The sequence below is a fragment of the Takifugu rubripes genome, chromosome 1 (assembly GCF_901000725.2).
Source record: "Takifugu rubripes chromosome 1, fTakRub1.2, whole genome shotgun sequence".
In the NCBI taxonomy this organism is placed as follows: domain Eukaryota; kingdom Metazoa; phylum Chordata; class Actinopteri; order Tetraodontiformes; family Tetraodontidae; genus Takifugu; species Takifugu rubripes.
In genome coordinates this window covers 17,802,009-17,940,939 of record NC_042285.1, presented here as the reverse complement: position 1 = coordinate 17,940,939, position 138,931 = coordinate 17,802,009, and the positions used below count along the sequence as shown (strand labels likewise).

The 138,931-nt window shown below is 43.4% G+C and overlaps 10 protein-coding genes across 25 annotated transcripts in view; 6 read left to right on the top strand and 4 right to left on the bottom strand.

The window, feature by feature from the left end:
• Positions 1-10,980, bottom strand: part of slc5a3b (solute carrier family 5 member 3b) — an 11,789-nt gene extending 809 nt beyond the window's left edge. The window contains exons 1-4 of one of the 3 annotated variants that reach the window (XR_003887981.1): positions 10,800-10,980; positions 1,848-3,482; positions 1,141-1,198; positions 123-219 (exon numbers count right to left, since the gene is read on the bottom strand). Coding sequence is in view for 1 of the 3 variants with exons in the window: in XM_003961854.3 (XP_003961903.1) it covers positions 5,242-7,377 (2,136 nt within the window). In the remaining 2 variants the exon portion in view is untranslated. Of the gene's footprint in view, positions 1-122; positions 220-524; positions 1,199-1,847; positions 3,483-4,001; positions 7,642-10,799 lie in introns of those variants that run through there. The other 2 variants (XR_964931.2, XM_003961854.3) reach the window with 2 other exon arrangements.
• An 8,721-nt stretch (positions 10,981-19,701) lies between these two features.
• dop1b (DOP1 leucine zipper like protein B) lies at positions 19,702-36,449 on the top strand. 2 transcript variants are annotated; one of them, XM_011608937.2, is made up of 38 exons: positions 19,702-19,891; positions 21,579-21,756; positions 21,866-22,047; positions 22,134-22,304; positions 22,907-23,096; positions 23,211-23,309; positions 23,601-23,724; positions 23,808-23,917; positions 24,141-24,252; positions 24,345-24,465; positions 24,550-24,669; positions 24,771-24,879; positions 25,381-25,611; positions 25,703-25,977; positions 26,049-26,452; positions 26,537-26,808; positions 26,994-27,146; positions 27,270-27,370; positions 28,172-28,362; positions 28,459-30,040; positions 30,239-30,338; positions 30,431-30,622; positions 30,709-30,831; positions 30,904-31,038; positions 31,123-31,178; positions 31,262-31,366; positions 31,632-31,698; positions 31,770-31,929; positions 32,925-33,007; positions 33,081-33,190; positions 33,264-33,413; positions 33,966-34,027; positions 34,127-34,255; positions 34,342-34,478; positions 34,555-34,610; positions 34,694-34,837; positions 34,928-35,060; positions 35,411-36,449. In XM_011608937.2, exons 2-38 carry the CDS (start codon positions 21,619-21,621, stop codon positions 35,672-35,674), a joined length of 6,891 nt encoding a protein of 2,296 aa, XP_011607239.2. In that variant the 5' UTR covers positions 19,702-19,891; positions 21,579-21,618; the 3' UTR covers positions 35,675-36,449. The 2 variants fall into 2 exon arrangements, with proteins under 2 accessions (XP_011607239.2, XP_011607245.2); XM_011608943.2 differs by lacking the exon at positions 19,702-19,891 and adding an exon at positions 21,301-21,457.
• Positions 36,450-39,703: 3,254 nt separating this feature from the next.
• On the top strand, positions 39,704-53,459 carry morc3a (MORC family CW-type zinc finger 3a). Of its 6 annotated transcripts, none has more exons than XM_011608925.2 (19): positions 39,704-39,848; positions 43,834-43,906; positions 44,158-44,290; positions 45,012-45,238; positions 45,381-45,534; positions 45,627-45,762; positions 45,841-45,969; positions 46,059-46,178; positions 46,267-46,364; positions 46,513-46,617; positions 46,759-46,887; positions 47,539-47,613; positions 47,702-47,744; positions 47,835-47,924; positions 48,030-48,090; positions 48,177-48,249; positions 48,339-49,290; positions 49,639-49,805; positions 49,883-51,787. In XM_011608925.2, the coding sequence occupies exons 1-19, from the start codon at positions 39,819-39,821 to the stop codon at positions 50,013-50,015; spliced, it is 2,928 nt and encodes a 975-aa protein (XP_011607227.2). In that variant the 5' UTR covers positions 39,704-39,818; the 3' UTR covers positions 50,016-51,787. The 6 variants fall into 6 exon arrangements, with proteins under 6 accessions (XP_011607227.2, XP_011607233.2, XP_029691075.1 ...); XM_011608931.2 differs by lacking the exon at positions 39,704-39,848 and adding an exon at positions 41,010-41,752; XM_029835215.1 differs by lacking the exon at positions 39,704-39,848 and adding an exon at positions 41,763-41,964.
• Positions 53,460-54,749: 1,290 nt separating this feature from the next.
• Positions 54,750-61,631, top strand: chaf1b (chromatin assembly factor 1, subunit B). Its single transcript, XM_003961851.3, has 14 exons — positions 54,750-54,855; positions 55,139-55,287; positions 55,532-55,664; positions 55,773-55,893; positions 56,410-56,513; positions 56,641-56,737; positions 56,863-56,947; positions 57,989-58,082; positions 58,201-58,270; positions 58,351-58,442; positions 58,563-58,722; positions 59,056-59,604; positions 60,554-60,642; positions 61,212-61,631. The coding sequence occupies exons 2-14, from the start codon at positions 55,162-55,164 to the stop codon at positions 61,283-61,285; spliced, it is 1,794 nt and encodes a 597-aa protein (XP_003961900.1). The 5' UTR covers positions 54,750-54,855; positions 55,139-55,161; the 3' UTR covers positions 61,286-61,631.
• An 812-nt stretch (positions 61,632-62,443) lies between these two features.
• LOC105417130 (uncharacterized) lies at positions 62,444-68,861 on the top strand. The gene is made up of 7 exons (XM_011608910.2): positions 62,444-63,783; positions 63,908-63,978; positions 64,066-64,291; positions 64,596-66,523; positions 66,630-66,824; positions 67,086-67,214; positions 67,937-68,861. Exons 1-6 carry the CDS (start codon positions 63,441-63,443, stop codon positions 67,188-67,190), a joined length of 2,868 nt encoding a protein of 955 aa, XP_011607212.2. The 5' UTR covers positions 62,444-63,440; the 3' UTR covers positions 67,191-67,214; positions 67,937-68,861.
• An 11,127-nt stretch (positions 68,862-79,988) lies between these two features.
• Positions 79,989-104,187, top strand: bcl9 (BCL9 transcription coactivator). Of its 4 annotated transcripts, XM_029834692.1 has the most exons (11): positions 79,989-80,169; positions 81,344-81,379; positions 81,934-82,099; positions 93,522-93,993; positions 96,853-97,166; positions 97,491-97,598; positions 97,746-97,932; positions 98,507-98,603; positions 98,690-100,871; positions 101,371-101,643; positions 101,772-104,187. In XM_029834692.1, the coding sequence occupies exons 4-11, from the start codon at positions 93,668-93,670 to the stop codon at positions 102,806-102,808; spliced, it is 4,524 nt and encodes a 1,507-aa protein (XP_029690552.1). In that variant the 5' UTR covers positions 79,989-80,169; positions 81,344-81,379; positions 81,934-82,099; positions 93,522-93,667; the 3' UTR covers positions 102,809-104,187. The 4 variants fall into 4 exon arrangements, with proteins under 4 accessions (XP_029690552.1, XP_011607206.2, XP_029690532.1 ...); XM_011608904.2 differs by lacking the exon at positions 81,344-81,379; XM_029834672.1 differs by lacking the exons at positions 79,989-80,169; positions 81,344-81,379 and adding an exon at positions 80,200-80,571.
• A 2,277-nt stretch (positions 104,188-106,464) lies between these two features.
• On the bottom strand, positions 106,465-110,974 carry acp6 (acid phosphatase 6, lysophosphatidic). 3 transcript variants are annotated; one of them, XM_003961812.3, is made up of 11 exons: positions 110,842-110,974; positions 109,720-109,906; positions 109,505-109,633; positions 108,995-109,125; positions 108,827-108,906; positions 108,655-108,742; positions 108,376-108,508; positions 107,583-107,683; positions 107,414-107,506; positions 107,178-107,343; positions 106,465-107,096 (listed from the first exon to the last, which is right to left on the bottom strand). In XM_003961812.3, the coding sequence occupies exons 2-11, from the start codon at positions 109,897-109,899 to the stop codon at positions 106,962-106,964; spliced, it is 1,236 nt and encodes a 411-aa protein (XP_003961861.1). In that variant the 5' UTR covers positions 109,900-109,906; positions 110,842-110,974; the 3' UTR covers positions 106,465-106,961. The 3 variants fall into 3 exon arrangements, with proteins under 3 accessions (XP_003961861.1, XP_029690570.1, XP_011607198.1); XM_029834710.1 differs by having other exon boundaries at positions 110,857-110,922; XM_011608896.2 differs by lacking the exon at positions 110,842-110,974 and adding an exon at positions 110,501-110,828.
• Positions 110,975-111,945: 971 nt separating this feature from the next.
• Positions 111,946-119,296, bottom strand: gja5a (gap junction protein, alpha 5a). The gene is made up of 2 exons (XM_003961811.3): positions 119,103-119,296; positions 111,946-114,192 (listed from the first exon to the last, which is right to left on the bottom strand). The coding sequence occupies exon 2, from the start codon at positions 114,151-114,153 to the stop codon at positions 113,005-113,007; it is 1,149 nt and encodes a 382-aa protein (XP_003961860.2). The 5' UTR covers positions 114,154-114,192; positions 119,103-119,296; the 3' UTR covers positions 111,946-113,004.
• Positions 119,297-131,768: 12,472 nt separating this feature from the next.
• LOC101080031 (gap junction alpha-8 protein-like) lies at positions 131,769-133,076 on the top strand. Its single transcript, XM_029841996.1, has one exon. It carries the CDS (start codon positions 131,769-131,771, stop codon positions 133,017-133,019), a length of 1,251 nt encoding a protein of 416 aa, XP_029697856.1. The 3' UTR covers positions 133,020-133,076.
• A 3,635-nt stretch (positions 133,077-136,711) lies between these two features.
• LOC105417127 (nectin-1-like) overlaps positions 136,712-138,931 on the bottom strand; it is a 7,004-nt gene continuing 4,784 nt past the window's right edge. For all 3 annotated transcript variants that reach the window (XM_029839847.1, XM_029839811.1, XM_029839891.1), the window contains exons 5-8: positions 137,905-138,059; positions 137,095-137,194; positions 136,928-137,009; positions 136,712-136,839 (exon numbers count right to left, since the gene is read on the bottom strand). In XM_029839847.1, coding sequence (XP_029695707.1) covers positions 136,822-136,839; positions 136,928-137,009; positions 137,095-137,194; positions 137,905-138,059 — 355 coding nt within the window. In that variant the 3' untranslated portion in view covers positions 136,712-136,821. The remainder of the gene's footprint in view (positions 136,840-136,927; positions 137,010-137,094; positions 137,195-137,904; positions 138,060-138,931) is intronic.

Below are 138,931 nucleotides of genomic sequence, written 5' to 3'. Positions count from 1 at the left end.
CAGTGTCTATCTTCAAATTGTGTTGGTTTAAAAACCATCACATTTTTATCTTAATCTGGATTAAGATAAAAGACAGAAAGGTTCTCAGGAAGTTTGTCCTTGCCCTGAGTTTTTCTACCTACTTCAGGTTCTGGGCTGTCCAAAAGGGTTGATTGTGTCAGTGATGGGGTGCGAGTCCTGAGGTAGACTGGTGTAGTCCTGCTACTCACCCAATGGCTGCTGGGATAAAAAAAAAAACATAAGCATCTGTTTATCGGCTGGATGGAAGACAGATGGAACTGCTAAAGGTGTGTCTGAAGGTTTACTGCTCATAAATTAAGAAATAGCTCAATTTACAGGCATTTTCTGGCAGAATAAGAACTTATTCTTATACTCTGCTTATGGAAAGTGTGTGTGTGTGTGTGTGTGTGTGTGTGTGTGTGTGTGTGTGTGTGTGTGTGTGTGTGTGTGTGTGTGGGTGTGTGTGTGTGTGTGTGTGTGTGTGTGTGTGTGTGTGCTTGGTTTCAAGGAACTGAGCCTCCCAACAAAACTTTCCACACACTTTTATTAACCTTTGACAGTCACGTGACATACATGCAAACATATGTTTCCTCTGCCTGCTCCTTATCAATGCATGCTGATACTCATGTAAGAAGCACTGATAAGAAGCATTACAAATAGGCGGAACCCTTGTGTATTCTATCATAACAGCACCATTGCTCAGGCCCTTTATCAGCACTGCTCACGTGTCACTTACAAGCAAAGCTGTTGTTGTCAATGATCAGTTTGACCCAGAGAGCCTGGAAAAGGCTTCACGCGTGTCTGCTTCAGTGATCCCTATTCTTTATGTTCCAGACACCATTCTTCCCACTGTTGTTACTAAAACTAGCAAATATTTCCTTTCCCTATTGAGGTCCTATTTCATGGATTAATGTCAGAATCCCAGTCCTGTCGCAGAGGTTTAGTGGGGCTGTGCATGAGGAATGACAGGAATGTATTGACATGGGGTGTTTGCCATATATTTAAAGGTCACTCCACATTCCTCACATGGGTGCTCCTCTTCTCACAGAAAAACATAATCTGTTGTAATAGCAATTCAGCATGTGTCTCTGTGATGTCACCAGCATGGAGAGAGAGACACATTTCATCTGTAGTTTATACCTGATAACGTGCTTCGCACCGCTCCGGTGCCGCTGCCGAGTCGATGATTTGCAATGCTCTAAATATGCAGTCAAAAAAGAACAAAAAATGAATCTCAAAACATGCATGAAGTTAAAAAAAAAATATATATCTATTTTATGTAACAAACACCTCAGACAAGCATAAAGTTATGGGAGCAAGATGAAGTGAAACCATAAAACAACAATAATCGCATCACAATAAAGGATGTTTTCTTCACATTCTTCATCACTGTGCACAAAAAAGCAAATAGTATAAAGTATCTCACAAAAATGTGTGTAAAGAAGCAGTAATTTAGTTTGGAACTGCTCTGATTGTTTGTTTAAACATTTTTTCAGGATGTTCTGCAGAAGTCCTCTTTGATAGCCAGAACAAAAGCAAAACATTCAGAGGACAGGAAAAACACAATTACACGGCAAAAGTAAAGCAGATACTCTATGAGCACCATCTGCCACATGGTGAACAGATTTTCAACCAAAACGCCGACTTTCAAATTCCACATTACAATAAAAAAGGAGACGCCAGTTCATTTTTGCATTTATACAACAAATCTTCCATCCAGCCAAATTTATTCTTAGAATACTTTGGCCATGTGATATTCAAAATTGTAGTGCCTGAATACAATTTAACAGTAGTTTTAACACCCCAACCTAACCTGTTATGAAAGTTCTACCTCACGTTTTCCTCACCTGTTGGCTGAAGTTACTGTTATATAAGAGGAATATTTGGATGTGGCTCTGGAATGAGCTGATACATGCTCGGGCTGGATCCTGCCTCCTGTCCCAAGGCAGTTGGGATAGGCTCCATGTTGGCTGCAGGTTTCTCTGGTTTCTCTAATAGCTCTAAATATTGACGTCAATCTAGACGACCAGCAGGCGGCGCTGTTAAAATTCACGAACATCTGCATTGGCTGCAAAATTGAAATTGAGGATACATAAAAATGACAAGTTTGATGTTACTACAATTAAGATTATTAAATCTAAACATTCAGTAAAAGTCATATTACTTCCATTAAGTGTGCACAAAGTTTCCATTAAATTTTAGGAGGACAAATGATGCAGTTGTGCATGGTAGTGATGTATCTTTTCAGTGTCTTCCTAAATCACACGTACACACACTCTCTCTCTCTCTCTCTCTCTCTCTCTCTCTCTCTCTCTCAGAATGAGAGCGAAAGAAAACTCAGCACGCTTTTAGACCAGCAAATTAGCTTGTTGTCCTCCACAGCTTTTCCATTTAAATCTGTATTTGAGACTAATCTAACATGCTGGACTCAATTAATGATGAAAGTTAAGGAGAATTAATTGATTTTTTTTTTTTTTAACTTCCGACCACTGCTGTTGTTGAATACCACGCCCAACCATATTAATCCATGCCACTTGGTTCCAGTAGTTGTTGGTGTTTTTGCTGCCTGAAATAGACAATGAACAAGGCCTGGCCTGGGTGCCAGTACTTTTCCACAAGGACAATATTAGTTTCCTCTTGGGAAAGAGGGAGGGTGTGAGTTGGATGGTGTTCAGTGGAGGATCGAGAGAAGGGTGGAAGGTTGGGACATGATAAGGAAGAGGCTCCGAATGATACAGTCATATCTGTGTCACTGCAGACAACAACATAGTGTCCCTGCAGCTACTGCAATCCAGGTTTCTATAGATCTCAACTGTTTCCTGGACATTGGCTCCTGAAATCTCTTGATTTGATTAAAAGGGAGATTTGAGGTTTGCCTGGCATTAAGCAGAAAGGAGACACTTCTAAGATGACTCTCGAAGAGCAGCATTCTGCGAATTTGTTTAGTAGAGTGGGAGTGAATGCAGCACAAGGAGTAAAACTGGAAAATTGTGACTCAATTATTTACTCCCCTTGTCTGGTTATGGGGTCATTTTCTGAGTTGAGGGCACTCTGCTGCCCACCTACTCCCATTTAGAGAGGCCATGCTACATTCTGACCTGTAGCTATGGTGAGTGTACATGGTTGGTATGAATCACTGTCAAAATATGAACACACGTGATGGCTGGGATAAGAAAAATGAAAACTCGTATTGCCTGTGTCAACAGTGCCTTGTTTAATACAGTGCTACTACACCAATTAACTTTCAGATTCCACAGTGCATGTTGTCAATAAAGCGGGACATTTCGCATGTGCGTTTGATTGGCAGAGGTTAGAAATGATCAAATGAAGCACTCAGCAGAATTGATAAGAAGTAGAGATTTGTAAGCCTTTGATCCTGGCTTTTTGATTGGTGTGGATTCATCCAATCCTCTTCTGGTTGTGAGCAGATTAATAAGGCTGAGCCATGGGTTGTGTAATCCTGGTTAATGACCGAAAGACGCCTGGAAAAATGTAGAAGAAACACTGGATTATTTGGACTCATCTCAACTCATACATTTTAACAAGAATGTAATGTTTGACCTGGTACTTGCCATGAGTATGTTTAGACTTTATATACATACATACTAATATACAGTATATTATAGTTCAGCTGCTCAGGCCTGAATGCTGCAAATGAAAACCTGATCCAGAGGCCTCAGAACCTCAGCCCGGCCTCACCTTCCACCAGGACAATGAGCCTAAACACACACTTAAGAAAACATGGCAGCAGATTAGGGACAAATCTGTAAATGTCCTTTGAGATTCAGAGTGTCCAACAGTCCAACCTGAAGGAGCTGCTGCACACCGAGAGGACTGAAGGCTGTAACGTTGCTCATTGTAACGGTTCGGGGGGGGTTTTAGATAAAGTTGAGGGGAAAATCTAATTTCCAGTTAATTACTAGTGAAGATTAATAAATACTACTATTAAAAAAGACTATTTTTTATTTGACAATGCCATAAACACAGGACTCAAGACAGAGTTTCATCTCAACAGAAACTTTATTTTATGTCTCTAAAAATAAAATCCAAAAAAATAACCTTTATTCTCTCAGAGAGGGTACTTAAAGTACAGGTTAAATTGAACTCATTAACCTCCGTGTTATAGCATCACTCGTGCCCCAACAGTAGCGCACATCGGCCTGTCGCAGCAACATTTTGACTTCAACAATGTTCCGAACTTTTCAAGAGAATGAGAATGAGTGAACACAGAATATTGTGGAAGTAGGACTGATCATCGTTAAATCAACCATAATGTCACATTAAAGTTGCTCCAGCAAATCACGTGACAAACATCTGCAATGTCATTTCTGTCATGACTGACACGCTAACTGGTTTCCAATCGATGGCTTTCAAATAAAAGGATTCGCTGTGTAAACTTTTTTTTTTTTGCTTTTTTCTTTTATCATCACACACTAAGACACATTTGGTACAAGGTTTATAAAATATGCACTTCAAACAAGAGTAAATGACATTTCAGCTCTGCAGCACGTCAACACATGAGAGATAGTTTTACACAGAATACATGTTTCTGGTGAGCGACCACATGAACCCTGAATTATAGTGTACACTTTAAGAGAAAGATGCAGTAAAATGATGTCCAACAATGTCAAACGGAACATGAGAACTTAATAGAATAAAACACAATAATGAGAATTGATACATGTGGCTTTGAGTGTGATATTATAGTGCATAACAACACATGTAATGGTTTGAAAAAACACAGCCACAAAAAGTAACCCAAAAATGGAAGGAAGAAAAAGGCAAAACAAGTTGTACATTCTAAATTTGTGCTTGATGAAATATTTTTTGATGCAACATCTCCAGTACACTAAAATCAAACTGCCAACACCAGCAGAGAGAAAACGGCTTAAATCACAGAACATATTTAATCTTCACTAAACAAAAGTACAAGTGCATATAAGGCTATTATTACAACAGGTCTTAATGCAAGATTAAGGAACATTAAGTGCTGGACACACCAGTTCCAAAAAAAGCTTTATTCAGAGTAAAATTATTCTCATATGGAGAAGCTTTTCATTTGAAAAATGATTAGAATAAGGTCAGATCCCTGTTAGAGAGCTACAATAAAGACAACTGTAAATATTACAGACCCCCTCAAATCTCTGAAGATTCCACAATTTATTTCCAAGAGCACCCCCCCAATCTTTCAACTTAATAAAAGTCTTCACAGTCCCCATTTATGTGCAGCACAGGATTCAATTACAGTGAGAAATAAACAAACATGAAGATGTCCACAGAGCAGACAAGAACCAGAACCGTATTCAGGAGAATCTTCACTCTCGGTGGCTCGTACAGCCTTTCTGCGATGACTCTTTTGTCTTCCATTGGGACCTTTCGTGGCGTGTTCTGCGTCCCTTCCTCGTACCCACACAGCCTTTCCACTATACGTCTGCACCTGCTGGACTCCTCACAACCGCGGTAGCCCTCCTCCGCTTTGATCGTGTCCAGTTTTCCGTTACCGAGCGGCTGCGCTGGTGTGGTGGCGGGAGACGCCTCTGTGCTGGGGGTCGGCGGGTCATGGTCGGTGGATGGGACCAGAAGTTTGATGTCCGCTCCGTCCAAGCATCTTTCATTTCGGACATCAGGGGGCATTTCTTTGTGCAGGCTCGCGTCGCCGTTATTGGGGCTTTTCTCAGTTAACGTAAACATTTCCTCTCGGTCCTTCACGGGCACCTTCTGAATGCGTCGAAGGCCCCAAATGGTGGTCGTTTGAACTTGTTCATCATCTGGTGGGGATGTACAAAGACTGACCACCACTGCTACTAATCCTGACAGCCAGAACAGCCCAGCAGCAAAGTACATGTAATGGATCTTTACAATGAAGGCGGGCCTGTCATCTGGTTGGTCACAGCGAGGTTGGCGATAAGCAAAGGCCAGGATCAGCCTTAGGGTGCCAAGTACGAAACCTGTCATGCCTCCCCAAAATGCCCCCTTCTCATTGCACCTTTTCCAAAAGACACCGAGTAGGAAGAGGGCAGCGATTGGTGGAGTGAGGTAGCCAGCAACCTCCTGGATGTAGAGGTATGTCTGACCCCCTTGCATTTCAATTATTACAGGCACCCAGGCGATGCTAATGGCCACCATGACCACAACAAATATGCGGCCTATAATCAGCAGCTCTCGCTCTGATGCCTTCTTTCGCACAGTTTGGTAGATGTCCAGTGTGAAAATGGTGCTCGCACTGTTGAAAATTGAGTCAAGGTCACTCATCAGTGCAGCAAGCATGACGGCCATCATCAAACCCCTCAGTCCAACGGGCATCACTGCCATGACCAGGCGAGGGTAGGCAATGTTTGAGCAGCCGGCCTGAGAACCACACACAGCCATGCAGTGCTCCGGTCCAATGCAGGCAATCTCATCCGGAAACAGTATGCGGGAAATCATTCCAGGAATGACTATTAGGAACATGGGCAGGACTTTGAGGAACCCAGCCATCAGGGTAGAACCTTTAACATGAGCAATGTTCTTCGCAGCAAGAACTCTTTGAACAATAACCTGGTCTGCACACCAGTACCATATAGAGGCGGGGGTCTGGCCGAGAATGAACCCTGGCCACGGAATGTCTTCATCCAGGGGACCATGAAGGATGCGCAGAGAGTCTTCTTTGGGGTGTATGCGGCAGGAAGGAGAATATGTAAAATTCCCAGTGGCAATTATAGCAGAAACATCAGGTACTGCCTTCATGTACTTAGTTCTGACACCCTCTAACCCACCAACTTTGATTAAACTCATGACAGTTAAGGTCAGGGCTCCACCAATCATCAACACTGCCTGAAGTGCATCAGTGTACATTACTGCCACCAGCCCCCCAGTGATAGTAAGGAGAGCAGTCATACTAATGAGGAGGAAGATGGAAAGATAAAGGTTCCACCCCAAAGACTCCTGAATGAAAAGGGCACCGGCGTACAAGTCCACAGAGAGCTTGGTGAAGATGTAAAGCGTCACAGAAAGGAAAGCAAAGTAAACCTTCAGTCTGTTTCCCCCATAGCGTTTGGACAGGTACTCGGGCATGGTGTAGACCCCCGAGTGGATGTACACGGGGACAAACACCCAGCCCAGCAGTTGCAGAAGCAGAAGTGCATTAAACTCCCACGCTCCAACGGCGAAGCCACTGGCTGCTCCCGAGCCTGCCAGGCCAATGAAATGTTCGCTGCCAATGTTGCTGACGAAGAGCGATGCTCCGATCACCATCCAGGTCATGGAGCGTCCGGCCAGGAAGTAGCCACTCACAGTGCTGCGATTGGCTTTCCACATGGCAAAAAACCCAATGACAAGGACCAGAACAAAATACAGTGCTACCACAGCTATGTCCGCTGCTTCCATTCCAGGACCCATTTTTGCAATCAGCGTGGGGGAAAAAAAATGTCCTTAAAAAAGCTGATACAATCTCACAAAAGGTGGGGATGGAGTTGTCAAAGTGGCACAAACAAATCGCTCCGCTTTGGTTTACTGTCTTGATGAAGCTGTCGTATCTGCAGTCGGGTCAAAATTCATTAGTCGAGCTTTGGGGGTATTTTCCACCAGCAAAATGTTCTACTTTTAGTGGAAGATGTTGCAGGTCTTAAAAAAACAAAAAACTACAACCTAGACTTAAAACTCCTGCAAGACAACAAAGACAAAGAAAAACACCTCGTTAGTCTTATTGTTAAAGGGGAGAAGAACAGACCAAACAAATTGTTGGTTCAGAAGTTTCAAACAGTCTCTCATCAGGTTTGAGAGATAACTGGAATCAGAGTGAACATCAGATAATCTGGAAAATAAGATGACTAAAAGATGCAGAAGATAATAAAGTTTGCTTCCATAACTGCAGCTTGTTGCTAGCAACACATGAAGGGTTCAGCCCAAATGACTCCTTCATCTTTTTAAGAGTACATCAGAGAACGTTATAAAATAATGTGCAAGAAGTTATTAACAAACCAAAAAAAACCCAATAAATGTATGATTTGAAGGAATGCTGATGCATTAATTCAGACCGTCTTGACAAAATTCATATTTGTCAAGACACAGACTGAAAACGGGGAAAACAATCTCCACAGGCTAAATGTCAAGCTTGAATTCTAGTGAAATGGTTCCAATTGAATCGTTGCGTCACAGAGAAGGAATCAGACGTGCAGGGCTGAGTAATAATGTCTGCCCACTGTCTCCAGGAGCAAACCTTGCAGATAAAGTGGAATGTGCCATGCCTCCAAATGTAAACGTGTATGTACTTGTCTGCGTTGAAAACCGTGGCTCTAGCCAGATATGAAGTAGAAACCTGTCCAGCGAGCTGCTGGCTGGTCTTTAGTCACTTTGAGATAGACTTCCTGTGAGCCAAACTGTCTGATTACCATAATTTATCTCGGCGGTTATTAACCAAATAGCGGCGCTATTACTCCATTGTTTTTATTTAGCTGGATACCTCACACAGTCCTTTTATGTAGCCCGAGTTAAATGTGCTTGTCATTATTTAATGATGTACTGTTATCCAAGTAAGTTACAGCAATCTCATAGTTGCTGGGTTTGTTCATTATACTGGCAAAAGAAAAGAAAGATTATGAATTCAGGGAATGAAGGATGGAACCTGTTTAGAAAGTCCACAAATAAAAACCGGAATTTAAGTAAACAGATATTACATTGGCAGTTAAATGGGATGCCTTTAACGTGCTAATGGAGGAGCCACTGTTGACTATAAGGTTACTTAATTTGTGTTGGGCTGATTTCATCTCCCTAAACAAGTAATAATGATTTTGGAAGTATTTAAATACTAACCCTTGCATTGAAAAAGCTCAATGTCAAGCCCTGAATTGCATGATGAGAGAAAACCTTTCAGTTTGTTTCTCCCACACACACACGCGCGCGCGCGCGCACGCACGCACACACACACACACACACACACACACACACACACACACACACACACACACACACACACACACACACACACACACACACACACACACACACTCTCTCTCCTGAGGTTTTAGCCAGCCACGCAGGGTCAGAAATAACCCACACGATCATCTTCACAGCCAAACTATATACAAAACATCAATAAAAGGACTCTTTGTTTCTCATTTCACCATCAACAAGCTGCATTCCATGTGTTCACCATAAAACGACCAAGACTGAACAAATGAAATATAGCTTAGTAATACAAAAAGATCATTTACTTGCAAAGTTACATAAGACAGAATTGAAACACCATCCACCCCCACTCGATAATAAAAAGGACAAACTCTTTAACCAAAGGAGTGAAATGAATATATAGAAAGTGAAATTGTTTTCAACACAAGGACTGAAGCTCCTAAACATCAATAGGACATCATTTACTGTTGTTCACAAAAACAGGTTATACTGATTACTGTTCTTTTGGGGGTTTTTTTTTTGTTTTAAATCTAACTCTGGTGTCAAAAATACAACTGCAGCACTTCTTTTAAAAGCAGAGTAATATCTGACACCACAGAATGAAGATGCAAAGACTAGAACATGCCACTACACGATGTACAAATTAGATTTAGGGAATCTCAGTTCCTGATGTTTTAAAATTGGGTTCTTTGCCCATTTTAGTCAGCTCTCAGAGTAGCAGCTGTGATCTAAAGTCATAATTCTCACTTTTATAAAGCATAGCTACTGCAACTTTACATGTGCACTCTTTATGTTTGCAGTTGCTCGTATGCGTAGATTGTAAATGCTTTAGATTTGTGCTGAGTTGCTGTGGTCTAAACTAGTTTAATGTTACCCAGCACATGCCACGCTTTTAATTCTCATTTCATTCTCATCCTTAAATTATTCAAACCCTTGACCCTGACAGTTTGCCTTGTTTTCGTCTCTGCACTTATCTCCCGCATGCTCCTTCTGCCTAATACAAATGGGTCGTTTAAGGAAAGAAATTCACTAGTTATCTAATGTGTGAGCCAGTATGCATCACTCCATAAAGACATAAAAAGAATGACACAAAGTACAACATTTCTTACACTTTTATAACTCCAGTTCATGGATAAATCCTGTCAAACAGGGTGAGAGGTGCAGAGTACTGGGTGGGGTACAGTAATTATTCCCACCTTCATGTTGTCACTGATAGTCCTGCTTCTGCAGTGGTTGTTGCCATTACACAGCTCAGTACTGGACACCAACCTGATGCTGGTGCATCCCTGGTAACCAGCCAGCACATGAGCCTGTCAGAGCTCATTAAAGTCTAAGGTATCAATCTTAGCAAAACTGGCAAAACATGGAGCTGATTATGGTCGATTTTAGCTTGCAGGCCTAACAGCCAGATGTGTTGTCTTTCAAAAAGAGAAGCGCCATCAGTCCTTCAGACCCGCAGCAGCCATGCACCTTATTATACGGAAGGAAATTTCTGGAACACTCACTGATTCAGACGCATGCAAATGCTTCTTTATCTTGAAGGAGCTCGAATTGATCACGGTTTTAAGTTGTGGATGTGCCACATGACGCATGTGCGTGCGTATGTGTGTTATTTAAGAGAAAAAACATAATGTGGCACTGTGTGGATTTTATTGACTGGTTGACGTTGGAAGCTGGGACGTGCAAAAATTGGAGAAAATAAGAGATAATGTGTGGCTTGAAAGTCGTAAAGAATCGGGAAAGACTAATTGTGCGCTGGTTGGTAAGAACAGACACAGAGGGAACATTGCTAAAACGCTGAGAAACGCTAAAGTGGTTGTTAGCATTAGCAGAGACGCCAGAGACGCTAAAAGAGCAGCGTAACGTTACGCCCCAAAACGGAAGATGTGGATGAATGAAGAAGCGGCTCCCACCTGGAGAAAGACCCGACGACCCCTTCAGGACGACTGCTTCCATGTACAACGCAGCACACTTTGTCGGAAGGTTGGTATCATGTAGGCAGTTCTCCTCCGGTTGAAAAGGAGCTGTCGCACCCGCTAAATAATGCTGCGGATTCCCTTTATATGCATCCCCCCCTGCTCCACGCCCCTTCGCTAAACACGCACACGCACACGAGCAGCATTTTGGACGTTTCTCCAGCTAATCAATCTGGGGTTTTGTCGCGGAATGGACGAGTCGCAGCACTCTAAATTGATGTGTTTTGCGCATAATTAAAGTCTGTCGCTGCCCATCAGGGGACAGTGGTCATGTTATCAAATGTGATTAAATCTGCTGCAGCATACAGTCCACTAGTGTGTCAATGTGCCACGTTACCTGAAATAGCACAATGTCACTAAGCTGTTTATTCTTGAAAGCCATTTTGTGACTAATCAAGGAAAACCTAATCAGATTATAGTAACCTCGAAAACTCTAGAAACTTGAATTTAGTTCAGATTATGGTAACCTTGAAAATCCTAGAAACTTGAAATGAGTTCCTTTTAAATAGCTAATATGATGTTCCATTTGTAACTACAAAACACTGATGCCCGCCTGATATATAAAGTCAGCACATTCAAAGCATGTTCAGTTTTTGCACGAACATGTGTTTTTTGTTTTGGGGTTAATTTGTGCCAGCTCCAGGGGGGAGCTGGCACAAATGAAGCTATGTGAAAGCTGAATATCAAGAGGAAATGTCTGTCATTTCAGAGAGAGGATAGACCCCCCCTGCCTCCACCATCAGCCATCATGTGGTTTCTTGGTGTATTCGAGTATTGATAGAACACTTATGCATTATTGCAAGATACAAGTAGGCTCATGGACTTTAAGATATATAAAATACTTAACAATTAATCTTTGTTTGCACAATATGCTGCACATAGGTCTATATTTGTAATAAACAAGTAAACACTGCTCTAAATATGATTTACTATACAATAGAATGTAATTATGTAGAGAACACAGGGCCACGTGCAGTTTGATATAGTGTGCTGAAAAGCAAATGTCTGCAGCCTCCACACTCACATAAGTGAAGCTTTAAAATTGTTGACAAGACACCCAGCAGACACAGCTCTGCACGGAGGGAGATGGGAAATTTCCACTCACTCGTCTAGCAATCTTGGAAATTTCCACTAGTTAAAGAACTACAATTCCCAGCCCAGACTTGCGCTACGTATTTACGGAGCGACAGTAGTTCGCAGCACACGAACCAAACGCAGTCCGAAACCTCTTTTCTGTTTCCGTTTAACTGCTGCTCATAAGTCATTTTATGGATGAAAATACCTGGAGAAGAAAAACATTTAATTGCCGTGAGACGCAAAGATAACCCCGCGAAATAATAACCCGACAAAGATGATGACGTCACGACACGACGGCGTATTTTAATTGTAACTTTATTAAACATCTTCAATTTACAATGACAGTAATTCGACGGCTGTGGATTAAGTTTCATTTATCCTGCGTCTGTTAGGTTCAAGACTCTGTCATACTTTTGTACAGAAACCAGGAATCTGACCCCCTGAAAGTAAGTGCCATGCAACTGTAAACAACAACAACAATCTTTCACCAGGGATTGCTGACTGCTGATTATTATCCCATGGATTATGCAAAAAAGAAATAAACACACACACACTCAATAAACTTTAACGTTCAACACAGCAGTTCTGTCACGCCCTGGTATTTGTCCAGTTCCGCATATTTTCTTTCCCGTTGGTGTTGCATGGGATTGTCTCAGCTGGACTACATTAGTTTACTTATTTATTTATATATTCCCTCAGCTTATGTTATATGTTATTATGTTATAACTCTATATATAGTGTTATTTAATGTCTGCAGATCCTTACATTTGCTGGGTAAATGCAGAAATGAACTCAATGAGTGGCTGTATCAGAATCTTTTACAACCAAACCCAGAAAAGGTTAGAGGTTAGAAGTCAGCGTTCACCTTGACTCTCTGTTTCTTAAGACAAGGAATCAAGCCAGACATCTTGGAGTAATAATGGAGTCAGGGTTGATCTTTAACAGCCACATTAGGACAATAACAAAATCAGCTTACTACCATCTGAGAAATTCACAAGAATTAAAGGATTTCTAACTAAATATTTGGAAAAGCTTGTTCATGCATTTGTTTTCAGCAGGCTTCATTATTGTAGTGGCGAGTTTGCAGGTCAGACAGCTGCAGCCAGAGTCCTCACTCAGAGAAAGAGGGTGCAACACCTTGTCACCTTGTCACCTTGTACACCTGTTCTTGAATCAAGGCACTGGCTGCCTGTGTGTCAAAGAATCGACTTCAGAAGCTCATCTCTTGTCTATAAAGCACAGAAGGGTTTTGGGCCAAAATACATTTCAAATTTCCTTGTACAGGGTGAACATCCAGACCGCTCAGGTCCTCAGGAAGAGGTTTACTCCTGGATCCAAGAGTCACAAGCAGCTTTTAGTTACTATACTACTCACTTGTGGAACAAACCTCCTGAATGCCTGAACTGCTGTCACACTCAACTCTTTTAAATCAGACAGAAAAACTTTATTAATTACCCAGATATTCATCCAATAGTGTATTTTCCTTTTGTTATTGTTATTTTAATAAAGGCTTTATATTATATTGTTTTTCTTGGTGTTGCCTTTGTTTTTTCTAGTGTAACTCTGTTTTATGCTATGCATTGTAAAGCACAATGAATTGCCTTGTTTCTTAATAGTGCTGCAGAAATAAGCTTATCTTGTTTTGTGTGGAACGTCTGTACCACTGAGCAGCATCTGGTTCATGGATTGTCATGAAATTACATTTTATATAATTTTATTTCTATACACATATGTAACTAACGTTATAGATGTTCCTGCTGGGCTCTTTAATGCATCAAAAATCCTTTTGATAATCAACACCAAGGTTAAAAACATGGCATTTTACAGTGGCTTATACTGAGAATTCATAATGAATGGCTATTTCAGGGCCCAGCAGGATACTGGTGAGAAAAACAACAACTTCTGGAAACTCAACAGCACATTGCATTTTAATTGGTTGTTAGTCCTTAAAATAAAGGCTTTCACCTTTAGCTAGAATCTATCATACATCAAACATTTTCCCAGCTGCTGCCAGTGCTGTGACTTTGTTGATATTGATTTTGATGTTCAAGACTGTCTTTTGCTTATTAACCTTTCACTGCCAGTATGGGGTCAAAGTCACAGCCACAGCTGCATGAACTGAGAGAGCCAGACTGTTAAAACAGACTTAGAGCTTTAATATTTTGTGTCAGTGCTCATCGAAAAAGGATTTGGAGTCAAGACAACATTAAATTGGTTTAAACAGAGATGCCAAATCAGTGGTCGCATGGATGTTTCAAGATTGGAAGTAAAAACTATGATGAACTTGATTGGTTGATTGATTGATTACAGCTTGGAGCAGCTTGTCAATGAGCAATGCGTTAAAAATGAGATGAAAAGCAGACCCAAGGGCCAGCAAATATTTAAATGTTGGATACAATTTCAGGTGATTTTTTTCCCCCCTACAACACAGTCAAACAAGCGTGGATAGCTCTTTTTAAATACTGCATAGTTTCTCTGTGGTGGTCCTAAAAATAACACATAAATTCTGATGCCAGAGAAGAAAACAGAATAAAAACAGGGGGCTGACAAAGGCATGTGTACTCAAATATTGCAATTTATTTATGATTATTTTTGGAAGCAACTTTGAAAATGGTTCCCACACATTAGAAAGAGGTCAAAGATAGTAAAAGGCAACAACTCAGATCCACTGAAACTTCATGAGACTTCATAAGAATCCTTTTAAGAGACGCTCTGGCTGTGAACAACAATCCACAGAAATATTTACATCAATATTATTGGCATTACGCATTCCTCTTCCATCAATCACATATGAACCAAGTGTTCCCATTGGTTTTCTTAACATCTATGTGCCATAAAATATGAAAAAAGAGAGAACTTGATCTGTTGATTGAAATTATCCAGGAAAGGTTTAAGATGCTAAAAAGATATTAAATTTAAAAAAAGCTGCTACACTTGCAATTAAAAAGATGAGTTTCCATTTCAGAGGTATGCTGTTGTCTTGGAAACAAAAAAGCAACATTAAAAATAGCGTACCAAAGGCTGGTAAACTTACATACAAAAATATCTCACAAATTCTTCATGTAAACGCCCAAAATGTATTTTTCTGGTCAATATCTGGAGGTGATGGGATAACAGATTCTTATAAAACCTTAAGGTCTCCTCTTTACATCATCATGAACCGCAGAAATTAACTAATGATTATCGGGGTATTTGTCTCATATTAATAATCAAGAAAATATTGCACAACTCTGTAAATATGAAAAGCATTATACCACTTCATAAATAAAAAGCACTAACAGAAGTGTAATAACAAAATAATATAATTGTGGCGTGAAAAATGTTACATTATTAGTTCTTTTTATTCTCTTAGATTATTTCAGTTCGAAGTATTCTAACCTGCTCATTTAATAAACATTAATAAAATAAACAGCTAGAAAACTTCTAATAATGTTTCTGCATGACTGGGATTGTTTGTCAAGTTTGTTGGTTGTCACAGATTCGTGTTTTGAGGTTTACCTGAAGAGTTTTAGTGGTTTCTCTTCTTGTGGTCTTTTCTTCTCACTCCCTTCGTGTGACTGTAATCTTTCTCAAGGTTTAGATCCCAGTGTGGTCTCTTGAGGTTGTAAAAAAAACAACTCTTACTCATGTTGCTGGATGTGCATTCGTTTGTCTTGGCTGTGTTTCTGACAGTATGTCTACGTTTTCCTTCATGTCACTCTTGACAAAGTACCTCCTCTGCTTCCAAACATTTCTGCCGATGGTTGCCAATAATGCCAATTCCAATGGCCCGTGCTCTTCATTCCACCACCAAAGACTTCCAACTTTAACGACAGTTTCTGTGAACCTACTGAATCAAAATCAAAACCATATTATAACTACAAGAGTCTTACAGGAAATGTTGGAAATCTTAACAGACTGAGTGTGAAGTGGGGTAAATTGGGGTAAATCAAGACTGACTGAATCGATTCTACTCTATTCAAGCATGGTTTACCTTGCTGAAGACGGACATTAGAGGCTTTGTTATTCACATTCTTCTAAATCCAAGTGCAACATTTAATATCATCTTATGGCATTTTAGCTTGATTCAGTATGGCATGGTATGGCCTGCAACATTAACCTGAGGCTGCTGTTGCCCTTTTATCTACCGGTATGTAGAAGAGATGGTGATGAGTTAGCTCTGTCTTAGCTGTCTTACTCAGGAAGTCTGGACTGTGTAAATGAGAGTGTTTGTTCTGGTGCTTTCTTTGGTTGGTATGAAACAAATAAATAGGATTTTAGTTTTGGGGGAAAAGAATTCTGCATAAAACATTGAGCGCTGTATATAGTCAATGAGGAAATTATCGTTCACGCATTTATAGGCTCCAGATGCGTTCGTGAATGATTAGTTTAATTTCTCTTCATTTGAATGCCTTTGAAAAGCTGTACAGCCAGTCTGAGAGGTCTGATGTGCAGAATGGAGTGATCAGATTGTGTGATGAGTGTTAAATATTCAAGACATTCCCAACAGCTGATTGCTGGCTAGTATGTCCCGTTCTTTAGATGCCATTCTCATACATTAAATGTTTCCTGCTGCTGAGTTGATGAGACTTAATCTCCTTCTCAAAACCCAAAAGGATTACCGAGCATCCCACCAAACCACCTCCAACTATGACAAATCTCATGCCAGAAAGATGAATACACCACCTGACTTTCTTAAAAATGAAGTTCACCAAGTTAACGTCACCTCCACACCACCACCAACGCCCTACCTGGTCTAGAAGACTGCAGCCTATAAAACTCTAGTCTCCTTCTACATCTGAGACTTCCCCTTCTCTCAGTCTGGCCCTAGATCATTTGTGACAACTGACCTGGTGTTTCCAGCCATCCAAAGCTTTAAATTTAATATCAGGGTTATCGTTTACAGTTTCTGCCCCCCAACTAAACCCACTGGCGCTCCAGCGATTCCACCCTCAGTGGAGGCAATTGTGAGGACTTGCCCTCTCCTTTTTCACTTCTTGTCGATTGGGTTTGAGCTGTTTACATGACATTTGGGTTTTTTCAAATAAAAATTTGTTAAAAGAAAAAAGGCAGACATTTAGATAGATCGCACTGCTTATGTGGCTAAACTTCCAGAGCATCTCCGACCAATGACCAGCAAGGTCAGAGGACAAGAAGAACAGTACAGGTTCTGCACAGAAACTAGGTTTCACCAAGAGAACGCAAAAGAAGAGTTTGTATAATAGAGGAAAGAGAACAATCAGGTGTCAAGTACAACATGAACACAGCGTTCATTTAATGGCAGGTGATAAGACAAGTGAGGACATGCCTCCCCACCCCAACATACACACTCTTACACACACGGACAAAATTGCATGCTGTTCCATCCAAGCCACCTTTGTCCAGTATGTCTGATTAATTAAACACCATATTTTAAGAAGCTCACAGGAAACACATTATAAGTGCTCAAAATCATGAATTATATATCCATATTCATAATAATGGTGTCGTTCATGGGATTGATATAACTTTAACAAAACAGACAGGCATACGGGAAAAACAATCCCCTGGAAGAGTTACAATGACCCCATTGTTCCCCCTCTCTCACTCTCGTCCAGGTTGCTGATTAGAAACAGCAGAAACTGTTGTACGCGTACGGCGGCGAACGCATGACCACACCTCCCGCTTTGTGTCAGGCCACCTTTGACTTGACTGGCTTTAACATAAACACTGAACAGGCCTCACAGGACTATTAAATGACTGTACATGCCCGATTTTCCCTTGTTAATGTGTTTGAGAGGTGATATTTGAAACAAATCCAACAGTTACATAATTGTGATTATACCAGCTAGTTTTGCTTGTGTTGCTACTTTCCAGGCATTATTCTTGAGAATAGAAGTTTACGCCGGTGCATCTTTTAAGGATGTTACGATATTTACAAAGGTAAACAGTGGATTATATTACATAACATTGCCAGTGAAGATTTATCTTGCTTGTCTGCAAAAATCGATGAGACAGGAACTTTTTTTTCTGCTTATATATTATCTTTGGTTTAGTTTAAATAGAGACAAATTCTATTTGTGGCACCTTTAAGGGTTGCATTGCCAATGGGGGATTTAGCATAAATTAGCATTCGATTATATTCTTCAAAAAAAAAAAAAGTTCAAAAGAGGAACCGGAAATGAGTCGCAATCTAAGAGGAATCCAAAATAATAAAATGGCCACTTTTTCACAAATGCTGGTGGATTTCCAAAAGGATTTTTGCCAGATAAAGATCAAGAATAAAAATCATTTCGAACTAGCACAAAGTCCTTCCAAACTGTAATAAAACTGCAATGTGTTTTAGACTTAAACCAGCTGGTACTTTTCAAAACTGCTGTGCATCACCCTGCCATTAAGATAAGGCTTTTCTATTATTAGACATATTTTCCAACAGTAAATAATGTATTAAGTCATTGGGTCTATTAATAGATGTTAAGTTCCAGTAGTGGACTTATGTTCTCTGTTGTCTAGTTAACTGCAAAAGACAAACTAGATATAAATGCATAAATAAGCTTGAGGTAATCAGTATCCTAGAGGCTCTTCATCTTTTGCATATCCAAAACATATAACAATGTACACCAAAGGATTTAGAGCCAGTGTATTCGCTGATTATTTGATGTCTCCTCACTTGACCTGACCTGACCTGACCTGACCTGACCCGACCCCTCACTTAACCTGCACTTCCTTTTATTCCAGCATCATTCTTTGTTTCATTAAATGATAGTATTGCTATATTATTCTGAAACATTGACCTCAGGTTGGATGCATTGTTGCATTTCATTCAAATATTTAAGATGTTCTAGCTGAAGTACAGAATGGATTGGTGTTGTATATTACATAATTATATGTTGCTTTATGATGACTATCCAAAAACACAGATCATGTATGCTTATGCACGTAGAAAAATTAAAGTCATATTTTAAACGTGATTTTTTTGCCCTCACAGACCAAATGGTCAAGCGAACCTGTGACAAGATGCTTCTTTAGTTTGTGCAGGAGCGCCACTTAAAGGTGCACAAGTGCGACGCAAGTGCTCGCTCACATTTTTAACAGAACTGTGTTGTAATTACACACACACACACACACACACACACACACACACACACACACACACACACACCTGAACACAGATAATTTACTTTCATTTATCACTTCACATTATGACAATAATAACAGTGTCATACCAGTATTTTTTTATTTTTTTCATGATAAATACAGGTCTTAATGTGGAAGGATGAACGTCCATCCATCCATCCATCCATCCATCCATCCATCCATCATCCATCCATCCATCCATCCATCCACCCGTGCATCTCTAGAGAAGGATAATGTGGACCAGTCCATTATGAACTGTAGAATGAAATCGTATTTTCAAAGCACTGTCATACCAAATATCACGCCAAACTCACTTGTGAATTCCACTAAGTGCAGCCTCAGCTAACCGCTGGATGACTTTAAACCACTCTCATACGCTGGACTTGCAACATTGTGGAGTGAAGCGAGACCTGTAAACTCGGCGCAGCCTGGACTAAACCAAAGCCTGGGAAGTTATCAACATGTCTGCGTCAAGCTCTCAGTTCTTGACTGTGTTAGGAGGAAACGGGTTTTTTAGTTTCACTGGGCAGGAATTAGGATAAATAACTTGTATATTTACACACAGTCGACGGTTTGAAGGCAAACATTATTTCTTGCCTGGAGGGTCCCCGCCCCACCCCTGCACCAGCGGAAAATGAAGCGTCCCTGTGGCTTCGGCTCCGAATCAGCTGAGTTTGACGATCCCGCCCCCTCCTGGTCCTCCAGGGATGGTCACGGTACTCAAGCCATCCTGAATTAAGTCTTTACTGCTGTCGTTTGAGCAGTGTTATAGAATGAGATAATGCCCGGTGTAAAACAGCCGTCTTCGAGGAGAATTCCATTTTATCAAAAGAACCTTTTGGGCTTTTCCGCAGTTGGTGAGTGACTGATGCACCTGGTAGCTAGCTAATGTTTGCGTTACACGCTGTCTTTTATGGAGCGACACATCCCGCTGTGAAAACACCGTCCACGATAAGGCTATCGGCTCTGTTGCTAGCTAGCTTGCTCAATTTTGGGGGGGGGGTTGGGGTTGAAGTGAGGCCAGGCTGTACGTACACCACCATGACTGATTACTGTCCAACATATGGGCTAATGTTTTGGGGACGGCGGTGATGTGACTGGGCTGTTGCGTAATGCCTTCAGCCGTATTCTCCATCATTGCTGCTGCAGCCATCAGGGAAATATTGTGCCACATTTTGCTGTCACCTTACAGCTACACACTGTCCTCGCTGACAGCATTTAATGTCATGCCGACACACTGCTGACACGGTTTGTTTTTGCTGCTGAACCACCTGGGGTGTGATGAGGAAGTAACAACGTGCACTTGGATCATTTGCATTTATAGCTGTCGCCTCTGCTTTCGTGTTAAATTTACTTGTAGGGCGTTTTACATTTTGGATTTTTTTTTTATAAATAGCCTATGTTTATTTAGGCTTTATTTATTGTGCCACTCATTGAATATGTGTTATTCGCATAATTGTTTCTTCCAGTGAAAAAGAAACAGACACATTCTATTCAGTTTCATCAAAGTGCTATTCTTGTTCCAGTGAGCAGGTTCAAATCATCAACAATGCAATATGGGACCAACAGCTGCTGTGTTATTAAGAAACTGTTAAAAGTTGCTTAAATTGCTACTTTAAAGAACATCTACTTATTAGGCTGATTGTTGCAACACAATATTGTCTTGCAAGTTATTGGCACTGATTTTTTTTTTCTATTCTGTATGTGGTTCATGTCTGAAGAGTATAATAAGTAGAACTGAGTTGTGATCCTATTAGAATTGTCATTTCAAGAAAACATTTTGCCAGGTTCACCGACAAAGGTTACAGCAGAGCCATGTCCGATATAGAAAAACTAAAATTAAATACAAATTTTCCATATTCATATTTTCAAAATAAGTTTTTACTACAATTTAAATAGTTTTTCCCAATGGTCTGATCTGTTGTGACTTAAGCTTCCCTCGGCACGTGTTGCTGCATGATGATAAAGCCTGAGCTGAGAGCTCAGGCTGTCCAGATGTCTGTCCTCTCCTAATCCTCCACTCAACTCCCCCACCCATCTCTTAGTTTAGTTTATTCAAATGTACTGCATTCAAACAAGTGAACAAACACCGCTGCTTTTTCTCCATGGTAACTGTAGTTACCAGTTCCAGTACACAGAGGAAGTATCTGCTTCTGCACTTCCCCTCTGATCTTTCAGTAGTCGTTTAACTTTGATTCAGACTACATAAAGCTGTCGCTGCAAAACACAAAAGTCAACGTTAGGCAGTTAAATGTAACCTTTGAGCTCTGAATTAATTCCTCAGAGGAAAAAAAACAAACCAGAGGCAAAAGATTTCTCTGTTGGGCTGCACATAGTGTATAATTTGTTTTTCTTCCGAGACTAAAATTGACCTAAGTTGTCCCACTCAACGAAACAACAACAGGGGCTTGTTGGAATATTAGGTAATTTTATTAGCTGTCTCTGCCGGGGTAAACACACAGAGCCATTCATACAAGTGATGCAGGACGGACACCTCCTGTGAGCTTCTTTTTTCTAAACTTTTCTTGTTTTGTTTTTTTCCAGGAGTATTATTCTGAGCATGTGTGTATCATTTTAACGTGCCATGGATCCTGAAGAGTTAGAACTGCAGAATGACTACCGGTACCGCCACTATGAGGGGGTCATCGAGAAGGCGCTGCGCAACTTTGAGTCTTCCAGCGAGTGGGCAGATCTTATCTCCTCCCTGGGTAAACTCAATAAGGTACATTTATCATATCTTTCCTCTTTTTTCGCTGTTATTTTGTGAGCACATTTAAAGAAACATGTGTCTTGCTTTAAAAGCACCAGTTTGACCCCAATCTTTCTTTTAGGCTCTGCAGAGTAACCTCCGCTACTCTCTCCTGCCTAAGCGGCTGATCATCGGGAAACGCCTCGCCCAGTGTCTGCACCCAGCTCTGCCCAGCGGAGTTCACCTCAAGGCTCTCGAGACCTATGAGGTCATTTTTAAAATCATCGGCACCAAATGGCTGGCAAAAGATCTGTTTATTTACAGGTAAAGCCGACTGCTCCGAGATGAGAGCGTGGTGATGATTTGTACTGTACATTTTTGGTAAAAGTTAGTGTTTTTCTTGTTTTCAGCTCAGGATTGTTCCCACTCTTGGGGCATGCATCCATGGCAGTGAAGCCTGTGCTGCTGAAACTTTACGAGCGTTACTATCTCCCACTGCAGAAGGCTTTACTGCCCAGCCTTCAGGCCTTCATCACTGGACTACTACCAGGCCTGGAGGAAGGACTAGAGGTCTATGACAGGTACACGCTGTGTTAAATAGACCAAATACATCATCAGATGAGCAAAACTAAAGTCAAAAAATTCAGAATCCATCTGACTGTATGGAATTCTAACTGCAATCTACGTTTGGTTCCTTATAAATTATTAATTCCATCGATTATATCTCTCTATATGTAATATATAGATATGTTATTGTCTTCAAATTTAGACCATCCAATATTATAGCGACACCCACAAACTAAATGCTGATGCTAGGGAAGAGTTTTTTCTTAAACAATTGTTAGTTACAAATATTGAACTTGTCATCGGGTTTCCCCTGATGGCTTCTTTCTTATCTACAACTTTATCTCAGTATTTTATCCCCTGATACTTGCACACATGACCAATTCCAGACTTAGAAGAAGAAAAAGGGCAGCCAGGCTAAAAAGTCATTTGGCCAAACCTTTTGTCTTCCATTTTCCTCCCCCTATTTCTGCGTTCTCTGTTGTCCACGTTTGTCCGGTCGTCTACAGCACCATCCTTCAAGTAAACAGCATAGTTTGTGCTCTCCGTTCATTGAATGGAAACATGGCTGTCGATCGTGAAATACATAAGATCTGTCTCTGTTTTGTCTTCTTTTCAGGACGGATGCTTTGTTGCTCAAGTTGTCCCTCGTGATGGGTCAGCAGGTGTTCTATGGCGCCCTGTGGGGGAGTGTCCTGGTCAGTCCATTGGTCCGACTGCCTGCATCCGTCTTTATAGTCACACATTTTGACCGCATGGTGTCTCTACGTCAGCAAACACACATGCTTGGCCACGATCCCAGACTTGTGGTGAGTTTCTGCTTTTGGACCTTTTGGACTCTCTGTAATGGTGTTTTTGGCACCATAATTTACTTATTCGTGTTTCATTTTCTCATGAGCTGTTTGGCTCCTTCTTATCCTCAGGTGAAGTCCCTTTGTCTTTCACTGCAAGATTCAAATGTTCTCGTGCAAAGAAACATGCTCGAGGTCCTGCTCTACTTCTTCCCCTTTGCTGAACTGCTGGTAAACACACACCTAGAAAGTCTCACTTCCCATATTTAACAACTGCATGTTTTCAGCTAAGCTTGTGAGAAGAATATGGTGCTCCACGGGACGGAATAAGTTAAAGTCAAAGCAGGAACTGACTTGGCTATTTTAATATGCATTGCCTGATTTGTCACTATTGTAGTCGGCTAATCTTTGTTTAATCTGAGAAACCATTCTGTTACTGCTGGACATATTGTATTGCATGTATCATTTGAGACATTTCCTGAGCTGTTTTTCTACTAAAGAACTTGATTGTTGTTGGTTTAGGACCCTTTGGACCCCAGTATTGCCATCAGTACCAATGACCTGGTCACAGTTATGTCTGCAGCGTCTCTTACTCTGCTTCGCAGAGACATGTCATTAAATAGACGCTTCTACGCCTGGCTCCTAGGTGCAGATCATTACAGTACAGCTCCACATTTCATTACAGTAATTTGCTTCATGCAAAGAAATCATTTGTTTGTGTGTTTCCAGGTACAGGCATAAAAGGAGAAATGGTGGCACCACATTCTACACTCTCCACCACCTTAGAGGAACATACAGCCTTCTATTTCAACACCTACTCTAGGGATTATCTTGTGAAGGTATGCGGCTTGTTTTATCAGATTCAGAATTTTATCAAACCTAAAATGAGCAAAAATCTGATAAACTGGACTTTTATATCCACTTAATGTGACATAACAAAACTGTTCACAAAACACTTCTTAACTTTTAAACAACAGCTAAGAAACTGTTACACTGCTACGTAACTAAGTATGTAGTGGAAAAAAATAAGAGTGTGTGATTGCTTCATTTCTGTGACTTCAGGCACTGATTAACATACTGAGTCAGAAGGATGTGGAGAGCGACCCTGAGAATGTGTCTGGATACCTCAGACCCTTTCGCCTCATCATGAGTCTGCTGGATAAACCAGATATAGGTACATACTGTAGCAATATGCAGCTTGTCCAGAGGAGGAATCATTTCAGTATTGTTGATTTCTATAAATGTCCCTGTCTGGCTTCTGCTCAGGTGCAGTCGTCATGAGCAGCGTCTTGCTGGAGGTGGTCAGAGCTTTCTACAAATACTGTCGAGAGATGCTGGGGGAACAGGTTATCATCAGCTCAGGCCTGTCTGGCAACCAACTGGCAATGTAAGACTTTTGAGTTGGAGGGGAGAGCAAAGATGTGCACTGTTTAATGCTAAAACTGAAGCATGTTTTTCTTTCCCTAAATAGTAAGATAAAGGACAATAAAAATGCCTCAGAGATTATAAAGACAGTCAACATGCTTGTCAGCTCCATGAACAGCGAGTACCTGTGGGAGTATATGACCCGACGTTTCTGCACGTCTCTCAGGTGGGCAGGACGACAGACCTCATTGTCTGATGTTACCTTTAAGAGAATCTGAGTCCAGCCGTAAACAGTCACTGTTGTGAATTCTTTGTCTCTCTATAAAGTAACAAAGATGACCCACCGACACCTCCTCGCCCAGACCGCTGTCACCAGGCTCCATCTGTGACCGAGATGTCCAATCTCATCATATTCCTTCTTGATGTTCTTCCACTGGTAAACAACAGTTCATGGTTCATAAAAGCTGGGATTCTAAGAATTCTGAAATTTTTTTATGCAATTTGTTATGAGATTTTATGTTATACAACTAAATCCTACAAATGGGGAAATAAACCCATAAAAGGAAACAAACTGCTGTCATGTCACTTTTTTGTTTAGTATATTGAATAAAACAAATATTGACAAGCCTTAAGCACAAGTTGAGCAAAGTCCAACTCTCTTTGTACTTCTATCTTTGTGAGGACTTTCATTGCTTACACCCACTTTCATTTCATTTCACCCGGCGCCTAACCCTAACCATCACCTGCTCAACCTTAAAACCACATCTTAACCCTCACGCAGCCCTTTCAATTTGTGAGGACCAGTCAGTCGTCACTTCCTAAAAATGTTCTTAATTTGGTCGTAGAATGAGTATCTTGTATGTATAGGCAATATGTAGCAAGTACAAGAACACGCCCCAGAGGTTTCTTTGGTCAAACTAATTCTTTTTTGCCACAGGAGCTCTATGCTGATATCCAGTCCTTGTTCCTCCCTGAGATGCTGAGCACCATGTTGAAGGCTCTCTACAGCCACATGGACACTGTCAGTCTAGAAGATGTCACTCAAAGTCTGCGTGCCTGCTTCAAAGTCTTGAGTAAGATCCAAATGCCTGTGGCATATATGGATGTTGATGCAATGACACAATTGGAGGACACGCAATTACCAGAGGAGGAAAGCAAAAAGACACAGGTTTGGCCTTTACCCTCTATGCAAGTATAACGTCTTTTTCAGTTATTGTTTTAATGTTTAACTTTGCAAACTCATTGATTATACTCTATAGAACATGGCCAATGGTCAGATTCATGGTCCTGACGAAGGAGGGATAAACAGAGATGAGAGAGAGCCACTGAATGACCTTAACCCGACTCTAAGATCTGAAGACAGTGGATTGGGAATCAGTGCTTCTCCGTCAGAGCAGCATCTCTCACCAGGGAAGGGCTTAACAGCTGAGGAAAAAGAAATTAATGAGGAAGGCGAGACAATGTGGAGGAGAGGAGGCAGTGTAGAGAGCCTGAGCCAGAGTTTGCAGGACATCTTGGCCTTCATAGCCACAAGGTAACCAACAGAGACATATATTCGTCTGGAACTTAATGTTAATGTGAAAAAAATTGTTTACTGCTTTTCAGATACCTGTTGGTGCAAGTAGAAGATGTGAGCGCACCAGAAGAACTACCACAGTCTGACATAACCACCCCCATTGTTGAGCAGAAGACTCGAACGGCAAGCATTGGTGGACGGGAAATTAAAGACAAACTGACAGAACTTTTCACCCCTAACAAATATAAATCCAGCCCAAAGTCTGAGAGTCTCTCCACAGAAGCCCCCATAGAGTCCATAAAGGACCAAGAAAGCTCAGAGAGCCTGGAATGGGCAGTGGGCTACATGCCCAGAGGAAGATCAGAAATCTCCGAGGCCTGTCGACAAGCCTTTACAGCCACTTGTCACCTGCTGTTGGAGGGCACCACCTTCCCTGTTTACCTAACTGAAGAGGAGACTTGGGAGCTCTACACAGCTATGTTTGATCACACAGGTCAGTCTGTTAACAGAACATTTATGAGTAAACTGCCTTTAGCTCCTTTAACTTAGAAGAAGTTGTGATATTTGTACTCTACAGGCAGCAACACACACAGCCTGCCAATGTGGTTGAGGACTTTGATGATGTTGTGCAGCCTGTCCAGGGACTACAACATCCAGCACACTGCAGTGGCCTCCTTATTGGAACTTATCAATCACTCACAGTCCTTAGCACTTGTCATCCAGGACAAGCATAGACGCTACCACACAACTGACACCAACCCATTGGTCGGGAGGCTCCAGATGATCACCGTGCCACCCATCTATCCCGCCGTGCTTCGTGCTATAGAGGAGCGCACAGATTTCTATCAGGTGTGCCAGTAGAGAGTTTGTTTTTTTTAATTGATGTTAAATTAATTAGGCATATTGCCTTTTTATGGCTGTAATGCGGTTTGAGGCTATTTCAGTCATTTGTCATGCTCTCAATATCTATACAAACATCAGCTTGAGGATCTAGTTGCAGAAGACTAATTTTACATTCTTCTGCAATAAAACAGAGGGTTTCTCTCGTACTGTGGAACCAACTAGACACAGAACGTCGCGAGCAGCACATTTCTTGCGTGGAGCTTTTCTACAGGCTTCACTGTTTGGCCCCGTCGTCATCCATCTGTGAAGACATCATCTGTCAGGCGCTGTTACACAAAGACAAGGTGAAGTACTGTTTGTTCACATCTTTAACACACACATCACCTCTTTAAGTCAAACATATAAACAGGAAATATCACAGCTTTAGGAGAAAAGTCAAAGGTGTGTCTTTTGTTTGTCTGCCCCAGGGAGTGCGGCTGGAGGCACTGCACCGTTTCACAGTTTTATGGCACCTGACCAGGGAGATTCAGAACAACAGAACTGTGTCCCTCGATCGTTCTTTTGACCGGTTAGTAAACAGTGGTCTCCGTTGGAGGGGGCTGTTATCTATCTGTGGGTGTTTCTTTGTCTACATGTGAAAATAGTATATTATTTCCTTCATTGCTCCACCAAAGGCGGATGAACCTGCTCCACAAGGAAATGTTAATTTCAGGGATAGAGTCGAAAAGGTTGACAAAGAAAGATTCAACAAATCTACGCAAACAAAAAAACCTTGCAAGAGTTGGTCGGGGTTGTCACGAGGGGAGAGTATTACAAGAAAAACAGTTCAAGTTTTTCCACTTAAATTATAAACTCATAGAAACCATAGCTTAAATTTGCAGATTGTAATATTAAGCATGCTGAGCTTATACCATTTAAATTATTTATATGCTAATAGGCAGTATAATAAAAAAAGAACTTTGGTGATAGATTATCCTGAAATGACGTATAGGCAACAACCTGTGTTTCTACAACAGAAGCAAAGATTCATCAAGAGTTTGTTCGGATGTGTATCTGCTACTCTACCCTCAGGAGTAGCCACAATAATTTGACTGTCTCCGTATAACCCTTGTTAAAATTAGCCTACACAATGACTAGCGATCATGCCGATGTCTAGGGTGAACAGACGTCCCCCTTCACCCGAACATGTCCTCTTTTCAAGACCTAAAAATCTGTCCGGCTGAAATTTAAACCCCACAAACCCCACAAACCCCCCCCCACGGTTTGTTGACTATTGGAAAAAATCGTCTTTTGGTTAATCCTCAAAAAACATAATCGTTATTTGCTGCCCTGTCCACGAGTAAAGCCATACATTTTCTGGGTATTTCAGGACTCTGTGTGTGGTGGTGAACAGTCTGAGCTGTACAGACGGCTCAATAAGCACAGCAGCTCAGCGATGGCTGATCCGGGCACTTTCCCTTAATGACGTGATTCGCATTCTGGAACCTATTTTGCTGCTGCTACTCCACCCCTCCACTCAGCGCTGCTCCATTCAGAGCATCAAACAAAATGTCACAGCTGGTAATGATATTTCTTCACAAACTGCATTATTGTTGAAATTACAATTTTATTCCGATTAGTTTCTTTTTTAATTTTGCTTTTGTTTGTTTCTTGAAGGTGCTTTGAAAATTCTAAGCAACAGAAGTCGGAGCTCGACCAGAACATCTGGGATACCAGCAGACTCCGTGGCAACAGAGATCACCAGCCTAAATTTTATGAATATTGTGGACCGGGAAACACTGTGGACTGAATTAGATAATGGTCCAGTATTCATCAAAGAAGCTGACTCTTTGGTGGCGTCTAGGAGTGAGAGTGAACAAACAGAGGAGGAAGATGGAGAGGATGAGGAAGAAGAGGCGGAGGAGAGTGAACACACCGAGTCGGCTGACACCAGTGGTGCTCACGTGTCTACTGAAGACTCCAGCTCAGGATCTGCTCTGTACCCCAACCCCGAAGATGGATGCCTGGTCAACGGCCTGCAGAGGGTGGAGTCTGAACACACACAGGCATCTGACTCGCTGTCGAGCGATGAGGAAGACTTGGAGCTGGAGGCCTTGGCCAAGTCTCGCCTGCTGAAAGAGGAGCGTGAGAAAAGAGAGGCCATTGACTCCCTATTCCGACACATGCTGCTGTATCCTGTGCCTGGCGGCTGGTGCCATCTCCTTCAAGGCTTGGCGCTGCTGAACAGTCTGTTGAGGAGTGGCGTTGAGGGCGCTCTGGTGGATGCGCTGTGCACCACCTCTCTTGACACAAGTTCAGCAGCACATTTAAACCTGGTCTTTAACCTCTTACAGCGCCACCAACAGGTGCAGGATGGTCATGGTTTCTATGGGTCTCTGCTCTCTCCATCTTCCTCTTCATCTGTGGCCCCATCCCTGCTCATTGAGCTGCTAATATCCCTGTGTCTGCGATTCATGCGCTCTCATTATCCAGTCTATCTGAGCCTGGGTCCACTCGACCAACAGGGCAACAAAGAGGTTCAAGTGAAGAGTGTGGAGGTTCTCACAAGGATAGTAAAACAGCTTTGCTGTATGGCAGAGAAGCACGGACACAATGAGACAACGCTGGAATTGATCCGTAAGCTCCTCTCAGGATGTAAGGTGCAGGAATACACTCTGCTTACTCTCTCTGCATCCATGTATGTCAGCCAGAGGGGTGCAGAAAAGGGACAGTCCAAGTGTTTGGAGCTGACAGATGGCGAAGGAGGCCTGTCAGAAGAGAGTCTGGTGAATTTTGGAGTGGGAGGGGGACCAGAACAGTACCCCTTACAAATGCAGTTGCTGAAACTCATCCAGGACCTCATAGTCTTGGAGTATCACATTTTGCCTGGTGGGGCTGTTTCTGCATCGGCACCGGCCGGATCATCTGGAGAGCCTCGTGATCATCTAGCTCCCAGCACTCCACTGGCTCGCGAATGGCAAACTGCAGTTCTTTTTCAGCAGTCCATTAATGCAGCCCAGTATGTCCAAAGTCACCCCATCATAGCCCAAGGAATGTTTGTGTCTGCTGCAGCCAGGGCTCTGCAGCCACAGTATGGCTACGCCATGCACCCCCACTGGGTATCGCTGCTGTGTGCCTGTCTGCCGTACTTGGGGCGCTCCTTAAGCATCATTGTAGCTCCTCTCATCAATCAGATATGCAGGAACTTAGACGAGCTGGTCAAGCTTTGTGAGCACGATGGAGGAAAGCTGAGTCACAGGTATTCTTGCATACAGTTGTATCACGTATCAAAACTAATAATATAATTGTATCAAGTTTGAAAACCTAGAACTCTTATAGAATTGCAGTAAGTCTTGGTAGAGTTCAGGGACAGTTTTTTTTAGATTTTAAATCAAGAAATAAAGTGAAGTCAAGTTTGTGTTTTTATATTAAAGATTGTATTTCTTCTTTTAATCAGTCTGAGTGGGAAGAGGGAAAACATTGCCCCCGACTACCCTCTGACTCTGCTTGAAGGCCTGACCACCATTACACACTACTGTTTACTGGACAATAAGAGGGTGAGGAATGAAACAGACTTGCTCTCTTAAGCACTCTGGCATGTCACTTAGTTAGATCATATAATAAATGAGTCTTTCTTCTTTCCTTGTAGCCCCCGCCTGCCTATGATCCTGGGAATATTCGGAATGCACGGAGTGCTGTAATTGATGCTTTACCAAACATGCTGAGTAGCATGGGATTGATTTGGGGAGTTGTCATGAGGGAAGAGCTCCATAAGCGTGCATCTGAGTCTGTCCAGAACAGCAGACACTCCTCCACTTCTGTCTACTTTAAGAGCACCAAGGTGTTTGTTAGATACACACAAATGTATGGCTCCACTCATTAATTCTTTTAAATATATACCTCAGTATTTGTTGTTGTAATATTTAGGTCTTACGGCAGCGGATACTGGCATTCCTCCTTCCTCTAACTAGACAGTACGGGGTTCAGCTCATGGCTTCACTGGGAGACGTGTGGAGCAGAAGAAAAAGCAAAAGGAGACTTAAAAACAAAGTAAAATAGCTGCAAAATAGCCCCATTTCTCTCTGAGCTGTTGTTGATGATCACTTGTGTTGTGATCTGTAGGTTTTACCTGATCCAAGCCAATCACATCTCATCATTGTGGATCTGGTGAAATCTTTGGAAACTTTGCACACAAGCACCATTTTACAACTGGTTAAGGAAGTGGTGAAAAAACCTAATCAGATCAAAGGGGAACAGGTGTGTCATTTCTTGTAATTCATTGTGTCCTGCTTTAATTCTATTTCTCCTAACAAATGTCTTCTTTTCATATTTCATGTGTAGAAGTCATGCCTGGTGGACATCCCCATGCTACACTTTATCTATGCATATATTCAAAGGTACGGTAATGGGGCGCATGTCATTTAGGGCACTGTGTGAAATTGAAAGACCATTGTGAAATCATTTTCTTTTCTGTGTGTAGCATTCCAGCACAGGCTGTCCAGGAAAACATTGCTAGTCTCCTCAGTCTGTTACGGGAATCTGTTCAACTCAACTTGGCCCCACCCGGACACTTCTTACTGCTGGGGTCAGTGTTTACAGTTGAAGTGTAATCTTAAATATGACGATGGCATAGACATCTGGCAGGAGAGATTACGACTAACGGGTTTGAAGATTTCTTGTCTGTATATCCAGGACATTTCTGTATGCTTGGAGAGTCAGATTAAAACGCGTGTTTGTAATGTCACAGTATTTACAGACAGTAACAAAGAATCAACAACTATGTCATTAAAGAAGAAAAACACCTGTATTTATCATTTTTGGTATTGATTAAGATTTTCTGTTGTTGGCAGAATTCTCAATGATGTCGTCAATAGGCTCCCCAACCTCGAGAATAAGAAGGACACAAAAGATCTGCAGGCACGTTGCAGTCCTGCAGCTTATGCTGAGATTGTGAGATACCGTGGTTACACTTGCTGATTTTTGTGCAGGAAGTGACTCAGCGCGTCCTGGAGACGGTTGGAGGGATCGCAGGCTCGTCTCTGGAACAGACCAGCTGGCTGAGCCGCAGCCTGGAGGTCAAAGTCCAGCCGCAGGTGCATCTTGAAGCAGAAGAGCCTGATGACGCAGATGTGGATGGAGACCACGATGGTAACTTTATATTTCAATGACCGCCAGTCGTTACCTCATCTGCATTTTCCTTACATCAGTATATGGAAGGCACAATTTAGTCTGGTTCCCATCCAACTTGGTAGAATATTGACTAGTAAGTAAGTAAGTAAGTGTTTTAAAGCCCTTAATTGTGTGGTTTTTTTCAAGGCTGTTGCTGCAAATATGAATTACCACATTTCCCGATTACATTAAAATTACGGTTGGAGGTAAGTAAAACGTGTGAGGGTGAAGTTTTGATCGCCCGCGCTGTTCGTTCACTAGACAGATCAACCACGCAAACAACAGGAGTTCCTTGCAAGGGAGAGTCAAGCAGCAGTTCAAGCTTCCTCTGTCAACTCTGCTCCTCTGCTGCTCGCTCACCTCTTTTATTGGTGCAAACAGAATGTGTCCAAACAGGACCTCATATCTTATTGCCTTCTGACATCTCCACCCATCTTAACGAGCTTCTCTAATCTTGACCAACAGGATACATCTGGGTGCTGGGCTTGGTTAGAAGCAGCTTCAGCACTTTGCATTATTGCCCCTGTCTAGTTTTGTAGCACTCAAAACATTCTCATGATCTTCTTCTCCTGTCAACATTCCTCAAATACTCCAAATCTACATACCATAGCATTTAAAGATAATACTAATAACAACAATGACAATAATTCTTCTCACAAACGCAGTCTTACATGAATGAAGGTTTTACAGGTTAGAGTATGCTCCCTCCACTGAGTGTGTCGCATATTATGTAAATGTCCTTATTATTTGATGGGGACTATATACTTAGGGAAAAGAACATATAAACTATAGGAACTTCTGTGGACCTTGAGATAGCAGTGATGAGTCTCTCTTGAGAGGAATATTAGAACTTACAGTTCAGTAAACACTGATTCCATGATTTTCCAACGATTTTAACGCTTTATGAGCACCTTTTACTCATGTATGTTCTGTTGCACTGCTTTACTTTTGAACTTGTCTTTTTTTTTAATCAGAGCCGATTGCTCAGGCCAGCACGATGGTTTCCTCTTCAGCACCGTCAATTTACAGCGTACAGGCTCTGATACTTCTGGCTGAGGTAGATTTTTAAATATATTAGAATCACTTAATCTTGGAATTTGCTGTTTGTGACACGTCTCATCTCTGCACAGATCTTGGCTCCTCTTCTGGACATGGTCTACCGTAGTGATGAGAAGGATAAGGCCGTTCCTCTCATTTCTCGTCTCATGTACTATGTTTTCCCTTACCTTAAGAACCACAGGTAACCAGTATGGCCTGTTTTAAAATCAACCGTCTGTTCATACTCCTCTGACCTGCACTTTCCTCTCATCTAGTGCCTACAACATGCCCAGCTTTGAAGCAGGAGCTCAGCTGCTGAGCAGTCTGAGTGGGTATGCGTATACCAAAAGGGCCTGGAGGAAAGAGGTCTTTGAGCTCTTCATGGACCCCCTCTTCTTCACCATGGATGCCTCCTGTGCTCCCAAGTTAGTGTGTTTATTAGATAGATATTGTTTAAGTGCAACCCACTGACAAATACTGTGCACTACAACTAGTCAAAGTTTGAATTGTGAGGTCACTAATCTCTTTTTCTTAAACAGTGTTCTATTCATAGATTGATAAGCAAATGTGTGTCAAAGATCGCTCATTTTTCAGGTCAAAAGCATGATTTGAGGTTTCATAGGCTCTAATAACTGGGTGGGAAATGAAAGTTAGAAAGATGTGTTTTATTCTCTGTAATTAGCAATGTTTTCATACCTCAGCCTCCCGTCTCTTTGCCTTTACTTGGTGGAAGCAGAATTTACGCTTAATTTCCCCATAAATCGTCTGTGAATCTGGAGCTCGTCTCTTATGCACATGGTGTTTTGTGTGGAGCGCATACCTGCAGCCGCTCAGTTCACTAGAGTTGGAGTGTAACTGACCCATTTCAGAGGAAATCTGTGCTGAGAGAATATGACCTACACTGATAACACACGTCTGTACAAAGATCTCTTCTGTGTCTAATGCGCTGGGCTGGCCTGTCATGTTTGCTTTGTCAGATGGAAGGCCATTATTGACCACCTGCTGACTCATGAGAAGACCATGTTTAAAGACCTCATGAGTAAGTGTATTCTCTATTACTGTCATTGAAGCCATAAATAAAAGCAACGTTGACAAAAGGAGTCAAATAGGCTTAAATTTGGCATTTCCTGTGCTTTAGGCATGCAGAGCAGCTCATTGAAACTGTTTGCCAACGTGGACCAAAAACCCATGCTCCTGAAACGTCAGGCATTTGCCATGTTCAGTGGAGAGATGGACCAGTATCATCTTTATCTGCCCCTCATTCAAGGTTGGTGAGCCAGGTTGTGTGTTGTGATCCGGTTCACTCCAGCGGGTCAGACGTCAGTGCTTACGCTTTTCCCTCCCTCCTTTCAGAGCGACTCACTGACACGCTGAGAATGAACCCCAGTGCTGCCGTTTCCGCCCAGATCTTCTTAATGTTTCGTGTTCTCCTGTTGCGGATCTCATCCCACCACCTCACATCTCTTTGGCCAATCATGGTCACAGAGTTGGTATGTTTCCACCCTTAAGTGCCGAACTGACGTTACTCACAGAGCTACAAGGCTGATGGCAAACCTTTCCCCCCAGATTCGAATCTTCACACGTCTAGAGAAAATGTTGCAATCAGAGAAGGACATCTCAAAGTAAGTTGATGATTTTACACAGTTTTTATGAATGCAGCGCTGGCACTCTTTTAAAATGTCTTTTCTTGTGTTTTCACACCAAGACTAGCTAAAGTGGTGCGCGGCGCTCTTGACAGAAGTGGACCGGTGAACTTTACTCAAGCAGACCTGGACATGTACCTGTCAGCCTGCAAGTTTTTGGACACCTCCCTGGCGTTTCCTGCAGAGAAGATTCCTCTGTTTCAAATGTAGGAGGACAAAAGTGCCCTCCTTGAGCAATACATCAGTTACCCTACCTATTTATAATTTTACACCTCAATTTTCTGTTCTCCCTTTAGGTATCGTTGGGCTTTTGTCCCGGAAGTGAATGTGAACCACTACAGCGGGCCAGAGACTGCGCTGATTGAAAGCGAGCAGGATTGTATACCCCATGTAGTAAGAGCACTGGAGGGGATACTGCAGCGATACGGGGTGAGTTGCACACTTAGGAATTTTACTTTTTAAAGCGTGATACAAGTATGTGAATTATGGATCTGTACGGTTCTGTTTGCTTCAGTGCAGCATCTTGTGGAAATACATGTTCTGTCTTGGTGGGCAAAACACTGCACACTGACAGGGGGTCGGCTGTGAAACTTTTTTACAGTAATAGAACAGACAGATTTGGAATGAAGTGTTGTGCATGTGGGTCATTTTCAATGTGGAAGAATCAAAATTTGTGTAGATGGTGCTAATTACTAACTATGGTATTATACAAATGACCACAACATCCACATTACTCACTATTTTGTGTGTCTCATTATGTTGTTGTGTTGTTTTTGCAGACAATGAATGGTCTAAATGAGGAATCTACCACGGAGCATTTGGAGTTCCCCCTCCTCACTCAACGCTCCCTGTCCTCCATTACCCAGCTGTTGCCTTTCCTCCGTACGCTTTGCTGTTCCTTCCAGAGCAACCCCTCTTACAACCACCTCATGTCCCACTCACCAGTTGCAGATTATCCACCAACCAGTTCAGAAAAGGTCCTCAAGAATCTGGAGAAAATCACAGAGGAGGAATTTCTGGACTTGCAGTTCCAGGAGCGCTAGAACTCAAGCGTAGAGTTTCCCAAACTAAATCATCATTTCTGACCTGCAGCTAGATACCTACCAGAGGTGCACCTGTATTGGGGGAAAGTAGAATTATGTTGTGTTATTTTGTGTTATGTTTTACTCATCTGTTCACCAATCTATTTGTGTTCACATGAGATGCTTCAATGCTGAATCTGACTGGGAAAAGCTGAGGCACTTTATTGGATTTATTTTACTGGAGTTTTAGGATTTAAAGGAAAAATAACAGTAATTAATGCCAAACTCCTGTAGATTAAAGGATGACTCTTGTTCTTTTGGCTTTTAGACTAAATCTTCACACAAGAATCGTTAACATAACCTAATATGTATGGGTATATATTGCTAAATATATAACAATTTCTCTTTGACTTGGGGCTAAGCTAAAGCTTCAGTGTGAAGATTTTTTGTGGTGGTTTGTTTTATTGCCTTGTTCTTACTTGTTAACTACAATTACATGTGTAACTAAGAATGTAACATCTCCAGTTCTCAGTTCTAATAGTTTGTTCTCAGTTCCTGGATTTGTCATGTGAACGTGCAAGCTCTTGGAGAAGATTATGTGATTTGTGCACATTCAGAAATGCTGCTGTACCTCACTAAATTATTGCTTGTTATTTATGGTGTTTAAGGGAAGTCTGTTTTTGGTGTTCTCGGGCTTTTACATTTGGCTCTCTAAGTATTTTATTTTGGATTAAACAAATGTTTCCATTTCTGGATTAATTGAAGGTTTATTAAAATAAAACATTCATCTTCCTGTGTTTTTGTTCAGCAGCCTCAGACGTTGGAGGGTTTGCGGTTTTCCTCCCAGATGTTTGATACTCTGCTCTAAACTCTCATCTTTTATGCAAATGTCTTCCATGGTCTCAACATTTCATATTATGTTCAGAGCTGCCAGTTTTCTAATGCTGCTGTGACTTCAGTCTCATGTTCCTGCAGAAGAGGAGTTTAAGCGTTATTCCTCGGAAAGAAATCCCATCGATTGGTCTCAAAGTAGTGTATTTTGCCATAACATACTGTATTTACTATTTTTGCGCAGGTGATTTTAACTTTTGTTTTTTATTTGACAAAAATCACAAATACAAATCGATAGAAAAACCTATATAACTGTGGTTTACACATAAAAACAAACCAAACCTTCCTTTCGAAATCACAGAAGTTAAACACTGTGAAAAGAACAGTGGGGTCATTAAAATAGATATTTTCTCTCTTTAAAAAAAGAAAATAAATAACCAAGCCCTCTATCACCATAATCCGACTTCATGTAAAAGGTATTAAGACCAATCTTCACCCTGGCTCAAAGGTCCCCACCTGTATTCCGAAATGCGTAATTTAAGAGCAATGCGCATGCGCCGTGCGTCACTCCCTGTTTACACGAAGGCGAAACTAGAGAGGGGCAATAATGCAATAATCGAATTGATACCGTTAACTCAAACCTCTACATTCCGGAGGCCTGTTTCAAAGTTTGCACCGTCCTCTTGTAAACCAAAGGCACAAATTCAACGAAATCTCGCCAATTTGGGCTGTTTTCGCGTTCGTGTAAAGGGGTCCTTTTGATTGCTGTTCCTTTTGAACATTTGATTTCTTTGACAGTAGTTTCAGTTTCGGAATTGGGACACGGGTAATTAAGGTATTATAAGGGGTAGTTAAGGTATTTTAATATTTCATCCTAGTTCCTTAGACACTTTAAAGATTAGGAATAGGATCAAACAAGTGTGTGTGCGTGTGTGTTGGGGATGGGGGGGCGGGGTTACACACAAAGTCCCTCTCTAACCACCGACACTGCAACGGTAAGAAAGGAGCTCGTAGCTGCTGCCAACACACTTTTAAAAGGCAAAGAAAGTCCTGAGCTCAAGGCCAAATGGTGCTATTGCAGATACTACTGACAACAAATGGTGCTGTGGCAGATACTACTGACAACAAATGGTGCTGTGGCAGATACTACTGACAACAAATGGTGCTGTGGCAGACACTACTGACAACAAATGGTGCTGTGGCAGATACTACTGACAACAAATGGTGCTGTGGCAGATACTACTGACAACAAATGGTGCTGTGGCAGACACTACTGACAACCACCCACCCCATAAGACCGGCTCTGCCAGTGGCGTTTATTGATATGGGCGGTGTTGGCAAGCGCCCAGGGCGCACCTGAGCATTTTATGCATTGACTCATGGCCCGTTGCCATTATCCCTCAAAATGAGACCTTAGTGTCCTTGGACCACAGTCTTGTCAAGCAAAGTCGTTTATGACTAAATAACCGTGTTTCTATTTGATAGAGAAATCTGGCCGTGTATTGCACAAAGATACAGAAAGTTGCATAACAAGATATAATAGCAGAACAACAGTGACTGCAGGTCGGGAAAGCAGAAAAAATAAATCAACATAAATCTAATAAATAGGGTTAAATTGACGAATCCTTTTGATTAATCCACTCGTAAAATAATCATGGGCACGCAAAAGGGAATAAATATCACTGTTGCTCTCGTATATGTTGCCAATGTATATGACTGACTGACTGACTGACTGAATGACTGAATGAATGAATGACTGACTGAATGAATGAATGAATGAATGAATGAATGAATGAATGAATGAATGAATGAATGAATGAATGAATGAATGAACAGCAAGGACCAGCTGAGTGCAGCTAGTGAGCAACAGGGGGAGAAGTTCTCTGATTGTTTGAGGTTGAGGTGCCTTCTCAGATGCTTTATCATGGGCAGCAGGACACTAGAGATCCTTTTCCCTGTGGCACCTTCTGGAGACGCAGCATCAGTTCTGGAGACTCCAGCAGGCTTAATAAACTGACCGGTAATCAAAAAAGTAATCAGACAAAATCTGGAGACATTTGAATGAGAGATGAGAGGTCACTGAAAAAAAACTGCCCTTCTTCCATCCTGCCCCCTTCATGAGGGATCAGAGAGGCAGCGGAGGTTATTCAGCACCGGTGCCACAAAGAACACTACGACATATTTCTGCCATGTGGTCACTACGTTACAGACCACATCAGTGCAGCAGCCAAATGCTTCGACCTCATTGCACATATTGTGTTGGTCTAGTTCATTTTATGTAAATACAAACATTATTCATTCACCTTTATCATAAAGTTAAAGTGGCAACTTTTGCTGTATTTAGTGTAATTTTGCCTTTTAGTATTTGCTTTATTGTATGTTGTCTTTTTTTTCTCTGCAGTGGGATTTTCTGATGATGATTGCTGTAACAAAATTCAGATTCCTTTATTTGTCCCACATGGAGAAATTTACAGGGCAACAACAGCAAAAACACGCAGAAAAAAAAATGAAATAAGAATAGAAAATATATTTTATAAAGTGTGTGTACGTGTGTGTGTGTTTGTGTGTGTGTGTGTGTGTGTATGTATGTATGTATGTACGTATGTATAATCCAAGATAAATGGATAATCAGCCTTTTGTATAGGGTGAGGCGTATACAATATGCATATCAGAAATTCACTTGCAGGATAATTAGTTCTTGATAAAGATAAATTTATTCGTCATATGCACCGTTATATGCAGTAAAATGCGCAATGACAATTATTTTTTGTACATTCTGCAATTGGGAATAAACGCAGTAACCTAACCACACATCGCAGCACACTAAAAATCTATTAATCTATTTTGTTCGTTTGTTTTTTCTCATGAATTGAGAAAGGGGTTTAACGGGAATCGAGCCAATTCAGGCAAATCTGAATTATTTCCGAAGAAGCTTAAGTTTCATTTTACGCAGAAAAGGACTTGTGAACTGCTGTAGTACATACTTGGACTTCGGTACTTTAAAGCGCACACTTTACTTCACTACGCACTTTACAAACATCACGATAATTCTACAGCTCCCGCAGGTCGACGTGAAATGCCCGGTGGGATACCAAGCTGTCCCAGGTCCACGCTGGATAAACCCAAAAAGATCTACTGAAGGTCAGTTGATGAAGTACACGAAACGAGTACACTTCCGGGCAACTTGGAGGGCTTGGAACCGTACTTGGGCGGCCATCGATGACGTTTCACTAGAACGTGATAACGCACAGGCAGAAAAGTGCGCGCGTTATTGATAAACGTCATCATTTTCGATTTGATACCCTGTTGTCAACAACGTTTCCCGGGCTGCAGGATGACAGACCGCGGAGTGCCTCTGAGTACGGTAAATGCGTCCTTTCCTTCTGCAGCGGCGCAGCGAGCGTTTCGTGGGTGGGGGCGAGCGTAGGTCCAAAGACTCTAATGTTATTGCTTCTGTTTTTTGTATTTTTGCTTATTATTACTTTTTACTGCTGCTGCTAGTATTTGGTTGTTGTTCTTTTGAGGCAGTTTCGGTGAAAATCCTGAGTTAGTAAACCCACGGGTGAGGTTTTGTTCGCCAAACCAGCTGCGCTTGACTCTGAGACTGCAGTCATGCAAACAGTTCGGCAGAAGCAGCAAAGCCAGCGGTCACTGATCCCACTGGCGCGGTGTGTACGAGGCATTACTCCTGAATTCACTTGCTTCACTAATTCTGAAACTGTTCATGGGATGTTAACCCCAACAATAAGTATGCATAACCCTAAGTGAAAAAAAGACTCGTCACAAGAAATTTTGTCAACGATGAAACCTTTTGGGGAACATTAATATTTCATATTTTGGTGAAATTACAAGTGAGCATGATTCCGCTTCAGGCTGATAGTGATTAGTCCCAAGATGCGCTGGGCTAAATTACAGATTCTTAAATACCCCAGGACACCCCTTACCGAATTTAACTAAATTCTGATGTAGCATGACACGGGTGCATCATCCTTACCGTGTCTGTCACATGCTTTAGAGATTATTAATCTGTACATTAATGTTAGGACTTGGCTATGCATTAAGAGTCAACTAAAAGTAATATTCTTTGGGAGTTAAAACACATGATTTGCACAGACGTCACAGTCCGGTCAAGTAAAGGTGTAATAAATGTTTTAATCCTGGGTTTAAATCCTGAAATCATGAACATCATCACGGTGTCAGACTGAGATAGAATCATCAAGTGATTTTTGAATGAGGTTTAATTTGAAATCCTACATCAGAATTTTCTGAAAATCAGTGAAGAGTGTCCAGGGGTTGAGTACTGGAGTCATCCAGTGATAATCCTGCAGGGATTCCCTTAAATTTTCCATCTCCTGAGGTTCTCCTGCTGCTCAGCCTGGATGTGACTGGTGATCACTGATTGCGGATGATTTGTTTTGTCTTGTTATTCCCTGATGAGTTGCTATAGGTTGACAAATGAAAATGAAAACAAAGGATGGGGGGGGGGGGGGGGGGGGGGGGTAAATATACAAAATCAGTAAAAAAAAAAAAAGTTTTCCGAACTTCAATCCACACCAACTCTGAAAAGGCCGTCCTGCTGCTCTCAGGCACCTCAGCCTGAAGAGGGTCAAGAGAAGGTATCATACTCCTGTAGGCCCTGAGTTAGGGAGCCACAGCGGTGCATCACTCCCTAACTCACAGCTGTTCCCTAACTCACAGTTCCCTAACAGCACAGCTGTTGGCCTCGCGTTGAGTTGGTTTTCCTTAGGGTTATTAAAAAAAGAACTCTTAGGTTGCAGCGGTTTCAGCATCTTTGGTGCTACACAGGCTGGGCACAGCAGGAAACTCTGCATGCAGATTATACCGCAAAGGCCTTCCTGCTGCTCCCCGCAGGCACCTCAACCTCAAACACTCAGAGAACTTCTCCCCCTGTTGATCACTAGCTGCACTCAGTCGGGGGGGCTCATTACGTCGATCGCGATCTACCGGTCGACGTGATATTATTATATGTCGGCCTAGCGTTCACGTCACTTGATTGATATACGGGGCAGCCAATTAGACGACAACTGAATTTGACATTCAGGTGACCAATCAGCGCAAACAGCGGCGCTATGTGCAGCAGAACCTCCGATGTCAGCCTATCAGCAGTCCCGTTACTTGATTGACCGTTAGGTCACCGCGCATGCGCAAACAGCGGCGCTAAGCGCTAAGCTATTCAGTGAATTAGCTCTGGTGTTAAGCCATCGCTAAAGCTTCTGGTCATCAAAATGAATGAGGGAGCGGGACCAAGTAAGAAGACAAAAACATATTACTTTCATACGGAATGGGAGGTGGACTTTTTTTTCACGATGTCATTTTCGAAGTGCGTTGAAGATTATTAAGTCCAAATAGCGTTGCACCATGACTGGTGAACATTTGGAAGTGTTCTTGAGGCTGGCTGTCAGCAGACACTGTCCGGACTGTGCATCCCTGGCTGATTCCGTTCAGTGCAAGTCATCAAAGTAAAGTCAGGCAATTACAAAAGAATGTTGATTATTATGTGTGTTCTGCAATATTGGCTCATTCGGCCATGCACCTCAATACTCAATACATTTGAAAATCATTAGATGTTTTGCATTTTTGTGGTGGGTAGATCATTGTGACTTGGTCATTTTGTAAGTAGCTCGCGTGCCTGCTTGCTGTTCCATTCATTCATTCATTCATTCATATACATTGGCAACATATACGAGAGCAACAGTGATATTTATTCCCTTTTGCGTGCCCTTACAAAGATTGTGCCCTGGGTGGGTGGTTGTCAGTAGTATCTGCAATAGCACCATTTGGCCGTGAGCTCAGGACTTTCTTTGCCTTTTAAAAGTGTGTTGGCAGCAGCTACGAGCTCCTTTCTTGCTGCTGCAGTGTCGGTGGTTAGAGAGGGACTTCGTGTGTTTGCGCTTCAATTTTATGGGCAACACTCCTCAAAATGTTTGTGCTTTGTTTCATATTATCGAATCAGTTTGCCAGCTTTTCTCAGCTTTTACCACAGCCGATATGTTAGACTAACATGCGCTTCAGTCAGTGACGTGCACTGATTTCATCACAACAGAGTAGCATATTCACCATTTGATTGGCAGCAGTTAACGCGTTATGTTTAAAGTTTAGCAGTAGTACCGTATTTTCACGACTATAAGGCGCACTTAAAACACTGAGATTTTCTCAAAAGTCGACTGTGCGCAATATAATATGGTGCGCCTTGTGTGACAAAATCTGCGGTGTGCCTTTGGTAGGTGCACTACGGTAAACGCTCCGGCCATTGATTAGCTGCACACCTCAGCCTAAGGACCCCTAAAATGGCCCCGGTCAAACGACACGCGTATGAGGCTTATTTTAAACTGCAGGCCATCGAATATGCGGCTGAAAATGGAAATCGAGCAGCTGCAAGACATTTTAATATAAATGAGTCCATGGTCAGAAAGTGGAGAAAACAAGAAAGTGAACTGCGCCAAGTGAGGAAGACGAAGCTGAGTTTCCGAGGGAACAAAGCAAGATGGCCCGAGCTGGAAGACCGAGTGGAACAGTTGGTTGTGGAACAGCGAACAACTGGAAGGGCCGTCTCTACTATCACCATTCGACAAAACGCCAAAGCGATTGCTGAAGAAATGGACATTGACCACTTCCGAGGAGGTCCGTCTTGGTGTTTTCGCTTTATGAGGAGGCGGAATCTCTTCACCCGCTCAAAGACAACTGTTGCGCCGCGGCTGCCCGCGGACTACCCGGAGAGGGCGGCCATCTCCGCGCCCAGCCACATCCCCAACATGGATGACATCCCTCTGACTTTTGACATCCCTTTGACCCACAAAGTGGAGAAAAAAGGGACCAGCACGGTGGCGATACGCACAACGGAGGACGAGAAGCGGAACCGGTCGGTGAGTCTGATTCAGTTGATGAAGAAGAGGAATTCGGGATGTTGGATATTGAAATAGCGCAGCTGCTTAATTCAGATACAGAAGATGAAAACTTTGATGGTTTTGTGGCGGAAGAATGAATATTTTGTTCAATAAATGTGTCGAAACTCACTGTTTTACTTCCGTTGTCATTTTTTACTGTATGTTTCAGCATGCGCCTAATAATCCGGTGCGCCTTATGCATGTTTTAAATACAGATATAGCACCCATAACTGAGACTGCGCCTTTTATTACAGTGCGCCTTATGGTCGTGAAAATACGGGTGCACTGATTACAGCAATATAGGTTGGATCCAGAAAAAAAAACATTAAATCACTATGAGATGATTGATTATGAGTGGATTAATCAAAAAAGATTTGTCAATTTAACCCTATTTATTAGATTTATGTTTAAAAAAATTATTTTTTCTGCTTTCCCGACTTGCAGCTTTGTCCAAAGTTTCTTCACACAAATTCTACCAGCCACACCTGGCCCTTCAGTGCCATAGCTGAGCTGATCGGTGAGTCACTGTTGTTTTGCTATTATATCTTGTTACGCAACTTTCTGTATCTTTGTGCAATACACGGCCAGATTTCTCTATCAAATAGAAACACGGTTATTTAGTCATAAACGACTTTGCTTTTTCTCAGTCACCATTTGTGTGTGTTCACATCTTTAAATATATTTCTGTTACTAAACTGATCACAGAGAACACGGTGTAAATCATTGTATGCCTGTATGAGAATTATCAATAATTGCCTCTTTTGCCAGACAATGCTTATGATCCTGATGTAAATGCCAGTCATTTCTGGATTGACAAGACTGTGATCCAAGGACACGATTGTCTCATTTTGAGGGATAATGGCAACGGGCTGACCCATGAGTCAATGCATAAAATGCTCAGGTACTGACAGCTCTTATTCTACATGCTGGAGGAGATGTAGGAGTTCTTTTCTTTTTATATGTCAAATCTCTTTCCTGCTGAATGTGACGCACCGTGCTGTAGACAATACAGATTGCAAGCACACATCCAGACAGGAAGTGGTTTTCCTGCCTGGTGTCTCACTGGTTTTAACGCACAGTTGGCTTACAGCTCTCCAAGATATATCAATACCATTTAAACAGTAAGCAAGAGCACACCAGTCTTGGGTCTCACAGATGGGGACACTGAGGCACAGTCCTTTTCACCCCGGAACAGACGTGCTGTAATTTCTTCACAGCATCGTGCCACAGCGGTGGCAGCACCCACGTCGTGCTCGGTGCAAACGATGCTGTAGAAGAGGTGTCATTTCACGCAATAACGCATGTAGTATTACACTTTTAATGTCCCGCTGCTTAAGGTTTCTGCTGTAGAATTGTTCCATTTATGTAAATACACCGTCTCTCCTTCTTTATTGTATAGTTGCTCAACATTTGTCGGTCCCTTAAACATACATGTGAGCACGTAAACCTTGTAGTTATTCCAGATTAATACCAGCTTTACATCAGATTTATAATTTACAATTTTGATTGTATAAGACGCTATATAAATAAAGATTGATTTGATTTTGATCATTTCTGTTTTTTCATTGCTGTATGAAGTTCTGTGATTTTCACTGTGCTATGTTTGCATTTTCCCACCTTAGCTTTGGCTACAGCGACAAGACTACTTTGAAGGGGAAAGAGCCAATTGGAATCTACGGCAATGGGTTCAAATCTGGATCGATGCGCCTTGGCAGCGATGCCATCGTCTTCTCCAAGTCAAGGAATGCACGTTGTGTTGGCTTGCTCTCCCAGACCTACCTGGAGAAGATTAAAGCCGAGCAAATAATTGTCCCCATTGTGTGCTTTGAAGGAGGGAACAACAACAACCATATCCTTTACATGCTGGATCAATGAAGCCAGTATCATCTTTGCTGATTCAAACGAGGGACAAAGCAAAGTGATAAGTAGTGATTGAAAAACACAAATCTGGACAAATGTTCCTGAAGATTCACCCTTAACGTCCACCCTACCTTGTGTAAAAGAGAGAGACAAGGCCAGTCTGCAGGACATCCTGCAATACTCTCCATTCAGAACTCTGAAAGAACTCCTCCTTGAGGTGGATGCCATCAGCTCGCCCCCGTTAGGAAAGACTGGCACACGGATCATCATCTGGAATCTTCGCCGGTCTGAAGCCTGAACATAAAAACATGCACTTATTATATATACTGTATATAGGATATTAAAACATTTGAATATCTCTTTTTTTTCTCCAACAGGACATCTTCTGATACAACAGAATTTGACTTTGAGAAGGACCCATATGACATCCAGATCCCATTGGATGAATCTGACACTCGGCAAGGCAAGGCGAAGGCGGTATCATGCGTCCCAGAAAGTTTTCGCTCGCTGCGGGTAAGGAGCAGCAGGAAGGTGTCTCTGTGAGATTGGAAGACAATCAAAGGGTCCTATTTTTATTCCCTTTACATCAAGGCGTATTGCAGCATTCTTTACCTGAAGCCCCGGATGCAGATCATCATTCGTGGTGAAAAAGTGAAAAATCAGCTCATCGCTAAGAGTCTGGCCTTCATCCGAAAGGACCATTACAAGCCTAACTTCCTGGTATGATCACTGCCCATCTTAAGAGGTCTATTTTTGTGGTTTGATTATGGCTTTGCACTCACTGATCCTTACTCAAACTGTTTATTCAGGACAGACGCATTCCTATCACCTTTGGTTATAACACCAAAAGTAAAGACCAGTATGGCGTGATGATGTATCACAAGAATCGTCTCATTAAGGCTTACACACGTGTAGGCTGCCAGTTAAAGGTGGGCTGTTTTGCTCCGTGAGGTTGTGAACAACGTATATTTCTAAATTTTAATATTCTGCAGGGTGAAAACTCTTTATCTTCTACAGGCCAACACCGAAGGGGTTGGTGTGATTGGAGTCATAGAGTGTAACTTTCTGGATCCTACACACAACAAACAGAGCTTTGATGAGACTGACAAATACCAGTATGGACACCGACGCCTCATTTTTGCCCTCTGTTGACGTTCATGTCCCTGATTTGTGTTGTGGGATACTAAAAACAAAGTCAGACATCTGAATCATATTTCACTATGATGTCTGATTTTTTTTTTTTTTTCCCCCTCATTGTTACAGTAAAACCATTACCAGTTTGGGGATTAAACTGGAAGAGTACTGGAAAGAAATTCGCCACATGAGAAAGCAAGAGGATCCAAAAAGCATTCCAGCGGAGGATGCTGTGTTAGTACACTATGGAGCATCTTTAAATGTTTTACACACATTATTTCGTACATATGGGCCTTTCATACTGCATGTATTGTGCTTTACTAACTTTATAAGTCACTTGAGTGATTCCCTATACCTGTCTCTATGCATCTTCAGGAAAAGACCTGATCAAAACTGGGTACAATGTGATGAATGCTTGAAATGGAGAAAACTCCCAGACGGGATCGACTGCGACAAGCTGCCAAATAAATGGTTCTGCCTCATGAACCCTGATCCCCAGTTCAGGTAATGCAAAGTACAAATTTATTGTACTAAGTACAGATTTTAATACCCAAATGTTCTGGATGTCTTTCATCAGACTTGCAAGTCCTGTACATGCAATGCTTTAGCTTTCTGCTCCAGAGGCAAAAGCTTTCCAGGCACTCCTGTCTTGGCTACTGTTGCTAACATATGATTGGTCAGTGGCAGTTCTAGTGCCAGGCTTTAAGGTCAGTTTAGCCTCCAACCAATAGAGGGTGCTATGGCCGAACAGCACGCCCATAAGGTTTCCTTATTTGAAAACATTAAATCAAAAACTGCTGTACAAGTGATGGACAATGAAGAATGACATGGCAATAAAGCTCAGGCCGGCCCCTAATCGCGTTACCTTCAAGGAGCGTAGGCCATATAGATAGTGTGTGTTGAAATCAAGTCATATTAACTAGACTGGTCGTTAAAAAAAAAAAACCTAAAAAAACCGACTCGAGTAGCAAAGAGGCAGAGGTTTCACAACTTACATGGCACCAATATTTGATTCAGACATTATGGCAGAATTTATAATTTAATACTCAAAACATCAGTATTGGTGTTCCAGACAATCTCACGCCACTGTGAAGGCAACACAAGAGTACAAGCAACAAAAGAAATGTTTGTTTATTGTATCTAATTAAAATTCAGGAGCTGCCACGTGGAAGAGGAGCCCGAAGACACAGACGCTGAGCAGCCCACATACCGTAAAACATTTAAACAACAGTAAGCTGTCTTTCAAATAAAAGCATTTGTTGCTTGTCAAAATGTGGATGTACAAATGACATTACTTTCCTGTATTTAACTTGTACAGGGAGAGGCAAGAAAAGAAGACGAAAGAGATCAACAGACAAAAGGTAAAAAATGCCATCATGTATCATTACATCTTGATAAAGATATATTTCGGCACGTCTCAAAGTTGCAACGTTACTGCTTTCCTTCGCTAGGAAGAGGAGGAACAAAAGCATCGGGAGCAGCAGCGATTGACTGACCTCACCAGGCAAAATCGAGCACTGAAGCGGCAGCTTCGGCAAAATGTAAATTTTCTAGATGACGTGAAAATCTTTTGGCAAGGAATAATAAATTAAACGATGGTAAATCCAGATTTAATGATAGAACTAATGGACCCTGGTTTTCAACAGCCTACTAGGTCCCGCTCTGCCCATGTAGCACCAGAGACTGGAGCCACTGGTTCACAAGCTGGTAAGGAAAAAAGGCTTCTAGATTTGTGTCTGACGAAGACAGTTTGAAAATATAAAAGTAACCTATTCTTCATTTCTTTCTTCTAGCTTGTAGCTCCTCCAATAACGATGGTCTTCCAGTTATTGCTAATGTATTTTCACTGTCATCAGGACTCCCAGGGTATGTTTTGGTTGATTTTAGACTAGAATACATATTGCTATTGCTTATTAACAAAGTCTGTTGTCATAAATTGGTTTTGTGTGTTACAGGGGGGAAAGACCACAGCCTAGAATTCTACAGGAAACACCAAAAAGACAGAAATATGATCATCTCTTTGTGAGTATTTCAGAGGCAGCCACACCAATGGATGAAAGCCCAGCCAGTTCTCCATCACTGCTTGAGAACATCAGTTCTGACCCTGCTGATGACCTCGCCATCTCGGAGAGCCCCGTTAACCCCAAACCACAAAAGCCGAGCGTTGAGTTGATCACACACAAGATGGAGACGGATCAAAGTAGCATGGACATGCTGCCAGAATTTGGGGACAGAGGAACCCGTCTGGATACAACAGAGGAACCCGTCACTATGTGCAAAACTATTCAGACGGAAGAATTCAAAGTGAAGAAGGAGGAGCCTCAAAGTCAAATTGAAGGGGAAAGTAGTCGAATACAGGTGGATAATTGGAGAAACACTTTCTGGGTGAAGCAACCAACTGAGAAAAAGATCCAAGACGGCACCAAAGGTGCAAATCCAGCGACACTGAGGCTCCAGAGAGGGGTGACACATCCCTTAGAGGCTATAAATCATGTGAATGGCAGTCTGAATGATGCAGAGGACAACCAGGAGCAGCTCCAAGCACCCACAGAGACCGCAGCTCAGGAGAGAGACGCACTGAAAGAGCAGGTACGAATGCTAACTGTGCAACTGCAGGAGACGCAGGACAGGTTGGAGGAACTGATGGAGACCACGGTGAAAAAAGAATGTTCTCATCAGTTCAGCCAGACAGAGGATACAACAGATTACAAACATTTATTCAGCACGGTGAAACAGAAGATTGACGAATTAACCAAAGACAGCAGGCTTTTACTGCCAACCACGGAGGCGGAGCCAAGGGCCGTCCCAGGTGAAGAAAAAGACGTTTCTAAAATTATACAGCCGGTGGAGCTTCTGGTCAAAGAACTGGAACAAAGAAACAAGGAGAGGGATGAACTTTGTTCACAGGTCAGTCAGAATTACAGGTTTTTGTGACTTTCAACATGGAAACTCTGCAGTTGTGCTTGAACGCGTGCATGTAAATCATGTTTTTTGTTTTTTTTAATTAATTGAATATGAAATACAAATATAGCACCAACATCCTAAAGATGGGTGGTTGTATTCATATTACTCATTTTAGCATTTGATATTTTCACACTAATTCTAACCTCATATAGAAAACGTGCACAAATTAATCTATGGATGTGTGTGTACATACTGACGTCATCCTGCTCCAGAATACAACTGTGTGTGGTCACTGCTTTATGATCCATTTTTCTTCTGTTGCCCTGCAAATCCTTGGTTCTTTTTCTACAGCTGGATGTTGTGGAGAAGGAAAGGACAAAGTTAGTAAAGCAATGTGAGGAGCAGAATTTGGTCTTGCAGCAGAGGGAAAAGCCACCAGAGGACGCTTTGCTTCACGGAACTACAGGACCTACAATACAGAACTATTCAGGGAACGTGGAGGCAACAGCATATAAAAGGTTGGTGTTAAAATGTATCCGACCATTGGACTTTCAAGGAACCATGTTGGACTTTTTCTCTGTCTCTCTGCTCCCAGTAGCCTGATCAGTCTTCGACAGAACGTCGGTCGCCTTCTCGTCACCACCATGCCTGCACTGGATCTGGACCAAGTAAACTATGAGTGCAATGTCATTGATGAGATACTGGATCAGGTTCTTATGAATCCTTAATCTGGTGGAACACCTGACCCGAGCAGAGAATATGGCTTTTGAGAGGAGGAACAGGGAGAAACGTAGCAAGATGACAGTTAGCTAAAACTATCAAAGACACCGTCTACAGATAACTGTTTGTAATACCATGCTGCAAATGTCTCCATGTTGCTCACCTGTTTGGTTAGGCGCTGTTTCCCTAATTCTCCTCCAGAGAAGAGCAATCATTTTAAAGCGGTCTGACAGCGGTCTTGGCTTTTACCAACCACTCAAATGCTAAACTTAAGTCTTATGGGAAAAGGAACAGGAAATACTGGTAGGATAGGTTCTCCTTCCTCTTCTGATCATCTTGGAATTTTCAAATAAGGTCCTATATATTTTTCTAGGTCTAGACTTTTTTTCATAAAAATATACTGTATTTTGTAAGTAGATATGTTGCTGAGACAGTTAAATGAGAAGTGAAGAAGGGAGAGATTGAAATGTATGAAGTGTATGCTCCATCCTCCTTATTGGACATGTTGCACTTTAATTTTTTCTTTTATATTTTATTCTTTTATTGTTTTTATAATTCTCATTGTGTTTCTTTCTCCCTTTTTACACCAATGCCTGGCTAACAGTTGACTGGTGCTCAGTTTATTTGTTGACTAAAGGAAAATGACATGAGAATTTAATGTTTTGTTGTACATTTTAAAATACTTTTGCTTATTGAAATGCATTTACTATGAACATAACAATATTTTTTTTTACGGTTCAAAATATAATCAGGTACTTAAATTAAATGCTGTACTTAAAAATGAGAAATGTGCTGTTTCTAAATGAGGGAAAAGAAACGTCTCAGAAATATTAAAACACCACTTGATATCACGGGCATTCTACAACAGAACTCGGGAAGAGTGTTGTAGATGCTTCAGTTCCTTCAAATCGCTAAATTGACAAATTTATAATTTCTAAATTATTTTCAACTAATATTCTGAGAGGGGGGGAATAATAGACATGCTGATCTACGCTTCATCCCAGTTGGTGGCGTTAATTCACCAATTCGTTAATTAAACGTCACTGGAGGGAGAACAGGAAGCGCTCCTTCTACTCCGCAGAAACGTGAGTTCACAAAAAACATAGATAAAACCCAGCAGTTCTGAAACCCCGTAAACTGTTGCTAAGACTGTTAGCTAATGCATGTTTAGGACGGTCGGTTTTTAACACAGTGCAGTTCCGCTTTGTCAAACGTTTTGCATATCGGAATGCGAGAGACGCGTTTTCTCCTGAGCCGAATCCGACGACTGTGCGCTTCCGGTCTGGAAAGCCAACGCGGAAGTGACTTTCGTACAATACCACCAAGAGCCGCTGGGGGGCTCTAAAAGGCTCTTCTCCTATCTACTCCCAGTCATTATCAATCATGGAATACTCATTTAAAAAATGTTATTCACACATAAAGGTGTAAACAGTTAAAGTTCAGCATGCTAAAATATAATCTGGTGGTCCATTTGAAATTATTTCCATAATTAGATATTAATCTGTTAAATCAGGGGGCATGTTTATTGACATCCTTTACATTCTATAATTATTGAAACTGCAGTATTTGTAATAATTAACTGTATGTACAATAGGATAATATCATGGCCAATACCAAAATAAAGAAAAGCTAACACCCGAGTAAATGTGACATATATGGGATTAGAACAGAAGAAAATATAATTGGCGGGGGCTGCTTAAAGATGCAGGATGTGCACTTGCTGCATTGCTCTTGTGATGGTGTGAATTGGGGCCGGATGCATTAAAAAGATTAAATACAAGGTTTGCAGGCTAATCTCTTCAGTAAAAAGAGCCACCCAGCTAGCTAGCACCGAGCTGCTAACAAGCAACTTTAAAGTAGCAACCAGTTTTCCTTCAACATTTACCACCAGGAGCACACAGCATGTGAGTGCTGTTTTACAATCAGACACACACGGTACCATGTGGAAGGTACAGGTGGCACCAGGAGAAGGTGATCATGACACTTGCTCACTCCTTGAAGCAGGAGAGAACAAAATGCCAGATTTTTTTGGGAAAAGAAATCAGTTTGTAAGGAAAAGGGTAAAAGCTATGTACAACAACAACCAGTCTGCTACAAAAGGCCCAATCATAGAAAATGAAGGTCAACCTGGGGGAACCACCACAGCTCCGCCATGTTGTCCAGTTTATATCACCACCACAGCACTACGAACAAAGTATTATGGTCAACCTCACAGGCAAATGCAGCGGTGCCGCTTTTGTCCGAAGCCCCTGTATAGGTTTCAGCTCTAAAGGCATCTGATGTTGCTTCTCTGTGAGCTAGCCAGAGCAAAGAAACCCCTGTCTGATGGTGAGCTGGTGTTCAACAGAGGGCTTTATCTCTTGGAGGTGATAACATGGCTAAAACTTTGATACACTCTCTCTGTCTTGTGTCACAATGATGTGAAGAATTTTGGACATGCTGAGAAAAACTCAAGCACATAATGCAAAGCTGCGATGATCTTTGGATGTGGGGGAGCTCCTCATTTTCTCAAGACTTGTAATGAACTCCCTCTTTTTTTAAGGAACACTTTTTCTGTGAGGCAGGTGCCTCATACTGCAAATTCCTTGATGGATTTTTTAGTGACATGGCCTTTTAGTTTGTATATTTCCTCTTATTTAAACCTGTAGTCTGCCATTTCACATATTTTAAATAACATTTGGTAATGGTGTGATTCTGCTACGTTTTGCTCTCTTGTGGATGCAGTACTGTAAAAAGGCCAACAATCTCTAATAATCAGCCCAAATTACACTTCTCTGCCTCTTCCCCACATGAAAAGAAAAACGCTGCAGTTTTTACGAACTGAATGTTTTTTGTTTGTTTTTTTTAACGGTCACATGGTCTGCCAATTTGTCTGAGGACTGAATTAAAACAATTACACCTTCTGGACTCCATTACTCCATTTGTGCTGACCATCTGTTTCTTTCCTTCAGAAAGTCATGATTAGATTCTCAAACCAGGGAAAATAAACTGAACCACATCTTAAGTGATGTTTTACTCATGTTGTACCCTGAGAGTACAAGCAACAAAAGAAATATTGTTAATGTTATCAAATTAAAATTTAGGACAGTTTGAAAATAAAAAGTACCCTATTCTTGCTCCAAGCACCCACACAGACCGCAGCTCAGGAGAGAGACGCACTGAAAGAGCAGGTACGAATGCTAACTGTGCAACTGCAGGAGACGCAGGACAGGTTGAAGGAACTGATGGAGACCACAGTGAAAAAAGAATGTTCTCATCAGTTCAGCCAGACAGAGGATACAACAGATTACAAACATTTATTCAGCACGGTGAAACAGAAGATTGACAAAGCCAAAATTATGCAGCTGATGGAGTTTCTGATTAAGGAGCTGGAACAGAAAACAAGGAGAGCGATGAACTTTGTTGAATTTCGTGTGTCATTAGCCAGCATTTGCTGATATTGTCATGACAAATTTGGTCTGTTGGGTGGTGGGCTTAATTGGCCTGACTGCTGCCGGCTGATTGAGAACTTTTTCATTAAGCTGTGCAACCTGCATCCAAGCCCATTGAAATGTGGAAAGACAAATGATTTGAGATGGTCCTTAATTCTTAGAGACTACCACTGAATCAAACTGATTATCGCTGGCAATACGCTGCTGATGCAGGACACAGACATTCAACGGGTTAAGGTGAACCAAAACACCCTCATCCAGTGGCACAACCGACACCAAAAGAGACTGAAACACTCTCTGAGACTGCAGGGAGCTGTCCTGCCTCAGCCAGCACAGCCCCTTCAGGAGGACAGAGTTCTCCCTGATGAGTCCATACAGGCACAGGAGGAGAACAAATATCACCTGCCCAAGAGTAATGCAGGCCAGGCAGAGCAAAGGCAAATACCTTCATCCATCCAGCTTCCTCGCCCAATCATGCCAAAGGGGCAAACTAAGAGGAAGTCATTAAGGGTATCTTCAGCACCATTGACTTTTCTGGCACCTGATCTTGCGCCAACAGCTGGAGTGCTACTCAGGGTCCACCCGACAAATCATCATATTCGTCCTCACAAGAAGCTGAGGCCACCATGAAGAGGCCACCTATATGTAAGGTAGCGACAAAAACATCAGAAGGGCTGTAAAATACTTAGTAATTGCAAGAAATCATTTCATTGTAAATATGTTTTCTACAGGGATTGCTTTTCTGTAGAGTATATATTTGTAGATTTCTGTTTGTAGGTTCGGGGTTGGTAATCATGCCATGTCTTCTTGTGTTAATATAATTCCTTTATGCATATTTTGTTCATTTGAAAATGTTCTATAATTCTGGGGGGTTTAAATTTGAGGGACGATCGTGAAACGTAATGCAGATGACCCCTATCACATGGAAGGTTGCGTACAGGATGGAGCCGATATCGTAATCTGAAATTATGGTGTTGAGGTGAAATATGAGGGAGTGAAAACTTAATACTTTTGAGGTGAGGCAAGCACACATCATCAACGTTTAATAACTTAAGATGCCAATTTTGTCTAATTGATTTGTGCCAAATGGTACTACGATCAAAAGTAACACCTAGAAGGAAGTTGATCAAATACAATATAATAAGTGATAGAACCAAAATGGCCCAAAATTGACCACTTTTCACAACTTTTTTATCGGAAGTAATGTGTGCACAAGTTTTCCTGAGTTTTTGAACTTGCTAACGAAATTGATCAATACCGAAAGTTGTTAGAATTGGGGGGCGGGACATGAAATATGAATACAATGAACATCCAACTTCCGTTTCCGCATTTCTGACCAATCACTGGAGGCTTCTCGACCGGAAGTTTTCAACGATTCATACGCGGGAAACATCACTGCTGCCTGAACACAGACGAGGTAAGAGTTTGCAACTAAAAACAAATCCTGAAACCTAGAGGAAACTGGAGCAAACAGCATATATACGATAAAAGTATTTCATGTTTTAACATATTTTAACCCCCCCGTGCCCTAAAAAAAACCCCAACAAAACAAAAATTCGTTAAAATGTTGCTAACAGCGCTAGCTCGCTTATGTTTAGAGCGATATATTTCAGCACGGTGCTGTATCGCTTTGTAATCTGAGATTACCCATGTACGTTTAATTCCGCAGATTTTATCTTTGAAACTTTGGTGCTCTCCAGGTCCTTTTCGTGCATGACTCAGTATGAAGGTGGTAACGTGTGAAATTGCTTGGCACAATAAGGAACCAGTTTACAGCCTGGACTTCCAGCACGGCTGTGATGGACGCGTTCATCGTTTGGCAACAGCTGGAGTGGACACAGCAGTCAGGGTGAGTGACTACAGAATCTATTTACATCTGATGTGCGTGAATATGAACCAATAATTCATAATGGAAAGCCTTTGAACGAGGAGAATTTTGCTTTATGACTCCATTGAGTGGTGAATACGGGTTTCTTTCACTAATGTTTTTGATAATAACTGATTTGTGGGGGGGTGGGGAAATTGCCTTTTTTGATCTAGTCACATTTTTCATCGCCAGTGGGTGTATATCATATTTTGGCTTGATTCTGCAGTTGTGGCGTGTGGACCAAGATGGGGACGGAAAAGCAGTCGTTGAGTTTCTGTCCAACCTGGCCAGACATACCAAAGCTGTCAATGTGGTGCGCTTTAGCCCAAATGGAGAGCTGCTTGCCTCAGGAGGAGACGGTATGAGACGCATGGTGCACAGATGTAATGTGCATAAATAACATGCTGGGTAGTATTTCATCAGGGAAATACTCTTTATTGATCAACTGACTTTTACGTCTTGCACAGATGCAGTGATTCTGCTGTGGAAGCTCAATGACTCTAAGGAGCCTGAACAGACTCCTGTGTTTCAGGAAGATGAGGATGCGCAGCTTAACAAAGAGAGCTGGTCTGTTTTCAAGACTCTAAGGTACACAAATGTAGCAGGTTTGATACCCACCAATTGACCTTTTTAAGACCCATATGGTGTGTTTTCTGAGTAAGAAGACTTCCTTGTCAGACACTGTAAATATAAATAATAAAAAAAGGGCTTTTAACTGTCACATTTTATAGCTACGTACTGTCTTCTACACAGCTTGACTTGTTTTGAAGCTTTCATTCTTCTTGTGCCAACGATAAATTTAATATTTAACACCCCAACCTTTGTAATATCAGTTGCATCTGGCAGATTGAGACTAGAACAAGGATTCAGGAGCGACACTTGGGTACTCTGAGTGCAACAAGATGGGTATAAACAGCCTGAAATCTTTTCTGCCCTCTGATGGCTGAGTGCAGCATGGGCCACTATTGTGTCCCCTTTAGTTATTTGATACTATTGCTGACACTGACAACCAGACATTTTTTAAGAGGATTTCTCCACAACGGTTTCGATGTTTTGGAAATTGTGTTACTGTTTGATCCTTTGCATCTTATAATTGACATCTAGGGGACACATAGAAGATGTATATGACATCTGCTGGACACGAGATGGGAACTTCATGGTGTCTGGTTCTGTTGACAACACTGCTGTCATGTGGGACGTTAACAAAGGTTTGCTTGGACTCGCATATTTTCTGTACTAGGTAGATCTGCAAATAAATTTGCCATAATGTTAATGTGCTTTTTGTGTGGGCTTTGTATCTATTACACCTTGTTTTTTTTGTATTTGCACATTTAGGACAGAAACTGTGCATCTTGAATGACCATAAGAGCTATGTGCAGGGCGTGACCTGGGATCCTCTGGGCCAATATATAGCCACTCTCAGCTGTGACAGGTAGAACAAATTACCCTAGAACCCCATGTCAGAGCAGTAATTAACTTCTTAAAAGTGTTTGCTACAGCTGTGGTGGTCTGGATTCAGTAGCATTGACTCATTGATTGTGTTTTCTGCCCATTCAGAGTAATGCGTGTTTACAGTACTCACACCAAGAAGAAAGCCTTCTGCATCAGTAAAATGAGCTCAGGGCCACTTGCAGATGGAGAGGTCAGTGTGTGGTTTTTCTACTAGTTACTAGACATCTTCACTTGATCAGAGACCCAAACCTGACACATTTCACGTGCAAATCAAGCAGTTTCCATCACCCTACCCTCAAAAAGGAAATGATTTTAGTAGTATTGGGCTACAGAAACACTTAGGCGATGGAGAGTAAAACAGAAGAATCTGTCTTACCCATTTAGGTTAAAAGGGGGGAAAAAAAGTGTTTTTGTAGCATTGGGTAAACTGCAGCTTGTGTAATATTGGCCTGTCGAGCTAGAACTGTGGTAAAGTGATGGACAAGGGGAAAATTAAATGACTTATTTAATGCCAATAATTAAATTAACCCTGCTTTTGTGTTGTAAATTTTCTACACTTTTATCCTTCAATTTGTATTTGATAAATCTTGCTTTTATTTATGTTCTTATAGTATAGGACCCATTTAACTAAGTAACCACTGATCTGATCACGTGATTAGAAATTGGAGTAAATTGCATAAAAGGTTCGGAATTGGAAAAATCTGGATCACTGATATATCACAATGGTACTGTTGCTTTGTCCAGTGGTCCATGTGTAAACACTGTATTTGTTGGATGTGGAGAGTGAGCACCTAGAAACATACAGTTGACTGGTGCTAGTCATGTCATTATTTCTGTCTGGTACGTATTCAATTTCATTGAGTAGGCAACAAGGCTTCTAGTACTGTATATTTCTATGAATAGGCCTACTGTTCAGGCACCGTGGGTGAGTGCAAAGGCAGCACGACAGCAAAATGCAACGTCTGCAAGATGGGCATTCTGTGCAGTGGGAAGAAAATAATGCACCTTCAACACGACAAACAGGATTCACCACCTGGGAACTAATTACTCACAATTTTCCGATATCATTGATTCAATAGTGATTAAAGCTGCAAGTGTCCTGTGACTGACTTGTCCATGGTTGAATTAGCACTAATCTTTACCATAATATCTTCTCAAAATGATTCTTTTATTTTTTTAAAGAAAGATAATCTTCCAGTACCTGCTCCAAAGTTGACGATTGTGTTTGCAGGTCAAGCAGTACCGAATGTTTCACGATGACAGTATGAGGTCATTCTTTCGACGTCTTTCCTTCACACCAGATGGATCTTTCCTTCTCGTTCCAGGTGCCCACTAAACCATCATTTTTCTGATTAAATGAAACGTACGGTATATAAGAACAGTTTATCTCTACTGTGTATATTATTCTTGACTTCTTCCCCATTTTGTTTCTTTTAACTTAAGCTGGCTGTGTAGAAATTGGAGAAAACATCATAAATACCACTTACATCTTTTCCAGGAAGAGTATGAAGAGGTAAACATTGAGTATATGCTATTGTATTACATTTATCTGAAGCCCATAAATGTATTAATGCTGGCATGCCCGGTTTTTAGGCCTATCGCCCACTTACCATGTCCAACCAAAGCCACGCTGGCAGTCCGGTGCTGCCCAGTATACTTTGAGCTCAGGACAAAGAAAGGAGCAGGTAAGAATTCATGTCTCCTTATTTAACGGAGTGGAAGAACAATGCAGCTGTTGTTTACATGTTCTCTCTGTTTCACCCATACAGTGTTTGTTCTTAGTTTTTCCTCCCTTTTGCCTACAGATGGTTCTAGTGAGACTCTCCCCAATGCTTTTCACTTACCGTACCGCATGGTGTTTGCTGTGGCATCTGAGGACTCCATCTTATTATATGACACACAGCAGACGCTTCCCTTTGGCCAGGTGGCAAACATCCACTATCACACACTGAGTGACCTTGCATGGTAAAGCAGCAACTTCTTGTGTTGTGTCTTGTTATCTCTGAGGTTTTATATCTTTTTGTAGCAATTAAGCAAGGAATGTGTCCTTGCATGAACTGACTTTTTTTTTGTTAAATAGGCCAAGACAATGGAAATACAACAATCTACAAAATGAAAAGATTAGGAATTAGAAAAGAATAATTAAAAAATGTGCTGATCTTATATGAATAAAGAAAATCTTTGACTAACAATGAACTGAAAAGAAATTCCTCTTAAGTGAAGTTATGAAATGTTAAAAGGGTGCAATTGTAATTCATTTAGATTGTGAACACTGAGACGATTTTATCTCCTCTTTAGGTCTCGTGATGGTTCCTTCCTGGCTGTGTCTTCCACAGATGGTTACTGCTCCTTCTTGTCCTTCTCTCCTGGGGAGCTGGGTACTCCTTTGAAGGAGCCCCCCACCCTGGAAGTCTTTGCCCCAAGCAATGGTGTTGAGAAAAAAGGAAAGAAATTGGCCAGGACTTCATCTCCAGGGAACCTGACTCCCTCACCTCAGTGTGGTCATGGAAAGGAGATTCAATCTGCCACCCCTCCAGAGGAGAAAAAGGGCACCCCAAATGCAAAGACCAAGCCTCAGCCCCGCAGGATCACACTTAACACTCTGGAAGGATGGAGCAAGCCCACTACCTCCAAAACTACAACTGCTCAGGTGCACACCACAGTGAGCACCAGTGCCCCCTCCACTCCCCACCCACACCATGTCCCTCTCACTCCTAATAACTCCTTCACAACCCAGCCACACATCACCTCCCTCACTCCCTCCACTCCTAAAGGCCATAGCAAAACTACTTCAGCTGGTTCTACAACCCCAAAGGGTGTAACCCCACCAAAAGGACCCACCCCAAGGTAAAATTAAGAGAACAGTGTGATGATTGTCTGTTTTATTGTTATAGGTCTTTTTTATGGCTTTACATTTTGTTTTCAGAAAAGATTTGTTTTCCACTGAATTATTATTATTAGTTTGTTTTCCATTTTTTAAGCAATAGTCTATTTGGGTCAATCGCATAGTCTATTTGGGTCAGACACTTTTCTGCTCTGTGGTCAAATATGAGTCTTTTGCACTCAATTCATCACCATAGTGGATTTGAATTAAGTAGCTTTTATGACTGAAGGGTAAACTTTCAGATTGAATTTAATAGAATTTACAAAAATGTTGTTCTTTATGAGATATATAGATATATCTATATAGATATATCTATATATCTATATAGATAGATATATCTATATAGATATATATATACTACTGTAATTTTCATTACAGTAGTTGCAGTTCTTCTATTGAACTCAGGTGAATAATGCAGGTGCAGCCTCTCACTAAAGTACATGAAAGTTGATGGAAATAGTCTGGTTGTGGAAGTCACTCCACCAAGAGTACTACATCCTTCCCCCAGTACTTTAGTGGTGCTTTACTGGTTTTCTATAGAGGTGTACTGGAGTCTCTGAAAATAGTTCTCAGCAGAAATGTGGACACAATATCTGATGATGTGAAGAGGTTTTCATATTTTAGGAGCTTTACATGTGTTGAGCCCTGGACTGGAGAACAAAGCCGTGTCTGGTACGAGGGATTCGTTGGACCCCCTGCTGACTATAAAATAATCATCACTAGCAGACAAAGGAAGCGCTGCACTTGTTTTTGTACTCTGACTTGCTGCAACTGCTAATCGTGGTTAAACATAGATTAATGAAGTGGAGCAGTGGCTTACGTTGCTTTGTTACATAAATTTGCTGTCATATTTTCCTATTGTGGTGTTTTACCAATCTCTTGGAGTGTCCTGACTATACTGTTTGTTTACAGGAGAGTGCCTTTGACTTCTGTGGGATTACGGTCCCCAGCTGATGGTTCGCTCTTCTGCACTCCCTCCTCTACCGAGAAGGCCAAGCATGGTTAGTGATGCTGCAGATTTAAAAACAAAGCTGACAGAAAATTGCTGTCAGACATGCATGAACCTCAATTCAGACATCATCTGTCCTTAGATCAGATAGTGTGTTACTTGCTTGTACTCTTCTCTACTTTATCAGCAAGAAAATTAGATTTTTAAAATTCACATGTACATCACGGGTTATTATTCACTTTGGCAATGACCATGTAGTAAAGCTTGTTTGAAAAATAGTGAGTGATTTCCTGTTTTGTACAGTGTGAGTCTTCTTCAGGGATCCTTTCTAGGGAACATGTGACTCATATAGAGCTTCACATTCTTCACAAACGCTGAAATTTAGTAGTGGTAGATTAAGCTTTACTAACGCTCTTATACATCAGATGAAAATCAGTTTTCTAGTGCATCGGGGTTTATGATTTTGATTATTGTCAAGACATCTCGGATCCAGACAAGGAAAACTGTTAGTGAAAATGATGTCACCCTCAGTGTAATTTTTAAAGAAGGTATTAACTTGGATACAAATAGCTGCTGTCCGTGACAGAGGTCCGTGACATCACATCTGTTTGTATTTTCCAGAACGTCCATCTCCACCCACTGACCCGGTGTGCCAGCCTCCAGAGTCTAAACGGTCCAAGCCCAACGAAGCCTGATTCTGACGTCACTCAGGCTTAAAGCTGGGGAAAAAATTGGTTTTGGCATCTCAGAATATCTACAAGCTCGTCCATTGGATGTGACACCATAATGCAGGAGCATTATGCTCATGTAATGTACTCTGATGAAACCGCACCGCATCATCAAGTCATTTTTATTTGTGTACATGTTTTATATCATACAGTGAAAGCGTGTTTATTCTGATTTGTTTGACACTCAGATGTCAAACAAATGCTAGTCAAAAATTGTCTCATATTTCAAGAGTTACTGGGGAGAAAAAGATATTTTTGTTTCACAAGGCTTTTTTTCTGACATTGTAATAAAGGCTTTTTGGTCTGTAGGTAATTTTTTAAGCAATGATTAATCCAAAGGGATGGGTTGGGCCTTCTCCACTAAACTATTCATATCAGAAATTATTTTGATTGATTTGAGGATTCTGTTAAAGGTCTGATAAAGTTAAGGTTGTGCTGAGGTCTATGACTTGTGCACTTTTAATGCATTTTCACTGGACTTCACGGAAAAGCACAAAATGATTAAATGATTTTACGAAGATGAAGAAATTCTAAAATGATTGCCTTCGAGCCAAACTTTAAAGGCAAAATACATTGCATTTTCTGTACAACAGATGGTTTTCATGTGATAGTTCAAACACAAAATCTACTTTCATTTAACTTAAATTTGAATGTGACAGTTAATTGAAATCATCACTGTGTTGATTCACAGGAATTAAACTCTTGCATAATCTTCTGCCCTGTTGCATTGACTTAAATTGGGGCATTTATGTGTCCTTATTAACAGTGACTTAAACGAAGCAGTCAAAGGTTTTGCAAAATAAGGCTGCTTTAGAATATGTAACAACCAAACCCTAGTGTAACTGAACACTTCCCCCTTGAAAAAATTAGTTAGGCCTGCCTATGATTTCAAGAGGTTTCAGGGATCAGTTGTTGATGACATAATTTCGGTGTTTCACTTAATCACATTTAACTTGACAATGAATCCAGAAAACACCAGGCTGACAGAAGACGCAGAAGATCACGGTACACTGACATCGTGTGAGAACAACCTACCTTTCTACGAGGGGAAGAAATTTGACTTAAGTGACAGCTCGAGTAGCCAATCAGATTTCGTCTCGCGGCTGCTTCTTAAGGCTTCTGCTAATGGCTTTTGTCTGTAGGCGGGGTGGATGTGGCTCCGTTAGGCTGCTGGCTAGCGACATACAGAAGGTTACGAGTTTAAAATAATGTATTGTATCACCCCTAGACTGGTTTCGTGGCAACAATAATAATACGAACTATGTCGGGTTGCTACGCGGAACTTGTTTGGTAGCTTTTAGGGAAGGCCCGTGGTGATTTGTTACATTTAGCGGAGGTAGTGCGGGCAACCTCGCTTTTAGGTCGTTGAAGTGGCGATGCTGGTCTAATAGGTGCGTCATCATGTTGCTTCCGACTCGAGTTGGCGAAAAGAAACCACAAGTTATCTCCAGCGGTGAGGCTGTCTGCCGTCAACCAGCACCGCAGGTCTCTCCCGGCCTCTGATGGAAGCTGGACCAGGGGTGAGTGGACAACACCGAACCTGTCTACCTTTTCGCCGCTAAAGTGCTCAGTTTACATCAGTTGGCGCGATACCCCCGCGGCTATATTTCCCCCCTTTTAACTACACTTGTGAAGCTTCAGGCGTTTCTCCTTCAGCCCCCCACCTAGTCTTAAAAATACAGGTTTGACAGGAATAGTGTGTTGTCCCGAACTTGGTTACTATAGACTTTAGGGATGTTAGCTGTAACAGTTGTGATGCTGAGTCGTGAGGCTCTGTGACAGCTAGGGTGAATCCAAACCGGCCCCGGCAACAAAATGTTGATAACAGTCGCATGAAAACTTTCCTGCCGACTCCTGCTTAATGATAACACTTTTTGGAAGTGCGCCTCATCATAGCCAAGTAGCCGTGTGGTGCTTGTGTCCGGCTGTTGTTAGCAGCTTTTCAATCACTTCTTGCATCTTATTGTTGTCCTGTCGTCTGCGGCCGCGCGTCCACGTGGACTTTGAGGTCAGTCTGTAAAGTTTGGCTCGTACCTGCGCGCCGTGCACGCCGGAAGTGGTCGAGCAAGGTAGGGTTGAAGGTCCACTGGCAAAAGTGCATCAGTAAATAAACAGTGTGAAAATGGCCGGCGATGGCAGCCACGCCGCGTACCCGAACACTGAGGCGTTTTGCCCGTCCGAACCCTGGTCGGATGAAGTCGGGGGTGGAGATGGGGAGACGGAGAAGGTCGGGGATTCAGAAGGGTGTGGACATTTCAACCCCTGGCCACCTCGCTTCGAGGTGAGGGACGGGCTGCTCTACCGCAAGAAGCTTGAGAGGGGCTTCATCCGCTACCGGGAGGTGTTGGATGAGGACCGGAGACATGAGGCCATCGGCACCATCCACCGGCACCAGCGGCCCCATCAGCATCACCTTTCCCTGGAAGAGACCTACAAATGTGTGGCTGAAAGCTACTGGTGGGAAGGTATGAACATCACTGTCTGGCTTCCTACTCTTTATCCATACAGCCAAGGCTGGTCCAGAAATCCCTGAAGTAGGTTGGAACTTGTGCCTGCATTTATGGTCTTTTGTGCACAACTTTCTGACAGGGATGTACTTCCAAATAAGAGATTTTGTTCTTGGCTGTCCAGAATGTCAGAGTCGGCACACCAAGAAAAAGGTAAGGATGGGTACAGACTCGAGACTAGACACTTACTCAGAGGTTTCTTCCTTTAATACTGTCAATCTCAACATTTCTATCTCTTAGGTGGGGGCCCAAGAGTGCGTCTCAAAGACAATGACATCGCACAGTGCTGAGATGCTGAGTAAACTGAGGACTCAGCGGGAGGCAGGACTATTTTGCGACATTACGTTGCGCACGAACGGACGTCCTTTTCCGGCCCACCGGGCTGTTCTGGCAGCAGTCAGTGACCACTTTCAGGAAATCTTCACAGAAATGGACCCCAACATGAAACAAGACATAGATCTTACCGGTAAGAACGAATGAGAAAAGTACCAGCAGTAAAAACCGCTGCTCGATCTGACGTTAATGCAGAGCGCTGTTAAACTGAGGAGTGGGTTCCTGTTTGGCTGTACACGGAGAGACCCGTTATGATGAACAGAACGGTCCACTACCTCTTAAACCAACAGTTTAAATGTGTTATCAGACACGCTGATTAAATCCCACATTAAATTCATTAAAGTGACATTTTGGCTTCATCTCGCTCTTGTTTCTGTGAGTGGCTTATTTCCATGCATCAGATTTCCGTGTGTGTAATGACGCTTTTGTTGTTCCAGGTTTCAGCGAGGACAGCCTTCGGTCTCTGCTGGATTTCTCCTACTCGTCCACGCTGTGTGTTCGTCAGGAGGACCTGCCTGAAGTCATGGCCATGGCCCGTCACCTGGGCATGTGGCCCGCATTAGAAGCTTGCTCCGCTCTTATGAATGAGCAGGAACAGCAGCTCCATCGACGAAAGTGCTTTACCTCGGCCTGTGCTGGTGCATGTCACGAGTGTCATCACCAGCAGAGGAACAACAGAAGGAAAAGGGTTTGGGGGTTAGAGGACAACGTGGACAATAACTTCAGTCTGGCGGCGGATGCATCCGATGGCTCAGTTGAAGGAAGTCCGAGGCGCACATTGCGCAGAACCCCAAACCCTCAAGACTATAATGGCCTCACTTTGACCCCCTCGCATCGGATGAAGCTCATGGACTTTAAATCTCCCTCTTCCAAGAAGGTTAGTGCCCCTCAACATGCAGTTGCCACCCCAAAGTCCCAGAAATTCTCACCCATATCGCCGCCCAACACCCGTCTTCTTCGCTCCTCTCCCGGGGCTGCAAAAGAAGTTCGGAGGTTGATCCCTGCTCTGGAATCCCCGAGACAGAAGAAAAAGCCCCTCTCTGTCTCCCAGCTGATTTGCAGCCCTGTCAAGGTGAAGCAGGAGGTGGTGGATGTGGGAGAAGACGAGCAAGATTACGAAAGAGCTCAGGAAAAGTACAGGCTGATGAACGTTCTTGGGTTACAAAGGACTGCTCTCCTCCCCAGACCAGAGGATTTGATCGGATGGAGGCAAAAGAAACGACTGAGGAAACTAAAGGCCAACAACTATTCCCTGACAAAGCGGCGGAAACCCCAGCCTGCCTCTACTGGACGACCATTCGGGTCTGTGACCCTGTCACTGCCCCTCTGTAACCCTGTAAACACTTGCCTCCTGAAGAAGTCTGGAAAGAACAACCCTGTGGGTGCAGGCGGTGTGCAACAGATGAAAAAGAGGCCGAAGGCCGTCCCTCGACTTGTTCCTCCCAGCGACAGGAGCATGCGCAGTAAAGGTGCCGTTCCAGATATTTTCCTGCCTTCCTTCAGCGGCCGAGAGCTCAGACGGTCTGTGAGGATGAGGGACAGGTCCCCGTTTCCTGTCCAGCAACCGGTGCGACATCATTCCAACAAAACAGTAGTCCGAAACATCATCAAGATCAAACCCGAACCAGACGAATATGAAATCTCAGGACCACCTTTTTCATCGAGCCATACACCTGAACACTCTCTGTATTCACAGAGGACTCAAATGAAAAATAAGGTTGCCACGGAAACGACCAAAAAACTGCGCTACAACAGCGGGCGTCCAGCTACCAAGGCCAAAGTAAGGCAGGGCTCCACGATGGAGGTGGATAGGATGAAATGTAAGCCTAGGGAGGAGGGCAGGAAGGTGGGGGGGCACCGGGTACAGGGGACTGTAGACACCAATCTGAGAGTGAACAAACCTGATGAGTTCCAGTTTCCACAGCAGGCTCCACCTCCGTCTGTCTGCAGCCACCCTCTGTACAGGGTCATCAAAAAGGAGCCCGCAGAGCCGGTCCCAGTGGCCTCCTTCTCTGATCCTCCCTCCCCGGACCGGGGGAAGCGCCAGAGCAAGCCTCCCATCAAATTACTGGACTCAGGTTTTTTGTTTAGTTTCTGTCGACCGGCAGGATTGAAAAAGGAGGAGGAGAGCGTGGACATCTGTTTAACGCGATCGGTGTCACAGATCAGTGAGGCATTTGCAGGGGAGGCCCCTCACAGGGTGCTGAGAGCCCGAGCACCGTCCGCCATGGCGGTGATCAAGAAGGAGCAGAAGGAGAGAAGCATTAGCCAAAGCACAGCTCGCCGGTCTAAGCCAAAGTCCAGAAATGGCACCGTTCGTCTGTCCAGACCTGCTGGGCCAAAAGCCTCCAGGACCAAGCCAAAGGTAGGAGGACGAGAGTTCAGGGGTTTGTCATGTGGCTCAAGTGGCTTCTGTCCCACTAAGAATCTGCATGTGTTCATTCATATTTGCCTTTTTTTCCTCTGCACAGCAAGAAAAACCCTGCGTCATGCTGGATGCCATAGGGAGAGCCCGGTTGAAGCAGCTTCGTGGTCCACGTAGTCAGGCTCCCAAGGTCCCGAAGGCGTCTCACACTTGCCTGGAGTGTCCAGCTGTCCACGAGGACTGTGATGCTCTGATCATGCATCGACTCAGACACGTTGAGGGGAAGCACTGGCCGTGCCCGGTGAGATCTTGCTAACAGGCCTCCTCTTTCCATTAAGCTTTGTGATGCTGTGTCCATTTGGCACTGTGGGCGTAGCGGGACGTAGTTCTGGAACCAAACATTTAAGACTCCTTTAAATCTGTATTTTTAGCTGTCGTCTCCTTGACGCAGTCTTTCATGAAAAATTAAAAACCCTACGCCTCACGGTGTTGCCCTTCAGACCTTCGCCATTGTCTTCGTGCGCTTCTGTGCTGATAATCCTTTTTTGTGCTCTGGATGTAGCTCTGCAGTAAGACTTTCTTTCGACTGAGGAATGTACGGAACCACATCCGCACTCATGACCCCAAGTTGTACAAATGCCGGAGCTGCATTGTTGCTGGGTCTTGAGGCAGCAGGAGGAGCCCCTCCGAGGTGAGGCACGCCAACATAATGCTGTTTCTCCACTAAGTGGACCCTATTCTGCTCTGCTCCACTCGACTGGAGTTGATATAGCCGTGACGTGACACACACACACACACAGGCTCCGTCACCTTCTGGAACTTCCTCCTGTCTGCACACAGGCTCTCTGGAGCTCAGCCAGGTCTTGGTCTTGTCCCCACCAACGACCCTGTTCCTCAAATGGTTCAGATTGTTCGGCTCTGATAAGAGTGTGGTTATTCCAAACTCCTTCCATTTCCAAAGGATGGAGGCCACTGTGATCTTTGGGACCTTCAGAGCAGCAGAGAGCCTCTCCAGACCTCTGCCTGGTTACACTCTGGGCTCTGGACACAGTTCTTTGACCTCCTTGCTTGGTTTTCCCTCTCTACTGTAGTCTCAGGTGTGAGTCAAGATTACTAGCGTGCCGTGACGGCACAGTTGTTCACACACGTGCACAAAGGTGTGACTTCTACAATGGGTAAACTGGAGTCATCATGTATGAAGCCCGAGAATAGCTGACCAGAAGTACGACTAATAAATCTGGATGTTTGGGGGGGACAGGTTATGTTTCTGACTCCGCAACATGCACAAGGCCACTCTGTGAACCCACCATGCCAGCCATTTTGTGCCAAATGTAATTGTGTTTGTATTTTTAGTTGGGTTTTTTTTTACAATGTTTTCCTTGTTTCCATCTTAACTCCCTTTTTTTGCTGCAGGTTGACGGCTTCCTGTGTCCTGGCAGCATTAAACAGACTGAAGGCACCCGGTTGACGAGCAGCTTGTATATAATGCGTTTATCACACAAGCACAATGATCTGTGGAAATGCATAATAATTTGGATCCTAATCAGCGCGCGCCTCGCTTGTTAATGTTATTTAAATAAACCGACCAAGGTCGCTGGTCCTGTCTGCTTCTCCACAGCTTGACATGGCTAAACTTGAACATTACTCTCAGGGGGGGCTGGGATGGGGACGCCAACAGTTAAAAAGTGACTTTAACGTCACATTTGTGTATAAAATGAAATGTAAAGTGATTGTTATAACTATTACAGCTCCTTTATTATTATTTTTCTATGTATAGATGAATTGAGTGCACTTATATATGAGCTCATCGTGTAAACCTAAGAAGTGGTGGAGAAATGGAAAGTTTCTGTGGAGGGAATACTTGAAGTGATACGAGCACTGGACGGAATACTTGAAGTTAGAAGGTCTTGGGGTTGAGACTTGTTTGAGTAGGTCTATGTCCTTTAGTGTGCGAACTTTTAATGACTAGACTGTCCCTCCTTTGTATTGATCTACTAGTCTCTCATAGTCTGTGATTCGGGGATTTGCCTCTGATAACACTGCATGTCTATTTGCAGACTGTTTGTAATCTACTGTCTTTTCTAAGGCTACCACTTTTCAAAAGGGAAGTGTCTTCTTTTTAATGTGAATTTCAACATTAATCGACCCAAATGTGTTATTACAGATGTTTTATTGAGCTGTCTTACTTAAAATCAAGGCACATTTAGGCTTCTATAAATTGTGCAAATATTGAATAATGCAATGTGTCCACATGAAGAGATGTGTTTTACAAATTTATTTGAAATGAGTTATCTCTTGCTGTTAAAGGCTGAATAAAATTTCCTTTTATAGGTTATTACTCTTGTAATTGCATTATTTCTGTCTGGTGGACATGCATTGGTAAATCTGGGGGGGGGGGGGGGGGGGGTCACTCATCAATATGCTTATTAGACGTCGAAGAACTACAGATTATTATACTGAAAGCATTCATAAAAATGTTTTTAACAAATTGAGCAGCCGTTCCTCATGTCTGTTTTACCGGGCCGTGACCAGTACACAGGTTGGACGCTAGGTGTCGCCCTCCGCCAACGGATAACGCGCCTCAAACCTGCCAACGAATCAACAATGCAAAATGGTTCCAGCTACTACTCCACTACTGTTGGCATGTTCCACACCCGATGCCCCCTGTTAAACTAGAACACAGACAAAAATAGAAATAGTTTTCTATTCAATTATAAGACCATTGGCATTCAAAACAAAAACAAGAACCCCTTTAAATATGCAAATCTAAATAAATGATGGTGTTTTGGTCCTTGATACCCTGGATGTCCTCTTCCATCCCCGTGGTGGCTGTGAATAAACTGCCCTTGACTGCAGGACAGGCATCCAAAATAAGTTGTCATTTGTTCAAATGACCTGTGTAAATTAAAGACTCACCGATTGCATTGAAAGGAACAAACATGAGGAGCCTGTTACACTGTTGGGTTTCAGTTTATGATCTTTTGGAGGTTGTTTTTTTTTAGAGCCAGACCCTCGGTGGCTCTGCGCTGCAGCAGCATTGTGGACATCAGTTTTCAGTCTCATAACCAACAGGCCTTACTTGGGTTACCCTTGTCCCAACAGCGACTGCATGTGTGAGCTTATGTGAGTTTAGGGAGCCATGAAGAGTACGCCCAGGAACAGCTGACAATTTCTGGTAGTGGGGCCCCCACATTCTCAGAGAGGGGGGTGGGGGTGGAAAAGAAGGAGAGTAGAGAGTGGAAAGGGTAAGGAGTGTAAGGAGTGAGAGGAGTAAGACCTGGGCTACAGGGGTGTGTGTGTGTGTGTGTGTGTGCATGTGTGTGTGTGTGTGTGTGTGTGTGAGAGAGAGAGAGGGAGATGAGGGAAGAGCGATGGAGAAGGGGGGTATAGAGGGAATGGGAGGCTGTCTTGTTTGTAGCTTGTCAGCAATTGCTTGAGACAAGCTTCCCCTCCATGTGTGAAAGCTACTTGGCAGGAATGCTTGGACCGTACCAAGTGCTGCCTGGAGAGAGGGGGGGTTCACAAGAGAAACAGACCTGGATTGAAGAGCCAGTGTGTGGCTGGCTGAAGTAATCTTTCACTGGTGTCGGCCCTTTCAAGTTGTGTGTGCGTGTGTGTGTTGGCGGCGGGTGGGGGGGTGGAGGGGTGGGGGGTATGTGTGGGTGTGAATGGGCCTAGAGAGAGCGTTCTGTATGGATATGTTCTCGCTGGCTCTCTCTCTCTCTCGTCTCTCTCTCTCATTCTCTCTCTCCCCAGCAGCAACAAAAGAGGGAATGAGACACCCCCTGCGCCCCCTCCCAAATCTCAAGAGAAAGAAAGCGAAAAGGAAAAGAAGATGATGAAACCTGAAGTGGTCCTGCAGTTTGAATGCGTCTGTGTGTTTGTGCGCACGTCCACACAAGCTCACACACCGATGCTCAAATGTGCATCTGCATATTTCCCACTGCATGCATGCCATTGTGAATAGCTCCTTCAATTCAATCTGTTTACGAAGTCTACGTGTGTGTGTGTGTGTGCGTGTGTGTGTGTGTGTGTGTGTGTGTGTGTGTGTGTGTGTGTTATAGCCTGTTGCTCTCTGCTTCTGACTGCTCCACAAGAGGAGGAATGCAGACTGAGACAGATTCCTGCAGGATTCCTATTCTCTGGCCTCATTATTCCCAGCACCACCACTGAGCAATGGCACACACACACACACACACACACACACACACACACACACACACACACACACACACACACACACACACACTTCTGCTGGTTTGTTCACACAGGTTCTATTGTACATTGATCCATACACTTTATGTCACGTAACAGATTTAACTCTTTGTACATCTACAATCCCGATGTTCTGCTCTCCAGCCAGTCCACACACCTTCTTTGTGTCTGCATGGAAGGCTGTAAAGTTCAACAGTGAGGGGGACGTAGTTACATTACAAAGGAAAATGAAAGTTCAGCCAACAGGACCATGAACATTGTTCCCCATGTCAGCATGTTGCTCTGTGGTGTGTTTGACACCAGTTCAGTTCTTTGGCTGGAGAGAGCAACATCACCAGTTCTGCTCCTCAGTTTGTTCATGCATGTGCTGATGTGCACTTCCACTCACACCTGAATGTTATGGTGGATGCATTCAGCGGGGCTGACCTCATTTACATGTCCTCTCGAGGAGGTGTAAAGAACGGAGGAGACGAGGCAGAAAGAAGAGGAGGGGGAACAGCGAGGTAACTAGACAGGATGAGAAGGGAAGGAAGCTGCTCCATTGATCTGAGCTCAGACCTCAGCCCTAAGTGCAAATCCAATATCTAGCTGAGATGAAGGTTTAAAAACATTCAATAGCGTCTGCTGGAAAGCATGTGCCTGTCACATGAACGCCTTTATAAACACAAACTAGACAAGGCAGAACATTACAAAAATAAAGATATTTTGTGGAGTGCAGATGCTACATTTGAAGATATTTAGCTGCAACTTTCTGAACCATTAGAACACCAAGAGTGTTTTGTGGCCTCAGAGGGGCCGTTTTTACCTAGTTTAAAGATGCTTAATGAGTGATCCAATCGTTCGTGGTCGGCGGTCTGTGTTCAGCGTCTCTCATGACGCCTCTCTACGTCTGCTGTGACCAAACGCTGGGAGCTGCTGCAGGGGGCAACACAACCAACCTCTTCTTCACCAGCAGTCCTGCAAGGACTTAATTCTAAAACCTTTAAAGGCTAACACCTTTTAAAAACAACATAGTCCAAACAATTACATGATCATATTTTAAAAGCACTTTGCTTTGATCAGAGTAAAAATAAAAAGTCCCATAAAACATACCAACTACAGTGGAATAGCTGCCGTGTCCGACATTAGTATTGGACCAAAATCAGTGCTGGACTGGTGCCTTCCTAGAAAGAGATAGATGTCACCAGGGGATAAGAAAGAGGACAGGACATGAGAGGGGGGAGAGGAAGTATAAGGAAAAGAAGGAGAGAGGAGAGGAATAAATGTTTTTTGAGGGGGCGAAGAAGAGAAGATGGAACGCAGACCATGAAATGAAGAGGAGCACTAACGCTGGGGACGGAGGAGGACGCAGATGAGGTGAAATGAACAGGAGTGAACTGGTGCGAATGGAAGACTGGGTCCTCCTCAGATGTAGGAAGTCGGGCAGGGGAAAGAGGAAGCGTGGGATGGATTTGGGGAGGAGGAAAAGATGAGCGGTAAAAGGTTAGATGAAAGAGAGGGAAAGTTGAAAGGTAAAGAGGATGGAGATGTGAATGGAGACTGTAGTGAAGGAAGGCATGGGGAGAGGAGGAAGGAGGGAGGGAGGGAGGGAGGGAGGTGGGGAAAGGAGGGGTTGAGGGGAAAGGGAGGAGGGTTGATCTCTAGGGTTTGAAGCACATTAGTATTCATGGGGAAGAGGAGACCACAGACAGCAGCGAACCAGAGGGACCAGACAAGGAAGCAGCACAAACAAATATGCTCCATGTGAGGCTGCGTGCACGCGTCATTGTCTCTCGCTCTCTCTCTCTCACACACACACACACACACCCACACACACACACACACACCCACACTATATATCACGTAGACATACAACAGGCCAAACTATTAATGGAAATATTTAAATTACTCCATCTTGTCATGCGTCTCATGCATTAATGTGTGCACAGGCCCCTGAAAACTCCTCCCTGGAGATGATTTAGTGGTCTAGGCCTCTAAAACCACACACAGGCACGCACGCACGCTCACGCACACACACACCCTGGCCTCAGATCGAATCCAGCTTCAGAAGTATCTCTTGTGTTTTCACCACTTTGGATCCCTTCCGTCCACACTTTCGCCGTCAATAATGGCGAACGCGCACACCAGAGGGCTGCACATGGCATCTGCCTGTGTGAGCTTCCCCTCAGACCTCAGCGGAAGGTGCAGAAGAAGCGAAACCGTGCAGGTGACTCATTTCGCCGTGGGAGAGAAATGGGGCTGGGCTGAGCTCTGGGGGAACGGGGTGCAGGCAGGAGGGATTCTTATCGAGTTGGAGGCCACTCACAAACTGCTGCTGATGGTGGCAGGGGAGCAGGGAGAGGAAGAAACAGTAACAGTCTGGGCATTCTATTCTTAGTCTCTTCTCTTTAGATTTTGGTGTGTGTGCATGTGCATATGCATGTGTGTGTGTGTGTGTGTGTGTGTGTGTGTGTGTGTGTGGGCAGGCAGGTGGTGTACAGCTGACAGTTGATTTGCTGTGACACCAGACACACTGACTGCCTTGGACTCCTGTGGCCTAGATATCAGACTCTCCCGCAAACCCCTCATGCTTAAATTTACACACAGATGCATGGACACACATAAGCACACACACACACATGCACGTTGGACGACACACACACTCATCCATGTCAGTCTCTCTCTTTATACCCATAGATATCAGTTTCTGATTGGCAAGCAGGTGGTCACCATTGAATGTCTTTAAAGGCTGATGGGAAGACAAAACTTGAAGGCGGCAGCACGGAAGCAGGCTGAAGGAAGAGGGGAGAAGAGGGAGGGGTGGGGAGGTGGGGGGGTGGGGGGTGCAATGAGTGAGAATGAGTAACGGAAAGAGGGAGGAGTAAAGATAAGGAGAGAGCGATGGAGTGAGAGGGGAGAAGAGAGCGAGATCCCATCATGTAAACAGACTAAAGCACCACACCGAGATGGAGGAGGCTGTTGCCATGGCGGCAGAGGCTGCATCCTTTTGTTAAAGATGTCACTCAGGAGGAATCAGGGCTAATGAGGAAGGACTTTTGCGGCTGCCCGTGCACGCGCTGGCGTGTGTGCTCCCGCATGCGTAATCAGTCAATGTGTATCCGAGCAACACGCTCTGCCGGCATTCGCCACGGCACAATTGTTCTCTAAAATGTTCCTTTTTGAGGAAACGCTGAGCGGAAAACGCAGGTGAGGGTTGTGAGGAGGAATTAAAATGACAGGAGAGCTGAAGTCAGGCAGGGGTTACACGACCCATGTGGAGAAACGCCAATGTCACTGGTGAGAAGGGCGCGAGGCAGCAAGCCACATGTAACTTTGTGTTACTGTGCAGAAGAAGTGTGTGTGTGTGTGTGTGTGTGTGTGTGTGTGTGCGTGTGTGTGTGCGTGCGTGTGTGTGTGTGTGTGTGGGGGGGGGGGCATGTTGCGTAGGCGGTTTGTTCTCAGTGCTCTTCATCTCACTGCAAATTAGCAAAGAATCAAAGGGAAACAGGTTTCATTTTAATCCCCCTTTCTCTCTCTCTTTCTCCCTCTCTCCCTCTTCCCCTTTCTCTCTCTCCCTCTTTCTCTCTCTCCCTCTCTCGTCTCTCTGTCCTCGGTAAACAGCCTGGAGCCTCCCACAGAGCCAACGCAGACATCTGCCTGCACTTTCTCTCTTTCTCTCTCTAGTTTTCTGTCTTAGAACTGACGCACAAACGCACACAGACCCACACACGCGCCGTATTTGTTTTGCTGTCAGCATCGTCATCAAAGGCGGCAGGAGAGGTTTTTGGCGCCATTCTTCCGACTCCATTTCCCATCTCCTTACTCATTCTCCCAGCCCTCCTCTGCCTCATCTTCCTCTCCTTCCTCTCTGCCTTTATAGACAGGGATAAATAATTTGATCTGGAGGGTTTTGAAATTCCACCACTCTGAGAGGCGTGACGTTAATCTTTTATTATCTGCTCTCTCATTCTTTCTCTCCCTTTTCTCTCCCATTCCTTTTCCTCCTTATCTCTCCACCAGACCCTCCCTCCATCACCCCCCTCCCCCCAGCCTGTCCTTGCAGTATTCTAATGATTCATATTTCACATCCACTGCCTTTTCATTTAGCCTGTCTACACCGCTTCAGGGACAGCTACTCACGATCTTAATTGACTGAGGAGATAGAGGGGCAGGTGGAGCCACCATCCAACACCCCCGAAGATGCAGTAAAAAAAAAGAAAAAAAAGAATCGGAGGGTGAAACCGAGCGCAATTCTACTCCTGAACAAAAACACATCAATGCACGGTCATGTGCGCGGATTTGTACGCCGTGGTAATTAAGCTGTCGATTTTTCTTAAGGTCAGGGGAGTGACGCAGGAGCAGAAATGATGATGTGAGGCAAAGGATGCTCAGATGAGGAGAAATGAAAGAAGTAACCCCCCCCTCCCTTTCTCACCTTTCCATTTCTGCCTCACTCTGTCTCCCCTTCCACCCACCCCCCACCAAACCCATCTCTCTGTCTGTCTGCGCCTCTCTTTGATCTCTGCCTCTGTCCCACACTGCATATTAAGATGCCCGGGCCCCTGTTTGGTATTCTGAGGCGGGCACCGAGATGCCAGTCTCCATATCCTCTCCTCGCCTCTCTCTGAAAGAGAGCAAAAAACCCTCTGTCTGTCTCAAGATGCTTATCCCGCTAAATGGGTCTGAAATAGCTGGAGAACGAGGCTGGGCGGGAGGGGGGGTGGGGGCGAGCAGTGGTGGCAGCAGGGAAGAGAGATGCACGAAGGGGGAAGAGGGGGCGGCAAGGGGATGTAAAAGACACACCACAGACGGGTGGCCGGGGGGTGCGGGGTGGGGGGTGTTGTTGATGGGGCTGATTTTGCCTTTAGAGTGGATAATTAAACGCTATTATCACAATGGGTCAGCACTACAGCTACCTTGTACACTAGGAAAACAGCCCCCTTCCATATCTGCCTCCCAGAAAGAAAGGAGGAAGAAATGAGGGGAGGGAGGGGGAAGGAGAGGGATCCACAGATGAACAGGCAAAGGAAGAAACAGTGAGAGGAAGACAGGGAGCGGGGGGGGGAGTAAACGAAGCAAACAGAATTAGAATGGGAGAGTGTGAGTGGGAGAGTTTAGCACGGGGCGAATGCTCAGTGTTTGGGATTAGCAAGTCTCTCTCTCTCTTTCTCCTTTCCATATATCTCCCTCTTTCTTCCTCTCCCTCTCCTTCTATAAGCCCTGGGGATGGCACAGCTTTAGTTAAACTGCTCTATTAAACGGTGCCTGCTGAGAAAATCAAATTATAACTTCCTTTAATCAGCGAGTATCAGTGGCCCACACAGGAGCAGCCGGCTCTGACAGCACACACACACACACACACACACGCGCGCACACACACACACACACACACACACACACGAAGGGGAGATAGAGGGAGAGAAAGAAAGGGAGAGAGGGAGACATAAAGAGGGAGAGAGAGAGAGAAAGAAAGAAGGTAGGGGGGACTGTGACTGGAGACCTGAGGGAGGCCGATATGAACCTGTCTCCCATCTGCTTTGGTTCCCATGGCAACAAGATAGAGTGAGGGGAATGAGGGTTGTGGAATGTCTGCATCTATCGTTTCCTCTCGGTAAGCATCCTCACACACACAGATAGCGGGGAGGAAGAGAACACGCTCTCCATGAGTCAGGATGTTCTTCTCTTTGGGTGGCACACCACTGCCATGATGTCTGCTCCCCTCCCTGTGGAGAGTAACTTTTATTCAGGCACAGATGCAACGCTACTTGCATTCCAAATACGTCTTCTGTGATGGAATTCATTGTAATGTATCACCTGCTCTTTTCAGTATCATTTCCCCCTTCAAAGTGTAACTGGCTCTTCAAAAACATTATCACTTAGCTGCTATCATTATTCTTCGCAGCTCATTCCAAGTAGATGATTTAACCACTGTTGATGCATCTGTAGTAAGAATCTAAAAATGGTCTACACAGCTAATATGGGACCACTGATTTCCTGGGTGCAGCACCTTTGCTTGTAGTGGCAGCGTTAGTGTAACGGCCTCATTCTTATAGACATAATTGACTCGTGCTTTTATAAATCTGTCCCATTAGGAAGCAATCTAATCATTCTTGCCTCTGATTAGTCATTAACAGTCCAGTTAGAGAAACGGCAAGACGCAGGTGGGTGGGTAAGTGTTTAGATCTCAGGGGTCCGCCTTGACTCGTTAATGATTGGCTAATTAACATTGTTTCAGTCCTCCAGCTTGTTTACCCTCACCTGCCACCGCTCAGAGGCAGTAAACGCGGCTGCGGGGGACAGTCAACAAAGGAAGGTGGCCAGAGGACGGAAGCGAGACAGTGTCAAAACACACAAATCTGAATCTGAGGTTGGGGGTCAGAGCCTCCAGAATACAGATGATGAAACCCACGAGAGGACGTGTTGGGAAGAGCGGCAGCAAAAATGAGCGGACAAAATCGAATAAGCTGGTTTGTCAATGCATCATTAGGGCTCGGCGAGGCAGTGCTCGTCTCTGTTACTCATAGCAACACTGAATGCCATGATAATGGGCTGACTGATGATTGGTCAGGCTGCTGTGCTCTGGTGACTGACCTCAGCACTGTGTGAGTGAGCTCACTGTGTCAGTATTTTGATAACCCAGGCGTTTCAACCCTTCTGTGCGGCTTTAGCCTGAAACACAGCTAGCCCCCTCCTGGATCCAGGCCATGGCAGCAGCTCCATCTCCTCAATGGGTCAGAGGGCAGCGATCTGTCTGGTTATGTTGATAATCAGAGACATCAATAAAAGGTACCACATCACCAGCCATCGCCATCCCTCCTGCCTGTCTGCAGCACGTCGCCCCCGATCTGGGACTGTTTGTTGAAGCTTTAAATGCTGCAGATGGTAGTACAATAAGTTACCAGTCGCTGTTGGTGCTCAAACACGCACAAACACATTCCTGCTAAATGATAAACACATTCCCACGCACGCAGGCAGAAAGATAGAAGTCCAATAAATGTGGTGGTGTTTTCTCTAGTCTTATAGTTTAAATGTATCTGCAGGGCAAATTTGGATTTGTTCCTCCTCCCTTTCCAAAGTATTCTGGGTTAGTCATGCCAGAAAGTGGCAGCGGTCGAGAGCCATAACATCGACCTGAAGAGCTTTGCTGGTGTGCATGTCTAATGCAACTCAGTCTGGGAATACTGCCAGTCTACTGTTTTTCCACCAGTGGGGTTTATCATACACACATGTACACACCCACACACAGGAGCAGAGAGGGAGGAGGGCAGTGGATGTGAGCAAGTGTGTGTGTGTGTATGTGTGTGTGTGTGTACGAGAGAGACAGAGAAAGAGAGAGCTTTGTAGCGTGTCACTGATCTCTGCTAGCATGCAGCAACATGTCCCACAGCCGTGGCCTGCTTGTCAAAAGTCACAAATATGCAGCTCACATGCTGTGATTTTTGTCATCCTGCAGTGCTCGTTGCCTAAAAAGGCTTCAATGTTCCTGATACTAGACAGACGTGCACGATATATTCAAATAGCAACATGGTGAGTAACTCCCACATACAGGAAGCTTAAAAGAAAGTTTCTGCCTCAAACTGACTGAAAAAACCTCCTCATGCTAGGCTAATTTACAGCTAAAGCTCAAAAAATGTAAGCTCTTTTTTGGTGCTTATTTTAATGTAAATGTTAAAACTTGTTTTTGCCAACTGTGCTAATTATATACACATGACAATTTAGCCCTAAATCATCTAGTTAATCTCAAAAAAATCCTCAAAAGGTCTGTGCTAATGTTTAGTGCACTGACTTCCATTTATTATAAATGTCTGAGATGAATAACCCAGAACTTGGTCCCCAGTTTTTAAACTTACCTTTTTTAATCCCTCACTAAACCTGGACCTCAGAAATGAACACACACACACACACACACACACCCACACACACACACACACACACACACACACACACACACACACACACACACACAAACGCAGGTTAGCTATTAATACATGCACTTAAACACCACTTCATTTAATTCCTTTGTTGAGATTATACATTCGGGCTGGATTCTGAGTGTATCTTGATTAAATATTAAGCAGGATCACTATCTCATTTCATGTAAAGGATGTTCACTTTTCCTCTGAGGCTTGTGATAGGCCAATAGTGTGAGTGTGTGTGTCTGTGGGTTTCCATTAAATATAAAAGGAAAACCATGAGCACTATCATCACATAAAACAACAGCATCTCTAAACGTGTTCATGAATTCAATGTATATATCGTGTCTGTGCATGTGTGTGAAAGTTGCTGGTTTGTTCCTTTTTGTTACACTCCTCTGATGGTGACAAGCCCCCTTTTAGCCAGCTGGCATGAATGCAGCCATTCACACTGGGAATATATACTGTACGTTAGGCCGGACTATGACAACAACATGCAAAGCAACTTTCCAATTAAATGATCAGCTGTGCACAGAACTGCTGTAAAGGACCACTGTTGTAAAACTGAACGGAGGCTTCTGAATCCACAATTTTAAAACAGGACCTTTTTCTGATCTTTAGTGTCTGGAAATATTTCATTTATTAAACCAAGTTGGTAATCCTGACATATCTGACTATTTTGTTGTGGCTTTTAATGAAATAATCATCTTTATACACGCTGTGTATAAAACAAAATACGCTTTGGAAAAATTTAAAAAAGTAATTAAACACTGCAAATGAACATCAAATAATTTGTTGATTCCCAAGTCAATTAATGTGATCTTGACGTTTACTAAAAATAACTAGAAGGAATAAATGAATGGATTGGTCGCAAATTCCTGAAACACAATGCAAATTACATTGAAACGATTCCGCCTATTGCGTAGAGTAAAATTTCCATAATGAAAAAGCAGGAAATAGTTTTCTTCCCAACTGAGCTGAATTATTAGAGACCAGTTCATGCTCATGTTAGTGAAAACCAACGAATCAATCAATTAATCTACCTAAATGGCCTCTCCTGTCATACGTGCATATGAACTTTGAAATGTTTTCTTGTGTAAACTTTTACAAGTTTGATGGTTTCCTGCTTTCCAGGCTGGGTCGGGAGGTAGTTTACCGTCACCACAAGGCGAGTAAACAAAAGAAAAGTGAGGAATGAGAGTGCAGACGCGTCCAATGTTGCTGTATTTACTGTTTTAGGCGAGTTGGGAGCGACGGTGTCTCGCTGCTACCCGACAGAAACATTCTCACTGGCACACAGACCTGACCTAGAATTGCTACTTAGAATTCGGGTTAAACCATCGCGTTAGAGCGGTGGGGGGGGAGAGACGACAGGAAATCTTGACTGGGATGTAATGGAGTAGGACCACTGGAAATCTCGGGCGAAAGGGGGGAGACACCTTTCTATTTTATAATGTTTCCGTCATAATGTTGTGATTAGATACGTCTACGATATGATCGCGTCGATCGATGAAAAGGGGAAATAAGCCAGCAGTCAAGGTGAGCCTTCTTTTTACCCCAATTCCAGGTGTAGACTGTCTTTACCAGAGCTCGCCTCCTGGCAACGGGCACACGCGGGTCCTCCTCCGGGGGACATCTCACTCCGGTATCCGTTCTTCTCCTGCCTATGTCCCCGAAGGCTGGCTAGCAAACCCACGTCGCGTCTGGCCTTGCACACCGTGAGCACCGTTTCAGTCGCGAACGCTGCTGGTATTTTTTTTTTTCCCCCCTCCCGAGCGCACCAAAAGCGGATTATTCACGATGTTTTCAGCGTGTTGGAAAACCCGCGGAGAAATATTGGTTTTTACCCCATTATAATGGAGTACCGCCCGTGCTTCGTGAAAATGAAAAAAGGATACAATGCAGCATGCGTGCTTTGCATTCTTCGGGAGTACACCGCTGGTATTGTATTTGCTTATTTTTTATTATTATTATTATTATTTTTTTATATATAAATGGTGTGTGATATGATTTATGGAGGCGTAGGGAGATTATAGGCCGCGGCTGCTGATTGTGTCGGCCAGCCATATCATCTGCCGAGCGATTTAATTGTTACATTGTTAACAGAGCTAGCACAAGTTGAAAACCGAGGTTCGCCCGGGCGCAGCCTGGATGGGCTGGTTGGCCACCAAACCGCTGGATTAAAAGACGTTTGCCGTGTTTTTGTGCGAGTGCCCGTGCGTGTGTGAGCGTGTGTGTTGCGTGTTTGTGGAAGACGTCGTTGTTCTCGCTCTCGGTCGCCGACCAGTGCCTCCCTCTTCGGGGAAGACTTTGTTCGCGCTGGCCGACGCTCCATGAATGCGAGTGCTGAAGTCTTCCCTTCCCCCCCCCCAGCTCTGGCGAAACAGGAACAACTTCTTTTAGGAAAAAAGAAAAAAAAAAAGTTCCTGGAGTTTCAAGCGCCATGGAATTACTTTGTCCGCCAAGAGTTGTCCAGTGAGGCGCTGAGATTTCGCAGGGAAGTCCGATCCGGAGTGTAGCAGTTCGGGGCTTTATGATGAAGAGTTGCAGCTTTGGAGATATTGGAGCCGATATTCTCAGGCTTCCTCCACCAGGCCCGTTTGGACAAACTTGTGCGGCATTGTGCTGTGTTGCTTTAGCCAGACCAGCGAGCTAAACATAGAAAAGAAAGCGACAGTTTTCATTTTATACTAATACTTCTCTATTTCACCAGCCTGGAACGTGCTCATGCTGTGAAGACACTTTAATTGTGAGAAAAGTTCACATTTTCACCTTTTTTCCCCCCGGAGATTAACTGCACAGACAAAAAAAACCTCAATTCTTAACGCAATTTTGCAACACAAACGAGGTTTCTCAGGCATCCTACTGCTTTTCGTAAACGGAATGAACAGTGGCACCTCTGTAGAGCTTCTGTCCTTGTTGCTTCGTTAACCTGAGCAACTTTTACAGGTACAGGTTTGGTGTTTTGGAATGTTTTAAAGCGTACGCCCACACGTGGAGACTAAGTTCCTCCAGTAACTTGACCTTTATGACAGCAAAGATGTTGAATATCAATACGTATCTCGTTGTGTAGTATTTTTTTCTCATTTCCTTTTAGGATTCAGCTTAAAAGAAGCTCTCTGCAGTGTATAATAGTTTTCATAGTTTTCAGTTACGTCGCTAAGTCGCATAGTATTTTAGAGTCTATATATAAATACTCGCTGTTTTTATGGCCCCTGATGTCTGAAGCTTTTTCCTAATTGTGTGTCAAATATGCTGCTCTAAGCATTAAACCAAGTCAGTGATGTTTTGTCTCTCGTACAGGTGTGAATGACTTGTGGGCATAGACGACTGTGAGCGGGCCCCGTTCCTGTCCAGCCTCCGTGGCTGACTGGGAGGAGTCGAGTGGGGAGCCGACATCAGTGCCCGGTGGACCTGATACCTGGTTCTCCATATGAAGCCCTGCTGAAAGGGCAGGGGGGCTTCTGAGGTAAGCAGTCCTAACTGTGCCTCTTTTTGTCCCATTGTGTCAGCCTGCCCACTCCTAAACATGATCCTGCCATTGTGCTGGCATCGGAGGAGTCTAAATATAAACACTAAGAAACAAGTACCATCGGACGTGGCAACCACATGTGAGTTGCGCCCTTTATTATGAAGAGCAAAGCACCTTCGCTAAACTATCAGTTCCTAATGGACGCATTAGGATTTGAGAGACGTGCGTCAAAGACGTGTGCCCAAACTGGCACGCTTTTCTCCGCTCCTCCTGTGAGGCAACACGGCTCCTAGATAGCAGATTTATACTCATCATGTTATGGTAAAGTATATGTTTCTATTGACCCAAGATGAATTCCTGATGCTTCATCAGAGCTTTGCGGAGCACCTCTATTACACAGAGACAAGGTGGAACACTCAGACGTGCAGCACTGCTTTGCAACAACAGCAGGCTCTTCCCAATGTTTGTCCCCGTCTGGTTGACATTTATCGGTGGCGATGACCACGTTGATAGCGGCATTCTAATGAGAAAGGCCTTCGGTTGGAGGGTTTCTTCCCGTGTTCCTCTCGAGGTAAAAGACCTCAGAGAGGAGTTGATTCTGAACTGTTTCTGGGTCTTGTTTTCTGATCTGCAGATACAGCAGATGCAGCCTTCGTCCCAGCAAGACAACACTGTCTGTGTGGTTTATCCTTTATCTCATTCGAGGTGTGTTAACCAAAAACCACAGTGAGTTGAAGGACTCAGGGAAATGGATATTGATGTAATGTGGATGAGGATTTTCCTCCTCTGTGCATTGGCGTGCATCATTCCTGTGCGTCATGGTCGTAATCGAATAAAATAGTTCTGTGATGACAATTACTGGACTGTGAATCCACTGTCAGGTAATCTTTATACACGCCATTTCTATGTGAGTCTGGTTCACTTAAACCTAATGTCATGTATACAGGAGGGACCGTCCTGTATTTCAAAATGTACGTTTCTGAGAAACTCTGACTTGGCAGTCAACACATTTAGTTTTCGGTCACAACTTCCAGTTTTACGTTTCCATTTAAAGATCTTGCAGTTGACGGCTGAGAAACTGTTTTATTTAGCAATTAAACTTTGATATTTTTAAGTTTTAAGTAATGACTTCTGAGCTGATCGATGAGAAGACTTAGGCAACATTTTGGGACAGTAAAGTAGCATAGTAGCTTTAGTCTGAGCCAAGTGAATTTTTAGGGGGGGTTTAACCGTGTAGATACTTGTTCATTGACTACAGAGTCTGTTGCAGGAAAATATTAATTTACCTCGCTACAGCCAAGTTAAGTGCAGGAACTTACATTGATCACAGACTACAAAACTCATAAAGATTTAAGCGAGCTGTTAAACAAGTGCTATTTTCAGCACTAACTCTGAATTGGCAAATTAACTATGTCTCAGTTGTTTTTGAGAATCTGTGGGTTTGAGCAAATCAAAACTTAACCAATATCAATAGTTTATATTTGGAAATGTTATCTTATTATATTATTAGGTTAAACTAGAAATAGGACTGGGAGTTATTTTGCACTGGTGTCATTTGGCCTGCAGTAAAGGAGGCCTGGGCCCCGTCTCGGGGGCCTATACGGCATCATTAGATGTGCTGTCTGAGTCAGAATCTTTTTCTTTGTTTTCACCCATCTTTGCTGTGATTGACATTTATTGCAGCGATGCTCTTTTCACCTGGCTGAAACTGGGGAAGAAAGCTTCATACTGGGAGAACTCCGAGTCTGTGGCGGTCAACTCTGACTGCTGCAAGTAACCAGGGTGGTGGCTGCTAACTGGATCGACAGTATCTTTTTAACATTACTCTGACCTCTTGTGTCTTTCCTCGGCTTTTGTGCCGCCGTATTGCTGAACTTGCTGTGTCTGGATGACGAAGCAACCCCTTCCAGTTTCAGGGGGCATTTTTTATTCTTAATTCTTATTCTTACTAACATTCTCCCCTGGGCAGTATAGAGGATGGAACTGGCAGATGCTAACAGATGAGCAGCCACTGTAATTTAGCAGCAAACCTTAGACGCTTGTGTTCACGTCTCTTATGCCCACCTACATCTGCCACAGTACAAAGAACCACAAACTAGCATAAACAGTGACTCTGGGGTGTTTAAAGGTCCAATTTCTGAAAGCCTTAGAGATAAGAAATTGATTTATTTATTTATTTTAAAAAAATCTATTTGAAAAAAAAAAAAAACTTTTAAGAACTGAAACCTTGTCTGTAGCCTTGAAGCTGAAAGCAGTAACGAACACCCACACGTTGAATTAATCTTCAAAATGGTGTGAATAACATCTTTTCAAGTCTTGACTCGGCAGGTGAAATAACGAACACGATATGTTGAAATATGTTGTGGTTTGTTCCACTTTTTTGTCTGGGAGAGTGCTTAAAAATGGTGTTGAGCTCCGGGGCTCTCTGAGAACATCTCTTACCCACGTCATATTGGTCAGTTAATCTCCTACGTGCTCAACCTTTGATGTCAGACATGGGTTCACCGTATACCTGTCAGTCCGGGGGTTGACACAACGTCTCTCTTGAGCCTTTCGTGAGGTAATTGGAAGGATTCTCTTATTTCTGCTGGTGTAAATCTTGACAAGTGTGTGATGTCGGTGAGGTTTCTTGCTCCGATCACCTCTGCCAAGGAGGTTGTGTTTCATCAAAGTCCGCGTACGTGCCTTCTTCAGCGTACAGATTCATGGTTGGTCTGTGAAATAAACATGGTTGGATGCACCGTAGTGTTGGACGATTTTAAAACACGGCTCGTCGTGTTTGTTTTCTGAGCTGAAACTATTTGATTGTTGGTTTGGTCTTTGGGTCGGTGTGAACGCTTCCCTGCTTTGTCACGTTGATGTTCATTTTCAGCCCTACACTGAGTGTGTAGCTTGGGTCAGACATACGTGACTCGTTGTCATTGTATGTGGCTTAAAGAGTTTTCAGTGTAGTGATGATGGTTTCAGAACTGGGGCACAGACAGGTTTTCCATTTTATTCCACTAATTTGCAGATATCTTGTGGTATTTGTACTGCTGTAATGCAGTTATATTCACTTTTTAAATCTGTATTTGTTTTTATAAGAATTGAGAAAGAAGCCAGAAATGAAACACCATTATCAGTGTGGAGTGATGTGGCACGGCTGGGATGTTCATCAATGCCCAATTTTTCATCCTACATGTTCCCTGTTATCACTGGCATACGTGTGATGTTTCTGTGGCTTCCAATTATCCCTTTTAATCCACCATAAATACAGTGGAATATTCTTTATAAAGGAAGGTACAGATTCCAATTACCATAAAATGCAACAACCAACATTATTCTACCTTTTCCTTAAAAGAGGAGTACTGTACACACCAGACTTGACTAAGAGACTTAACTACTCCTGCCTATAGGTATTTTAAACGCTATACCATATTTGAGTATGTATCCAAATATGTAATTAGGTAAGTCCTCGCCATTCCAAGGGAACAATTCCGAGTAAAACTCTGGTAATTAAGGGAAACAGTCTGTATTCATTTATTTTCACAAGGCTAATTTTAGCTTCTTTTTCTCTACACTGTATCGGATCGAAACGGTTTGACCTGACATGTTACGGTATGGCTGGGTTGGTTTTCCAGTACACCGGGTGGCTCTTCGTCGTGGTCGAGGCCTTCATAACCAGTTGGTACGAAACTCTCGCAAAGATGTTGGCATGTAAACACAACTCTGTGTTCATCTCATATCATTTTTTGGTTTTGTACTGGCAGCTCTTTTGACGCCAGAGTCTTAAGAGGAAAAGACCGAAAACATAATACAATTTTTTCCCCTTGCAGTTGGAGGGAAAATCCAGAAAAATTGCTTGTGCAAAATTCAAACTGTAGCAAGACTTCACAGACAATACCGTAACACACAAACAAATTTTGAAGCAAAACTAAAAATTAGTTTAGTTTAAGTTAATCAAATGTCGATGACAACCTGAATTTGTATTTTCACAATAACGAAGCATCACAAAATAGGACCTGGGGACAGAGTTAGTTAGCATTGGTGGCTAACTAGCCAGCTCATTGTCTGCATACAGGAAACAACAGGGTTAATTTCTAAATATAGGCTACTTGTTCAAAGTGAACTCACCATGATGAAGACGCTCTGTAAAAATGCTGGAAGTCACAAAACACTCTGACTCTGTCTGGTTTCCAACAACTCCGTGGCCGAGTCCACGCAACGCTCCCTCCTGTTGCTCGCCGGTTGGTGCCATAAATAGCATCCAGTTGATTATACCACTCCTAGTTCTGTCTTTTAAAAAACTTCCAGTCCTTTCTGCTGGTCCGGTAATCTTTGGTGTTTTCTCAAGATCACGTTTATGGCTGCTGGATCCTCTGAGCGCCAATTGGACCTTAAAGGGAAAACCACATTTCTGGTCTCACCTGTAGCTCCAAGTTCTCTCATCTGCCACACAGCTCAGAAATGTCTGCATGCTGTAACTGGACCAGGTATCGCCTTAACATAGCTTTTTTTAAACTTTATTTTTACACAGCGTCACTGTTGTGGGGTTTAAAAAAGGGCAGGTTTGCGTTTTCTGAAATCCATTGTTCTCCTGACATTCACATAAAAGTTCCTCCTTGGCACATTTGGACCGGCACACACCTCAGCCCAGCAGGTACTAAAAGTACATACTTGGCCCCGGTACCCCTACCGGAAAGTCTTCCAAACCGTTCCGTGACAAGTTGTAGGTACTAGTAGGTACAGCATTGAGCAAGAATGGTACCTGGATGCATTTTTGTTTCTTTTGCTACCCTACCGTTGTTAAAATAAACCATACTATTCATAATCCGTGTTATTAATTGGTGTAAGGCCTTTTCTTTTTACTCAAGTTTGGATTAGTGTCTGTAAGAAGTGACATTTGATTGAGTTGTATCAACCACAAGCATCATTTACATTTCTAGGACTGCGTAGTCTCTAAAGGGTCGGCCGTTGAGTATTCCCACAATGGGCTTAGCCACAGGGAGAAGTCTTCTCAGTGTGTGTAAGGGAAGAATGTGGCCTGAGTGTGGGAGCGACTGTCAGGACTGATGGAGGGAGGGAATCGAAGCCCAGACAGCACGGTCAAGAAAGATGGAAGGGCCCGCACAAAGGGCAGCAGAGTTTCCCTGAAGGATATCAAGTTTCTCCTTTCACGGTCACCCAGAGACAAAAATGAATCGCCCCATTTTGTTTGATTATTCCAAAGTTGTGATCTTACTTTAACCCAGGGCTGCAATAAATCATTAAAAAAATCACAGTCCCAGGTATCAGATTTTTTCAGCATATTATCTCACAATCTTTAGCAAAAAAAAATCCTTTTATTTTCCGTACGAATTTTTAAGTCCCTTTTACCCCAAATGCATGACTGCAGCGGCCTCTCTAGCATATGATGAATCTACCTAAAATCACATGATGGAGGTCAGGAGTGTTAAATGCATGACGGCGGAAACCAAGATGCACGTATCAAACCTGGTATTTTTCCATATGGTGATGTCATCAATGACATCTGAAGTCTGTAACGTGTCTTTACCCAAATGCAGGAAGAAAACGTATTTCTTAACAAAAACTAAAACATAAACTTTACTGTCCCGTTGTGCTAGTTACACAAGTATATTCATTGTAATCAAGTACATTTTCCACACAGAACAGGAATATTTCCCCTCCTGCCATTATGATATAACACTACATTATATAATTTGGGGCCAAATGAGTTTTATACTCATACATCTACAAATCAATTTATATCATATTTTACGTGTCTGTATATACCGTTCAGTATCCACATGCAATATATTCTCTTTCTCTATATTCTTTTGTAGTCAAACACAACAGCAATGGCCAAATCAACGTTTCTCTTCAAATGATAACACTGATGGCTTGTAATTGATTTCATTGCATATCTGTCCTAATCAATACATGTTTTTACTTGAGAAATGATCCAGTGATTTCCCTTAAATCAGTATCACGACATCTAAACGTCGTATTCAGATGTTTTTCATCATCTGTGCAGACCTCAGAACCCTGCAGCCCTACTTTAACCTGTGACTTTTAATGGGCACTCTCACCCTACAGCATTGCTCCTGTCCAAATGAGGAGTGTCTTAAAAACAGATCTTAATATCTCTTCCCACAAGTACCAAGTTTTTTGTTTTGCAATGTGTGTTACAGGTTGTCTAATGCATAGCCAATATTTGCAAATCCTGACTGTAGTCCCATATATTACACATATATAACTGTCCTGAAAGTTTAATTATATCTGTGTGTGTGTGTGTGTGTGTGTGTGCGTGCGCACACACACACACACACACACACACACAGACAAGCAGGACACAGCCACTTCCTCAGAGATGCAAAGACAGAGGGCAGATTGACAGAGACGCTCTCCCAGGGTGTGTGAGTGAGATCTCAGCAGGCTGGAGTGTTGAGTGCCAGTGCTGCTGCTGGAGCTGGCCGCCACATGTGGCACTCTGCCCAGGCTACACCAGCGGAGTACCGGTAGTGAGTCAGCTGTGTGTGTGTCTGTGTGTGTGTGTGAGAGAGAGAGACAGGCACTCATTGCACACTTGGTGAATAGAGTGATTTTTTTTTTTTAGACCCTTTCTGTCCTGGGCACCTCACCATGGGTATTCATTTGTCCTGTCATTTGAGAACCCTCATATCTTTTATCAGCAAGGTATCTGCCACCACGATAAGTAACAGAATGCAACATCACAGCCGCCATCTTCTAGAGATTGAAAGCCAAAATTGGTTTGACCAGACAAACAGATGAGTCAAAAATATGGGAATGACTTGACTGTTGGCATCCCAGAAGGAGAACCGATGACCAGGATCCCCTTAGTAGTGCAAACCTATTGTGATGGAGGCTCACAGAAATGTCACAAAAGTCTGTAATCGGCAATCAAAGTTGATAACTAACTAAAAAAACTAATGTTCTGCAGGCTATTGCCATATAAGCAGAGGTCAGTCACGCTCCTTTTAACAGGAGGGGCAAGCTCTTTTTTTTGGTTTTTGAATAGATTCCATTTTTTATTTATGGATAAAATTAGATGTATGGAAATAGAATTTTACCCAGGGACCTGCTTTGTCGTGTAGGCTGGTTCACCTAGAAATTGCTTGTGCCTGTTCCTGTTACTGTAGGGGCATAATGTCATTTCAGACCTTATCATTGGTAGTTTCGAAACTCCATCGTCCATGACGCTCAGAATTGTTAACATTCTAAAGGCGCTGAGTGTGTCAGGAGTGCTCGCTGCAGGACGTGGCACGCTGGGAGTGTGACACTGCTGTCAGAAAAGCCCCTCAACAGGTGAACATACATGTGTTTCCTCGGTACTGTTGGCCACTCGGCTTATTATTGGTTCTGCAGCGTTCAACTCTTTACCTGGCAAAAATAAATGCCATTATCATATTATCCTGAAAATTTTTGTGTACATTTTACATTTATTTTAGATAAATATATTGCATTTAAATTACCCAAAACAACTTAGGAAACACTCAATATTCCAGTTTATTTGCTGCATTTATTCCCATAACAATTTAACCAGATGATGTGGATGAATGTATGAGTATTTATTCATCTGGACTTTATTATTATATTTATAATTGTCAGGTAACCTGTAGATTAGAAATGCCCCAAATCATCTTCCTTAATGGTGACATGCTTATGGCTTTATACTGTAGTTCCCCATCATTGGAAACTGATGTGTGACGGGTTCAGATTAACCTGAAATAAAAGAAGAAAGAACTGTGGAGATGAAGGCGACGTAGACAGCAAGCAGGTAGTTCAGCAGGAGAGCAAAACACTATCGTGAGTGAACTGCAGTTTTGCTGTGGGATTTGCATAAAAGAGGCTACAACAGCAGCAGACTTTTCTTTTTTACAGCCAAGAGGATGGCTGAGGACTTGGAGGTACAGTCTGGTGTGCGTGCACAGTGCACTTCACTACCCCAGACAGCTTTTCTGTAAAATAATATCTGTGCAGCATTGTTGAGTTAAAAATTAAAGGCAGTGGACCAGAGTGGTGGTGAGGTCATGGTCCTGTTATCAGCCCCAGTGGATGCATAACTGGTATAAAGCCCCCATCCCCGGTAGGAAGGTCCGTTCTCTACGCCGATCACTGCCAGCATACGACGGCTGTTACGTAAGCATGAAATGAAATTCCCTTTTAGTAAAACCCGCATTTGAAAACCTGAATCTAAATGAAGTGAACCGTTATCTGACCTATATATTTATATCAGACAAAAGCTTTTCTAAGACGGTTTCCTAATAACTTCTGCAAACTGCAGCTTTTTGGGTGCTCTGTGATTGACAGTCGAGCATCATAGAGGAAGATGAAGACTGTGCTTAACTTTGTAGTGTTCTGGTGCTCGTGCCTGCAGTCAGCTGCTTTGTGCACACCTGATGATGCCATATTCTTTGTGACACTCGTGTCACCAAGTTCCCCAATTAGGAGTCCCCCATTAGCGTGTGATCGGAGGGAACAGATGATTGACAGTAGCTTGTGGACCGACATTAGTTAATATTACATACATTTATGTATACAACACATATCTACCGTTGAAGGACTGCAAAGTGTTGTCTTCCATTGTTTTTGCTCACTGTACATTAGCTTTAGCAGCAGAGGGAAAGAAAAAACCAATTTTTATTTTCTGCAAGTAGCCATAGTTTTCAGGAGAAAACTTGTATCATTTATGAATACAGCTAAACGAGTTAAATCCACTCATTGAGTGCAGCATTCTAAATGATCCGTTCTGCTCTGCAAACCGGCTGTATGGATTTGCTGCTTTCTTCAATGAAAAAGGGGTTTTGTTGCAGTGCTCAACCAGTTGTTCATTACCACAGAAACAGTGTAATTTCCTCCTCTTTAATCTTGACGTTATCAAAAAACATTCTTATGCCTCCTCTTCGTCGCTCTCGGCCTTTACTCACATTTGGTTTTGTGCTGGGCTGTCTGTGTGGAAGTGTGTTGGACTTGAGTAAGACTCTTTGGCGCAGTGTCGGGAAACGATGCCTCAATGCAGCTCTGTCTTTTTCTAATTTAAAGGTCCTGGATAAATCATTTTAGCCCTAAACTAGAGAATCCTACTGAAAATCCCATGTTCACACTGTAGTGTGAGCGGCCAGAAATGCTCAACATGGAACTCAAATAGGTTTTCAAGGATTTCAATATGTCTGAAGTTCTTCCTTTCATTTTCTCAGAGCTACAGTTTGATTTTTGGATGTAAAATCATCTGGAATGCTGAGGATGTTTTTTTGAGGTTTCTTTCTCTTTGGCATAATTAGTGTCCTGCCATGGGACAATATAGTGCAGAAAAGTACATTTTCTTCTGCTCGGCTGGATCGTCAGCAGGAGGCCAGTCACATAGCATAATTTATGAACTACCAATCTGTATCGAAGCCATTTTGAATAAAGAATAAAGGCGCATTTACCCCACTCTTTATGCCCCAGGGTCTGGACAGGACACAGAGCTTTGTTATATTAATAAAAGTTCAACTCCTCAGACAAATGTGGAGGAACAAGGCCAAAAATAAGTTTAAAAACAATGTTCATTGACGTGCCAGAATTCAGTGGAGAGAATAGTGTGCTTTTGTCAACAGGTGTGCGACAGATGCACAAATAAACAATGTCAAACGTAAAAAGCAGTGCATCATTCCACCAATTTAGTGATTCTGTGGGCCAAACAGGTGACTGCTTGTGTCCAGCTGTCCCAACCTTGCACAGTGCACGCATCCATCGTGTCCCTTGCCAAACATTACATGGACAGTGGTTGGTTGTTCATTGGGCTTCCTATCATGAAATCAAAATCTCTACAGTATAATCTTACCTGTTGTACCCAAGCCACTGCAATATTCCTGCCAGGCCTTCCTTCAGAATCCCCAAATACATTTATTATTATTATTATCACTTTATTTTAAGAAAGCCTCATTTGTGAAAACTTTGATATTTGATTGTATTAAATTGAAATGTCGGTACGATGTTAATACAAAGGTGTTGTGTGATGTCATGTGCGCTGTATAGTCACAGTAGGGTTCCATGTATCATTGTGCCTTTAGGGAAATGGTGTCTGCGTAACCGTGTTCTCTGTTGCGATGTAGATCTCATCATTTCATGCAGTGGGGAGTTGTTTTTTTAACCAATTCTGCAGTGAATGAATGTGCTCATTTCAGTGATCCATTAATCAGTTATAATCAGCCAAACACAATCCAAATGGTGTGAATCCCCCAGGCTCGTCTACACCCCCACCCCCCACCCATCTCTGGAGAAGCAAACCTCTCATGTGCAGCAGTGATCTGTGGACCTCATAATTGTAAATCACTTCTTGTGAAAAGCAGAGAGACGAACGCTGTAGCAGGAGTTGGTGTATTTGTCTGGTTGCAGTGATACCCCCAACCCCCACAAACACTCCACCTCCCTCAGGGAACTCTGGAGCCAGTTACAATGTTGAGTGTTTTGGAAGAACTCCTAAATATTTTCAGGATGACAATGTAATCTGACTGACTGAGTTGCTCTCTACCGATCAGTATTCACATGCAATATATTCTCTTTCTCTCTCTCTCTCTCTCTCTCTCTCTCTCTCTCTGTCTCCGTCTGTCTGTCTCTCTCTCTGTGTTTTGGTTTTGCAATGGCAGCTTCTGTTATTTATTTTCGGCTTTTATTATTTTCTAATCAGCCAAAAAGATGGTCAGCCATTTTAGAACTTGTGAATTCTAATTACCTTACAAACCACTCAATAATTACTAGTTAACTGTGTACATACGTCAACTACATTTTAGTGCAATAACCTGCCTTAATCATTACGTGATGGGTGAAAGCTGCATCAAACTCCTTGGTCAAGAAAGATCAGTTAGTCCAGTCCACCCAGTTGTCACACGTTTGTTTATCTTGGAGTGAGGCTGTATCAAACACACCTTGTTTCTATTTACTGGTAGTCATATGCTGATGCTGCAAAAGCTGCAGCCAGCATGCAGCTCTGGTCTAAGAATGCCCCGTCTGCCTCCGAGCTGCGGTTTTGTCAACACAGAGCGCTGCTTCGCTGAACTTTAGTCTCTGCATTGACTTATTGGTAGTTTTGCAGCTCCCAAGGTTCTGTGGCTTGAACTAGATATTTTCCTGGATGTTTTTTGTAGGTTCAGATCTCTGCTCCAGGTTCAAAATGTTTGTGTTCTGCTCATATTCTTATGTTTGACTGGGTTGAATGATCCTTGTACAGTTTTAGCCAGGAGAAATGTACTTTATGCCAAATGATCTTTTTTGTTAACACCTCAGTGACCCATCAGGTAAATGTCTATTAAAACAATAGTTGTGTTGTAGTGGCAGAGGCAAACCCAGCCTAGCATGTGTGTGTATAGGGTGTTCACGCTGCATCACTCCTTTCTAGTTTTGTTAACTTTGTCTTCTTTTCTCTCTTTCTTGTCAACAGTGTGCCCAAGGGCCATTGAAAGCCCCCTAGGGGGAGTTTCATAAATACACACCATACAAGAAAAAGCTCTTGGACTATTGTTATTGTCTTACAAACACCTCCTCCCACACAAATACACACTCACTCACACACACATACACATTCGCATGCACACACACCCACACACAGACAAGGACATAGAGAGAATGTTGGAGGTCCAAGAGGAAAGGCCAGCGGCGGCAGGTACAGCAGCAACACATTTCAACAAAAAGGAGCGAGGGAAGAAAGAGAGAGAGGAGACGAAAGACAGTCGAGGAAATCTCTCCAACATTGGGAATCCTGTTCCTGGTTCTAGGAACGTGCGTGCCAAAGCGCCACTATCCCACACAGGCAGCCCTCACCAGCTTATCACACCACCCTGTTCTGTAGTCCTGGGAGCCCCATCAATGCACTCCAATAGGCTGAAGAACTCCCCGTCCACCAACACTCAGAGGTGAGTAAACAGCGCTCATCCAACCTGCTGAGGTCTAAATGTCACCGCTGTGATGATGGTAATGAGTCGTGGAGAATTTACTTGGAACATCTTGTGCTACTCTTGGTTTGTTCATGATTTTAATGTTACTGTTTGATTTAACCCTTTTTGTCATGCAGAATCTATATACTATGGTTTTAGACTAGAAGGGCTGGAGTCAAATAATTAACATGGATTCCTGCTGCTGCTGTAATTAGTGTTGGATCACATGCCACATGAAGATTACGACATGCTGAGTGAAGATCTTTTTTTTTTTGTTGTGATTGTTTAGAGGCATTTGACAAACTGGGATGTTTAGATCCTGCATATTCTTGCTTCAATTCCTGGGTATGGCCTCCTTCTCACTCAGGACTATAGCTGTCTTGATCCACATCACCAAGTTTGCAAAGTGTTTCGAATACAGTTGAAAAGAGGGAGATAAGATCACGTGCTTTGATTAATTTCCAAATGAATATTTTTCCTCATTGTTGCTTTAACCGAGTACATTCCAGATGAGAAGATGGAAATACAGTCTTCATTAAATAAGTCATTTACCAGAGAAGAGCATAACAAGTATGCAAGTACACAAGATGACAGATTGTACAGTTTTCAGTACCTTTGCTGGCTAGTCGATAAGTTTCTCCCCTCTGTGGACAACCAACACTAAAGTGAAACCTGTTGTTTCTGATGATGTTCATTACCCTTCTGTCTGCTTTGGGCCAAGTTGGTGCCCAATTGTGGTGACCTGAAACACAATCGAGACTCCGAGGTTTAAGTACAGGCTTTTCCAGTAAAAACTGGCCCCATTCAAGTTTTTCAAAAATACCCACATCTACACAAAACCACAGAAGTACCGTACTATATAACACAAATAAGTTCTGTGTTTTTATAGTTGTGCACTATTCTTACGAGTCTTTGGATGTTTACACTGAACTCTTATATACCATTTTGGTGGGAAAGATGGCAACACACCCAATTGTGTTTGCACTTGACAATAATATAGAGCTGACGTTGTAATAGGGCATATACAGATATTTCTGCACTGTTGCTGCTAGGTGCTGTCAACCATGCACCAAAGCAACACATGAATTCTAAGCTTTCTGCCACTGGTTGCAAAGCTACTGCTAGTTTTCTATACAGATATCTTAATGCTCAAAACTGATGCCCTGTCATGTGCGTGGATGATTGACTTTAGTGGCCATGAATAATGTTTTAGTATCTTGGACCAGGTGCTATTTTTAGTACCACCTTGCTCAAGGTGAGCGAGATGTGCAAAAGTGAAGCCATCACAAACTATTGATTGGTCAGAATTGGAATGCTGCCTTCTTTTTATTGATTATCAAAACAGACAAGCTTATCTGACTATTTATGTTAGGGCAAAAAATAAAGAGTGTCCTGTTACCTTTCCAAACATACTTTTTTTGTATGAAAGATCTCATGTCATGGCTTTGCGCTGTAATTCAAAATGTTCAGTTCATACACACTCTTATAGCAAATATTGATATATTGTGGACGTGTAATACTTCACCTACTGTTAATTTAAGTAGCTAATTTTTTTATTCTATTACCACGAAGGCCTTTAATTTATGTTACAGTTTTGTTCAAAGGTCAGGGAGTACACTTAACATGGAAGTTTTCCCTGCTGACGAATGGTTCTGGTGCCTCTGGAAACGGCTGTCTGCTCTGACAAAATCCCGGCTCTTGGTGTTTTTTTAACTAACTGACTGTGTGTGTGTGTATATATGTACATAAAGTAGGCGAGTATACAGTTGTGTGTTTTGGACATGTTGGCATTTGTTCTGTGTGCGTGTGTGTGTAGTGAGTAAAAAACAGACAGACAGAGCAGAGAGACAGAAAGATTAGGGTGTGGTGAGGGAATTTTCTGCCAGGATATGTCCTGCTTGCCTGAAATGAGCTGCTCTTATAACTAGTCAGTAGTAGTCACTTGTACATTGCCCACATCTGCACTGTATGTTTCAGAATTGATTAAGCACATGTAATTCCCAGTACCGCTAGCCCAATCTCATGTTCAAATTGGGAAGAATTCACCTTGGATGTCTCTGCATAGCACAGTCTGACTGTTGGTGTCAACATAAGCAAGAAATGACGGAGATTTAGAAATAAATGAGATTTAGGAATAAGATTTAGGAATAAATGAGAGAACGCATCGTTGTCTTCATTAGTGGAACAAGGTGAACAACTTCTTCGGCTTTCAAAGTAGCCATGATGCATCCATCCAAAATAAGAGAGAAAGCTGGGACTTCAGGTGGACACCAAGAATCCTGGGTTCGATTATATGAAAAATCCTTGTGATTTTGTAAAAAGGCCTGCTGGTGATTCGAGTTGCACCACATGATTAAGCTGCCATCGCTGACTGAGTCTGGGCTGTAATGTACACACAGTACAACTTCTGTTGCACCAAGCTATCTAACAGAGCGGAAACCAAACTGGTCATTTTAATAATAGTAATATTTTTTGGCTTTCTTATATACTGAATAAGTAACTGTATAATCTTGTTTGATTGACTGTCTGACTTCTTTTGTGACACACATCCTTATTAGTTGTGTAATAGTCTATTATTGCATATTTATGGGTTGGATAATGAAATAGGACCATTTTCTGCCAAGGGCATACAGTAGCTGCAAGTTGGTATATGTCAGATTTCATGTCAGTTGTTGGCTCTGCATCGCTGTATTTGTCTGTTCTGTGTCAAAATCCAGAAGATAACTGCATTTACTTATTAATATGCCTCATCCGCCTTGTTTTATTAGTAACAAGTTCTGGTGAAAATCAAAATATATGTGACTTATTCCGTGGATCTTTGTTTTCTTTTTCTGTCAGCCCTAAACCTAAGACGGAGGCCATGGTACGCTCACCTCCTGTCATGTCCCCCTCCACTGCCACCCAGATGGACTCTAAAATACCCAATCAGGGCAAACCAGGGAGCACTGGCAGCCAATCACAGCTCTCACCGTGTGACCCTAAGACCCTGGGTGCCAAAGGGGCTCAGAATGTACCAGGAGGAATGGGGCTGAAGAATGGTCAGGGTTTGACTTCTGGGCCAAGTTCCAAGGTTAAAGTCAAAAGGGAGAGAAGCACCTCAGTGGAATCATTTGATCAGCCAGAGAGTGGAACGTCCACCACTGAGGATAAAGGTAAGCAGCCGGGGGCACACATTAGTAGAACTTTGTGTAGCTGCATTTTTTTCTATTGTAACAACGTGAATTTAAACATTTTCAGATTACATTAATGTGGATTATTTTGTCATTGAACTTGTCTGAAGAGTTTTTACACATTCCCTCCTGTAGTGTTCATCCATAATAGATATTTTGAGTTCTTCAGTTATAGAAACATACTTTTTCAAATTCTTCTTATGCCTTGTGACTCCCTCGTTGTTTTGTTGTAAAAGAGCAGTGGACAAATACAGGTCCCCTTATATATGTGTGTGTGTGTGTGTGTGTGTCTCTCTGCATCTGCAGACAGCAGCAGGGTGAAGAGGATGTGTGTGGCAGAGAGGAGGCAGCCGTACAGTGGAGCTGACTGGTGCTCTGGGGGCGAAAGTGACGAGGACGACAAAGGATTCTTTAGTAAGTTTATTAACGTGTGCATCCAAGCATTGAGCAGTGACGCGTCCGCTGATCATTTTGACGCGTTGCAGTACCTCAGTGTAACTGCAGTCCAGATGAGCCCAAATGGAACCTAAAGCGCTGTCTGTCCCTCTCATCTCTCCATAGACTGCAACTCCAGTGACGTGAAGCCCCAGGACTCAGTCACACATTCTACCTCCAATCCTGGTCTCAGTCGCTCCTCTACACCATCCCATAATACACTGGGAAGCCAGGGGCCAACAACAGAACCTCCTACTGGTCCGAAAACAGGCTCCAAACTCGTTTATGTGTTCACCACAGAGATGGCCAACAAGTAAGAAAACAAAGAACGCCGTCAGCCGTGTTTTACGTACTGCTGTAGCTACCAAACCCAATATGGCAGCAGTTTATTACTCATGTCCATTTGATCTCGTTTTACATTCACACCTGTCAATTGGTGAGATAGTGATTGACAGTCAAGGCGAAACTACTTTTCATAGAAATTATAATGGAACTTGAATGCAGATATATATCCACAGAAAAAAAAGTACACTGGAAAATTTGTGGCTCAAAATAAAACCGGTGTCAGTTGAATTGTGTTTTTGTGCCGTTGTCCCATTTTTGGCTTCTGTTATCTACTTTGTGTTCCATGAGTTTGCTTTCTACCTCCTCTGCTTCACTTATGCCCTCAAATGTTTATTAGCACATTCATTTTAGAATTAGACATCGACACTGTTAGTCTTTGGTGGAAGGTGTGTATGAAACAGTTCATAGGATGTGTTGACCTTGACTTTACTTTGGAGTTCCCATCTACTCAGCAAGTGGATGACTCTCACTAAAAGACAAGAAGTAACACACATTCTTATTGTTTCTTTCTGGTACCTGACTATCTGCCTTCTTGTCCTCAGGGCAGCTGATGCAGTTCTTACTGGCCTTACAGAAAACATCATTGCCTTCCACATGAAAAATATCTCCAACAGCAAGGACAAAGCTCACCTTCTCTTGGTAAGAATGTTAACAGTCGTGGTTTTGGGTATCAGCACAGTCAATAGGCGCGTTATAACTTTTATAAATTTCTCATCCTCTCTCAGAACAATGCAGCAAGCGCCCTCCGAAATGACTCTAAGCCTCCTCAACAGCCTCCCTCTCACACCCAAGACCAGAGTCACCAGCCAGGTTCCAAACCGTCCCTAACTGGCTTAGCTGATTCTGCCCCGTCTCAACCTTCCAATCAAGGGAACCAGTCCAGTGTTCCTCCACAGGAAGGATCATCCTCTTCAGGCATGGAATCCAAAAACCTTCCTGGCTGTAGCCCAAGCAACAATACAACCCAAGTCGATCAGACTCCTGTCAACCAAGCTGACACGGGCCTTAATCCCCAAACGGCAGGAGAAGCTGGCCAAGGTGGAGGTCCTGGTGGAGCAGGTCTGACACCGCAGCAGCAGCAACAACAGCAGCAGCTGGCACAGGAGTTGTTAAACATCGAAGCAAACACCGAGGGTCTGTCTCAAGAACAGCTGGAGCATCGCCAACGCTCATTGCAGACTTTGCGAGATATTCAGCGCATGCTCTTCCCAGATGACCGTGATGCCCCACCACCTGGGCCTCCACAGTCCCATGGTGGCCCTCATGATGGCGGCCCTGACGGTGCACCTCGTCGACCTGAGCAAGGGCCCTTGCAGGCTATGATGGCACAATCTCAGAGTCTTGGACCGCCAGGTGGGCCTGGCCAACCTCGTCCACAAGGTCCACCCTTTGGCCCACCTCATGGTCCAAGAGATATGCAGCCATTTCCACCAGACGAAATGGGTGCACACATGGGGGGACCAGGAGGATGTGGAGAAGGAGACCAAATGACCCCAGAACAGGTAGCTTGGTTGAAGTTGCAGCAGGAATTTTTTGAAGAGAAGCGGAAAAAACAGGAAATGCAACACCGTACGCTTCCACCAGACATGATGATGCACCCACACGGCCCACGCGGTATGATGCGAGGCCCTCCACCTCCCTATCAGATGGGCCCAGGGGAAATATGGGGAGGACCAGGTGGTCCACCAGAGCACTACCCAGAACGCATAGGGATGGGCCCTGGTCCACGGGGTATGCCTCCCCATATGCAGAGGATGCCTGGCTTTTCCGGAATGATCAATCCTGAAATGGAGGGACCCCCAAGACCTGGAATGGGTTGGCCTGATGACATGCCTCCTCGGATGGGAGATGCAAGAGGCTTTCCTGGGGGACCTGCAGCAATGTTTGCTGGTCCCGGTGGTCGCGGTGAACGTTTCCCAAATCCTCAGTCCGTCCAAGAAGCGATGTTTCACCAAGGTATGGGTGGAGAAAAAGGCATCCCCCCTGGGATGATGATGGACATGCAACGAATGATGGGACACCAAAGAGGTGGAATGGAACCTGGCAATGGTATGGGTATATTTCCCAGGATGCCTGGTGATGGTCCTATGAGTCCATCCTCCCGGCTTCAGGGAATAGGAGGAAGAGAAATGGGCCCCGAATTTGGCATGGGGCCTGGCCCAGCACCAGGTGCACACATTCATCCTTCCAAATTACGAGATCCAGGAATGAACATGAGTCCTGATGAAATAATGAGAATGAGAGCTGGAGGAGGACCTCCAATGGAGAACATGGGCCCTCAAGGACGGCCCATGCAAGGCCCTCCTTTTCCTGAACAGACACAACCAGGAGACTTTCCTATGGGGCCTGGACGTCCATTTCCAGGGGGTCCTGGGGGGATGCGAGGTCCACATGGAGATCAGTCCTTTGGTCCAGAGCACAGATCGACACCAACAGGAGGTAATGGGCGCATCAACCACCTTCCTTCGGCTGGCGGCCCTTCACAAGGTCAGCGAGGCCGTAAACCAGCAGACCTGAATGTCCAAGCAGGAGGTGGGAACTCTCCAAGTGTCAACCCTCTTAAGTCTCCTCCTCTAAGGCAAGTTCAGTCCCCCATGATGGGCTCACCATCAGGAAATCTTAAATCCCCCCAGACTCCGTCCCAGCTGGCTGGTATGCTCACTGGTCCTACAGGTCCCACTGCCCCTTCAGCTCCACCAGCTTCAGCACCAATGAAGTCCCCCCACTCTATGATGGGATCAGCTGGGGCTTCACCAGTTCATATGAGATCTCCCTCACTTCCTAACCCCTCCCCAGGATGGGCTTCATCACCAAAACCACCCATGCAAAGTCCTGGAGTTCCTCCTCAGAGTGGAAAGCCCCCCCTTAGCATCACCTCCCCAAACAGGATGGGAGGCATGGAGCAAGGTATATATATATATATATATATGCATACATATGTTTGTATGTATCTAGGTATATTTGTTCACAGTAGTTTGTCCACTAGTTAACTATCATGTATCAAGGACAGATATGATGTGATCCAATTCAGAAATATAAATCCTGATCTCTTTCTTCCATGTGTGAGTTGTGAGTAGTGTGTTACATGACATTTCATGAGAGGCCAAGCTACCGTAACCAAAGGGGAAAAAAAGTTGACGTGGTTCACAAACACCAGCTTTGACATTTGGTCATCTGTGCATTTTGGAGAAAGAAAAGAATAAACAAACTGGGATGGCACAGTAGGGTTAATGGATTCACACCATTTTCTGATGGAAATACACGACTGAATACTGTACTGAACCTAGAAATAGAACTTAACATCACTGGACGCCTTTTTCAGCATTTCAAATTTTGATTAGGTATTCAAGTTAAAATATTGATCATTAATTTTGTTTGTCGTTATAACCATTGTGTAATCCTGTAGGTGGGAATGGTCCTCCCTCTGCACCTCCTTCATCAGGAGCTCCATCCGGCTCCATGTCTCTTCCAGGCAACGTCCCGTCTGGCAGTCCGTACACCATACCCCCTGAGCCAACCCTTTCCCAGAACCCTCTCTCCATCATGATGTCACGTATGTCCAAATTCGCAATGCCCAGCTCCACCCCGCTCTACCATGATGCCATTAAGACTGTCGCCAGCTCTGATGATGACTCACCCCCTGCTCGCTCACCTAACCTACCATCAGTAAACAATAACGGTAACTGACTTGATAACACATCTGTAATGTGCTGTAAATTGCAAACATTTAATAACACGCTCTACATGGGGTGTTGTTTTCAACATCAATACTGAAATGAACGACCTCTATTTGTCTTCTCTATGCAGGTACTGCTATGAATCATCAAGGTAATCCTCGTATGATGGGACCAGGAAATGCTGGCCCCATGTCTGCCCTCAGCCCCCTGGGTATGAATCCAATGGGATCTCAGCCTCTCTCCCATGGCATGCCCCCACAGATGCCCTCTCCCAATGCCCCTAATATGGGTTCAGGTATGATACCTCATGGCATGATGATACCACCAAATCAAGACCCTGGTATGGGAAACCCTCAAATGATGCCCCAGGGACGCATGGGTTACCCTCACCGAAGTCAGGCGTACCCCCTCACCCAGTCCCCTTCACAGCAAGGACCTTTCTCCCCACACAATGGCCCTGGTCCTCAAGGTTTTCCAGGCCATCCCATGGGCTTCCAGGGAGAAGGTGGTCCTATGGGGGGACGGATGGGGAACATGCCTCATGGGGGAGGGGGTGATGGAAGTATGTGCAAACCCAACACGCCCGGAGGGCCAGAGTTTAACAACATGCAAGGTGGGTTCAGCGACGCAGACCTTCATGAAGTTATGCGGCCGGGGGCATCTGGAATTCCCGAGTTTGATCTTTCCAGAATAATCCCTTCAGAGAAGCCCAGCCAGACTCTTTCGTACTTTCCTCGAGGCGGAGGAGAAAATCCGGGGGTAAAACCGCCACACCCGTCTGGTTTCCCAATGCAGGGAATGATGGGCGATGCCCCTCCAAGGATGGGGATGTCCATGCAGGGAATGGGAGGGATGCCAGGGGGCCCTGGTGGTGGAATGGGTCCCCAAGATATGCCAATGGGAAACCCAGGTCACAACTCCATGCGGCCACCAGGATTCATGGGTCAAGGCATGATGGGCCCCCAGCACAGGATGATGTCCCCTGGGGGTCCAGGAGGAATGATGCAGGGGAGACAAATGGCTCATCCTGGACCTGGCGGGTCACCTAATATGATGATGTCACTGCAAGGCATGGGTGGCCCCCCACAGCAGACAATGATGATGGGGGGGCAGATGAGGCCACGCGATATGGACATGGGGTTCAGTCCGGGCCCTGGAATGTTCTAATATTAAAAAAAAAACAACAAACCCTTGTAACTACAATGTTCTTGGACTGTACACAAGGATCGAGTAAAGGTCAAGATGTTCTGAAAGTGTTTAAAAAACTTTCCCAAACACGAGTAATGGAATTATACCAGAAAGAGGAAGTACGGAGAACTGAAGCGAATGGAGCTAGCCAGTCACCTAGTATTGTCCTGTGGGAACTATTCCAGTGGAGACTCGGAAAGGCCCAGATTAGAGTACTTCTGCCCCAAGAACATTTAATTTTGACTCATGAACTTCAGAATGTATGGGATTGTTGTGCATCAATTTTGCAGAACTGTTATTGTGATTTTTGATTATCTGACTTTAAAAAGGACTTTACCATCAAAGAGGAATCAACCTAACAAGTCAACGTGGAGATGCTACAGTATATGTCTACTTTTTCAAATTAAAAAAAAAACAAATTTGTCATTACAGTGATATGGAACAAGAGAAAGGAATAAGAATTTGTGCTTTGTGAAGACTTTAGTGAAACTCCATCATGTCTCGCTCCATTGTTTTGACTGTTTCTGTACAGTATATACGTGTGAGAGTGAGTGCGTGGGCAGAGTGAATGTTTGTGAGGTATGTATGTATGTGTCTGTATGTATAGGCATTCTATCAGTGACCTCTCAACTCCTCTCACCCAACTTTCATTGGGGGAGGAATGCCCCTAAAATACTGTACTGTTTACCATTGGTGGGCTATTTGAATTTTAGTCTATTTTAATTTCCTTTGTAACTCCAGTGTATAACAAACCAAACTATGACCTCATTAAGATAATAGTATTATTAAAAAAGCACAAACATGGACCATCTGCAGAAAGCCTCTTTTTTTTTTTTTTCTCCTCGCCCGGTATTTTTGACCATTGAGAACAACACACAAATTGTGATGATCCTGGCAGCTTTGCAGCACAATGCAAACCCTCTTTGGAGAAAGATTTACGCTGTGCTCTAAAACTCTCAGGACCTGACGGTATCACTATTGTGGAATAATGCGAATACCCAGACGTGCTATGTGTTCTTGTCCCTGTCGTGTTCCTGTTTGGTTTTCTGGGTAACAACCATTCCCGTAGCAATAATTGCAACTGGTCAGCAGAATGGGACAGGAGTGGCTGAGCTTCAACAGGTATGCCGGGATTTATAGAACTAGAGCTAGTTAGACCGTTTAAAATAAAAATAGTAAGGCAGGTGGTGTCCAGATTGGGACACAAATGTAAACACGTACTGCTTACCATCCAGTTGACTTCCTCTCTTTTCTCTATTGTTAAAGCTTGTCATGTGTTTCTCCATTGGCTTTGGTGCAGAATAGCCTACCAGGGCTGTGGTGATGGACTACAAATAAAAGATATTGTTTTGGTATAATCATGTTGTCTATGGACTGTGTGTGTGTGTGTGACAGTATAATCATGTTGTCTATGGACTGTGTGTGTGTGTGACAGTATAATCATGTTGTCTATGGACTGTGTGTGTGTGTGTGGCCTTGATCACTCCAGTTTAGTGATGTGGACAGAGTGTTTGTTTTAGCAAGCATTACATGCATCAAACCCACCCACACTTAGCTGGAACAAAGCGTCAGACCAAGAGGCAACGTGTCCAAGTTGACATTTTATCAGGAGGTACTTGCAGTGCTATTTTTAAGAGGACATTACGTGCCAAAAATAGATTTAAGCATGTTGACGCATTAGAGCACCACTGAGCAAGTTTTCCCCGTCCAACTAATATCTTGATCGTGACGGTAACACTGGCCTGTAAACAAAAGATGGTGGACTTGAAACGAATCAGAATTTCCTATTTACGCCTTGACATTAAATACGTGTTGCAATGCAACTGCACAGCTGATATCTGTATTAAATACCGTCAGTACCCCCTTGAGCTTTACAACTTACAAGATTGTTTAAGTGAAGATTCCAAATCTGTCAATTTTAAAAAGTATATTCTTATGTGCCAAATATACTTGACACAAATATGTATGTATTTGTGTATTCTCCTGAGGATTGACATTTAAGGTTTATAGTGTAAATGTATTATTAACACGGGCCTAAAGTAGACTCTGACTGCTTCACAGATCAAAATATCAGACCTAAACACTACAGGTTGTGCAACCTGTGTGATGAGTTTGTTTAGGCCCAGTTACCTCCAGTGTTGCTGTCAAGCTCTTTAAAGAATGCTTTTGAACTCCTCCAGGGGGCAGTAGAGTCCACTACACCCTGATATAACTTGATTCTGCACAGATCAGAGGAGACTGGAGCAAAAAAACCCCAAACAAACAAAAATGAGACGGCACCAGTTGCTCGAATGAGCCGAGTCTGTCATATCACCTCGAGCAGGAGCTGGAGTAAAGGTGTGTTTACTCACAATGGTCAACACGGAAACAGGCAGCAAGGCTGAAAGTTGTCCCTCGCTGTCCCAGAAGGATCAGGTCATGGGGACAGTCACCATGAGGGCCAGCTTTTATCTACAGCTGATGGTTTACAAGGCGTCACAATATCAGCAGGTTTGACACTGACTGTTTTAAATGTCTGCATTTGTCATTGTTGTTTGTATTCTTGTCTTTCCAGGACATTAACAGGAGTTCTGTTTCCTTTGGCCACACGTAGATAATTGCTAATACGGTTCAGTTCAAAAGTGTTTTCACGCTTATAAAGTTTGGATTATTTTGTTTAAGTGCAGCTGAGAGAAACAAAGATAATTGCAGTAAATATTACAGAACTTTTGATGCTGGGATCACTTTAGTTCTCCTTAACCACTTTATCCCTTTCAGGGTCACAGGGAGGGTAAACAATGGGTGAAGGCAGGGTCCCCCCACCAGTTCATCCATAGGGACCTTTGGTAACTTGCTCAAGGGTGCCCTAGTAGTGCTCTAGCACTTTCCCCTACTACCACAACACCTTCCATGTTTTGTCTGCACTGGGCCTTGAACCGAGAACCCTCAGCTTCTCAGGGCAGCTCCCAGCAGACCGCGCTACCACCACCATGACATGGACACCTGAACTCTCTGAGAGGTTCTATCAGCTCTTGGCTGCAGCGTGGGGACTCCTGTGTTGAGCTCAGGCGAAGCGTCATTGATTTCTTTGTTTTCACAACCCTTCTCTATCTGCGCTGGGGGACACCGTCCCCTCAGCCGTCTGTCAGCAGCCGCGGCAGCAGCAAACACCAGTGAGCTTCTTTCCCGCTCATGTCTCTAACAGGTTCTCCACCGTGTGTGACACGTCATCATTCTGATACTTGCTCATCTTGCTCCTTCTGATTTCAACTGCTTTTACCCAGTACTGTAGCCCTGAGATTCCCCACAAATCCCAAGAATATTGCAAATCAGTCCCTCTCCAACTAAATTATTTCTTTTCTACATGTTAAATATGCCAGACACATTACGACGCATGAATATTTCATGGAATGTGTTCTAATGAGGAATTGCATTTAGGATTGCAGTGCTTTCCATGTAAACAGCCCCTTCAGAGTAAAATCTGTCTCCTTAACAGATCAAAATATCAGAACTAACCAGTACAGCCTTGTGCAACCAGTGTGAATCTGATCATAGTTTATTAAGACCCAATTACTGTCGGTCTACTGAAAGCATCTAAAGATCATCAGCATCAGGGATAATATATCTGAGTCGATGAAAATCAATCCACACTTGGACCTAGTCCCAGAAAAGAGCACACTGTTCATTTAATCCACTTCAAGTAGCGTTTAAAAATGTTCAGACATATGAGAGAAATACTAATAAAAAATAGTTCCGTGGTTGTTCCATGACCATGTTCATCTCTGCACGGAGCTGCTAAATATTTATGAAGGCAGTTAAAAGGTGATGGAGGTTGTAGCCTCTCAGGATGTCCCTGAATGCCACTTGTAATCATTTAAACAGCAGAGTATGTAAACGCAAACACTGTTGAAGTAACACCGTGCATTTGTATGAAAGAAAGACCACGTTTGCTATAGTTGGTCACAGTTCACCAATACAAGCAATTGCTGTTGCTACGGTGAAATAAATAAATAAAAATGTGGACCTATCATCACGTCATTTCTAAAATGGTTTTGTTGCTTCCGCCAGTGTGGAGAGGTACAACTGAATCAGCTGGATGGAGTGGGAACGTGGATGTGTAGCACTCTTCAGGGGGTTGAAGGTGTGTGTGTGATCAAGGCTCAATCAAGCCTTCCGTGTTGTCACACAGCGACAGGTGGAGTTCCGAGCTCAGAGAGTACGCCGAGACAGCCTTCCTGAACTCCTCCAGGGGGCAGTAGAGTCCACTACAACCTGGTATAAGTTGATCCTGCACAGATCAGAAAGAGCTCAGTACGGAGCAGGAAAAGGTGACGGCCACGGTTGATCAAATGAGCCGTCGGGGTCATACCTGTCCAACATAAGACACCTTGACGAAGGCCTCATTGGTCTGTCTGTGCTGGTACAGCTCCAGAGTTAAATCGGCTGCATACGGAGGCCATTTCATGTCAAAAATGCCCAGAGCCATCAGGCAGGGCATCAAGGTGGTGTCATGTGCAGAGTACAAAAATAACTTCCTGTTTGAGAGAGTGCAAATATCAGAACATGATCACACACTGTGGGGCCTGATCCGCTCAGGGTTCCAACCTTTCCGGCTCTGAGGAGGTGCCCTGCACCTTCTCCTCTATGTTGCTCAGCAATATGTGCAGGAGGGGTCCCACAGACAGCTGTAAAGTTTCTCTGCAAGAGGTGGGAAAACAATTTACCCTCAAACTGTCTCAACCTGAAAAGGATCCGTTTGGTGTGTGGTCCGAACCTCAGGTTTGGTTTGTACAGGTGACACATCATGTCCACAGCTCTCTGTTCAATAGTATCCTTCCAGATGTCCAGCGCTGGAGGACAGGGGAGCCCATGAGCCTGTGGGAGAGGGGGGGGCAGTCACCATCAGGACCATCTTTTATCTCCAGCTGATGGTTTACAGCACATGTGTCAAACTCAGGCCTCGAGGGCCACGATCCTGCTGGGTTTTCTGTCCTACCAGGCTGGAAATGCATTCAGTGGGATGGAAAACCCGGCAGGATCGTGGCCCTGGAGGCCTGAGTTTGACACGCCTGGTTTACAGGAACAAGATTGACAAGCAAGGTGTCAGAATATCCGCATGTTTGAATGAAAATGTCTGTACTGGGAGGCCCCGTGCTGTCAGCTCAGAAGTCATGGCTGCTTCTGTCAGCAGTCAGGACACCAGTAAACACCAGCGAGCTCGTTCCGTGTTCATTCTTTTAAAAAACAGGTTCTCCACCCTGAGGCTTGGTGTGAAAACACTCCTCAATCACCAACTTTAGTCCGCTGATCCTTCAGGTGGCACCGCTCTAGCTTCTTGTTTAGAATAAAGCAGCCAGCAAACATCAAACAGCCACCTGAAATCACCTCTGAACCCTGAGTTTGCCTCCCTGAACATTGAAAAGAACTGATTAGTTTAAAGAAAATGAAATGTGTTTTTGGGGGAAGCCATTAAAGCTGATCTCCGGGAGTGATGCCTCTATGCAGCACATCTGGAGCACTTGTGATGTAATAACTTGGAATTATTCTCATCGGACGCACGTCGTCACCTGTCTGGCAACCATGTCGTCCCTGATGAGGACGAAGTCGACGCGCTGGTCTGTGGCGATGCCCAACGCCCTCTGGATGCTCTGCAAATCAGCTGCAACATCTGGGAGAGTGGAAGACTCCATCCAGCGGTGGCTGCAGAGACGCACGGACACGACGCGCAGTCACGACCAGCCCGCAGCCGCTCCAGATGTTTGTCATGCTTGAGCAGTTTGGAGGCCGTCTCCAACTGTGTGTGTAGAATCTTTGAAATTCCCCGATTTTAAATCGTGCCTACATACCCACAGAGCATCTTGAGCATCTTGCATCCGTGGTAGTTGGGATACAGCACCTCCGATTCTGCTGCCTCCGTCAGGATAGTGACGACGTCTGTCAGCGCAAGAAAAACAAAGACAGATTTGATTAATAGCAGAAGGAATTAAGAGAAATGTGGGGCGAAGATTAATGCTCTACCTCTCTGTTCCTGCTGGAAGAGCCCTGCTACCAGACATTTGGCCGATTCAATGGTCCGCACAATGTTTGTGGAACGCACACTGAAATAAAACAAAGCCGAGTATTTGAAAATCGGACAATATTTCTTCTGATGTACTTCCACAGCTGAGGGGTGGTGGCAACACTTACTAGACCTCCGCTAGGTTAAAGGCCGGGCTGAGGAACTGCTTCTCCTCGATGTACCTCGTCCTCAGCGTTTTTCCCAGGTCATAGAGCTGCTGCATTCCCAGTGTGGTCAGCTGACCAGGAAATGAGCCACCCTGGGACAAACAGGTCGACTTTTATTGACAGCAGAGCCCCAGATCGTCTCAAGAAACCGTTATTTCCACAGACACTGTGCCCCAAATCAAGATACCTGAAAGCTCTACACACATTTAAAAAGGAAATGAATGAACTTGTCACAGGCTTTCAGTTTGTTTGTTGGCTCAGAGGGAAATGCTGCCAAGTAGATGAGCGATTGAGAGTAAACACGCTGCTTGTATTCAGAGAAGGAAAAAAATAAAGTGATTAAAATGCCGCTGTTGTTGAAGTTTCATCCTACTTGGTTCCAACAAACAAAGCAACAGAAGAAACAAGCTTTGGCAAAGCTACAATGAACCTCGATTCTTTCTTGATGCTGCACAAAACACACCTACTCACTGTTAGCATCATTTTCCGATAGCTTTCCTCTACGGGAGCCGGAGGCTTTGGTCCCCCGTTAAGATCCGTCACTACATACTTGATGTGAGTGTGTGCTGGAGGCTCCAAGAGTTTGGGCTCCCACTGGGCCTTTAACAAGACAAAAGATCACAGGGGGGTTAGCGCGAACAGATAAATGCGACACGGGGGGGAGATGTCGTTTACAAAGGTTTTACCTCCATCACATCAGGTATTGACTTAAGAGGAGTTCGAGCTCCGTGGCGAAACAGGACCTGTACCAACTTCAGATCATAGGGAGGAGTGTGATCAGCTTCAGTCTTTGCTGACCACAGCACCGACCCAAAGGCCATTGAAATCGGCCCTATTATACCAACTCTGGTCCAAAATGTCCTCATAGCTGTGCTGTCAACGACACAGAGCAAATGATGAGCGTGTCTCACTCCAAAAACACACGTGAAAGACAGAGCTGTGACTACAATGCAACACGATGATGTTGCTGTTGATGTTCCACGAGGCAAAACTCCTGATTGTCTAATTACACTGCAGCATGCAAGTGGGTCTACAGCAAAAGTCCCAGCAGCAGGGGGGGTGATAGCGCCATCTGGAGGGGACAGAGTGGAGGAGCTGAGGGTTCCAGGTCCAAGTCCCAGTGTGGACAGAACTGCCTTGAGCAAGGCACCAAACCCCCAAAATGCTCAAAAACATGTGTGGTCATTATATCTTGGTAATTACGCCACATAGAATGTGTGAAATTGGATAACCTTGCCTAATACATTAAACTCCAAGGGATCCAAGAATTATCCCGGAAATTTGGCCACAGTGCACTTGACACAGACACAATATTATGACTGTGCGGCGATTAGAGATACAGGCTGTGTCAAAGTGGTGTTTAAGTTAGAAAAGTGGAAAGATTCTACCACTGTCACCCTGTTATTAATGGCAGGATCAATTCACAATTTTCGATCTAAATCAGTGAAATGATCAGATGAAACTTACCTTCACGGAGACAATCAAAACAGAACAAACGAGACACTTTCTAGTGAGTAGACGCCTTATATGAGCTCCTTATTTACCTCCTGACAGGTAAATAACAGGGACGTGTTTAATAAAACCCACAGGACTGCGGGATAAAGACTATTCACAGTGAAGCCCGCAGCTGTAGATATCTTAGACACAAACTCGCTGCCACTGAAAGCACGTAAAGAAAATATTACAGAACCTGCGAAAGGGTTTCAAAACTAGCTAGTTGCAACACAGCCTGATAACATCAAGTTTAACGTTCGCCCCCGTCAACGCATCAGGACAACTATCGCCTCACCACAGAAAAACGGACTCACTTTATTCCGCCGCACCTGTTAAAACAGACAATGTTGAATGAAAATAAGAGACAGATTCCGGTGTCATGCGAATAGTTTTACATCATATTCCCCCGTCAGTCGGCAAGTCTGGACGCCGCGTACGGAAACGGCATGTCGGGAAATGTAGAGCAGCGAACTCCGCTCTCCCGTACACACACGAGCGAGCCCGAGGCAAATAAAACTACAATTCCCGAACGTCCCCACTTCGTGTGGCGTCTTACTGTAGGTTGGCGAACAACGGATTGGCGCATTACGGCCGCTAACTGTAATGGAGTGTGGCTCACAACGTCTACTACCCCCCCCACTCTCAAACAATAAAATAAAATAAAAATCCTAATTATCAATCATTACCTCTCTGTGAAGCTGACATCTCCCCTCTTTGCATTTGACAAAGCATCTTTGTTAGTTACAGCGCTTTCTATTTTATAAACTTACCTCCACAGAGGAACCGTCTGGCTGGAAGCAAATTAATGTGAAAAGTTATGAAGGGATTTTCATGACATTTTCAGGTAATCACAAAGGGCCACAGGAAAGATGTGGTGAATGTGAGGATGTTTGGTGAAGGTGGGGATGTTGACCTTTGAACTTTCAAAGATCTAGCCCGCTAATCACAAAGCCACCTGCTATGTTATAAAACCCTGTATTACTACTGTCTATATAAATATAATATCATTGTTAGTCACAATTTGTGCAGATATGAGCTGCTTTTTCAGATTACGATTTTTTTTTGTTTTGGTGGAATTTAGAATACGGATTACAGTTTTTGTCTTTTGCAAAAGGAGCATATTAATATAATACATGATCGATTAGTGCTATAGCTACAAACTTGGTGGATCCACATGGTGGCCCAACTTTACCAGGGTCAAATGTTTGCCTTTTCTGGCTTCAGCTTATTTAACCCACAGCTTCCTAGCAGAAAAGGCGACAATCAGAGTAAATACAGCACATTTCCTTGAGTCAGACGGACCCTTTAGTCAATCTTTTTTTTCTAGTTGCAGGTTACTTATTCATGGATGTGACATTTTAATTTGACTATACTTATTTAAAAGTGCATATAAATTGTAGACACCGAGGACAACAGAGCAGGTTCTTTATTTAACATTTATTAATGTAATGATTGTTTATTGCTGACACTTATTGCACACCAATCTGTGAATGAACCAGATGTAGCGATTGTGCGTAAGGCTGAATGAAAGGATGAAGGATGATAAAGAGTGAAAATTTTAAAACCACAATCCATGATATTGAAATATTGTAAAGTACAACCTGTATGATTGCATGATGAAAACAGAACGAATAAAATAGGTTTAAAAAGAGACAAATACACAACATTAAGTGTAGACAAATTATTTACACGACGCCTCTCGGAGAGAAAGTGGAAAAACAAAAAATAAGTGCAATATCGCCATCTCGTGGCCAAATACCCTCATGACATCATACGGCAGGACCTTTATCTCAGCAGGAAAAATACTAAACAGGTTACATTCTGTCATCACTTCCGTGCACAAAAGCTCTTCTCAAATATGAATACAGATGAATCACTTTAGAACATAATGTTGATTTAGTCGAAAACAGATGACTAATTCAAGTGTAAGCCATGGCTTTCGTTAAATGGTCCACGTCATTTTAAGGCACTTTTGTTCAATTTAGCAAAAAAAAAAAAGGTCTCAGAACTTTCACTTTATTCTATACATCAGCAGGCTTCACAGTTGCATCGTAAATTCTTGGTTCCTTTTAATGTATATCTACTTTTACAGCAGGAAATTGTATCTTTTTTATGTTCTGTTAATTAGATTCACAGCCTAATATATAATTAATCAAATAACTGAGATGTATTTCACCTTACAGCACAAAGCAAAATGTCACACTCATTTTCCCCACATGTGCAACGGTCAGGAATCCCACTTGTTATCCTGTTCTCTGTCTTTCATTCTCTTTGCAGTGTGTTTTTCAGTTTTCAAGCTCCAGGGAGACTGGGTCAAGCACAAATCAGGTCTCCAACACTCGCAGATCTGAGACACTCGGGATTTGCAGCCAGATTTTGCATTGTTAATTTATGGTCATGTTCTGACCTCTACTCTCAGAAACATCCCTCATTCTTTTTTGTGGTCTTTTGCTCCTCGTCTTTCGTCACTACGCGATCTACACCGCAAGATCATCGGGACGAGGTCTGCTGCTGCTCCCGCTGGTCTTGCTCAGGCGCCGTTTGTCCCTCGTGTAGCTGGACTGCAGGAGGGGGGATGGCGAGCAGCTTTGGGGCAGCTCCATGGGTAGTTGGTCGTATCTGATCCTCAGGAAGTCTGACTCGTCCTCCAGGTTGTCGCAGCTGTGATGCTGTTCGGTGGCCAGGTTGACCGAGTTCTGCTGCAGCGCCATCCTGTTGTTGAAGGGGTGAGCGGCCATGGACGTTATGGCATTCATGGATCCAGAGGCTGCAAGGCACTGGCTGAAATCTGGGGGTGGGGTGCAGGAAAGCGAAGGCTGTGGTGGACTGTTGGGCTCCAAGGCCGTGGACACAGCCACCGTCACAGTTCTGTGGTTGCTCTTTTCGCTCATCTTATTGCGTAGGTGTCTTCTGACGCTCCTCCAGCCGAGGTGGTAGAGCTCCAACACGGAGAGCAGCAGAGACACACCCGCCACCACCAGCATGAAGACGATGAAGACGTTCTTCTCTGTGGGCCTGGACATGTAGCAGTTGACCGGGTTTGGACAGGGCCAGGCCTTGCACAGGTACAACGCATTGAGGAACACCCCGTACATCAGGTACTGCACCACAATAAACGTCACCTCCATCACCGTGCGGATCATGATGCTGAGTATGTACGTTTGCAGCAGGGCTCCTCTCAGTTGAACCCGGCTGGTCCCGCCCGACGCCGGGGCTCTTTCGCTCTCCTTCTGTTGGAGGAATTCCTTCTCCTCCAGGCTTCCTCCACTTTCCGCCCTCGCTTCCCTCTCCTCTTGCTCCCTCCTGCGCTGTTTCTCCTCTCGGCGCACGGTGTGCATGGCGTGACCCATGTAGATGAGGGACGGCGTGGAGACAAACACAATCTGCAGCACCCAGTAGCGGATATGGGCGATGGGGAAGGCGCTGTCGTAGCAGACGTTGGTGCAACCTGGCTGCTGCGTGTCGCACAGGAAGTCGCTCTGCTCGTCACCCCAGGAGGACTCGGCGGCCGTGCCCAGCACCAAGATCCGGAAGATGAACAAGACGGTGAGCCAGACCTTTCCCACCGAGGTGGAGTGTTCCTGGACCTCTTCTAGAAAGTTTCCCAGGAGGCTCCAGTCACCCATCCCTGCTCACCAGTGCAACGCTGACCTGTGGCACAAAGACTGGAGAGAAAACGGGTGGAAAACGTTTGCAACTGAATCGTGACGAAAGAGAAAAATGCTCAGGCAGCTGGTTCGAGCTCTATTGTCTTGCAGATAAAATGATGAAAGGGAATGACATGACCTGGACTTTTATGTGGCTTCACATGTGTAAAAATAGACTGTGAATTGCTTGAGGACTGGACGCTGGCATGAGAGCAGCCGTGCTCCCGTGAGAAAGAGAGCCAGGCCTAGTTTGACAGTCGTGTAAAAGCAAATAAAGTGGGTTTTTTTAAGAAAAAGAATTCAATATTATGCTTTTCATGTGTTTACATTCTTTGTGTGCAAATTGAAATAATATATGAGTGACACGGGCAACATGGCCCCGGCCGGCCGGCGGGCGAGTCAAAGCTGGCAGAGTTTGTCCTTTTATCAACGTGACCCCAGCCTGAGCCGTGCATTTCCCATCATGCCTGTGGACTCAGAGGCCAGCAGACGTCACTCATGAAGCCAGAGCTGCGGCTCTGTCCATCCTCCTCCTCCTCCTCCTCCTCCTCCTCCTCCTCCTCCATGCAGTAATGGACGCCTCTGAGCTGCACGATGGGCCCATCTGAGAGCGTCCATCACATCTGGGTGCACTGTGTGTGCGCGTGTGCGTCTACAACAACAGTCTGGGTCTTTGTTAGGCTTCATTTGAAATCTGCAGACCACAGCAGCAGAAATACAACTGTAGAATAAATGCAACACGTATTTTTCTTTATTTATCGCCTAAAACCCACACTTTTGATATGTTTTATGTTTCCATGATCGATAGAATGAAAGATACATGATCGTGTCAATCCTTTCAAAACCGTGCACGTTCATCGGGACTGCAATCACAATATGGCTGTGTGTGTGTGTGTGTGTGTGTGTGTGTGTGTGTGTGTGTGCCTTCCCTTCTCAAGCTTCAGTGAAAGTTTTGGTGAGAGCCAAACATGGCAGCGGCAGCCTGGCCAGCCTCAGATGTGAATGACCCTATAAGGCTGTTGACCAGACAGGTTTAAGGCGGCAATAAATGACCCCCGTCATGGAGGGAGTGAGGAAAACCCATCAGGCTTCATCCAGAGGTGACCCCTGATGTACATACTCGCCGCTTGCCGACTTTTATGAGGCAGTTAGACCATCAGACATGTAAGTTTTACTGTTCCGCTGAAGGCCATAAAAACAGACCTGTGCTCTGAGACAAAGTGATTATTTAATGCCGTCTCAGAGAGGATTTAATCACTGGCCACACAGAGAAAAGCCAAACGTAGATAATCTCCCTGCAAGTCACTTGCTTCCATAACACCTCCTTAGAATCAGGAGTCCAAAAATTCTCTGGCTGACAGTCGTTCTGCTGGCGAGAGGAATGTTTTGAAGACTGCGGCCATTTGTCCTTCTGTCCGTCCCTCCCCTCCTGATTCCTCTCTGGGAAGTATATATATGGAGAAGATCAGAATTCTGAGCTGAGGTGAGGAGGGCCACAAAACATGTGGGAGAGGGAATGCTCAGGCTGTTCCATCTAACACCAAACGGATCACGTGCGCCTGCTCAAATTGCACTTTGGGCAACACCGATGATCTTTACGGGAGTAAATTAAAAGAAGAGAGCCAGGGAACAAAAGGGAAGAGGTGAGAGTCCAGGTGACACAAACACGGAAGGAAGAGGAGGAGGAGGAGGAGGAGGAGGAGGCAGCCGAGAGGGCAGCAGCAGGTTCTTCACCTGTGCAGCTTCAAGTGAAGAAGAATCATTTGAATTTTGCACCAATTTAAAGTTAAAAGGCCATAATAACACCAGCATGTAGTGAGAACAGACCTGACCTTTGTGTCTGTTTATTGCACTTTAATGGCCTCAGGTCCTCTAAACATCTGGTCAGGTGGCTACAGTGGAGAACACTGGCACATTTACAGAACTGCCCATTGACGTCCACTGTCCTCTAAGTAAAAGAAGAATAATAATAAAATAATTCCTGTGATCTGGACCGTGAGGGGACAAACATGAAAACAGCTCACAGACAGAAACAGTGGTGGGAATGGAACTTTCTACTGGGGGAGGCGGCAGGCTCGGTCCCTTTGTCTCACCCTCCACAACCTCTTCCTGTTCTCAGAGGAAACAATCTCAAGCAAAATGATTTCCGAACGACAAGAAGAACGGCGCATTAAAAGGAACGGAGAGGCTTCCACAGCCCTCCCCGTGACCTCCCCTCACCCTAAAGCCTCAGACTGGTCAAATCTGCCCTGCAGACAGCGACCGTGAACCTACTGGGATGGATTCTGTCGTATCCATTTATGAAATCACTGGCAGGGTAACGAGAGGGGAGGATTATTTAAAGCAACTGGAGGTGAAACGGCGCCTCTCTGCACGTGTGACCGCAGCAACCGTAGCAACAGCTGCTTGGAAACAAGGCAGATGAGGACCGTCATGAAGGTAAGGAGATAGATGTGTCTCTGACTGGACCGGTGCTGGCACGCCTGTGCTGCTGCTGGGCAACACGAGGAGATGGAGAATATTGACGGCGACGCCACAATAAATCCTTCAGACCCAGAGAGAAGCGGCATCAGCCAGGCCTCACACCACTGTCCTGTCCTGTCCTGTCCTGTCCTGTCCTGTCCTGTCCTGTCCTGTCCTGTCCTGTCCTGTCCTGTCCTGTCCTGTCCTGTCCAGCAACAACAGGGGGCAGGGTTGATTTAAACATCCACACTGGGATGTTCAGCCTGTGCAGGCGTCTCTGCGTCCCAGCTCTGGGGTGGAGTCAGCAGCTTCTTGTTGTTATTTCTGCACATTTGAGACTTCTGCTGCCCTCTATCCTCAGGCAGGAATGTGTCTTCTGACCCGACCTCACGGCTGCTAAACTGAAGCTGTGCTCGGGGTTTGAGTCCAGTCAGAGCTAGAATAGAGGCTGGATGTTGGGAATGTCTGCTCACGTCAGGCTGGAACTCTCTGTGCTTTAAAGATCTTCAGTTAGATGTTCTGAAGCTTAACTCAATTAATTATTTTCTGAAGAAATAATAATAATAATGTCAAAAATAACAACAACAAGAATAAGAATAAGAATAATACCATGCTTAATTTTCTTTCAACATTAATCATATTTGATCTGTTAAATGTCAATAATTCCCAACATTTGTAGGGAGGAAACTTAAAACAGATACGTTCAAATCAATTTGCATGTTCCTGCCTTATTTTACAACAAAAACACAGATATAATAATAATAATGATAATAATAGAAATGATAATAATAATAATAATAATAATAACAACAATAATAATAATAATGATAATAATAATAATAATAATAATAATAATAATAACAATAATAATAATAATAATAATAATAATAATAATAATACTCTTTACTCTGTGGGCTGGGGGTTTTGTGTCTCTAAACATAACTCTTTCCTCCATCCAGGCGGGGGGGTCACACACATGTTCAGCTCAGTCGCTACTATTCTTTCTATTCTTTTTATACCCGTCTGATGCTGTTTTCTGCCAGGTACATGAAGAGTAAGTAGCATGTCTTGCTGTGGGGGAGTGTAACGTGTCCGCCGCCCCCCCGTCACCACCAGGATTACCGTCAAGGATGAAGATCGGAGCGACTGAGTTTACTGGATCTGAGGTGGGCTGAGGTTGAGAATGCTGCCCACCCGTCATTTATTTCCAACCCCCGTTTAGTACTGGTACTGGTACTGGTGCTGGTGCTGGTGCTGGTGCTGGTACTGGTGCTGGTACTGGTGCTGGTACTGGTGCTGGTGCTGGTGCTGGTGCTGGTACTGGTACTGGTGCTGGTGCTGGTGCCATATATCAGCTGGAGCCCAGCGGGTGGAAGTGCTGCTGCCTTACATGGCTGTTGAGCTCTTCATCTGCCCGCTGCCGTACACAGACCCACAGCCCTGTGATGATCTATTGTCCTGCTGCACATGGCAACAAGGTTCTGACAAACACACTCCTAATTTCAGGGTTCCCTTTTTTTCTGTTTTTGAGGGGGGGGGGGGCAACAGATCAAATGATTGGCTCACTTGTTCTGACTAACATAAGAACTCCTTTGTATTTGTACAAATGTCAGTGTTGGTGCTGCTAAATTCAGTTTAGTTCACACTGGTGTTACTGTGCCAGGTCTTTTTTAGCACCCTTACGCCTCCAGGTTCAAATGGGAACGACGTTAAAACACACTCAGGATGCAGTTTTAGATTTCACAGTCTGACTCTCTGTCCAACGCAATTTCATCCCCATAAGCTCTTCAATGACGCCATTGATTGGATTTCATTTTACAGTCATTTCAAGCTGCCTACAAAGGAGCTACAGCAAAATTTATTGACTTCAACACCACTAGAGCTCCTCTATTTATCAGTATATGCTGTATTTGCCTTCTCTAATCGGATAAGATGCACTGTCACACATGTACGTCTCAAAATTGACTCCAATAAACTCCACAGAGAAGTAAATGTTGACTGACTGTTACTAGAGTTACAACACTGAACAAACCCCCCCCCCCCCATGTCTAAATATTGTGTGTTCTGAAAGATCCATATATGTTTACATTAAAGCATTTTTGATATCCTGTCGTTGAACCGCCCGGAGGGGCATCCTTCTGATGAGATAATAAACTGGACCAACTCTGCATGGAGCTTCAATCAGAAGAGAAATCTTGCCATGATTTGTACACAAAGTTGGTGGTTCTGCACTTTAAAGCTCCCAGCGCTACACTTTGTTTGACTGTGTATCCATGGCTGAGTTTATGAGAGACACACAAGATAGAGAGAGAGAGAGCGAGTACCTCCTGGGAGGACAGGGACTCTAACACACAACAGGCCTCCAACACAGGGCATGAGATCCATCAGCGGCTCACAGCGTTTACACAAATGTCTGACTGTGGCTTTTGTGATAACTGACATTGGGTGTTCAGTTGGCGTCTTACCTTCGCCTGCAGGATGGACGGCAGACCAACTTCAGGCTCCTTGAGAAAAGTCCTCCCTTGACTCGGTGGAGAAAAAGCCCAGCAGAGATGGCTGGAGGGGAGCACAGGGGCTGGTATCAGCGAGCCTCAACAGCGTCTTCAGGAAGAAGCCTGACGCCGAGTAGACGCCGAACTGATCGTCCACACAGGGGGCATGAGAAGAAAAGCAGGGGCATCATGAGAGTTCCCCCCGCGGCCCTCCCTTCTGTCTCTCCTCCTTCATCCCCTCCCACCCCCACCCCCCACACACACACACAAACACACTCGACAACTTTCTTATTACATCCCTGGTGCTCTATTTTGGCTGGGAAGCATTCTTCCGCAGCAGAAAGGGAAGTAGAATTGTTTTCAGGCATCAATGGAAATTCCGCTGAGATCCCGCTTCCAGAGGGGTCCTGTGGGTCTGTACTCCGTGCTGCGTTCAGGGTCAAGTAGGTTCAAAATCCTGCAACGGATCAGCATTAATTTTTGATAAGATTCCGTGAGAATCCTAATCCGTGGATGCTTGTAACAGTCCAAACCAGTACAAGCAGTCAGGCTAATGTTTGACATCTGCTCTAATGCTAAAGTTGTCCCAACAGCTTCAGCTCAACTAGTGAGACAATGATCAAGGATGTTTGGGGAGAGCTCAGAAGACAAATCTCAACACTGAAACAAAATTGTCATGCAGTACCTGGAAATTTCCAATGTCATTGTACCACACACACATACACACACACACACACACGCACAAACACACACACAAGCTGCATTTGGATCTAAAGATGGAGGTCAGGAGATCAAAGATGAAGAGGTAAAAACATATTTGTAGATGTAAAGACAAGTATTTTTAAGGCACCGAAGGATTTTCCATCCTATGGAGACGCGTTGGGGATCAGACTGGGGAAAGATAAACTTAATGATTAAATTTGCAGTGTAACTGGAAGATTGTTGCCGGTGGTCTCTCTGCTCCACGGCCCGCCTGCAGACACGCGCTCCATTACATAATGGAATCTTTTAGGTTTGATTCCTCTCTGCCAAAAGGCAGTCATATAACTGGAATTAGGTGGTGAGGTCACCCCAGTAAAGCATTCGCATGCAGAGAAATAATCAAATAGTTGTTTCAGCGACAGATTCCTGTCCTACTGTTGCATGAGAGTACATCCTGTTTCATTCTCAGGGAAATATATTTATTGGCTAACATTCTGACAGATCGATAAGAACCACACCACGCTTGTGTTTGCCAAAGGTTGGCTAGCTTAGCACCAGGAAGGCTCCAGGAAGTCACTTCACCCACCCAAGAGAAAATTTGGCGAGAGATCTTTAAAAAACAACACTGTCATTGTATTTGCACAACTTTATGTACTTTATGTTCAAATGGCTCAAAGTTTATTTTGGACGTCATCAGGTTGGATTTAATGCATCCGTCAACCTCTGAGGAGTTGATGTCCATCTTTACGACGTGCCTGCGTCTGTAAAAAGCCTCATTCTGGGGTTTCTGACAGGTCCACTGACCCAAAGCTTTACTCCTTTTATCGAACGAATCAGCTTTTGAAGAGGTAATTAAAAAAAAGGGGAAAACACACGCAAACAAATCACAAGACCAGATCCTGCAGAAACATGACAAACTCTGCCACAGGCCGGTCTGTGGTGATATTAGCTGCTCTGTCTGCAAACTAGACAACATAATTCATTCATTCATTCATTCTGCTGCAAGAGGAGAAATCAACTCTTGCTGTTACAAGAGTTTCTGTCGCACAAAAATGCCAGGTTTTGGTTAGCAACAGCATATTTATCAGGCTTTTTACTGATTAAACAGAGATCATGCTGCAACAATGTAACATGTTCTAGTAGTGCTAAAGCAGAATGGACAGCACATCAAAGACTTTTTTCAGATTCAGACTCAGATTCCTTTACAGTATTTGTCCCACAATGGGGAAATTTACAGCGCAACAGCAGCAAAAACACACACTAGAGAGGATGCTGTGTGCACACTCCAATGTTAATGCCTTCTAGGATTTACAATCCTGTTTATTTTTGTTGCTAAAGGCCAGAAACAGAAACGAAGGAGTGGTAATGTCTCACGCATGATGACACCATAATCTCTCGCAGGTCTTTGGATTTAATCAAACAAATATTACGTCAGGACAGATTTAATATCAGCAGTTATAATAAAATATTGTAAAAACCTCAAGTAGGTACAGCCCACGCTGAGAACACGTATCAAAAACATGTTCAAGTGTCACCTTTAATTTGAACAGTGAGGAAAAAGTGACTTTACTGGCGTCAGAATTTCCTATTGCTCTCCTGTGCATTCATTGATTTGCACGTGTCAAGGCTAAAATGGAGATCCGACTGTCTAAATTCTCCTCTCCAACAACTGTGCCTTTCGCTCCACGGCACCGAAAATGCTGCATGTAAATTATAAATAGCAGGAGAAAACAGGTGATTAGGATCTCGTGACAAACTTATCCAGAGCATCGGCTGGGAGAAATGACCTTGCAACCTCACATCATCGCTCCAAAAGCACTTAAGCTTCATTGCTCTTTTGATACGTCAGCCCCCAACAATAGTCTTTAAATCTTCTACTGTTGTGTGCTGCTCATTTAGTGGTGGAACACTCGTTAATACTGCGTTCACTGTCTCAATGTTTGGCTGTAACCTCTCAGGGCTCCTCTGTTGTCTTCTAAAAGTGAGCAAAATGAGAGAAAACCGTGAGAAATCAAGAAAAAGTCTGACTGCTGATGTTCACATGCACTGCCGCTGTGGTAACACATGTGCTGTATTGTGTGTGTTTAGTCGAGAGTCACACTGCAAGGATGTAGTGGTGTACCTGAGCCCAACCTGGAGACTTGACACCTGATGGATGCATGCTCCTGTTCTCTCTTTGAGACATGGTTGTCTGCCATCAAACATATTCATTCCCTTTTTTTCCCCATCTTTTTCCCATCTTGTTCTTCTCAGTTATTCTGGTTGTGTGATTGCAGGGCCAATGTGTGTCTTCTGGGCTGAAGTGGGGCCTAAGAACAATGAAAACCATCAGGTAATTAAGACTGGACCCTTCCCTGGCCTGCCTCCAGGCTCAGACCCCACCGATTGTTGTTTTGTTCACTGGGGTCCACTTGAACGTCTCCGGCCCCCACTCTAAGCCCAGTAACAACATGTAGCCATGGCTAAAGAACCAGGTAGATTATGCAATGATGTAAATGTGCTGGCTTGAGACAGAGTCAAACGCTGAAGTAGCTTTGTATTGTGTGCTAAGCTGATCAAAGCTAAAGAAAATCTTTTGAGGTTTGGTTCATTTTCAGTGAGCTGGGATCTGAAAATCAGATGTGATCTCATTTACGTAACTATAGCTTGTTGTTGTACTGTCTGTACTAAAATACTGACAGGAATTTGAGCGTTTCCTCAAACAAAATAGCATCCAAGTATCTTACCTCAATGTGAGGAACTCTATTTTGGTCTCAGTAAAAATATGTTCCCTCTCCATAATCACCAAACCAGTTGTCTTCTGATGACAATCTGAGAATAGCCCAGATGGGCAGAGGCGGCGAATGGTTATCTGTGATGTTTGCTCATTATGGGGTGGCAAAGCTTTGAGCTAACAGGTGAGGGATTTGAAGAGGCTGGCATGCTGAGCTGCCAGCCTTTCAGTTAGACTCGTGTAACCTAACACTCGCTACGTTCACCACAAAATCTAGACAACATTTAGACTAGTGCTATTTTTACCCACTGACCCCTGACCCCTGACCCTGCAATACTGTCTGGAGGCATTAATGAAGCATAGTTTACGGATGCATATGTGGGTCACAGAAGTGTCAGTATGATGATGATGATGATGATGATGGAGAGCCATCCTGCTGTCTTCAATCAGGTCGGCTGTTACTGCTTAAGCCTGAAACACAGTTTGTTTCCATGAATGGTCCATCATGGGAAATGTCAGCATCACCCGGAAGAATGTAATATGGAAATTCCACAGGAGATAACTTCAGATGTCCTGATCCAACCAAGCTGGAGATAAGAAGTTCTGCTGTTCTACACATCAACCAGAAGAAGCAGATGCAATAAAAACAAACCAACTGGGAGACGTGAATCATCTTGTTCCAGCTGTAACAATGAGGGTTTCTGGAACTACACACAAAGGGAGAGTGTTACGCCTGTCCCTGAGGCTGCAGGACGTCCCCGTGCTGCTGCCTGATTCACAGACCTGTAGATATTAAAATGGCACGTCCCTCCGTGGGGGAGGCCAGTGTGGCTGAGCACGCTGCATTTAGTTTGGAACTTTTCCTAACCTGCCAGTAACCCCCCAGGCCTGCCAGGACTTCGTTCTAACCACCAAAAAAACCAAGCTGAGAACCTTTGGGCTGAACCATTTGAACAGAATTCCCTGGTGCGTCTTTGTCTCGCTGTAGAGGAAACGGTGACTTCCTCTCCAGTGACCACACGGAAGACTAAAGCAAGAGGTGGCGGCAATGAACATCGCTCAGCAGTGATGGCTAAATGATATCCTGAAATATATGGAAATGCTGAACGCTGCTTTTACAGAGTAGCATAAAAAGTGTGTCAGAAGTCAGTACACAACCATGGGAATGACACCAAGAAGGCAAACAAAAGTTGGTCCTCTGCCCCACCATGAGCAAGGCTATCGAGCTGTGCTGAGAGGAAACACGAACTTCTAAAACCATATTTTCCCCGTCAGCACCTCAGAAGCCTTACAGCATCCCAGAGAGCTCACGGAGAAGGAGCAGCTTAACAAATGCCGGAAGAGGGATATCGGCGAGACCCCCTGACCCTCAGAGCAAATCAGACATGTCGACAGACGGGAGCTGTGCGGGCACGCGCGTGCACGTGCGTGCGGCGTGTGCGAACGTGAGAACAGACTGACATTGTCCAGCGTCTATGTTTACAAGTGTGTGATGAGTGAGGACAGAGAAGTCATGTTTGAGTGTTGACATGCCCCCACACATCCTGCATCCAGCGTCTGGGAGAGATGCCCAGAGACATCCTCCATCCAATGGCCTGAGAACGCCCTTCAGGCTGGCGTCGGCTTGGGCTATCAGGTGTTTTTAACACTGACGAATCCCCGAGAGCTCCACTTGTCTGGGCAGAGGTCCGGCTGCACTCACCGGCCAAGGAAGCACTTTCTCACCGCAGGGTCTTCCACTCAGCTCAACCTTTGATGGAAATGGGTTTAAATCAACCACACAACAATCAAATGTTACTTTTCCTGCAGCGCTGGCTCCACCGAATGAGGAATGGGCCCTTTTCGACACTATCTTCCAGTGATTTCTGCCTTTTGACCCCTAATCCCCCAGAGTTTTATGACTTCCCATAAGCCTCAGTCATTGTTGAAGTGGCTCTGTCTCAGCCGCGGAAACAACTTTCGATGATAAATCACATTGCTGAACGTGTGTGAGAAACTTATGTGGGTGTTTGCTGGTGCACGGTTGACCGCGTGCGCCGGCACTCCTATCCGCAGATAACATTGTACTGGGCATCTGGCAGACAGAGGGGATGCAGAGGCATGAAATCATCCAGCGCCGGGCCATGTGTTCCTCTGATAGAGACGCAGAGGGCGTTACCCTCCTCTCAAGTCTACCTCCAGCCCTCCCTGCAGCTCTTCCTGCCTATTACCCTGCATTTCACAGGGGTCTTAGTCACCCCTGCATGCACTCTATCGTACGACTCCTGTTAATTCCTTTCATCCTCCTTTTGTGTTGTTTCCTCCCAGTCTGTGTTCTGGTCCTGGGAATCAGGAGTGCAGAGCTTCTCCAAGCTTTGTTTCCCCTCTAATAGTTTTTGAATCCCTCAGTTATTTGTAAAATGTTCCTCTCTTACTGGGACCCTGGCACTGATATGAGAAAGCCTTTGAGATTTTAAACATGAATCAGAATGTTCAGAAGTTCTTTAAACAAGTTACCAAAAAAGAAAAATGTGAGGAAGTGATGCAGCATTTCAGCATCAGCCGTTAATGAAGTGACTCCACTGATGGGGAAACTGCTTGAACAATAGATGCGACTCATTAATTGATTATTTTTCCCTCCTCTCGGTCCTCATCCTGGACTCGAGTCTCTCAGCCAGACTTTGACACCCTCCCTCCAGCTCTTTCTCTATTGTGTGTGTGCAGTTTCTTCTCTCCCTCCCATGGTGCCCACCACAACACCGAGAGGAAGCTGCTTTTCCACTTCCCTCTTTGGGAACAATTGACGCACCCCCCCCCCCCATCCCAAATCTGAGACATGAGTTACTTGGTTGTAGTGACATGACTTAAGTGACAAACACGTCACTTAAAAATAAAGAAATGCAGGTTTACTGGAAATGATGCACAGCAGCATTTATATACTATAAATTGTGATCAAAGAATTGTGTTATGCTTATTATATAGCAAAGTTTACTACTACTAGTACTACTGACGATGATGATGATGATGATGATGATGATGATGATATTGCTAATGTTAATAATAACAATAGAAATTCCAAAGATGATTTTGGGGGGTTTAAAATAAATGACAGTTTGAAATGCATTAGTAAGATGTGAGTGTTCAGGAAAGCATATTCTATTAAAAGCCAAAGGATCATTGCAGCAGATATTTAAGACTCTGGTCTCGTGCACTCCCAAAACACCTCTGCAGGAGTGTCGGTGATTTATCAATAGTTTTAAATGTGTTGTGGTTAAGTTCGGACGTGTGAATGGAGCCGCTGAACTCTGATGTTGGCTTGTCTTTGTTCCTTTGATCCACCTTCTAGACACTATTTCAGCCTTTTATCTGTAAAGCAGCTCTAAGTAACCAGAAAGAGCTGAAGATATACTTTTAGATGAACTCAGCAGAAGACTGCTAACACTGCTACTCATAATGATACTATACTCATCACGAAGCTAATGAGAATAATGGCATTCCACGGTCATTACAGCTTGTTTAGGTGGTTCCATTTTGTCAGGGGAACAAACAGAGGCTGGTTTACATTATTCTAACAGGACAAACCTGCACAAACGCAGGTGGAGAAACCAAACAGTCCTCCATTCCCACCATTCCTCTCTTTCATTATCTCACCATCTGTATTTATCACTCCAACAAACCCAAATACAATTGCCGGTGAATATATTTACAAAGGAACAAACTTCAAATTTTACACCTCTGAGTGTTTTTATGCGCCAGTTCCTGTCGTAACGGCCGACTGGTAACGGGACCGGTTTCTGCCCTCGGCCTGACGTCTGTGTGAGACGTCAAGCATAGAAGGCCCAGTCCAACTTCAACAAACCCGACCTCCAGAACACAATAGCAGAACCTGGTGACCTGGCCCAGAACCAGATGTGAAACAGGCTGCTGAGCTTGATTAAACCCATTCTGATTGACAGGTTGTCACTCAGTTTATTTGTGTTGTTTGATCATCAAAAACATCGAAGGAGAAATTCAACGATAGAAATAAGAACAAAACGCGGCCGCCTGTATCTCCACCAATGGCTGCATCCAAAAACAACAGAGGGTCTGACTCCCGAAAAAAAAACAAGGGGGAAAAAAATTACAAAGAGTCTAAATGAAGGCTTTGTTGCCGCGGCAGCAGGTCACTAATGACAAAGAGGAATGATGTGATTCAGACATATGGATGCAAATATGTACCGCCGTGTTTGCTCGGCGTCTGCTCAGAAACAAGTGTCTCTGCTCTTTAAGCACAAGCCTTCCACCATTGAGGCCCTAGTGTTGAGCTCAATCATGGGACTCGGCGTGACCCGTATCTGTGGAGGCCATCGTTGATACCATCTCTTTCAGCCCACCATGAATGGCTCCTTTCACCGAACGTCTGTGTGACAGATGATTCATGAGAAAAGACAAAAAAAGATCGGGAAAATACTGAGCACAAGAGGCTTCGCTTGTGTGTAAACACCCCTTCGATATGTAGTGGACTTAGGTTGAAAACAATAAAGGTGGCAACTAGTAGTTAGTGGTGATAAGATGTTGGAAAGATGCCAACCGAACACACAGACGTCCATCACTGGTGGAACCGCTGGTACCTCTGTGAAGCTTCAGGTGGCTCCGGACCAGAACAAGAGTTTGGTTCTCTCTTTGTGGACCAGAAGCTCAACAGTGTTGTTGACACACATATAAACAGTTTCCAAGCAGATTATTTGCAGATATCAGCACAGATGGACTCTTGTCCAATTAAAAACTAAACTAAAGGCTTCAGAACTGACTCAAAACAGCCTGATTGTTTTTCAATTCTGACTGATTTTTCAAGGATTTTTTTAATATGCTTGTTCTCATTACGATTAAGCTCCTTAGCCATTTTCTATACATTAATGTGTATTTTCCCTGACAGCTGCATGGGGCCGAGCTCTGACATTAGATGATGAGATTTGCCCTGTCACACATCATGTCAGCTGTACTGCTAAACTCTGCAGCCTTCTCTCAGCCATTTGCCCAGAAGACAACACGGACACAAAGTTAAATGAAAGGCGAGCGACTCCAGTCGCCTCTGTCCTGATAACATCACGTCTCATTTTCAACAGCTCTGCAGGCTGAACGGACAGACTCACGTCTGCTGGTCATACAGGATGGCTTCACACTAAAGTAGGACATTTAAAGATGCAATATTGATATTTTAGTTTCTAACACATTTTAAAACAGAAATAATGATGGTTCGCTGGTTGGTAACAAACAAAGTTCTATCTTGTGCAGCTGAATTGCAGACACTCTCAGGGTAAATCTGGTTTTGATGGTTAAGAAATGTAACAATCTGCAAATAAAGCAGAAACAAAGGTTTTAAATAAGATATTAATAAATAAATACTGAAGACCCAGCCTGTTGAGAGGTTTGGCTGCCAGCTAACAGGAATTCCTGGTGTTCTTTCACATGAAGTAGTGCTTAATTAAATCTGGAGTCAAATATACAACATTACTTCTTCTGTCAGGGACGTCGGCTCTGCCTTGAGTGGTTATATCGGACCCAGTAGTGATATTGTACACAAGGTTGCACTACTGATTCATTACAAGTGGATAAGCTGCACTAAGCTAATTAATGTTTTAGCTTTAAAAATATAAAGAATACAAAAAGCAACAACAACTTCATGCAACCTGTAATCTTCAAATGCCTATTTTAAAAGGAAATACGTGTCTTAATTTGCAGCATAATGATTACAAACTTGTGACTTTGGTGACTTCCTGTCTTTGAAAGGCCCTTTAAGCAGGAAGCACGTGGCTAGATCCATCAGATCACCATACGATATGTTTGTTAGCGTGTTAGCATTCTGATTAACGGTCAGTTGTTGCCCTGCTTCTGAGGTCTAATCTGGCCTCACGCCTCACTGCACATGCTCAATAGAGTCCGCGCCCTCCATCATGACATCATGTCTTTGTTTGGAATCCCGGTGCCATTCACAAGCCCAGTGTAGGGCTTAGCGTGCAAGCGTCCACTATACTAACACGCAGCTCTTTAAAGGTACTCCCCCACCCAGATGCCTCCACAAAGCTGTGGACGCGGTCTCTATCGTATGATATATACTTAGTCCAGAGGAAAATGAGTCTTTCAGCTTTTCTTCTGGGCCAACCAAACATGTGAAGATGCCAGACCTGTGGAGAAAAGTGCATCAAGCAGAACACAGCTGCTCAAAATGTCTTTCAAAGAACAGTTTAGTTGGTGAGCTGCTCAGGCACAGTCAGAAATTTGGCACATGTACCAAAATAAATAATTGTTCCATCCCAAATTTGGCACTCAGATTGAGATGCAGCATTACCTGTATGTGTGCGTTACAGTGCACGTGCACTTGTTCTATTTGTGACCAGCAGCACCGTGTCTCCACTGTAAAATGATGGGTCTTAATGTGCACAATTTATTATTAATGTTGTTATTTTGCTGCACTAAAATGATCAAACACTTTAAGAAGTGAGAGTAAGGCCTGAATTGCCAATAAATGAATGTTAAAGAACATATATTGAAAGATAATTCATTCACATTTTGTTTTTTAAAAATCCCATTTTAGTTGCTTTTTAATATGTTGCAATATATCAACTAATAATAATTTATTGATGAACATTTTTTGGATAAAACACGTCAAATAAATCGAATTTAACCTGTTTATGTTTTGGTAAGTGTGTGAAACAGCGGCAGCAGCTATGATTGGGAGCGTAGCAGGGAAACAGGAGCTGTGTGACAGCGTGATTGTAATTGGGTTGTTCCTTCCTTTTCTCTGCTACGTGGGCAGATGGCTGGAAGAGCAACTTTTAAACAGTTTAGATAACATACAAACAAAGGTGCAAGTGGAATAAACCATCTTCCGGTGCTACAGAGCTTCATATTCACATGTTGGCATGAAGCTGTCAAGAAAGAGAAGTTTTGTTTGTTTTTTGTTTGGATAACTATTAAAACTACCGGTATTAAAAAACTAAATATTTGTAAACTAATTTATAATTCAAATGATAAGAATTGGAGTTAGAATTCAAAATAATGGAAATAGCCATATCCTTTGCTGTTGTGTAGACAAATACAAGAATAAAATAAAACTATAAAAAGCCTTTAATATTATTTCAGGATGGGTAGATTTAATATTGAGACATGAAATATGGAATAGATACGTCAGTCCAGCTCCAACAGCAATAATAATAATGAGAATAAAAATAAATGTACGGTTACATTTGCTTTCAAGCTCAGACACACACACACACACACACACACACACACACACACACACACACACACACACACACACACACACACACACAGGCAGTAGAAACACCATTCTCTCCCTCTGCTGTTTTACGCTGGTATTGTTGTCTGAAAAATGACTTTATTCATTTCTATTTTTTTCTGTCTGTAAAAAAACAGCTAAACTTTGAGGTTATGTTTGAATTTGATCCGTTTTGAAACTAAACTCATCGAATCATCGAGCTAAAACCTCCACGCTGCAGGTGGGTTGAATATTTTTTCAGTGTTCATCTCACTTCCACCAGAAACGCTTGACTGTGCTGCCTGAGAGGTCCTCTCATAATGAGATATCAGAGCTCTTTTGGCAGAGAAAGATCGGCAATGTGCAGTTTCTCATCTGTTTAAATGTGTTTAGAACGATTCAGAGATCAAAGCTGCCGATGTTTTTCTTCCAGAGCTGTGAAAGTTTGACTAACCTTCATCAGAGAGACATTTTAGCCTGTTCTCTCACAGAGCAGCTCACATTCTTCACATTCAAGCTGAGTGACAGATATCACACACACACACACACACACACACACACACACACACACACACGAGCACACAGCCATATTGTGAATGCAGTCCCGATGAACGTGCACGGTTTTGAAAGGATTGGCATGATCATGTATCTTTCATTCTATCGATCATGGAAACATTAAACATAAAACATATCAAAATTGTGGGTTTTTAGGCGATAAATTAATGACAGTTGTATTTCTGCTGCTGTGGTCTGCAGATTTCAAATGAAGCCTAAAAAAGACCCAGACTGATGTTGTTAAGAGGCCAAAGATGACGATGACGAAGATTAAATGTGATTAATCTGTGCTCAGGCTAAAGGGTTCGACTGGCAGTTTCTGGATTTACTGTCATTTGTGCAGCAACATACATTAAATGGTGCAGTTTTTATTTTCCCTGGTAATTGACAACCTTTGTTTTGCTTGGTTAGTGAAGCCTTGGAGCGAACATTTGCTAGAGCCGAGTGCAAATGAACCTCAAATACTGTGTTCACTACTTGTTATCTGTTCTGAACCTATGGCCACCTACATATACAAATGACCACAAAGTCCGACGCTGGCTGGCTGATTGTCCCTGACTAACCTCATGTCATGCATGGAACAGCTCCTCTTGTTGCCTTTACATACAGTTTACACATGGATGTGTGTGAGGAAGTGGTATGCGTGCCGTTAAATCTCTGTGCTGTGGACTCGCTGCCCTGGCTGTCCAGCGTCCATGTTGGTGTGGGAGCCTGAGGCCTGCTCCCATACATCGCTCCGGGTCTGTTGATCCTATTGTCTCCTGCGTCACCACACATCGTGCGGCAAATAAAGGCCGTCTGGCTCCAAGCTTAAATATTGCAGCAAACTAAAAACCATCCATCAGAGCAGATTCATTCACATCTGCTCAGTGGGGCGACAAGGACGGGGCTTTAGGTGGGATAGAGGGCTGAAAAAAGTTCACTTTTCCCTGCCGGGTGCCAAGAGAACAGGACAGGACTCAACTTTGCCGGAGCCGCAGCTGTGGCAAGTTGCCCATTTACTTCAATTTTTCTCATATAACATAAAAAGAGAAGAACAGTTTGGTATTTATCGATTAGTCCGAAAGATTTGTTAGTTATTTGGCCGATTTCTTTTTTTAAGCTGCGGGGAGAAAAATGTTTTGGTTGAAATCTAAATATCTCAAAACTCAAAACCGAGCAGAGAAGAACAAGCAGATTTTAACACAATTTTTAAAAAGCATTTCTCTCGTTTTAGCGACTCTTTATGGACGTCAATGCTGCGTTTTCAGATTCGCCAGGCGATCATTTTAGACTTTGGCTTGATGTGTGACAAATCTGAGTTGTTCTCTTTTACGTGTCTTACTTTTGGTGCTATCCATTCTTTCCCCCCCGACCCCGCCCCCCTGTGCGCTGCCTGTCCTCTCTGTCCCTTCCTACCCCACCCTTCATTTTGCAGTGCTACGGACCGATCATGGGTGACTGGAGCTTTCTGGGTAATATTTTAGAGGAAGTTAACGAGCACTCTACGGTGATCGGCCGGGTGTGGCTCACGGTCCTCTTCATCTTCCGTATCCTCATCCTGGGCACGGCGGCGGAGTTTGTATGGGGCGATGAACAGTCAGACTATGTCTGCAACACAAAGCAGCCTGGTTGCGAGAACGTGTGCTACGACGAGGCCTTCCCGATCTCCCACATCCGCCTGTGGGTGCTGCAGATCATCTTTGTGTCCACACCATCTCTGGTGTACGTGGGTCATGCTGTGCACCACGTCCACATGGAGGAGAAACGCAAGGAGAGAGAGGAGGCAGAACTCAGCCGGCAGCAGGAGCTGAGCGAGGAACGTCTCCCTTTGGCGCCCGATCAGGGTAGTGTCCGCACCACTAAGGAGACCAGCACAAAGGGAAGCAAGAAGTTCAGGCTGGAGGGCACCCTGCTGAGGACCTACATCTGCCACATCATCTTCAAAACACTGTTTGAAGTGGGGTTTGTGGTGGGCCAGTACTTCCTGTATGGCTTTCGCATTCTGCCACTGTACAAATGCAGCCGCTGGCCTTGCCCTAACACGGTGGACTGCTTCGTGTCTCGTCCCACTGAGAAGACTGTCTTCATCATCTTCATGCTGGCCGTGGCCTGTGTCTCTCTCTTCCTCAACTTTGTGGAGATTAGTCACTTGGGCCTGAAGAAGATTCGCTTCGTCTTTCGCAAGCCCGTGCCGGCCCCAGCCCAAGGCGAGGGCTCGGCCCCGCTTCCAGCACCAGGGAAGAGCCTGCCTTCCCTAGCTGTGCCCTCCCTGCAGAGAGTGAAAGGTTACCGGCTGCTGGAGGAGGAGAAAGCTCCCCCAACTCATCTCTACCCTCTGGCTGAGGTGGGCATGGAGGCCGGCAGAGGGACCCCACCCTTCCAGGGGCTAGAGGAGAAGTCCCAGGAGGTGCTACCCATGGAGGACATCTCTAAGGTGTATGACGAGACTCTGCCCTCCTACACCCAGACCACTGAGACTGGGGGGGTCACATTACACGAAGAGGAAGAGGAAGAGGTAGAGGAAGAGCAGCCAGCAGAATCAGAGAAGGGAGAGGTGGTGGTGAGAGAGGAGGCAGAGGAAGTGGTGAACGTGGAGGAGGTAGCTGAAGCGGAGGCCACGGATACGATAGAAGACACCAGACCGTTGAGCCGACTGAGTAAAGCCAGCAGCAGGGCCAGGTCAGACGATCTCACAGTATGAACCTGTGACAGAGCTCTCACACACACCCCCGCACACACACACACCCCCGCACACACACCCACACACACACACGCACACACACACACACACACACACACACACACACACACACACACACACACACACACACACACACAATGTTTGAACATATGAGACACGCAAACCAACCAGGAGGCAGAAAGTAAAGAACAGTGAATAATAGGAGTAGATTGAAGCATTCAAAAAGATTAAAATCCGCATGTTTATAACAAAATTCACATTTAATCAAAGAGGGGATCAAAGTAGGATTTTTTTTTTTTTACTGTGCATTCGTACATTTAAAAAAATGTGGAGAGGACACATACGGGGGAACGTTTTTACTTGATATTCCATTTTTAGCAATATTTTTTCTATTTTAATCATATAAAATGGAGGATTAGACATTTTTACACAGGATATGAGTAGACATGGAAAATGAAGTTGTGATAGATTTGTGTGTCTACCAATCAGCAACTTAACACCGTAGTTAGGCACCAACTTTCACCCCCATTCTGAAATCAAAAATGGCAAATGTAGCATCGATTTAGAGGCGTTGGTGACAGGAAACCACATTAAAGAGGTATTTAGCTCTTTGAGAGGAGGGGGAGGAGGTGTGAAGAGCGTACCATTCGTTTTTGCACATTCAGAGGTTAAGTCTCTGTGCAAGGCCTTAAACCCTTGTAACTCCTCATCTACAAATCTTGCAAGTGAGGAGAGATGTGAATAAAATTTCAGAACACTTCTCTCCGTTTTAGTGTCTGTATTTCATGTAGCAGGGCAAGAGCTGAGTTCTGGGAAATAAAAATCAAAGAAAAATTACAAAAAGACCACAGCTTTTTCAGTGTAACTCTGCATTTTAGGTTGTTTTGTAGAATTTAAGTAGAACTATGTACTGTGATCGCAGCTGTCCGTGGTGGAGAGCAGGGCTCATTTTGCCCTCTCAGAGAATGAACTCTGGTAGCGACCTCAGGCCAAATCCTCTCTTTTCGTGCTGTACAAACAGGCATCCGGGTGATAAAGATCACGCACCATCAGCACAATGTATTGTTAGAGGTGAGACAATAAAAGAAACCCCACTCATCAATGAAAACAAGCATCCTTGACCTGGATATAAAAGATGTGGATACTTGATTTAATGTGACCAGCCTAGGTTACATGCACAACAACAACACTGCACATGACACGCTTTCATATTTGCAGATTTAAAACAGACCACGGACAACTCTACTGTGCAAAATGCCCACGACCCATCATGTATATAATGTGGAGAACAGCTCTTTTTAGTCATTTTTAATTATATTTGTGATTAGCTTTGAAATAATATCCCACACATAAGACAGCAAATTATTCTATTCATCTACAAAATAATATAAAGCATACTAAACTTTTAAGTATTACGTTGGTTATTTTGGGAATTTCCTTTCATATTCTTTTCCTCGTTTAGTCAAGCAGCTCTCACTGTACGTATGTTTCCTGTGCCTTATTTGTGAATGTAAATTATGTGAGATTGTAGCAAGTGAATTTACTGCTCTGGAGATTATGTGAAACTGAAATATTTGAGTTGTTGTTGTTGTTGTTGTTGTTTTTTCTAAATCTGAATAGCATTTCTGTACACACCGAGACTTTTGTTAGGATGGTTCACAGGCGTGAACAGACTTTGATAGTTCAGGCTTGATCTCACAAACGCTACCTACAGAATGCTGGTTCTCATGAGCATGATGAAATAGCTCCACAGTGAACTCGGAGTGTGCAGCGCTCAAACAGAGCTTTCAAAAACCACTCAACACTTCAAAGTTTTGTAATTCACGCTGGCCCTTTTGTACATCAAAATGACTCCTAGCGTATGACTTTTTGTATTTTAAGATTGTTGCATTGGCTTCCTGTTTGTAAGACAATATGATTAATCTTTAAAGGAACGAAAAAGCAACACATTTTTACTAACTTGTAGTCTTTTTAGCTGATAGATGTGTGGCAGTATCTTCTTCTGGAATGAGAACCAACACAATAAAAAGTCACACGTGGTCACAAAGTGTTGTTTCAGTGATTTTGTGCAAAATACACACCCGCATAAGCTACCAGACGTACATCACTATTATGTTGTGGTGAGCTAAATCATTCCTAATAACTTCAAATGAATCTGACCCTGACCTTTGGCAGAAGATTTGTTCTCTCTTTCTACCTTTAGGATTTATATCAGCACTATCAGCAAAGGGGAGAAACATCTGAGCATCAAACCAGAGGTTTATTATATTATTAACAGAAAGAAGGTTCCACATTCAAATGCACATGTAACATGTGTGAAGAGGCTGAAACTCGGACCAGTAGCAGTCTGACTCTTAGACTTACGGATCATGAATTTATGATTAATGAAAATGATTAAAGAAAAATACATTCATACATTTGCTCAGTCACACAGTTACAAATTAATACATGGGACAAATTTTAGGCTGCCCTTTTAACGAAGCATTACATTTGAGACTGAACTTCCCCTTTTTAGGCAAGATGGAATGCCACTATTTTTATTAGGGTTAACCGTGCACAAATTATTATGGCACAGCATCTGATGATTGAAGGCATTGAAATATTATGATCAGTATAATATATAGATAATATATACTAGATGGTTTATATATAACTATAATTTGGTATTAAAGCCCTTTTAAGCTCTCCAATAACACACTTATAACAAACATTTTGATTGTATCTTCATTTATAGAGGTCAACATGTTAAATATACATTTGTAAAAACAAAAATCATTGGTCATCATTCACGCCTAAAAAACAGAATGAAAGTTTTGTGGCATCAGTGTTCAATCCTTAAATAGGTAAAAGACTCGGTGAGATTAAAATCAGCCTGATCACGAGGACAAGTTACATCCACACATTCAACAACAATAAAACGCCAGAACATGTGATAAATCTATTTTTAATAAGGCAATTAAAAAACATGTACAAAACCTAACAGAAACTTTAAAATGGACTGAAATTCTTCCAAAGTGGTCAGTTCAAGTAGTCTCAGATACTTCTGGAACTTGTTCCAGGACCAGCAAATCTGGTTTGTGTTAGCTCTCGGAACCGACAAGTGTAGATATAATGAGTGGAGTCTCTACACATGTAGCACCACAAATAGGTGGGAACCACCCCAAGAAGAAGTTTGTTCTCGGCTTTGGAGGATCCAAGTAATGAAAAGCATCATTTCACATCATGTTGCAACAAACAGGAAAGAATAAAAAGACAATAATCAGTTATGGGAATAAAGTGCAGCTCAGCAATAATTTTAAATAAATTAAATACCATAGCCTGTTGAATAGGAATACATTGTTGATCTTTTAGAAAAAGTATTCAGTGTGAATCATCCTCTTGATGAATTGTTTCCTTTGACTAGTTCATGTAATAAAGAAAATAAACTCAATATATTTCACATCAATTGTAAAAAATGTTGCATAGCTATATGCAATATAGAAAAAAATATACATAGAAAAACAAATATGATTTTACAAGAGGAAGCTTTAAAAATATACCCACACATATGAAGACTGGTTTCATAATGTGTCAGATCTGTGCAGATGAAAATGCCCCGAGTCAGCTGTACTCTCAAATGTGCTGGGATACAATCTTATTAAAGTATATTGTTGCAGTTTGTTGTGTTCGGCAACAAAGCTGTAAAGATCATCTTTTTTAGGTAAAGGTGAACAACATGGATATGTTAAGATCATTTAACAGTGTTGTAGGCCTGTTATCAAGAAGCTGAGGGTCCAGCCAGACTACAGCTTGTTCCTTCATCTCAAAGGGAGGCAGATTCCTAAAGACAAAGTTTCATTAATTTGAACATCAAAAATACACAAAATGGAGACAAAACAAACAGCATGAAACACACAAATAACTCATACCGCTTCTATTCCTGCTGGAACTTCTTTAGTGGTTGTGCTGGCTATTGTTTTGACTGCTTGCCAGTGCCTGAGTAATGGTATGCTTCATAGACATGTACATGTTACTTTGATTGTATCATATATACTTATATTTACTTGAGCTTGTGTAGTGTTGTTGTAAATTTTACCCGTTCAGTTTCCCAGATGTGCAGAGGAACCGGATCACACCCGCAACAACAATAATTGAAATTAAAAGGCCAAACAAGGTCCAACAAACTGTACAATGACCTGTAGATGACATGATTCAAGACATTATATTGTCAGAGTAAATGGTGACACTTTAAGCTAATACCCAGTAGAAGTGTGTTTCCGGTAGGTTCTAATTCTCCGGGCATCTGTGTGCCAGGCTCGGTGAACAGTTATGCATGAATCCATACGTGTCACAATTTCAAAAAAGGTTGTGAGGACCAGCTGATGCAGATGCTTAAAATATCATGCTGCTACAACTAATCAATCTAAAATAACTGAGTTTCAATACATTATTTAATTGAAGCTGAATTATTGAAACAGAAATCTTTTTAATCAGCAAAGATGTCTCAGACACAGAATTTAACCAAGTTTTCAAAACGCAGAACATCTGTGGCAGAAAGAGGTTTTACCAGTTAGAAACATGTCACCAGATATGCAGGATGATCACACAGATCCAAAGGTTGCTTTTTTCAGTATTGCACCCTTTAGAGACGTCACTTCCACCTCAACGTTTACAATAATTACATTCAATTCTGGGAATATTCACGTGTGTGCAGATATGGTCAACTAGATTAGCAGGAATAGTGCATGTTGTTTAAAGTTCCTGTCATGTTTCTGGGTAAAAGACTGTCTAAAGCTCTATGAGCTTCAGGGCCTGGGTGAGTTCTCCGCTGTGTTCATGTCAAACACAGAATAAATGGAAACTCCACAGTGGAAATAAAAGCTGAAGACTGTAAACCAAAGCTCACCTGCTTTATTGTGGACATACAGGCGGCCGTACTTTGAGCCATATTCGTTAGAAGCCTCACACTGGTAAAGGCCATTCAGGGATGCATCCATGGTCAAGAACTTAAGTCTTCCATCTTTAACAGTGACAGACGACTCTGGCCATGAGCCATCAATCCTGAAAACATCAAAATAAACCTCAATATTGAAACAAGAGACCAGATAAATAATGGCAACTGAGGAGTTCAATTAAAGTTACATTTTGCTTTCTCTTATACAAATAGATGTACCTATATTTGAATTTAATTTTAAATTTAATCATAAATGTTTCAGTTATCCTGTGATGGTGATTGAAGAAATGTGATCCTTTGACAGCTCTAATTTGTTAATGACATATACCATTATTATTATTATTATTATTAGTCTCACAACCTGAGACACCCGAGGATGCTGGCCTAATGCTACACCAATAAATCCCTTGTGAAATGTGGAATGAAACATACAATTGAATGGTGCTCAACACATTGCCCTCGTCCAAATGAGACAACAGAAAATGCAGAACCTTCCATTCAGGACAGGTTACATGGTCAACATTCACCCAGTCGTTGCCATACTCTGCAGGCCATTGTGGCTGGTATATTAGGTAGGATTGGATGGGATGATCCTTTATTTGACCCATACTTGGAAATTTGTAGTGTTGCAATGGCGAAGAATGCTGTGGAACCTTAATAGCTACTATGAAAATACAACAACCAGGAAATCTTGCTGCCTTTTTGGACTTTGTACTAACAAAGAAAAAATCACAGTACTTTCAACATCTCACTGTCTTTGAGCCTTTTCTTCTCAACTGACATGTAAGATAAAAACACCCTAAAGGTCTAAACTGTTTAACTTCAAATACAGTAATAAATTAAATCAGCTATGTAAATAACTTTACATTATTTGAATATTGTTTCACATGTGTGAATGTATTCTTGCACATATATTATTGCATAGCTTTAACACGTCTTAATGGACAGTTATTATCACACAGGTTTTTAATGTAATTAT

Bases quoted from the DNA above. Each gene is read 5' to 3' on its own strand.
- acp6 (XM_003961812.3), bottom strand. From the start codon at position 109,899: ATGAGGACATTTTGGACCAGAGTTGGTATAATAGGGCCGATTTCAATG. The intron at 107,507-107,582 runs GTTCGGACCACA...CACCTCTTGCAG, and splicing joins CTGTACAAACCAAACCTGAG to AGAAACTTTACAGCTGTCTG. The intron at 107,344-107,413 runs GTTGGAACCCTG...TCTCTCAAACAG, and splicing joins ACCTCCTCAGAGCCGGAAAG to GAAGTTATTTTTGTACTCTG.
- bcl9 (XM_011608904.2), top strand. From the start codon at position 93,668: ATGCACACACACCCACACACAGACAAGGACATAGAGAGAATGTTGGAG. The intron at 97,167-97,490 runs GTAAGCAGCCGG...CTGCATCTGCAG, and splicing joins GTCCACCACTGAGGATAAAG to ACAGCAGCAGGGTGAAGAGG. The intron at 97,599-97,745 runs GTAAGTTTATTA...ATCTCTCCATAG, and splicing joins GGACGACAAAGGATTCTTTA to ACTGCAACTCCAGTGACGTG.
- dop1b (XM_011608937.2), top strand. From the start codon at position 21,619: ATGGATCCTGAAGAGTTAGAACTGCAGAATGACTACCGGTACCGCCAC. The intron at 33,191-33,263 runs GTAACCAGTATG...CCTCTCATCTAG, and splicing joins CCTTACCTTAAGAACCACAG to TGCCTACAACATGCCCAGCT. The intron at 34,028-34,126 runs GTAAGTGTATTC...CCTGTGCTTTAG, and splicing joins CATGTTTAAAGACCTCATGA to GCATGCAGAGCAGCTCATTG.
- LOC105417130 (XM_011608910.2), top strand. From the start codon at position 63,441: ATGGCCGGCGATGGCAGCCACGCCGCGTACCCGAACACTGAGGCGTTT. The intron at 63,979-64,065 runs GTAAGGATGGGT...TCTATCTCTTAG, and splicing joins GTCGGCACACCAAGAAAAAG to GTGGGGGCCCAAGAGTGCGT. The intron at 64,292-64,595 runs GTAAGAACGAAT...TTGTTGTTCCAG, and splicing joins ACAAGACATAGATCTTACCG to GTTTCAGCGAGGACAGCCTT.
- chaf1b (XM_003961851.3), top strand. From the start codon at position 55,162: ATGAAGGTGGTAACGTGTGAAATTGCTTGGCACAATAAGGAACCAGTT. The intron at 58,443-58,562 runs GTAAGAATTCAT...TTTTGCCTACAG, and splicing joins CAGGACAAAGAAAGGAGCAG to ATGGTTCTAGTGAGACTCTC. The intron at 60,643-61,211 runs GTTAGTGATGCT...TGTATTTTCCAG, and splicing joins TACCGAGAAGGCCAAGCATG to AACGTCCATCTCCACCCACT.
- morc3a (XM_029834956.1), top strand. From the start codon at position 43,102: ATGGACATTGACCACTTCCGAGGAGGTCCGTCTTGGTGTTTTCGCTTT. The intron at 47,614-47,701 runs GTAAGCTGTCTT...TAACTTGTACAG, and splicing joins CGTAAAACATTTAAACAACA to GGAGAGGCAAGAAAAGAAGA. The intron at 47,925-48,029 runs GTAAATTTTCTA...GGTTTTCAACAG, and splicing joins AGCGGCAGCTTCGGCAAAAT to CCTACTAGGTCCCGCTCTGC.
- gja5a (XM_003961811.3), bottom strand. From the start codon at position 114,153: ATGGGTGACTGGAGCCTCCTGGGAAACTTTCTAGAAGAGGTCCAGGAA.
- LOC101080031 (XM_029841996.1), top strand. From the start codon at position 131,769: ATGGGTGACTGGAGCTTTCTGGGTAATATTTTAGAGGAAGTTAACGAG.